At 48.4% G+C, this 143,661-nt stretch overlaps 6 protein-coding genes, 1 long non-coding RNA gene and 4 pseudogenes across 13 annotated transcripts; 6 read left to right on the top strand and 5 right to left on the bottom strand.

Annotated features, from left to right (window-relative positions):
• Nucleotides 1–7,390: 7,390 nt before the first annotated feature.
• On the bottom strand, nt 7,391–13,712 carry LOC136450976 (protein WVD2-like 7). 2 transcript variants are annotated; one of them, XM_066451688.1, is made up of 11 exons: nt 13,381–13,712; nt 12,494–12,572; nt 11,245–11,368; nt 10,367–11,062; nt 9,600–10,091; nt 9,337–9,398; nt 9,146–9,241; nt 8,955–9,042; nt 8,314–8,403; nt 7,899–7,996; nt 7,391–7,772 (listed from the first exon to the last, which is right to left on the bottom strand). In XM_066451688.1, the coding sequence occupies exons 3-11, from the start codon at nt 11,314–11,316 to the stop codon at nt 7,748–7,750; spliced, it is 1,719 nt and encodes a 572-aa protein (XP_066307785.1). In that variant the 5' UTR covers nt 11,317–11,368; nt 12,494–12,572; nt 13,381–13,712; the 3' UTR covers nt 7,391–7,747. The 2 variants fall into 2 exon arrangements, with proteins under 2 accessions (XP_066307785.1, XP_066307784.1); XM_066451687.1 differs by lacking the exon at nt 12,494–12,572.
• Nucleotides 13,713–15,451: 1,739 nt separating this feature from the next.
• On the top strand, nt 15,452–16,670 carry LOC136455496 (uncharacterized). The gene is made up of 2 exons (XM_066455498.1): nt 15,452–16,064; nt 16,291–16,670. Exons 1-2 carry the CDS (start codon nt 15,452–15,454, stop codon nt 16,668–16,670), a joined length of 993 nt encoding a protein of 330 aa, XP_066311595.1.
• A 48,884-nt stretch (nt 16,671–65,554) lies between these two features.
• Nucleotides 65,555–72,524, top strand: LOC136455495 (uncharacterized; annotated as a pseudogene).
• Nucleotides 72,525–73,415: 891 nt separating this feature from the next.
• LOC136455494 (uncharacterized) lies at nt 73,416–76,951 on the top strand (annotated as a pseudogene).
• A 2,098-nt stretch (nt 76,952–79,049) lies between these two features.
• Nucleotides 79,050–80,207, bottom strand: LOC136455493 (probable LRR receptor-like serine/threonine-protein kinase At4g37250). The gene has a single exon (XM_066455497.1). The coding sequence runs from the start codon at nt 80,205–80,207 to the stop codon at nt 79,050–79,052; it is 1,158 nt and encodes a 385-aa protein (XP_066311594.1).
• Nucleotides 80,208–85,596: 5,389 nt separating this feature from the next.
• Nucleotides 85,597–86,878, top strand: LOC136455492 (uncharacterized). The gene has a single exon (XM_066455496.1). The coding sequence runs from the start codon at nt 85,597–85,599 to the stop codon at nt 86,650–86,652; it is 1,056 nt and encodes a 351-aa protein (XP_066311593.1). The 3' UTR covers nt 86,653–86,878.
• Nucleotides 86,879–88,752: 1,874 nt separating this feature from the next.
• LOC136453867 (uncharacterized) lies at nt 88,753–92,291 on the bottom strand. 6 transcript variants are annotated; one of them, XR_010759086.1, is made up of 6 exons: nt 91,479–92,291; nt 90,490–90,899; nt 90,268–90,368; nt 90,118–90,189; nt 89,644–89,836; nt 88,753–89,378 (listed from the first exon to the last, which is right to left on the bottom strand). It is a non-coding gene; the product is annotated as an uncharacterized lncRNA (long non-coding RNA). The 6 variants fall into 6 exon arrangements; XR_010759087.1 differs by having other exon boundaries at nt 88,753–89,836; nt 90,490–90,589; nt 90,823–90,899; XR_010759084.1 differs by having other exon boundaries at nt 88,753–89,836; nt 91,479–91,585; nt 91,681–92,291.
• A 15,419-nt stretch (nt 92,292–107,710) lies between these two features.
• Nucleotides 107,711–108,517, top strand: LOC136455491 (uncharacterized; annotated as a pseudogene).
• Nucleotides 108,518–114,832: 6,315 nt separating this feature from the next.
• Nucleotides 114,833–115,730, top strand: LOC136453866 (ethylene-responsive transcription factor ERF008-like). Its single transcript, XM_066454415.1, has one exon. The coding sequence runs from the start codon at nt 115,053–115,055 to the stop codon at nt 115,668–115,670; it is 618 nt and encodes a 205-aa protein (XP_066310512.1). The 5' UTR covers nt 114,833–115,052; the 3' UTR covers nt 115,671–115,730.
• Nucleotides 115,731–117,140: 1,410 nt separating this feature from the next.
• On the bottom strand, nt 117,141–126,295 carry LOC136453865 (uncharacterized; annotated as a pseudogene).
• Nucleotides 126,296–126,798: 503 nt separating this feature from the next.
• Nucleotides 126,799–128,046, bottom strand: LOC136455490 (putative F-box protein At5g55150). Its single transcript, XM_066455495.1, has one exon. It carries the CDS (start codon nt 128,044–128,046, stop codon nt 126,799–126,801), a length of 1,248 nt encoding a protein of 415 aa, XP_066311592.1.
• Between the last annotated feature and the right edge of the window lie 15,615 nt (nt 128,047–143,661).

Here is a 143,661-nt window from a genome sequence, read left to right as displayed (position 1 = left end):
GCGTTTTTCTCATCTCGAGGCTACGCCCGAGGACTGGCTGCCTGCTTGGCTGGTCTTCTACTTTCTAACCCTGGCACCACGTGACTACGCCACCTACTGTCAGGCCCGGGCACTAGCTGTGGGGGTATGGCCCCTGGTATCCACAAAACAAGACATGGGGCCGCACCATCAGAGGTGTCCCGGCCCACAAGATCAAGGCGTGCACGGCGTTGCTCGACGTGCACCGCAAGCTATTGTATAGTACTAAATAGGATACTTTCCTGGTAACCCTACCCCTCCAGAGTATATAAGGAGAGGCAGGAGTCCCATACTCGACATCTCAATGCAATACATCAGAACACATGATGTGGGTATTACGTCATACTGACGGCCGAACCTGTCTAAATCTCATGTCTTGGTGCTTGTATTACCATCTCGCACACCTCTACGACAAATCTACTATCGTGGGATATCTCTCGGTGGACTGCCGAGCATCTTCTGTCGACACTGTCTATCTCACTGTCTTCAGAGTTCATCGCCGCTAAGCATGAATGGCAAGCGCAGTAGCAGCAGCACCGTGTGGGTCCTTGGACTGACATCTTTACAGTATAAGTGTATTTATGTAATTTATCATCTTGTATTACTTTCCGTGTCCAATCCTAGAATCATAACTTATTTTGGGACGTAGGCAATAATCTTTATTATTTTTCATCATTAGATTTTTTGTCTTTTTGCCATGTCCTAAGATACAGGGCACTCGACTTCTGAGCACACATACGCTACTTATCTCTGCAAACAACATTTATTACTAATTGTTAGATTCTTTCGTGTTTCGTTAGTAGACATTAGATCCTCTCACGTGAGCTAGGTATATGTACTACGGTACTAATACTTATGCAACCATCGTCACTTAGCTCCGCTGACTGCTGGACTCTTTCACATTCTATTATAGGAATATTAGAGCCTCTCACGCGAGCTGGGTATACGTATTAGTACTCTTGCAACCATCGTGCTACTTGCATATCTCTCATACAATGAGTGCCACTTTCCCGCTCACTCTCACACTCTTATCATAGGTGATGATGATAGCAGAGAACGTGCCTGAGGAGGCTTAAGGATAGGCAAGGCAACTGGGCGTGAGCGCGAGGCGGCTAGTCATGAGTGCTCAATGCGCAAGCGTTGTGTGACTATGTCGTCTCCATGCGACAGCAGGACAACAGTGAATCTGGAGCTTTTGCTTGCTTGTGATCAGGGGCCAAAGCGAAGCTAATGCGGTTACCATGTATGGCTGCATGGTGCTATGTGGGAGAGAAAAGTTACTAAGGGGAAAGTTTTTCAGACGCATGCATGGAAGGAAAGGGATAGGTTAGCATGCATGGCTGCTTGGATCTAATAATGGCATGTGGGGGGAAACATGGCCATTATAGTAAATTGGAGGCGGAAAAGCACCTTTTTGGAAAAAAAAAACGTGATGATTAAACTCCCTCTTCTTAATCTTTGTCCTGTTCGTTTAGCTGATTTATTGTAAGAGAAAAATATTGTTCGCTTGGCTGTTTATTGTAAGAGAAAAATATTGTTCGTTAGCTGAAAAGACACGGCTTAAGCCAAGCGAACAGGGCGCTTGACGTTGAGGGAGTTACGTCTTGTATACTAGATCGAATCAAGGGTATCAGCTTTCCTTTTACACTTTCATTACTGAATTCTATCACATCGCCAACTGTCATCATGACTACAACAAATGGTCACGGGATACGTGGAAGAGTTGGTCGGTCCAAGTACTATGAGTGGCGAACACATGAGCTAAGGGTCGTGAAAATAAGCTAGTGGCATAAAATGCTAGTATCATTTGCTTAAATCGACAAACCCTAGGAGGATCGAAGTAGTAGATAGGTAGAACCGCGAATGAAGGTAGAAAAGAAGCCTGTATAAGCACATCGTGGCATCAAGATGAAGCAACTTTGTCACACCTTAAATTGGTTCTATCCTTCACTGCTAGAGACAAAGCTATGAAGATGATAAAGTGGACATGATGTTCTCATTGATGAGTCTTGTTGATAGATCAAAGTGATATTGAAGCTATGAAAATTAAGTGGTAAGTGGCATGGTAGATACAACATCACGTCTAGCTAAACCGAAGGCTTTTCTTAAATGTAGTTATAAAGTAGTATAGATATGGTACATATAAAAAATCAAATCAAAGAACATGATTGAGAATCTGTATTTATTCACGCATAGAAGGTCGTTCTTGAAGAAAATAAAGAGTGATATAAGATATTTAAGTTCAAGTAACTTTCCATTAACTCAATTTATTACAAGCTAAATTAAATGCTACAATTATGCCAAAAATTCATTAAACTTGCAACAAACATATATTTATAGAATTGACATGGTACTAATTACTAAAATATTATATAAATTAAATATCGACTAACCAAAAATATTGTCTGTTCCCTAATTTTCTCTTTACATGGTTCATCGCTTCACTGTAGATTGTTCAACGGACGGTCAAATACTCCCACAGAGCCTTAGCTCTGTTCAGCGTCTGTCCAACACTTGAATTGTATGTAACTTGATGAACTTTACTGCCAAACTGTCTGATGGGTTCATTTGAAGTTCTGCCTGGTTACTGCCAGATGATCTGTCGAAAGCCCGTGTTCATTTTCTAGCTTTCCAAATCGTCTAGCATGTGCAAGTTTTGCACACTTCCTCGTTTTGACTCTATTTCTTTGTTGGTCTTCGGGTCCGTTGTTCTTTCTCTTGCATCCCTATGATTTATCAGAGTCTATCTAACATATCTCAACACATATGCTAGTTCTAGTGATTATGTTGTCACCATTATCACCAAAGTCTCAATAAAATCATGGCTATGGGCACATGATACTTACAATCTTCCACTTTTTGTGACGATGACAACACAATAAAAAAAAACAAGCACAAAATGCAATAGAATATTAACAATCGGAGTACATATGCACTAAGATTACCACAAACATGCTTAGATGTCTTAGCATACATCCTTACAACCTCACATTCTCATCCAAAACTCATCCAACTTGACACCACTTGTAGTATCAGCTTAATTAATACCACTTGTAACACTCATTTGTATGCTGCTCATGGGCTTAATTAATACCACTTTAACACCACTTGGAATACTTGCATACCACAAGGCCGACGATGGTGATCCCCCTATGTCCATGGGACTGATGGGACCACCATATTTTCAGCCCTCCCTCTAGATATAGTCCCCATCGATGCTTGATCTCCTTCGATGAGATGCATGTCGGACTGCTACTCCACGACATGTGCATGGGCTCATGTGGAGGTCAAAAACAGGCAGACAGCGTTGCAATATCATGGATCCAAGTCAAAGAGGAGGAAGAACTCATGAAGCGCTGCCAAACGTACGTGTCAAGGAGCAGACCGGAGTTAAGTTGGACCTGAAGCATGGGAAGCTAGTTTGAAAGCACTACCAAAGAGGTTCATAATACAATATGGCTCATAGCATTCTAAACTCTTCATATCCATACACACTAATGTTTGAAGAAGAGGAATCGCATCTTGATAGATTAGGATGTATCACAATAGACAAAAGGGAGAGAGAGAGAGAGTGAAGATTTGTGCACTGACATATATACAAGTCCATGCAAGTATCATATATGATCAATGCGAAAAAAACAAACATGCAAGTGTAAGAACACAACAAAAAGATTTGCATGAACCTAATTTTCGCCCAATGGCCTAAGTTCAAATTGGGTAAAATAATGTACTTGCCAGGATGCTACATACTTTTTGAATTTGAGTAACGAAATCGCTATAGAAAGAATTGTAACAGCACAATACGCTTGGCAATGCGTTTAGGTAAAACAACATATATGTTATTTGTATACATTTCTTTGTTGATTATGTCTTGCACTGCACTTAACTACCGTAAGCCTGCCTGCGTGATAATGCACTGTGCACCCATTATTACGGGCATGTATTATTTAAACTTATTCGTATTTCAGCCCTGCAAGGCAGAGATCGTCGAGAAAACATTGCTCAATAAGATCTCGGGATGGACGACCCTGACCCCCCCGACCCGTCCCTCTCCTCCGTCCTCCTCGAGCCGCCAAAACCCAATCCGCCCAGATCCGCTCCTTCCCCAGCCGCTGCTCCCCATCAGCACCCAGATTCGTCACCACCATCGCCCGATCTATCCTTTGGTAGGTCACTCTCCACCCCTCTCCCAGGTTTTGGCAAGTTCGGAGCCTCCGATGCTCCTACCCGTTCTCCGCTCGGGTCACCAGCGCCTCCGTCCGAGCATGGCTCGCACGCGGCGGCAGCTGCGCCGGCGCCTGCTCCGGGTTTGGTGTCCACCGCCCTGCGCCAGCGCCCGCTCCGGGTCTGGCGCCCACCCTCTCCCAGCCTGCCCCAGGTCAGAAGGACGTCCAACTTTGCCGGGCGGTGCCCTCCTCATCGTCCCCACGCGCGGCTAGCGGCCTTTCCCCCTCGGCCCTTCCTTTCCACCCGGAACGCGGCTCGATGGGGAGGTCAAAGCTCCGTCGGTGGGCCGACGAGGATGAAGATCTACTCTCCGACATCTCGATCGGCGATTGCTCTCCTTCGTCGTACCTGGAGGCCGCTCGCCGGGCGCTAACTGCTACCCCAACTGCTCCGGCATGTCCGCTGGATGTTGCGGCACCAGACGCGATCGACGCTGCCGCCGCCGCTGTGGCCCCAACGGACGACGACGGTGGAGCGACGAGGGTACGCCGCCGTCGGATGCGGCGTAAGGCCCATAATCGATCGGGTGGCTGAGGAGCCCAGGCGACATCGGATCAGTCGGACCCAGCGACCCTGCGCGTGCCTGCGCACCAACGGCTGGGGACGCGTCGCCGCGTCTCAGCTCCAGACGCTGAGGGGTGGCAGCTGCAGTGCCGGGGTGTCGTACGTGAGGGGTGGCAGCGGCAGCTCCGGGGCCGGTGTCTCAATTGCCTGTCCTGGAAACACCGCGTGGCGACATGCCGCCTCCCATGCCGGTGCCTACGCTGCAATGGTTTGGGCCACCTGGCCCATGCCTGTAAGCGTCCGCGAACAGTTCCTGCTCCGGAGGTCGCCGGTGGGAGCCGACAACGTCGTCGCTTGGGCCCGCAGGCTGGTCGTCGACTGCAGCCACCTGCTCTCGTCGGTCCGGCGGAGTCGGGTGGGGCTGTGTTTGTGCCGTCTGCTGGTACGCCTGTTGGCCGAGGCCGTCGGCGCCGACGCGAGAGGCGCCGAAGACGGCCACAGGAAGGCACCAACGCCCCCTCCACCGACGCTACGGCCGACCTCGTCGTGCCGGCCAGCGGGACGTGCCTTCCTTGGGTTGACCCGTTGACACTGTTGGTTTGGCATCACGACGTGCTCCCTGTTCGCGACGCCACGGATGACCCGATGCTCGAGGAGTTTGTAGCCTCCATCGCCCCCAGCAGGTTCGACCCGTAGTTGGCCGTCTTGGAGGAGCCCTCGGGGGTGGGGGTCCCAGCTGGAGGGTCGCTCCTTCCGGCGTAGCTTTGTGCTGGCCCATCTCGCTCGGCCGCTTCTTCAGACGAGGAGCACTCGGACCATGCGAGGACGCCGTCCAGAGTTACTTCCCCGCCTATGGTCTTGTCGCCCATGGGCGCGGCGGCGGCTGTGGCGCCAGCTCCGGTGTCACCGAGTGACATCTCGCAGTATCTACGGTCGCAGCTTTCCTCTACCATCATGGAGCCGATCTTGGTCGAACCTCCACGTCTCCGTGTTCCTAGGAGGCGTCGTGCGGTTGAATGCACATCCTCACCGCCACGTCGTAGCGGGAGGCTTGCGGCCAAGAGCAGATGCAGAGCCTCCAACCCGACCGTGCAAGCCCAGAACGTGCTGATGGCAAAATGGGGACTCCACCAGCAGGATCAGGCGTCGCAGGCCGATGCGGAGGGCGATTTCGATAAGTACATGGCCGTTTTCGACGAGCCTCTCTCGGAGTCCAAGCGCGAGGCAATTAGGATGCTCTTCCCGGCTGGTTGCGCGATTGACGGCATCCAGCTGGTGGAGGGGGTTGAACTCGAGGTTTAGCCTACCTCTGGGTACCCGCTCTAGGTCGTCCAATCGTTGTTTATGGCCTAATTTACTAGCTCGCTGTAGCTTAGCCCGTTGTTGCTTTTAGTCCCTCTTGTGGTACTAGCCGGGCTTCGTCGTAGTTTTCTTTAGTTTTTTCGCTTCTGTTTTTCTTCTTTCTCCTCGCCTGGAAAACCTTTGGTTACCTAGTGTTGAGCCGTTTGTTGTTTGGTTCGGTGTTGTCTACTTTCTCTTAATGAAATACGTGCTACACGGCACGTTCGAGAAAAAAAAAATCTCGGTAACCAACTCGAAAAAGCAGACTCTGGCATAACAATTAACAAGTGGTGATCTCTGTACTAACTTCTACTGTGTTTTGGTTTGAAATTGTATAGTTGAAAGTTCTGTTTGGCTCTAGGCAGAAGTCCTTGGTCTAACAAACGTGCAGAATCGGACCACGACCAAGATCAGCATTCATCCGTTCAACCGGGCTGCGGCTGCAGGCTTCGAGCGGTCTGCCGCACGCACGGAGGCACGTCCGCACGTATATATCGCACGTCCCCTGGCCCTGGATCTCCGCTCCGCCGACGGAGGCAGCACTGGACGGAGGTGGGGGATCCGCCGGCAGTCAGGCAAGGGCACTAGTGTCGTCGTCGGTTCACGACCCTTTTCCCTCAAATCTTTCACAGCCTTGCGAGCCACGGTTAATCATGGGCGGGCGCAGGGCGCGCCAGCGGCTCACTTTGGCGAGAGAGGGGAGAAGCGCCGACGCGGCGAGGCGGGTATCATTGGATGCCTCCGCTCCGCTGTGCGGTGCTGTCCAGGGGAGACGACCGACCCCAACCTCGTACCGCCTGCACTGCACGCCGCACGCGGGATGCACATGGCCTGCGCTCAGATCCCGCCCGCATCTTTTCTGATCGGAAAGCGCTGCTCGTCGCTCCTCTCCGCCCCTGCCCTGACGCTCCCTGGTCGTGCCCTGTCGGCTCGGCTGTGCTGCCTGTACACGCGGGAGGCCTTCCCTGTTCCTGCCAAATGCCAAGCGTGAAGGGGACGGGGTCAACACCGTTCGGCTGTGCTGTCTGGTTCTGGGCTTCTGGCAGTTTGCGACACAGGAATGTCGTAGCCTCAGCCACCTGCCCACTGAGCATTTTGAGCTTCCAAACAGCCAGATCTCCCTGCCCACTGAACATCAACTGGGCCTGGCCCCTGGGTGCCTCCTTTCATTTCATCACACAGCGAAATTTCCATCCTTTTGGCAACTAAAATAACCGATGAAATCAGGGAAGCTCAGGTTCATCGAAGAATCAAAGCTGCCAATAACCCTTTCAAAAAAAAAACAGAAAAGAAAGAATGCCAATAACAAGCTGAAAAAGGAGGGCTTCCATTGCTAATGACATACATGTAGGTTCACAAATTTTGGGCTGAACTTACTTTAGCTAAACCGCAAATTTACTTCCAGGTATTTACACTGTTCTAAGTTCCTTGTGACGACGAAACTAGGCACCGGTGGATATGATACGCGCGACTACATACATACACTAGACTACACTTGGGACTAGCTGCTCTGCAAAGGAAGAGACGGGCCAATGGAGGTACTGAGATTTTTACAGATACTGAGATACACCATACAAAGGAATGCCGGTACTGACGTCACTCAGATCCATCATGTTCTGCAGGCCACTAGGCCGAACGCTTTCTGCTCTCCACTGCATCAGTGCCATTGTGGTGCTGAAGTCCTGCATAGGATGGATGAGATGGCCTCGGTAAGAATGCACGGATGTGAAAAGCGTGCATTTGATAAGTTTGCAGTGAGGCATAGTAAGACTAAGATGGCCTTTTGGTGTTCATGATGAGTAGCATACTTTGTCTTTCTTCCGCCAATCGATGAGGCACTGGCAGTTGGTTTGCTCATCGTTCGTGATGTCCAACGTGGTGGAGGTGGTGCGGGCGGTGCTGGTGGCTGCAAAAGTGAGTATGGCAAAAGGTCAAATCTGATGCAAAAACATCCTCACCAACAAATGAATATCTTAGAGTTCCATTCTTTTTAGATAAATGAAGCTTTATGTCGAGATGAAATATTGCTCCGGCATCTGTATCTTATAGATTGGAATTCCAAGTCATGATCAGAATACTGTGATGTCTATTGAAGTGCCTGAACCCTGACTTGGGGCTCTTGGTGGGTTTCAACTCTAACCTACCCTAACTTGCTTGGGACTGAAAGGCTATGTTGTTGTTGTTGTTGATGATGAGAATACTGTGATGTGTAGAAATTCATACATTTGGAGCCCTCGCCTTTAAGTATCCAGTCTGCAAAGGAGTTGTTCTCTTTGAAGTGGATGCTCGAGATTGCACTGTCGCCTGAACGCCCTACATAAAAGTTGCCAGCAGCTGTTAGTGAGTACGATTTTACTGTTGATGCGAGATTTTACACTACTTCCACTACCCCAGTTCAGCTATAACTGTTTCCAGAAAGATGGTTTGCTAAGATTTGGTGGCATGTGGTAACCTATGACATGATAAAGGATTCTTAGAACCTTTTGTACTGGAGCCCTAAACTATGCAAAACCCAGGCATCTAGCAACACTGTTGCACACATCAGTAGAGCCAAATGATCAGACTTATGTGTTTGCTATGGCCTATGGCTACTACAAACAAACATACAGTTGGACTGATAGGATTTATCAGCATCCGGCAGACAACAGAAATTAGCCCCTGGATTGAAATGTATTGTTTTTCTAAAGAATGGATCGAGATATAGTTCACTATATTACCAGATACTAGTTATTCAAAGTAATAGCGACTGCTATAACTACTTATGTGAACAGGGTAAACATTTAGTTGAAAGTTGAAACTGTAAATTTTGTGCGACACATGCATAAAAAAGAGGCAAGAATCATAACTAGATCATGAGCAATTACCTCTTTCTTTTTTGACCTAGAAATGGTTTCAACTGCTGGTTCTCCGGCAGTAGAACTGAAAATTTTCCTTGGAGGAAGGTTAACAGAACTACAAATCCAGAAGTTATGATCAGGAAATATGGCAAAGACAACTTTTACAATCATATTTTATAAGCATTATAAGATATTCCAACATTAATGCAGATTAGCACCTCGATTTCTGCTTGCCAGACACTTGCAAGTCCATTCTTTTTGACCTAGTAGAGTGGCTATCCAATACTGAAGGTCCCTTCAGTCTGTTGTTATTGCTGTTCAATGAAGCAGGTAAAGAAACAATGCAATCAAAATCCGACAAATAAAACTAGCACTTCCAAGAATCTGTCAATTGGTGTGTAGGAGTAACCTTTTTGTTTCCATCTTGCCACTTCTAGCAGCATTTGGAGTGACAGCCTTTTTCATATTGCCCTGCATGAACAAGTAAAATGTTAAGTTTTGCTGGAGTTGAGCTTTCACATGATAACCGAGCATGTGAGTAAGCATCAGTCCAAATGAAGATGCTATGAACTAGTGTTTGCCTCAAAGAAAGATGCTTCAAACTACAAATGCCACATTAGGTGATTCAGTTACTCTTATGCTGAAAAAGTCAGACAAAGATCTGGAGCATACCACTGTAGTTGTTTCACCCTTCGGATGAGCCACAGGTGCTCTTGCCTTACTAGGCGTCTTCACATCCATTCTCAGAACACTATCTCTAGTAATAGCACGCCTCTCTCCTGTAGAGGGTCGACGTACAGCGGAAATATCACTATGCTTTGCTGCATTCTCTCTTTTGACAGGGAGTCTTTCAGAAGTAGAAGGTCGACGTGGTGTGGTGACATTGGCTTGCTTCTGTGCACGATCTCGGGTGACTGGGCGTCTCTCAGCAGTGGAAGGTCGTCGTGGGGTGGAAACAACTGCAGGCAATTGTGAATTCTCCCTGGCAATGGCATGTCCCTCTCCAGTAGAGGGCCGTTGCGCACCTGCTGAGGAAGGTCTTCTGAAACCTGTAAGCTTCTTCCCTTCTGTAGGGCCAAACATCTTCTGGGCTGCTGCATTTGGCCTTTGCACCGGCTTAGCCTTCTGGTTCATACTTGTATTGGGCTTCACTGAACCAGGCCTCTGAAATTATTCATGTAAAATGTGTAATGAGTAACGACTTAATAAACAATTCATATTGGTGGGCATACAAGACAAAACATGCACTCATCTAGTTAGCTGAATACAAATTAGTGAGCAGAGAAACAGAAAAGTTGAGAGCGGAATCAAATAAACACCAATTCACTTGTACTGCTAGTATGTATGTCTACTCAGAAGGTTATAGTGTGTGGAAGTAGAAAGCAGCAAAATTTTATATATAAGATAAACAAATGCAGAAACAAAATTCATGGTATTACCTCACTAGCAAATGTGTAGTCCATAGCACTTTTTGGAAGGTTTTTGATGGATTTCGGTATTATCTTGGGACTGTGTCTAAGCCTGGAGTCTTTCTCAATAATTCTTCTAGGAGTCCTTGCAGCTTCATATGTTGTTCTAGTATCACCATGAACAGAACCGGCATTCTGCTTCCCTGCATCCATTTTACTGGTAGAACTGTAACCACGAACAGTTCCTCTAACATCATGGTCAGTTTGCTGCAGAACACCTGATGAAGAAAGATTAGATGAGGAAAGTTCTGTATCGAAGTTTTCGTTTCCTTGGTCATTATAGCACTGCAGTCCGTGCTCTGACATAGTTTCATGCAGAGCTTCTTCCACATAAACATCCACAGCAGCTCCAGATCCAGTGGGAGTTTCAAGATCAGCACCCTGCTCATCTTCTGCTGTCTGGCTAGAGTCACTACCATCACCACTGTATTCCAGAATAAGTTCAGTTTGCTGGTTTTGCTGCTGTGAAGCCTTTAGTTCCCTGATCTTCTTGTAATACTCTTCAAAATAAGCCTTTTTCTGAGCGACTAAACCATTGAATTTTCCAAATTCTTCATTGCGTCTGTCATTAGTAAATACAGACCACTTCTCCCACGATAGTGACTCTAACTCAAATCTTCCGAAGGAAATGGAACCATGATCAAGTGTCTGAGATACAGATACTCCCTAACAAAAGTAAAGAAATGCAACAGAAAAGAGTGGTGAGAATACTAGCAGTAATAGTTGCCGAGAACAAAATTGTGCTTATTCTCTCTCTCTCTCTCTCTTTTTCCCCAAATGAGCTAATTTCACATAGCATAAATAAATTGAACAAAGCTAATTGACTAAAATGTACCATAAAAACTTACTTGAGGACCATCCCGTTCAGTTGGTTCTCCTTGTGACCACGAAAAATAAGTTTGATTGACTTCCGTCGCCATTATGTACGGGGTGTCTAATTCATCATAATTGGGTGGACTCTGCTGGCAAACCCTGAAAACATTTGCCAGAACATTTAAAATCCAGGCATAACAGCATAGATGAAATTTGATCTAAAATGACAAAAACCAAAAAGGAAGTTCAAAGGCGTTGTTTGGTTTGGTGCGTCTTAAGATTTCAGAATGCATCAGTAAATCTACAAATAATAGCCAGGACAAAGGAACCAAGGTTCTCAAACTTTTGCACAACACCACACCTGAGACGTGGTAAAGAGCGCACGGTTCTAGAACACAAATACGAAAGAATTTTCAATCACTGGAAGGTGGAAGCTAATAGCATGATAAATTTCATCGAGTCAATTCTATTTGAAGCATCAAGCCCTCAATCTCAGCACCTATCCTTTCCTTTTGGGTCAAGGTTTCAGACACGAAATTCCAACTTTCCACGCTGCAGGTGGATCCCTAAGCACGAAACCAGTTGCAGGCATACAGCCGGGAACGACAGTCTTCTTCTCAACAACCCATTCACATGCCAACAACTCAAACGAGTTGCAATCCAAAGGAAAGGATAACATGTACAGCCAAGTAAAACACAAGACAGACTAAAGTGAAATGAACAAGAAAGAAAAGAAAACTCCTGTGGCCCAAAGAATCAGCTAGAGCACCGAAATCGAAAGTGTCTATTTTCTATCGCTGAAACTGAGGTTCTCGAAGTTAATAATTTATCACAGGACTGCATATGCAGAATCCAGCAACTTTCAGCCCTACCAGAACAAAACAGGAACACAATGAGCGATCTGTTTGGAGCAAGGGAAAAGAAGAAGAAACTTGGCTTCTGGCCTACACAAGCTGAAATCAGGACATGTTCTACCAAGCTCCGCTGCATCAGTGACAGTGAACGGAGCAGAAAAGGGAAGGGGTGAAAAAAAATATAGGAAAGAGAGGCCCAAAAAAAAGGTGAAACTGTCGGTAATCATCAGAAGCCGTCAGATCCGTTAAAAAATGCGATCAAAGCGGGAATTTAAACTTCACCACAGAAAAGAAAGGGAGAGGCAAGAAAAGAGAGGCCACCGAGCAGTTACAGACCCCCCCCCCCCCCCCCCCCAAAAAAAAACGAGACTGACAAAAGGGAAGCACTTTGAGACTTTTTACTGCGTGGCGTTATAAAAGATCACAGTACCTTTGCGCCTCTAAAAAAATTTAGCGGTCTTTCAGCGCTCCATGCCACTTTAGTCAGTTTAGACTCTAACACCGACAAACTGCAGAGGTAAAAAGACGAAAATACCTTTAAATTTAAATATGTTATTAATTTTTTTGAGCATCTTAACGACTTCAAATGAAAAAACTCAAAACTAGAAAATTGTAGATCTCGTCGGATCTATAATTTTCATATAAAATTTATTTTCATTTAATTCCGTAAAAAAAATAATGATTTTTCTAAGATATATTAATAATATCAAATCATATATTTTTTTTTTGCTTCGGCGCTCAAAAACAAAATTTATGTCAGACAGAAGCTGAATCGAAGGTCCAGCATCGACAGTGCATAATTCCAACTTCTTCTACGAAACAACGACAGTCAGGCGAACAAGTCGTGAAATCCGAAACTTCGCAGCGTCAGAACAAAGAGAAGACCCCGGCTGGAAATTTACCATCGTTTACGAGTAAACGAACAGCCTGCATACCCCCGGCGCAGAAGAAGTGGAGAAAATCGCGCGTCGCTGGTCCAAAACTTAAGGAAGTGTTTGGACGACGGGCATTTCGTGGCGAAATATAAGGCCTGTTCAAATTTGAACCGGATCTCCAAACTTTCCAACTGAGCACCTCGGATCAAAACGGAAGGATACCAAGAACTGCTCATCAAAGCACCAGACCCCGACACAACTGCTCCGCATTGCAGAATTCCGCACCAGCTACCAAACACGCCCGTTCCTCGTCACACGACCAGCCGCCAAATCCTCCAAGTCCAAGCAGCGCGCCGTTCCACGCCTCCACCCAGCGCGCCCTAGTAGTAGAACCAGAGAGGCAGAGACCAGAGAGAACGATAGGGGTGAAATCCTCCATTACCTGACACCGAGGCCGCCGCATGGGGGATCCCGTGAGCCGCTGCGCTGCCGCTCCCGGCCCTGACAAGGCCGCGGGAAGCGCACTCGCCCGCCGGTCGCTGTTCACCTCTGCCGCCGCCGCCGCGGCGCGGCCACTGGGGGGACGAAACGCAGAACGGAAGAAGGCAACAACGCAGGTAGGGAGGCAGGTGCGTGAGCCCGAGGCCAAGGCGGGGGCTCTTAAATTCTGGGCGTGATTAGCGCCTTCTAATGACCGCCGCGGCCGAGCAATTACCACGGCGATTCGTTGCGTGCGTGCTCGCGGGAGGGAAATGCTCCTGCCTTCACTAGCGAGAGTGGAGAGCGTGCTAATAACGCTCGCAGCGCGCGCGCACGCGTCTCTGAAGGTGGGACCCACGCCGGCGTGGGCGAGTGATTTCCGGATGGTTATGTGATGAGAACCAAGCCTTTGGTTAGTTTTACATTTGGTCTCATGGAAAAGGATAAATATTGTTAAATGATAGCCATATATAGAGGGCAGCACAGAAAGAATTTGACCTTTGTCTATAGCATGTTTGAAATGCGAAAACTTTGCAGGAATGCACTTAAATACTAGTATCCCTTCTGTTTTAAGTGTGTACCACCATTGGCTTTTGCTCAAATTTTTACCAACAACATTTTTTTTACTTAGTGATAAGGTGAAAATAGTACCGATAAATCTGTAAAAAAAGGACATGAAGTGTGGTTGTATTTGGTTAAGGTGTCAGGTACAATTGCTAACCCTCTATTTTTACTCCTGGCGAATGATGCCCAGCAAATTGACCAAGACATGCTAAAGGCTACCACTAGCATTTGGTTAGGGTGATACCGTGATAGTACTAATCCTGAGTCGAACAGTTCTGAGCTGTGCAAATGCAAGGACACGAGAGGCCAAGGTAGGTTGGTCGAGGATAAGACTAGAAAGGATGCACAGGGACACAGGCAGGCAGCAAGCATGGATCCCAATTATTGAATCTATCTTTAGGGGAGGAGAGACAATGACAAATAGAAAACTCTCTTTGAGAGGCTTCCTTCCTCAGCGTTTCCATTCCCTGCCATGCCACATTGCCATGCCCTACCTAAAGCCCCTAATTTTTTTCATCATCAGCTTGTCCATTTCTGCTGTGGGGGCACTTGCTGGCCCGGCCAGCAGTTCTCTTGTCCCTTTCCTTGCTTGCTTGGCCAGGGTAAATGGAAGGTGGTTATGCCCTGCATGCCCCATCATCATCTTCCTCCTCTTCAAATGCAAACATGGCAGACTTCAGGTGGGTCCCATGGTAGCTTGTTAACTTCACTGGCCCCTCAGACTCAGATTTTTAACGTCCAAGATAAGGCTGTATCATGCAGGTAATCCACTAGGGGATGCAGCGGCTGGAACGTTGGATCACCGAGGCCTCTTGGTATGGTAGATGCTAAAAGCTGGGTTTAACCTTGAATGAACCGTCAACCGTGCCTTATACATCTGGTTAATTGGATTGGACGACCACATATGCTAGTGTTAAAGCATTTGTATCTTACTTTTTCTGCATATTTTACTTTTCTTGGCTTTGTTAGAAATATGCTCAGCATCCACTTTAGTGGTTAGAATATGCTGTAGTAAGTGTGAGTCCCCCTTTGCCTAAGGGAGTGTCATTATCAAAATAAGACATTGCATTTCCATTCAATCAAGCGCCCAAGGGCCAAGCTACCCTATGGTAGTTCCAGATCTGAATCTGAGATCTAATCGGGCCAACAATCTTCTATCCGAACTGAGAGGGTTCTTGAGTGAGCGAGCGCCATGTCCACTGCCAGCCAGGTCGCGAGAGCCCGCGCGGTCGCGAGTGCCAGAGCCGACGATCGCGTGACGTGGCGGCGGCGGCGGCCCAGACCGCGGTAGCCGCGGCCGCAACCCTACACGCCGATATGGAGCGGGAGCGGAGCCAGCTGGAGGATCGCATAGCCCGATCGGGCGCCGCCGCCAGTCGCCATCACCAGAGCGGCGGCGTGGTCGGCGCGGGCGCTCCCCGGTGCTGCAGACGGTCTACCGCGACTCCAGAGCGGGAAGGCCGTGGCCGATGCTCACAAAGTCGAACTACCACGAGTGGAGCCTGCTGATGAAGGTCAAGCTGCAGGCCCGGCGGCTGTGGGAGGCGGTTCACATCGGCGGCATCGACTACGACGACAATCGCCGGGCGCTAGAGGCATTGCGCGCCGCCGTCCCCACCGAGCTCGGCGCCTCCCTCGCCAACAAGGCTACGACAAAGCTGGCGTGGGAATCGATCGTCGCGGCACGCATCGGCGGAGATTGTGTGCACCGGGCGATGTTGCAGCGCCTCCAAGGGGAGTGGGAAGGCCTCGCCTTTCATCCTGGTGAGCAAGTCGAGGGCTTTGCCCTTCGTCTTACCAATCTGATGGAGCAGATGGCGCGCAACGGCGACACCGGCCTCACGGAGGAGCGCACGGTGGAGAAATTCCTTCGTTGCATGCCGAAGAGATATGCGCAGATTGTCAATTCGATCGAGACGCTCCTTGACTTTGAGCAGCTCACCGTCGAGGACGTCACTGGGAGGCTCAAGGCGGTGCAAGACCGCGAGCAGGCGCCGAACTCCGTGCAGGGTGCCGCCGGAAGCAAGCTGCTGTACATGATGGAGCAGTGGCGCGCCTTCGATAAGAAGGAGGAAGGATCCGGTTTGTCCGGCTCCAAGGAGCATCGCCGACGTCCACGTGGGGGCAAGAAGAAGGAGGAGAAGGGACCCTAGGGCCAGGTTGGCGCTGATGGCGATGTCGCCGGTGAGCGCAAGGCGACCCAGGATGACACCTGCAACAACTGTGGCGGGGCTGGCCACTAGGTAGGCTCACGTCGCGTAAGTAGAGGAGTTGGATGCCACCCTGTTCCTGGCGCATGGGTGCATAGAGCTGCAGCAAGACACACGGGAAGGGGTAAAAGGTCCAAGCTTTCCCCTTTCCGGGTCGGCTGGCTCCGCCGAGCTCCACCTCGATGAACCACGTGCCCACGCCTTCCTCGACAAAGGTGCCATCAATGACAGGATCGATGGCTGGTACCTTGACACCAGTGCGAAGCACCACATGATTGGTCGACGTGAGTTCTTCTCTGACCTGGACTCTGGCGTGAAGGGCTCCATCAAGTTTGGTGATGCCTCCGCCGTTGAGATCAAGGGCGTCGGCTTGGTCATCTTCAAGGCCAAGATAGGGGAGCACCGTCTTCTCACCGGGGTGTACTACCATCATATGGAGACCGGGTGGGACCGTATGTGGACTTGGTTAGGCAACTGAGCGAGGCTCTGGTTGCATTTGTTCTGCCTGTGTCGGTTGAGGACCGTCTGTTGTTGTGGATGGTAGTCAGGTTATAGACTTATTATCCTAAGCACATACTTGCTTATGGGAGTGGGAAGACTTGTTGCGCTCTTGTCGTGGGTTCCGGCTCTTTTCGGACCGACTGATTGGAGGCGGGAAAAGGTGGAGGTCTAAACACCACACTGAGATCAAGTCTCAAGTGTGGGGACTTGGAGTCCAAGTTTGGACGGGGACCTAGACCCCTCGACGGGAGTGAAATGGGTTGGTCTCGTTTGTGCCTGGGGTACAAGCGAGGCGTGTGTTTTGGGGTACCCAACTGTGATACATTGATTCATGAATTGTCGTTTCTGTTAACGGTACTGACTTGGCTATGGTCTAGCACCGTAGTAAGAACTGAAATATGAGAGATGGTAAAATAGTTTTGATTGCTTACCATATGCTTGAAAGTAGCTTAGGTGCTTACTTAGAATGATTAGCTAATTAACTAAAAATAACTGCTCAAAACTTCGAACATAAGGATGCACCAATTGTAATGCTTTCTACAAATACAATAATCCAGCAAGCCAAATAAGCCTTGCATATCCTTGTAGTCTTTTCTTTTCCTCATGTCGGATAAGTCTTGCTGAGTACAATCAAGTACTCAGGGTTTTATTCCCCCTGTTGCAGGTGATATGTGGATACTAGAGCTGACTCTTGTATGTGGAAATCTTATGGTTGGCTCAGAGAGGATTCCTTTCACGTTGCGATCGTAGTGTTTATTTATAACCCCCACTAAAGGTTTTTATAAGAAAATATGTAAAATCTGCTAACATATCTTGTATAGAAATGTCCACTACGTTAATGCTTTACCATGTCTTTAGATTAATCTTTGTTTTTGCTGTAACTCTGATCATATGTTTATTTTTCGCTGCAAGATAAAACTTGTGAACCTGAATGTATAAACCGTTTACATGTAAAATGTTTAATTTTCACTGTTGCATACTTGTTTAAGTACTCTGATGTTGTAATAAAGTGATATAAGAAATGACTAGGAATGTTGTAAGCTTTATCCTCTCATTTATAGGCCTCATTCGGTTTACCTGTTCGACTTCTTTTTTTAGCCGAAACAGTATTTTTCTCTCACAACATTTAAGCCAGAACAGTGTTTTTAGCCACTTTCAGCCAAGTTTCAGCAAGCCGAACGGGGTCCTGATAAAAAATATGGATTTTTGAGTTCTCCCATTGGTTGTGCTCGACGAACAATCTGAATTAGTGCGCTCCCATGTGTACTTAGTGTCTAATGTTAGACAGTAACTCTTGAGAGGACATTAGCTCAGACGGTTTTGCCACACAAGCTGTCCTTTAATAATTTCAGATCTGAATCTAAGATCCAGTCGGACCAACAGTGTAAATGGTGCGGTGCGGTGGAACGATCCTCTTCGACATTCCCGGCCTAGGTGATTTTTTTTTTAATTTTAACCCTTTTTTGAATATAATTTTAAATCTAACACTGCCGGGTTTTTTTTAAACTAACACTTTTGGCCGCGTCTATTTCCCTGGCGTGGCCAAATGCCTGTGTCGCGCCATGCATGGTGGCGCGGCACAGGGGCTGAAGTAACGTGGGCCGGCCTGGGGGGCCGATGACGTGGTGGGTCTTGACGCGCCACCGACCCTGGCGCGGCAGTGCCGCGCCCTGTTGCATGGCGCGGCTGGACCAAATATACCGCATGAGCAGCCACACCACCTGGCCGCTGCGCCTGCCGCTGGTCCGGGCTACCTGGATGGTAGAATCGAAACGCGTCGTGTCCGTATTTTGTTGAGTTTTTTTCATGACCGAATAGAGAATTTGATAAGCCAATGATTAATTTTTCGTTTTTCATAATATGGTTATGCACCATTTTAACGAATCAATTATGAAAAATTGCCACCGGCGTCCAGATACGTCAGGACTGTCAGTTCTCGAACGCATGGTACTTAATCTCGCCGACATTGCTGCCGCGACTCAAAGAAACGAATAAGAAGCAAGTTGACAAGCTACCACATAACATATTCATTGCTTAGACATAAGTTTAAGATAACATAACTAAATAACCCCGCAAGTTTTGGATGCTAATATTCGTTTGACTTAACAAACTAAGACCCAGGAGTGTAAGGATCCCTCGGACGCTTCTGTCTCTTCAGATTTATTGGCAACACATTGGGAGTGTAGCCAACGTCGGTATGGTCGCGTCGACGGTGCGTACGGCTCGTACCCTGTAGGTATATGATACGCACGATTACTTATAATTCTTTGTGATCGTTAATTCATGGAGCCTACGTATTTAAATAAACTATCTTTGATAGTACCTGTGAGGCTCATTGGGTACCAAGCGGGACACTAAAGAAATATTTTTAAAACGGACAAGTTTATGTTTACCTCCACAAAAACCGCGAGAACGCCTGGCCCCTGTCCTCTAGACTCATGAAGCCAGAACGCTGCTTCGTTCGATAGAGTTGACAATTGTGTCGTCTGGGTACAGAAACGCGATTGAACAGTTTTAGTACACATACTTAATACCAAAAGGATAATAAATTGTACCATTCAAGTATATTACCATGTATCTTTGAAGCGGGGCTCTCTATAACTATGTGTCCTCCCTAGTGGTAACGTCGTACACATCTTCGATGACATCTTCCTCTGAGTCCTCGTCAATCGCCACGTCAGTGTATGGGGGCTTGATATGTGTCCTTGTAGACCTGTGAAGCCACCGCAGGTACTCATCGAAGGTGTGCTGCTCGTGTGGAGGACCCGCAAGGACCGCATGTGGTACCCTGGTCTGCCACAAATGGATGTACGAGCTGTGTCACGCGCCAATCCTTGGTCTTGTACCTCTTCCTGCGGTCAAACCTGCAACAAAATGATATTAGTTGTACCAAATACACCTCTGAATTGTAGCATTGTTATTAATCGATAACGCACCCATGCAATGCTTGATTGGTGGAGTAAAGCGGTGGTGGGCAGCCTGTCATTCTTCCAAACTGTCTGCAGACCCGGATGGGCAAGTGAATCTCGACCACATGGAAGAAAATAAGAGGGACGTCGCAGCGATACTCATGTGACTCGTCCCTAGTGACAGGACTCAGATAGTCCTGGAGCTCTTGAGAATCCTAAGGACACCAAAACACCTGAAATTTCGTAATTATGTTAGGTTGTGTATAGTGTACATCAAAGAAGACACTACTACGATAGTATAGAGAGTGTAACCTGGTGCAATGTCAGGACATCGAGACCGTCCGTATACTCCCTGTACTTGCGCCACGCATTCCCTCTAACTAAATGTGCTTCCGTCCAGATATACAGAGTTGTAGGGAGTGTATCATGCCCGTTCCATTACTACATTGAACATGATAATGAATTAGCAACAAATAATCTCATCATATCTAACTGCCTGGAAGAATATAATAAACCGAAGTACTTACCGGTAAACCATTATTAAGGGGCCTCCCAATGGGTAATCGTTCCTAATACCAAACTTGGAGTAGGTAGGAGCAACCCCTAAGGTTCGCATGTCCTAAGGTGCGATGACAGGCAACGCATAGCTATCGATACGTCCATGTCAGGACTGCGCTGCCCCAGCTATACCCCGCTATGTTCTCCCACGGCTGGCGAAGTATGTCAAGGAAGATCCAGTTGATGGTGTTGCCCGAGGCGTCTGGGAAGAGGAAAGCACCAAGAAAGTGCTAGAGCCACACTCGAGCGAACCTGTCGATCTGTGCCTCCTCAGCTTATGGATCCAAGTACTCAAAGCGCTCTGTGATCCAGGACGACGAAACACCGGAACTTTTCCTGTAATTGATCAAAGAAAATGAGACCCGATGCCAGTTGTAAAGCAATGCAAGTATTAAATATGCTTGAATTACTCACTTATTTTTCTTGGAAGCATCGTCGTCCGGTGGAAGAAAACCAGTAAACTAAGCCACCAGCTTCCTCCAGTGATCGTCGTCAACTATCCCTGTCACTAGAAGTCCCCCCAATCGAAGGCCTAAAATAGCCTTGACGTCCTGCAACGTCAAGGTCATCTCGCCATAAGGTAGGTGGAACGTGTGGGTCTCAGGCCTCCACCTGTTATAAGAATAGAACGACTGTTAGTTGCCTCCAATTTGTTACAAGAAAGTTTACGTACAAAGAATGCACTCGCACCTGTCTATGGCTGTATTAAGTAGTGCTGGGTCAAGGGACGGAAGACCATGGTTGACAACACGGACAAGCTCGAGGAAGCCGGCACGCCGTATGTACGATGTATAACGCTCGTCCCACTGATGCGCCCTGGTGTGAGTGCGGGGCCTCAAAGGAGGCAAGGACACCTCTGCGTCGTTGTCACTCAAGATGTGTGCTCGGTGCTGGTCGTCGTACTCCACCTCAAGAATGGGGTACAACAGGTGTTGCGTGGGAGGGGCCATCCTGTTATAAATTGATAAACAAAGCGTTAGAGTATTCAAATTAACAAAATTCAAGTTAACATTAGTAAGTTCACAAACAAATTCACTAACCTAACTAGCCTAAATCTCTAAACCCAAAATCCTAACTATACTAGATAATAAATACATAATCAATCCATATAAAACTTTGGTTCTAAAATTACAAGTAATCTATCCGTCTCAAAATAAATACACATCTTGCTTCTCGAGTAGTCAAATATGTTTAAGTTTGATCAAAACTAAAAAAAATAGTATCAATATTTCTATCTCCTAATAAGTTTATTACGAAAGTATACTCCATGCTTAATGTAATAATACCTATTATGTATCATAAATATTAGTACGCTATTATATAAATTTAGTCAAAGACACTAATAGTCAATGAAAATAGCCTCGATGTCCCTACATGCTCCTAGAAATGCTAGCACTAGCAGACCATCATCAACTCTTTTGCTTCTGCGCTGGCCGCTCGAGGATTGCGAGGACACGTGGGGTACCATAGGGATACAAAAAATACTAACTATACTAGATAATAATAAAAAAATATGAAATCGAGAGGGAGGTACCTTAGGAGCGGGCGGCCTTGACGCGCCGGCGTTCGTGGCGCGGCCGGCTAGGGCGCTGCGCGGCGGGAGTGGCTGGGCGCGGCGTGGGCTAGCGGCCGAGGCCGGGCCGTGCGGGCGCGGGCGGGGCGAGGCGAGGCCGAGCGGGCGCGTGTGCGGCGTTGTCGGGCGGGCGAGGGCGCGTGCAGCCGCAGGCAGGGCGCTGGCAGCGGCTGGCGGTGGCGTTCGGGCGGGTGGGCAGGGAAGGGGTGCATGCGGACGGACGGGCTCGCACGCGGTATATATCTGGTCCAGCCGCGCCACGGATCAGGGCACGGCACTGCCGCGCCTAGGGATGGCAACGAGTGAGAAACCTGGTGGGGGGCAGAAGAACACACCCGCCCCCACCAGGGTTCAAACACCCCGTCACCCGTACCCGTCACCCGCGACGGGTCTCAAATTTACCCAGACCCGTCACCCGCATGGGTAACGGGTACCCATCGGGTGACCCATCCCCATTTAACAATAACACAAGATCACAATTCACAAAGCTAACACCATCAAAAATTCAGAATGATCATGCAAGTATGCAAGCAAGCGTTACAACTTACAACTTACATGTAACATGTCCTCGACCGCAGCTAATGATCAACTAAGAGTTCATGACACAATTATTAACTAGGAGTTCATGACATTAAATTTTAACTTCCATGATGCATCCTTTCTGCCCCTCACCGGGTTTCTCACTTCCTTCACTTGCTCATGATGCATCCTTCACTTCCTTGCTGCAAGCCTGCAACCTTAACCTACAAGGAGCCACAGGTTCCGTCAGTTTTCAAAGGTGTGGTGATTGACAGATAAGATCCATCAAGCTGCTAAGTGCTAACTAAATCATGAAACAATGAACTATTGACAGATTCAGGCTTCCTTTTTGAACCAACATTCATGTCTTCTTCCTCTGGGTCATCATCTTCTATCTCGATCGGTTGTGAATTATTGACAGATTCAGGCCTTGTAGCTGCAGAAATTGGAGACTGCGGCAAGCTGCTGCTCCCACTGCCAAGCTTGATTTTGGTGATGTTACTCTACATATCACGAATGGAAAAAATAGTAAGCACATTGTTATTGTTAGGAAACAATGACAGATCAGTGCATCATCCGTAAATCGATAAAACAATGACATAGCAGCTCAATAATTAACACACAAACAGCTCAAGACATAAAGTTTTGTACAAATGCTAAAAGACATAGCAGCTCAATAATTCAAGTAAACAGGAAATAGAAGTAAAAATAGAGGTTAGCGTGCATCGAATCAAACCCCTTGGAACTCAACAACTGAAGCGCAGAGGGGGAAGGAGTTGCAGGTGCTCCTTCAATGGCGAGATGGCTTCGTTTCTTGATGGCGCGTGATACCTGCACAGTACGGTTGCGGCTCAAGCCAAGGGCGACCGGTGCTTTAGCCTTAGCAGTAGCACTAGCTTTTGCGACAACAGCATCGGTGGCGTCCCTTCGCGAGGTCGTCAGGACTGGTTAGTTCAACTTCAATCGACGAGGTATACTAATAACTAATTTCAAAACAGTTAGTGCAACATTGCATACTTGCATACAAATTAACCAACAGTTAGCACAATAACTCAATAAGGCACATACAATCTTTTATACAAATCGACGAGGTCTACTACTACTAATCCGTAAGAGATACAAAAACGTAGGGGATTCAAAGAGGCGAAGAGCTCACCGTGCACGAGATGAAGTGGGCGTCTCTGGTGACCTTGGAGATGGCGACGAGCTGCCGTCCGCCGCTGAGCACGACCCATCCTCAGCGACCCCACCTTCTTCCACGCGCTCAGGGCTCGGCCGCCTTGCATCGACGGGAGGTGAAGCCATCCTTCGCACTTCGTAGGGAGCAGCGGCGGCGTGGCCGGCGCAGGTGCAGGGAGCCACGGTGGTGTGGCCGGCGCAGCCACGTAGGGAGCGGTGGCGGCGTGGTCGGCGCAGACGCCACGCAGGAAGCGGGGAACGTGCAGCGGCGCAGGAAGCGGATCTGCGGATGCGAACAGACGCGGACGCGGAGACGCCTGGCCGCCTGGGTTAAAAACTTTCTGAAGCGGTGAAGCCTGAATTGGCAGGAAGCGGGGAACGCGTAGCGGCGTTGCTGAGGAGGAATAATTGGAACGCTAGGGTTTTCTTCTCTATATACTGCTTAATGACTGGATGGACCTACGTGTCATACTTAAACGGGGACCCATCGGGTAACGGGTTTGGGGTATACAAGAACGCACATATACCTGCTTCACCCAATGGGTGAGGTAATCAACCAGTAACGTACCCGTGGGGGGCAAAATCCCCCAAACCCGTACCCTAATAGGGTTTTTACCTGTGGGTAAACGGGTCGCGGGTACCCGTTGCCATCCCTGGCCGCGCCAGGGTCGGTGGCGCGGCAAGACCCGCCACGTTATCGGCCCTCCCAGGCCGGCCCACGCCACGTCAGCTCTGTGCCATGCCACCATGCTAGCGCGGCATAGCCATTTGGCCACGTCAGGGCAATAGGCACGGCCAAAAGTGTTAGTTAAAAAAACCCGACAATATTAAATTTAAAATTATATTAAAAAAAAGGTTAAAATTAAAAAAAAATCGCCTAGGTTGACACGGCGGCAGAGCCATTGCGTGCGTCGGTAGCGCTGCAATGTAATGCAAGTCATATCCGGCATCACGGCAAGCACTAATCTCTCACGTGAGCAGCGTGAGATCGGTTGGCTTTCAGCTCGCCGATCGGAGTGATCGATCGTGACGATTATTTTATCTTGTGGTGAAAGCGCATGGGTCTGGCTCTGTTTGGCGGCTCTATTAAATCAGGTTACGAGCGAGCTTATCAGTTATGGTATAATTTTTTTTTTACAATAAATTAGTCGTACAAATCAATATAAACGGCTTATAGATCTGTCGAACACAACCCATCTAGATCATCGGGCAAGCGAGCGAGGCACGGAGGCAGCGAGCAAGAAAGCGACGGGAAAAGGCAGCCGCGACCGGGAGCGGGAGCACGTCGCCGGGCGCGCCACATGCAGCTCCGATCCGTGGGATGGGTGGATGGATCTCGCTCATCTCTGCCACGAGGCGCTGTCGCCCGCCCATGTTACCCCGCCGATCCGGCTCCGCGTGCTCCACGACCGCCAGCGTAACAGGCAGGCGCGCGAGCGGAAGCGCTGCGGAATATGAAGATCTCATCATCTTGTCCCGTAGTACGGCAGGTGCAGCTGCAGCGTGCAGGCACGCTCGCGTCGCCGTCGCGCGGCGCCGTGCTCCTGCGATGGTCTCGCCTCGATCGTGCCAGTGGATGCAGTCTTCCTCTATTCTGCGCGATGCAGAGAACGAGTCCCAATCATGGAGGCGGAGCAGCAGCGTGGTACCGGTAGTCCGGTACAGTGAGCGCGACGTCACATGGCCCGTCCGCGGAATACTCCGAGCCCATAACGTGGCGTGTCGCCCATTGGCTCGCGTCTCGGGTTCAGTAGCATGCCCTTCTCGGCTTCTCTGTTTGTTTGTCGTGGACAGTATTATGAAAATTCGTCAAATGCACTGCTACACATGCCTCCTCCTGCTGCGTAGTATTACTAGTACTCCTACTAATTAACCTGTTATTACGATTTAAGAGACACATGCCTCCAGCTGCTGCGTAGTATTACTGGTACTCCTGCTAATTAACATGTTATTAGATTGAACAGAATTAAAACCGAATACATGACATGCGATTTTAACGGAGTTATACAGAGGAGGGAGATGTAAATTTTGAAGGTCAAGTAGTGTCTAAGAAGGATATCTTTCGGTATCTGGGATCGATGCTACAGAGGGACGGGGATATTGATGCGGACGTTAGCCATATAATCAAAGCAGGGTGGATCAAGTGGCGACAAGCTTCCGACATTCTCTGTGACAAGAGGGTACCACAAAAGCTAAAAGGCAAGTTCTATAGAACGGTGATTAGACCGGCTATGTTGTATGAAGCAGAATGTTGGCCTACAAAGATTCGACATGTTCAATAACTGAGTGTTGCGGAAATGCGTATGTTACGATGGATTTGCGGTCACACAAGAATGGACCGAGTTCGGAACGATGATATACGTGATCGTCTAGAGGTAGCACCAATTGAAGAAAAGCTTGTCCAACATCGGTTGAGGTGGTTTGGCCATATCCAAAGAAGACCTCTAGAGACAACAGTGCATTGTGAAGTCCTAAGCTAAGCTAATAATACGAAGAGATATAGTGGAAGACCGAAATTAACATAGAGGAGACAATAAAAAGATATTTGAAAACTTAACATATACCTAGAGATCTATATTTAAATAGGAGTACTTGAAAAGTAGTGTCTGAACCGTGATTTAGGGTTCTTGGGTTTCAACTCTAGCCTTGGTACTTTCAGACCATGTTGTTGCAGTAGTATTACGATTTAAGAGACAGCCCGGGGATGTTCTGCCGACGTGCATTTTGGCCGGGCCTTATTCCTCTTCTTCCGTCAGTAAAAAAAACCTCAAAAAACTGCCTACCGACTTGCATCGCAGCTAATATTGGGCTGGTCAGATCCGACGTGTGAGCAGCATCGGTGACGGCTCACCCACGGACCACTGGATGCCTGCGCGCCTTGGCTAGGGTCAACATGTTGGGTCCGGTCCCACATGCAAGTGACAACAAGGGACGCTTGCGGGCCGGCATGCAGGAGGACCGAGGACGTGAGCTCGGAGGGGAGAAGCGTCCAAGGGCAAACTGCACATGAAGGCCACATGACCTTGCAGGCTTGCAGCCAAGCCCTTGTTTAGTTCTCCCAATTTCCCAACTTTGGCACTATGTAAAAAGAAGATTCCCCATCACATCAAACTTGCGGTACATGCATGGAGTACTAAATGTTGACAAAATTAAAAACTAATTGCACAGTTTGGTTGTACTTTGCGAGACGAACGTTTTGAGCCTAATTAGTCAACGATTGGATAATTATTACCAAATACAAACAAAATGCTACAGTGTGCTACAGTGTCTGCCGAATTTCGTCGGCGCCAACTTTGGCACCAACTAAACAGGCCCCAAGAAAGAAGAGATGCGTCTGACCGACGGGATGCGCGCGCGCACTTGCAGGAATCTTCCCTGATGGAGTGTTAGGAGTACTTACGCATTTTATTATACTAGGCATGTCTGAACGACGGGATCCGCCAGGGATAACAAGAGTATATTTGCAGGGATCGAGAGCACAAGAGTATATTTGCCATCTCCCATCAACCAAACAATCAGCCTTTTAGTTTGATTGTGGCTTGTCGTAAATGATCGTAAATTTTTAGCCAGAATAATATTTTTCTTTCACACAAACCAGCCAGCAGTACTTCTTTACGAACCAGCAACGATACGAACCAGCCAACCGAACAGGCTGCACTCAGTCACCGTGACCAGTAAAGGTCAACAGAGCCAGACCATTAGTAAAAGTGAAACCTTGTGGTCCGAACCAGAATTCACAGTGCGTCCAAGATCAAACCTAGTCGTCCGGACTGGTACGGCGGCTGATGCCATGTCCAAATGTCACTTCTGACCCAGGACAGCAGGCACCGTGCTCCTCCTCCCAAAAATGCCGGTGAACGTACTGTTTGTTCATAACTAACGCAGCTAATCAATCAATCAGCAAGGCTAGCTTCAGCTCACACTGCTGCCCGCCCAACCGCTCGTGCTAGATGCATGTAGCTAGGCCGTGCCTGCCAAACCAAATCACGCAAGGCTATGTTGCCAAACCAAATCACGGATGGGCTTGCTGCATCTTGCAGCGCTCTTGAAAGGACGAGGTGTGGTGCGAGGGCGAGGCTGCCATCGTCCTCTCCTTTACGCTGCTGCACGAGCGGCTGCCTGATCATTGATCACTGCTGCTTTCCGATCGGTTTGGTCCATGCACAGGAGGCTACCTGCAATCCTCTGCATGATGCAAGGGGAGCCCGTGACAGGGCCAAGGCACCCTCCACCCTCTGATGGCTATTTCGCCTGTTGGCTGCTACCATTACTGCACTGGGCCTCGCTAGATTCTCCCATCTTCCTTTTCGAGCTAGCCAATGCAATGAATTTGCTAGAAAATTAGGTGTCATTGGAGACGAAAGAAAAAGAGTAAAATTCGCAAGCAATCTCTAAATTTGCACAGCAGTGTCATCTACCTCAACTTTTAAATTTTGATATCTGAGTCCCTAAACATGTATTGCGGTGTCACTCTCTGGTCCCTAACTCTCGATTTTCGATATTTGAATCCTCAAGCTTGTATAATGGTGTCATTTAGTCCCACAAATTTGTTCACGAACACAAAATTATCATGCCATGTTAGCGTCATCTATGTGTTAATGTACAAGTTTGGGGACCTAAATGCCACTGCAGCACAAGTTTTGAGACCAAATAATTCGATAGCTTCGGACCCGAGTGACACCGCTATACAAGTTTAAAGACTCAAATATCAAATTTTTAGAGTTGGGGATCTAGATGACACAGTTGTGCAAGTTTAGGGACAACTTATGAATTTTACTCAAAGAAGAACAACTGAGCCATATTTCGCTCATTCGTTTTCTCGTAAACTCGCTTTGCCCATAAAAAGGTGCAATTATAAAATTTATGCAAGTCAAACTAGCTTAGTTTTGATTAAATTTGTAGTAAATATTATTGATATTTATGTCTCTAACTAGATTTACTACGAAAATATATTTTATCATTAATTTAATAATACTTATTTCGTAACATAAATGTTAATACATTTTACATAAATTGGATCAAACTTTAAACCGTTTGACTCTAATAAAATCAGAATTACATTCTAGGAGAGAGTATATACCTATTGTCGGGTACCTTAGAACGGGGTACCCCGAGCGAACATCAAAGGGGTCGCTAAAGTCCCATCAAAAAATAAAGCTAGAAGGTAAGCCGTGGGCCCCTCACCCGCCACGTCCGAGCCCACGAGGCCCTCTGCCTCGCCTCGAGCCTCACGCAGGAGGTCTCGGCGTCCCGACGCAATCTCCGCCTCGCGCGAGGCTCCCCACGGGAGGCCTCGGCAGGGAACACGATCTCCGCCTCGCGCGAGGCTCTCCACGGAAGGCCTCGGCAGGGGGTGCATTCTCCGTATCGCGCGAGGCCTCTCGCAGAAGGCCTCGGCAAGGAGTCCGATCTCCATCTCGCGCGAGGCCTCATTCTCCATGTCGCTCGAGGCTAGTTCGTCCGCAGCCCGTCGCCCCCCCCCCCCCCCGCCTCGACCGACCCTCCCGACAGCGCGTCATGTCTCATTAATACTTCAACCACTCCCGCAATCTCAGCCGGACGAAGGCTCGACGCCACAGAATGGCCGACGGGACCCGAGGTCGCATCAGCGCCATACCGGCTGGGACAGGGCACGGCGGGGATTACCGGCCACTGTGTTCTGACGATGTGCCCACGATCAGCGCCCACACTACACTGTGTCCCACGATCCCCGCCTCAAAAACAACATCGCACAGACAACTTGCCCCGGGTCATCACCGCCTCCAAGCCGGCGCGCCAGATCAGCCGCCCACTCGGGGCCTCGGCACTGTGCACCAAGGTCTCGGCTATCTCAGGGTTTGTGCCCGCCGAGACCCCCCCACTGCGGTGCAGCCTCGGCACCAACCAAGCCTCGGCCTCGCGCACAGTCCGTCCACGGCGGCTTGCACGTTCACCGCCGCACCCACTCCAAGGCAGCCCAGGGGCTCCCATGACACACAGGGTCAGACATGACCAGCACGTCGCCCCAGTGCTCCAAGGACGGGCCACTCCGACGACCACGCCGCCATAGGAACAGGCCATAGGGCTTGGACACACCGCCCCTGTTGGCACGACGCTGTATAGTTAACACATGTATTGTCCTTGTCCTCTCTTCAACTATAAAAGGAGAGGACTTGGGCCACTTAGAGAGGGACAAAAAAAAGAGAAGAACACCTTGTAACACACACACGCACACATCCCAGCCGCTTGAGAGCAACGTCTCAAGCGGCCCACACGACACCTTGCCGAGACCTGGGACTAGCTCCCTCTCTCCCTAGCTTGTAACCCCCTACTACAAGCACTTCGGTGCAAGGAATACAAGATCGATCTCTCAGATTGGACGTAGGGCATCGATTGTCTGAACCAGTATAAACCTTGTGTCTCTTTGCATCACCATCCGGGATTAGGGGCACGCAGTTCAAATTCACTGGTTGGTTGAGGACCCCCCGGTCCGAAACACCGACAGTTGGCGCGCCAGGTAGGGGCCTCTGCGTGTCAGTTTCGTCATCCCAGCAGGTTCCGGATGGCAGACCCCGTACGACCATTGCATCTCGGCACGGTGGTTTGGTTTGGGAGCCTAGAGTTCATGTCTCTAGGGCATGAGTACGACATGGTACTCCTCACTCCTCGAGTCCCACTAACCGACGATGAAGTCACGCACCGGCAAGATGCGAGCAAGACCACCCTGACGCTACGCGAATCCGGGGCGGCACGCCGCTCCCCGCCGATATCCTACGACCAGTTGTTGGCACAGGGTCCCTGGCTGGGGACCTGTCTAGCCTGAGCTTGGACAAAGGAAAATCGCCGGTGGCACACGGCAATGCCCAGTCATCAAGCTCCGCTCCACCACTCCCTGAGGAGCCGATCCTGGCGGAGCAGAGTCTAGCGACGGCACCATCCCCATACCCCTTTGGGTTGAGAAATGCCGCCGCCTCTTACGCCTACGCTTACACTGCCGCTCACGAGGATCCCTCAGAACGCCGCCAGCGCTTCGCTCTCGACCTGAGCACCCACGCCGACTCCTCGGAGGAGGACGAGGCATGGCCCGGAGTGGATTTCTCCGGACTCCACGACCCTAGGGCTATGTGCCAGTTCTTGGCCGCAAGCGACTACTGCTTCGGCTACTCTGACTCTGACGACGAGGGTACCTACGACCCCACTCGTGAATGTTTTCACGTCGGGCTTGGGATGCCGAGGGCGGGCAAAGAGGACGAGGGGGCAGGTAGCCGTTCCCCACTTCGCACAGGTACAGGCGCCGCCACACCTCCACGCATTGTCCTGCCGGCCGCATGAAACGAGATCCCCGCCCTTGCACGACCTCAACGCCCAGACCTGAAACAACTTCGTGAGCTCCAGGCCAAGGTCGAACAAGACCAACTTCTTCTGCAGCAGCTTCGAGACTCTCTCGAACAGGAACAGTGAGGTCGCGCGCGAAGGCGGAGGAGCCCGACGGAGGGCCCGCGATGTGCATCACCGCATCCATGACGACGAAGGGAGTGAGCAACCCCCAGTCTTCAATCGTGCTAGCCAGAATGTCATGGCTGCGGCAATGCTGGTTCGCGCAATGCCTGAGCCTTCTACCACGGAGGGGCGGCGGGTCCGCGGCGAGCTCTGGGATCTCCTAGAGACCACCGCGGTTTAGCAGGCCGAGAGTTTCGCCTCCCGACGGCACGGGGGCATCTCAAACCTGCCCGCGGCACCGCCTTGGCAGGACAGGGAAGCCCCGGCTCGTCTCGAGCCCGCTCGAGCGCCGATAGCCCACAGGGTCCCCGTGCTTCTGGACTGCCTCGGCAATCGACGCGAGGTGCAGGGAGACCATGAGGTGGTTAGCAGGCGACGACGCCACGACAACGAGCTGCCCGCTCGGGGCTACCACCCACACCGAGGCGGTCGCTATGACAGTGAGGAGGACCGCAGTCCTTCTCCTGAACCGCCAGGCCCTCGGGTCTTCAGCAGGGCCATCCGCGCTGCCCTTTTCCTGGCCCATTTTTGGCAACCAGCCAATCTCGCGAAATATAGCGGCGAGACCAACCCCGAACTCTGGCTTGCCGATTACCGCCTGGCCTGCCAGCTAGGTGGCGTGGACGATGACCTGCTCATCATCCGCAACCTTCCCTTGCTCTTGTCAGACTCAGCGCGAGCCTGGCTCGAGCACCTTCCTCCCTCACTGTAACACCCAAAATTCTCCTGCAAATTAACTATTAAATTCTTGCCCTATTTATACATTTTCTAGGTATTTCTAACATAGACCAAATAATAAATATTGAATAAATAAAATAAACTATAAGTTTAGAAACTTGTTTGTTGCATTCATGCCGAGTCATATGGATTTTGATTGAGTGTAGGGCTAGATGATTTGAAATTTGCATTCAAAACTTATTTGAATTTGGCTTAAAAATGAAAATGGAAAAAATAGAATTTGATAAACATTTGATTTGAAAAAAAGGAGAAAGTCACCTTCTGGCCCAACCTAGCCAGCCCGTCCTTCTTCTCGCTCCTCCTCCCACGGCCTGCCTTGCCTGGCGCGGCCCACCGGCGATTGCTCCACGCTGACGCGCTGGCCCGCACCCCGCGCGCGCGCACCAACTCGGTGGCCCAGCTGCTGCTTTGCTGCGGCCCGCTTTGCGCGACGGCACGCTGCTGCGGCCTGCTTGGCCTACGCCGCACGCGCTTTGCCCTTCTCTCTCGCTGCGCGTCTGGACCCACTCGTCAGCCGCGTCGTCCACCTTCCTTCCCCGGCGCTCCCCTTCCTTCTTTTGCCCGGCCATGGCGCGGCACCGATGGAAAGCCACCGGCGCCCGTTTGGAAGGTGCCGAACCCCTCCCTGCTTCCCTTCCTTTCTTGCCGCAGCCGCCCACCTATAAAGGCCGAGCCTCCCCTCAGCCCTTCTCCATCTTTGCCCGCTACCGTGAGCTACCGCCGCCGGTGAGAACCCCCCCTCCCGAGCGCGAACGCCGACGCCAAGGCCACCCGAAGCACCGCCGGACTTCCCCGTGCCCGTAGGTACTCCCCATTTCACGTTTTGGCGTTGTTTTGCCCGGCTACACCCTCACCCGCGCGCCTCCTCTCTCTCCAATTCGTGGCCGCCGTCGACGACCAGCCTCGGAGCCTTCCCGGACGCCGCGTTCCCCTCCAGGCGACTCACGGTGAGCCCCTCCGTCTTCCCGTGCCCTCAGACCTTGCCTTGGTGCCCTAGGAAGCCGTAGCCCAAGGTCCAGTCGCACCGGCCATGGCGCCGCCGGCCTCTCTTTCTTCCTCGGCGAGCCACCGCCCGGTTTTCACCCTGCGCCGTTGGATCTAGCGTGGATGGCCAGGATTAGGTACCGGTTGGGTTTAAGTGGCCGGTCCACCGTAGATTCGTGGACCCGACGCACCGTGCCGCGTCAGCGCGCCCACGCCCGCGTGGTGCACCGCGCCCAATGAACAGCCGCCGCGTGTTGATGAGTCAGTAGCCCCAGTCAGTCGTCGGGTCAAACCCCAGTCAACCGAGCGCGTTTTGCAGAAAAGCCCCTGCTTTTTCCAGTAATCAACCCGCGGTCCAGTCCAGTTCAAATTAATTTTTATTTAGTCCTGTTTTTATTCGTTCGAGTCCCTGAAGTTTCCAGTAATAGTATGCCCGGTCCAGATTTCATTTAAATTCAGATTTTTAATTATTTTAATTCGAAAATAGGTTAGTTTATTTATAGAATTGCCATTACATCTTATTTCATGCATAACTTTCACGTTTTAAGTCCGATTTGAGTGATTCTTTCGCTCATGTGTTTGTAGAAATGCGTAGAATAGATCTGTAAGCTTTTCAACATATGTTTTCACTGTTTGGTGTACTGTTCTAATAGAGTTCTATCTTGTATGCATGTAATGATTGGAATGATGCTTGATTGATGATTGGATCACGATTAGAGGGTGAGCCATTCGAGGTGACTGAGGACCCCCAGCAGGATCAGCAGTACTCCCAGGACGACTTTGAGGAAGGCAAGTGTACCAAAGGCCCCTTGTTACCTATGAACTACTACCACTTACATTCATGCATGAGTTAATTTGAATTGCCTTTAAGGACTTTACCTAGATGATTTATTGTACCACATATCCTTGATACCTGGGTTTATTGGGTAGGCATTTTGGATAGATGCTGTAGCGCTTAACATGAAGTAATTGTTAAACATATTTAAAGACTATATGCAATGTGATAAAATGGAACTTTTTAGCAACAGATAGGGGGCTGGAGTACGGGGTTGAGTACTCTAGTGCCTCTCCATAAGGACTTTATCCTGAAGCGGCAACCCAGGAGGGACCGTACAACCCCGAGTGTCAAATGGCTCTGACTTTAACCTATTATCTAGTTTGTACTAGCTCGTCTGTAGCTCCAGTAAGGGGTAAGAGGGTATCTTTCCTTTTTCTGTTAGGGTGTGCACCGTGCTGCGATGCCCACGTGTGCCATTCCTTTGTAGCTACGATCTGTTAGTGCAACTAGCTAAGGGTTTCATAGTGAAACTCTGCCACACTTCCTAGGAAGAGGTGTAGTGGGTCTCGCGAACCCCGGCATTGGGAATCACGGCTCGGTGGGTAAAGATGTACAATTTCTGCAGAAATAATTAACCTGTTATAACAGCCGTGCTCACGGATACGAGCGGTCTGGATCCTTCGAGATTAGTGGTTACTGTGGATGATGGATGGTTGGGAATTAAGACAAAGCTTGATGATACTTTAATACCACTTGGGAATTGGGACTGTTCATTAAAGTAGTAATTTAGGTTGCTAAAAATTGATCAACTAAAATTGCGAACCGCAGTCAAACAGTGTCAAGCCTATTTGAGCCTCATAGACCCCTTTGTTATACTTGCTAAGCATGGTGAGCTTACACTTGCTTTACATCCAATGAAAATCCCGGATGGGTAACAGATAATGGATATGAAGAGTTTCCGGAGGATGTCCAGGACTACTAGGAAGACGTTCACCAGTTGGAGTCCCTGTGGCAGTTGGGCTAGTTTTTCCGCTGTGTTTGTAATAATATTGCCTTCGAGCAAACTTTGTATTTAACTTTATGATGAGATATGCGATGTAATAAGTACTTTACTTTGATACTATTGTAATTTGTGATATATGTGTGTGTTTGGACATCCTGGGCGCACATATATGAGTACTTGGTTTTGCTTTGCAAAATTGGGTCCAGATGTGGAAGATTTAGGAGTACCCGCTCAGTCACCCCCGAGGACCAGAGGAGAGTCTGGAGACCCCAGCACCAGCACCACCATCGACCCATACCCATAGGAGAGTCTTAAAAATATGTAATAAGCACGCGTAGCTACGCGAGAGAGTATTTAGTTTCTTTCTTTTAATGGTTGGACAAGTGTTAGTTGCATGGTTGGATGTTTATCATTATGAATAATGTTTGATTTGGATCTTTGATATGATTGTGATAACTTGTGGGCATGTCCACGGTCATTTAGTTAAGGTTAAGGTTTAAGGATATTATGAAATAAATAGTTGGGTTTCGTTTTATCATGCTGTCCATTCTGTATCTTTCGGAACAGTCTGTCTTTATCAGTTCATATCTCGTAATCTAGATACTCAAAGGTCATGAAATTTTTATGGAGATAAGTAGACTTCAACATCTTTCTTCTGGCTCTAGAATCACCTCAATAGCTATTATAAATTGTGAGATACAGCTGTTGTAAGTTGAGGTTTCTGTGATGTCAGGATTCTAGAACAGTACTTCTTATCGTCTGAATTTGACTAAGTAAACGTTGGAATCTGAAAAAGTGTTCTAAACGAAAGTTGTAGAGAATTTCATAAGCTTTCCAGAAAGGTATGCTATGTAATCATATGATAAACAGAGAGTGAGATATGCTCGTTTTACAGCACTGCTATTATCCAACTCGCTGGAAAAGTTCAGAACAAATATCTTCTTGCATACCCTACATATATCTCTTGTCTACACCTACTCTTGTTACACCTGTATCTTGTAAGAGTTATATGCTTGGACATGTGAGACTTATGTGATGCCTCTACAGATGGTGAACACCAGGAGGAACAACCAGGGAGGTGAGGAACCGCCACCACCACCCCTAGTCTCCATGGAGCAGCTAATGATGATGCAGACCCAGTTGCTTCAGCAGATGGCCCAGAACATGCAGAACATGGGGCAAGGGAATGGGAATGCACCCCCTCATGTTAGGGATAAGAGGGGAGAGTTTCTGAAAGGACACCCACCTGTATTCAAGCACTCTACCGATCCACTCCAAGCTGATGATTGGCTACGTGCCATTGAGAGGCAACTGGAGATTGCCCAATGTGATGATAGGGAGAAAGTTTTATATGCTTCTGGACAGTTGCAGGGAGCTGCACAGGATTGGTGGGACTCATTCCGCTTTGGCCGCACCGAAGCTAATCCCATCACTTGGGCTGAGTTTCGCAGTGCCTTTCGCACTCACCACGTGCCTGCAGGACTGATGAAGCTGAAGAAGGAGTTCTTGGCTCTCAAGCAGGGGAGCCTGACTGTTGCTGAATATCGTGACAAGTTTATACAGTTGTCACGGTATGCACCTACTGAGGTAGACGAGGATGGAAAGAGGCAGGAGCTGTTTATGGAGGGCTTGAATGATGGTCTCCAGTACCAGCTGTTGTCCCATACCTTTGCTAACTTCCAGCAGCTGGTGGACAAAGCTTTAGTGATTGAGAACAAGCGCCGCCAGATGGAGGACAAGAAGAGAAAATTTTAGGGACAGCAATCTAGGAGCAACTCTCGCTTCCGTACTAACCCTCAACAAACTCAACCTCAGCAGCGCTATCAAGGTCAGACAGGTCCCAACCGCAGCCAGCAGCAGCAGCGTGCACAGCAGCAGCAGCAGCAGTACAAGGCACCAGCTCAGCGCCAGCAGCAACCCAACAATGTACCTGTGAGAAATAATGCCCCCAATGCTCTGTAGATGAATAGCGCACCAAAAGCGCCAAATGCAGTTAATGACAACAAGTGCTTCAATTGTGGAGAGCCGGGACATTACTCCAATAGATGCCCCAAGAAGACTAACTCACAGCAGAACTACGTTCGGGGAAAGGTGAACCATGTTACTGCTGAAACAGCTTAGGAGGCACCGGATGTGGTGATCGGTATGTTTCCGGTCAACTCAAACTCAGCTACAGTACTTTTTGATTGTGGTGCTTCGCATTCCTTCATAACATGTACATTCATAAAGAAACATGGTATTCCAGTAAGTGTTATGAAGAAACACATGTTAGTAAGCTCACCTGGTGGGGTAATGAAAGCAGAGTGGATATGCTTAGCTGCTAGTCTCAGCATAAGGGGGGTAGAATTTCAAGCAAATCTTGTAGTCATAAATTCCACCGGTATCGATGTCATCTTGGGTATGGATTGGCTAAGGTTGCAGAAGGCAGTTATTAATTGTGGTAATAGCTCGGTGAATCTTATCACTTCAACTGGAGAAGAAGTGGTGTTTGTGGCAACTCAGTCTGCTACAGAAATCTATCGGGTTAATCAGTTGGAGGGCACAACCTTAGAAGATATAAGGATAGCAAATGAGTACCCGGATGTCTTCCCTGAGGAATTGCCAGGTATGCCACCTGACCGAGACATCGAGTTTATAATTGAACTTTTACCTGGAACTGCACCCATAGCTAAGAGACCCTATAGAATGGGAGTGAATGAATTAGCAGAACTTAAGAAACAACTAAGGGAATTGTTAGATAAGGGTTATGTTCAACCTAGTTCATCACCATGGGGTGCACCAGTACTGTTTGTAGAAAAGAAGGATGGTACACAAAGGATGTGCATAGACTACAGGTCACTTAATGAGGTCACAATTAAGAACAAGTACCCATTACCTAGAATTGATGACCTATTTGACCAATTGAAAGGGGCTTGTGTGTTTTCCAAGATTGATCTTCGATCTGGATACCATCAGTTGAGGATAAGGCGTACTTGCATCCCCAAGACCGCCTTTGTGACCTGCTATGGACTATATGAGTTCACAGTCATGTCTTTTGGTCTGACTAATGCACCTGCCTACTTCATGTATCTGATGAACAAAGTATTCATGGAGTACCTTGATAAGTTTGTCATCGTGTTCATTGATGACATACTAGTGTATTCTAAGAATGAAGAAGAACATGAAGGACATTTGAGATTGGTGTTGCAAAAGCTTAGAGAACATCAACTTTATGCCAAGTTCAGCAAATGTGAGTTCTGGCTAAAAGAAGTATCTTTCCTTGGTCACATAATCTCTAATGGAGGAGTAGCAGTAGACCCCAAGAAGGTTAGAGATGTGTTGAGTTGGAAGCCACCCAAAGATGTTAGTGAGATTCGGAGTTTCCTGGGTATGGCTGGGTATTATAGGAGATTCATCGAGGGATTCTCTAAGTTAGCCAAGCCCATGACTGCGTTGTTAGAGAAGAATGCCAAATTTGTATGGACTAAACAATGCCAGGACAGTTTTGAGGAGTTGAAGAAAAGACTGACTTCTGCTCCAGTGCTTATCTTACCTGATCTCACCAAAAGTTTCTCTATCTATTGTGATGCCTCACGGCAAGGTCTAGGAGGTGTTCTTATGCAAGAAGGCAGAGTTGTTGCCTACGCATCTAGATAGCTGAGAAAACATGAGCTAAATTATCCGACTCATGATCTGGAATTGGCAGCTGTGGTGCATGCTCTTAAGATTTGGAGGCACTACTTGATTGGTCATAAGTGCGAGATTTATACGGACTATAAGAGTCTGAAGTATATATTCACGCAGTCAGATCTGAATCTGAGGCAGCGTAGATGGCTCGAGTTAATCAAGGATTATGATTTGGATATCCACTATCACCCAGGAAAGGCTAATGTTGTAGCAGATGCCTTGAGTAGAAGGAGTTATGTGAACATGGCCTATACAACTCAACTACCTGAAGAGTTGTGTGAGGAGTTCAAATACTTGAATTTGGGTATTGTGGCCAACACCATGGAGTTAGAGGTGGAATCCACTCTGGAACAAGAGATTCGTAAAGGACAGTTGGGTGATGAGAGGATCAAGGATATTGCAGAGCGTATAGTGATTGGTAAAGCCCCAGGATTCCATATGGATGATCAAGGGACAGTATGGTTCGGTAAAAGGATTTGTGTGCCAGAAGTAAAATCTATTAGGGAGTCTATCTTGAGGGAAGCTCATGACTCAGCCTATTCCATACACCCAGGAAGTACTAAAATGTATCTTGATCTTAAAGAGAGGTACTGGTGGTATGGACTAAAGAGAGACGTAGCAGAACATGTGGCTATATGTGACACGTGCCAAAGAGTGAAAGCAGAACATCAGAGGCCAGCAGGTTTACTATAGCCTATGAAGATACCCGAGTGGAAATGGGAAGAAGTTGGAATGGACTTTATAGTTGGATTACCCCGTACACAGAGAGGATTTGACTCTATCTGGGTGATTGTTGACCGACTGACAAAAGTGGCCCATTTCATTCCGGTCAAGGTAACTTATTCGAGTGCAAAGTTAGCAGAGTTATATATGGAAAGGATTGTATGTTTACATGGTGTACCAAAGAAGATCGTTTCGGATAGGGGTACACAGTTCACATCACATTTTTGGCAGAAATTGCTTGAGTCAATGGATACGAAGTTGAACTTCAGCTCAGCTTACCATCCTCAAACAGATGGACAGACCAAAAGGACAAATCAGATCTTAGAGGATATGCTAAGAGCTTGTGCTCTGCAATATGGGACAAGTTGGGATAAGAGTTTACCTTATGCCGAATTCTTCTACAATAATAGCTACCAAAAGAGTCTTAAGATGGCACCGTTTGAGGCATTGTATGGCAGGAAGTGCAGAACACCATTGTTTTGGAATCAAACGGGGGAAAGCCAAGTGTTTAGACCAGATGTTTTGCAACTGGCAGAAAAACAAGTGCAAATAATAAGGCAAAACCTAAAGGTTGCACAGTCCTGACAGAAAAGCTATGCGGACACAAGAAGAAGAGATTTGGCATTTGAAATTGGTGATTTTGTCTATCTCAAAGTTTCACCTATGAAAAGAGTAAAGAGATTCCATACCAAGGGAAAGTTGTCACCCAGGTATGTGGGACCATTCAAGATCATCAACAGGAGAGGAGAAGTTGCTTACCAGTTAGAGTTACCGGAGCAGCTCTCAGGTATTCATGATGTTTTCCATGTGTCACAACTTAAGAAATGTTTGAGAGTACCTGAGGAACAACTACCTTTGGAAGAACTGGATATCCGAGGGGATCTATCATACAAAGAATATCTAGTAAGAATCCTAGAAACAGCGGAGAGAATCACAAGGAGCAAAATAATAAGAATGTGCAAGGTTCAGTGGAACAGACACTCAGTGGATGAGGCAACGTGGGAAAGAGAGGAAGATCTGAGAACTGACTATCCCAATCTCTTTGAACCATCCGAATCTCGAGGACGAGATTCATCCTAAGGGGGGTAGGTTTGTAACACCCAAAATTCTCCTGCAAATTAACTATTAAATTCTTGCCCTATTTATACATTTTCTAGGTATTTCTAACATAGACCAAATAATAAATATTGAATAAATAAAATAAACTATAAGTTTAGAAACTTGTTTGTTGCATTCATGCCGAGTCATATGGATTTTGATTGAGTGTAGGGCTAGATGATTTGAAATTTGCATTCAAAACTTATTTGAATTTGGCTTAAAAATGAAAATGGAGAAAATAGAATTTGATAAACATTTGATTTGAAAAAAAGGAGAAAGTCACCTTCTGGCCCAACCCAGCCAGCCCGGCCTTCTTCTCCCTCCTCCTCCCGCGGCATGCCTTGCCTGGCGCGGCCCACCGGCGATTGCTCCACGCTGACGCGCTGGCCCGCACCCCGCATGGCCCAGCTGGCCACCCGCGCGCGCGCACCAACTCGGCAGCCCAGCTGCTGCTTCGCTGTGGCCCGCTTCGCACGACGGCACGCTGCTGTGGCCTGCTCGGCCTACGCCGCACGCGCTTTGCCCTTCTCTCTCGCTGCGCGTCTGGACCCACTCGTCAGCCGCGTCGTCCACCTTCCTTCCCCGGTGCTCCCCTTCCTTCTTTTGCCCGGCCATGGCGCGGCACCGATGGAAAGCCACCGGTGCCCGTTTAGAAGGTGCCGAACCCCTCCCTGCTTCCCTTCCTTTCTTGCCGCAGCCGCCCACCTATAAAGGCCGAGCCTCCCCTCAGCCCTTCTCCATCTTTGCCCGCTACCGTGAGCTACCGCCGCCGGTGAGAACCACCCCCCCTCCCGAGCGCGAACGCCGACGCCAAGGCCACCCGAAGCACCGCCGGACTTCCCCGCGCCCATAGGTACTCCCCATTTCATGTTTTGGCATTGTTTTGCCTGGCTACACCCTCACCCGCGTGCCTCCTCTCTCTCCAGTTCACGGCCGCCGTCGATGACCAGCCTCGGAGCCTTCCCGGACACCGCGTTCCCCTCCAGGCGACTCACGGTGAGCCCCTCCGTCTTCCCGTGCCCTCAGACCTTGCCTTGGTGCCCTGGGAAGCCGTAGCCCAAGGTCCAGTCGCACCGGCCATGGCGCCGCTGGCCTCTCTTTCTTCCCCGGCGAGCCACCGCCCGGTTTTCACCCTGCGCCGTTGGATCTAGCGTGGATGGCCAGGATTAGGTACCGGTTGGGTTTAAGTGGCCGGTCCACCGTAGATTCGTGGACCCGGCGCACCGTGCCGCGTCAGCGCGCCCACGCCCGCGTGGTGCACCACGCCCGCGTGGTGCACCACGCCCAATGAACAGCCAGCGCGTGTCGATGAATCAGCAGCCCCAGTCAGTCGTCGGGTCAAACCCCAGTCAACCGAGCGCGTTTTGCAGAAAAGCCCCTGCTTTTTCCAGTAATCAACCCGCGGTCCAGTCCAGTTCAAATTAATTTTTATTTAGTCCTGTTTTTATTCATTCGAGTCCCTGAAGTTTCCAGTAATAGTATGCCCGGTCCAGATTTCATTTAAATTTAGATTTTTAATTATTTTAATTCAAAAATAGGTTAGTTTATTTACAGAATTGCCATTACATCTTATTTCATGCATAACTTTCATGTTTTAAGTCCGATTTGAGTGATTCTTTCGCTCATGTGTTTGTAGAAATGCGTAGAACAGATCTATAAGCTTTTCAACATATGTTTTCACTGTTTGGTGTACTGTTCTAATAGAGTTCTATCTTGTATGCATGTAATGATTGGAATGATGCTTGATTGATGATTGGATCACGATTAGAGGGTGAGCCATTCGAGGTGACTGAGGACCCCCAGCAGGATCAGCAGTACTCCCAGGACGACTTTGAGGAAGGCAAGTGTACCAAAGGCCCCTTGTTACCTATGAACTACTACCACTTACATTCAAGCATGAGTTAATTTGAATTGCCTTTAAGGACTTTACCTAGATGATTCATTGTACCACATATCCTTGATACCTGGGTTTATTGGGTAGGCATTTTGGATAGATGCTACAGCGCTTAACATGAAGTAATTGTTAAACATATTTAAAGACTATATGCAATATGATAAAATGGAACTTTTTAGCAACAGATAGGGGGCTGGAGTACGGGGTTGAGTACTCTAGTGCCTCTCCATAAGGACTTTATCCTGAAGCAGCAACCCAGGAGGGACCGTACAACCCCGAGTGTCAAATGGCTCTGACTTTAACCTATTATCTAGTTTGTACTAGCTCGTCTGTAGCTCCAGTAAGGGGTAAGAGGGTATCTTTCCTTTTTCTGTTAGGGTGTGCACCGTGCTGCGATGCCCACGTGTGCCATTCCTTTGTAGCTACGATCTGTTAGTGCAACTAGCTAAGGGTTTCATAGTGAAACTCTGCCACACTTCCTAGGAAGAGGTGTAGTGGGTCTCGCGAACCCCGGCATTGGGAATCACGGCTCGGTGGGTAAAGATGTACAATTTCTGCAGAAATAATTAACCCGTTATAACAGCCGTGCTCATGGATACGAGCGGTCTGGATCCTTCAAGATTAGTGGTTACTGTGGATGATGGATGGTTGGGAATTGAGACAAAGCTTGATGATACTTTAATACCACTTGGGAATTGGGACTGTTCATTAAAGTAGTAATTCAGGTTGCTAAAAATTGATCAACTAAAATTGCGAACCGCAGTCAAACAGTGTCAAGCCTATTTGAGCCTCAAAGACCCCTTTGTTATACTTGCTAAGCATGGTGAGCTTACACTTGCTTTACATCCAATGAAAATCCCGGATGGGTAACAGATAATGGATATGAAGAGTTTCCGGAGGATGTCCAGGACTACTAGAAAGACGTTCACCAGTTGGAGTCCCTATGGCAGTTGGGCTAGTTTTTCCGCTGTGTTTGTAATAATATTGCCTTCGAGCAAACTTTGTATTTAACTTTATGATGAGATATGCGATGTAATAAGTACTTTACTTTGATACTATTGCAATTTGTGATATATGTGTGTGTTTGGACATCCTGGGCGCACATATATGAGTACTTGGTTTTGCTTTGCAAAATTGGGTGCGACACCTCACAAATCCACGACTGGCGCGACTTGGTTAGGATCTTCGTCGAGAACTTTTAAGGCACATATGTGCGCCCTAGGAACTCCTGGGACCTTAAAAGCTGCCGCCAGAAGCCAGACGAGTCTCTCCGAGACTTCATCCGGCGCTTCTCCAAATAGTGCACCAAATTGCCCAGCGTCGGCGACTCGGAGATCATCCAGGCTTTCCTCTCCAGCATCACCTGCTGAGACCTGGTTCGAGAGTTAGGTCAGAATGTACCACGCTCCGCTGCTGTGCTCCTCGACATCGCCACCAACTTCGCCTCGGGCGAGGAGGCTATCGGAGCCATCTTCCCCGATAGGGACACCAAGGGAAAGCGGAGGGATGAGGCCCCTGAGGCCTCGGCCTCCCACCTCCCCAAGAGAAAGAAAAAAGGGCACCTAGGGAAGCAGGAGGTCCTAGAGGCCGATCTGGTTGGGGCCGCAGAACGCAAGAATCCCCGAGGCCCTAGAGGCCCTAGGCCTTTCGACGACATGCTCAAGAAACCCTGCCCTTACCACCAAGGCCCGGTCAAGCACGCCCTCGAGGATTGCTCCATGCTACGACATTACTACACCAGGCTCAGGCTCCCCGACGACAACGCCAAGCAGAAGGGCACCGGTGACCGGGACGAGGACAAGGACGACGGGTTCCCCGAGGTACGCAACGCCTTCATGATCTTCGGTGGACCCTCGACGTGCCTTACGGCGCGGCAGCACAAGAGGGAACACCGAGAAGTCTTCTCAATCAAGGTGGCCACCCCCTAGTACCTCGACTGGTCTCGGGAGGTGATCACCTTCAATCAAGATGACCACCTTGACCATGTTCCGAATCCCGGGCAGTACCCACTGGTTGTCGACCCGATCATCGGCAACACCCGACTCTCTAAGGTGTTGATGGACGGAGGCAGCGGCCTCAACATCCTCTACGTTAATACCCAAGAACTCTTGGAGATCGACCGGTCGAGGCTCCAAGGCGACATCGCCCCCTTCCACGGCATCGTGCTAGGGAAGCGCACGTGACCCATCGGGCGCATCGACCTTCCCGTCTGCTTCGGCACCCCCTCCAACTACCGCAAGGAAGTCCTTACCTTCGAGGTAGTCAGGTTCGGGGGAGCCTACCACGCCATCCTAGGGCGGCCATGCTATGCCAAGTTCATGGCAGTCCCCAACTATACCTACCTCAAGCTCAAGATGCCAGGCCCCAGCGGTATCATCACGATTGAGTCCACATACGAACATGCATACGACTGCGACGTTGAGTGCATCGAGTACGCTGAGGCTCTTGCGGAGGCCAGGACCCTCATCGCCCACCTCAACCAACTCAGTGGGGAGGCGCCTGACTCCAAGCATCGCGCGGGGGCGTTCGAGCCTGCGGAAGCCATCAAACTCGTCCCGGTCGACCCCGCCTACCTCGACGACCGAGCGCTGAGGATTAGTGCCACCCTTGACATCAAATAGGAAGTCGTGCTCGTCGACTTTCTCCGTGCGAATGCCGACATATTCGCATGGAGTCCCTCAGACATGCCGGGCATACCGAGGGAGGTCGCCGAGCACGCCCTGGACATCCGGGCCGGATCTAGACCAGCGAGGCAACGCCTGCGCCGCTTCGACGAGGAAAAGCGTAGGGCCATCGGTGAGGAGATACAGAAACTCTTAACGGCCGGATTCATCAAAGAAGTGTCCCACCCAGAGTGGTTGGCTAACCCTATGTTAGTCAAGAAGAAAAATGGGAAATGGAGAATGTGCATGGACTACACTGGTTTGAACAAAGTCTGTCCAAAAGTCCCCTTTCCATTACCCCCAAATCGATCAAATCGTTGATTCCACTACAGGGTGCGAGACCTTGTCTTTCCTTGATGCATATTCTGGTTACCATCAAATCAAGATGAAAGAGTCAGACCAGCTCGCGACCTCTTTCATCACACCATTCGGTATGTACTGCTACGTGACTATGCCTTTCGGCCTTAGAAACGTAGGTGCCACGTACTAGCGGTGCATGACCCAGGTCTTTGGCGACAACATTGGGTGGACCATCGAGGCCTACGTAGACGACATCGTGGTCAAGACCAGAAAAGCCAAGGATCTCGTCGACGACTTGAGGATAACCTTCAAATGCCTTAGGGAGAAGGGCATCAAGCTCAATCCCGAGAAGTGTGTGTTCGGGGTCCCCCGAGGCATGCTCTTGGGGTTCATAGTCTCAGAACGTGGCATCGAAGCCAACCCAGAGAAGGTCTTAGCCATAACTAGCATGGGACCAATCAGAGACCTCAAGGGAGTACAGAGGGTCATGGAATGCCTTGCGGCCCTAAGCCGCTTCATCTCGCGCCTCGGCGAAAAAGGTTTGCCTCTGTACCGACTCTTGAGAAAATCTGAGCATTTTTCTTGGACCCTCGAGGCCGAAGAAGCCCTCGACAGACTCAAGAGGCTGCTCACAAATCCTCCCGTCCTGGTACCCCCGGCCAGGGATGAGGCCCTCTTACTCTACGTCGCCGCAACGACCCAAGTGGTCAGCGCTGCCGTAGTGGTAGAGAGGCAGGAAGAGGGGCATGCTCTACCCACCCAACGTCCTGTTTATTTCATCAGCGAGGTGCTCTCCGAGACCAAAGCATGCTACCCTCACATCCAGAAGCTAGTCTACGCCGTGGTGCTGGCCCGGTGCAAATTGCGTCACTACTTCGAGTCGCACCTAGTGACTGTGGTATCATCCTTCCCCCTGGGTGAGATAGTTCATAACCGGGAGGCCTCGGGCAGGATAGCCAAGTGGGCCATTGAGCTTATGGGGGAAACCTTGACTTTTGCGCCTCGAAAAGCGATTAAGTCTCAGGTCTTGGCCGATTTCGTGGCTGAGTGGACAGACACCCAACTGCCACCTGCTCAAATTCAGACAGAGTGCTGGACCCTGTACTTCGACGGATCCCTAATGAAGACCGGGGCAGGCGCGGGTCTACTCTTCATTTTGCCCGTCAGAGTACATATGCGCTACATGGTGTGGCTCCACTTCGCCGCCTCCAACAACGTGGCCGAGTACAAGGCTCTCATCAACGGCTTGCAAGTCGCCAACGAACTTGGGGCACGGCGCCTCGACGTCCAAGGCGATTTGAGGCTCGTCATAGATCAAGTGATGAAGGAGTCAAATTGCCTCGACCCTAAAATGGAGGCTTACTGCAAGTTGGTACGACGCCTAGAAGACAAGTTCGACGGTCTCGAACTAAATCACGTCGCGCGGAAGTACAACGAGGCCGCTGACAAGCTGGCAAAGATGGCCTCGGCACGGGCACTGGTCCCCCCAAACATCTTCGCCAGAGACCTCCACAAACCTTCCATTGACTACACCTCGACGATAGAGGAAGGCCCACCTGTGGGACCCACAGCTAAGCTCGATGCCCCCTCTGCTGCTGAGACCCCCTTGACCAAGCCCGAGGTCATGGAAGTCAACACCGAGCCTCCGCGGACTGATCAGGACGTGGATTGGCGAATCCCGTTCCTCAATTGGCTCGATCGGGGGGAGCTTCCTGGTGATAGGACCGAAGCACGATGGTTCGCGCGCCGAGCCAAGACCTACGCCCTCTACAATGACGAATTGTATAGGTGAAGTCCCTCAGGTGTCCTCCAATGATGTATCATTGCCGAGGCGGGCCGAGCCCTGCTTTGGGACTTGCATGCAGGCGCCTACGGGCACCATGCGACGCCTCGGACGCTCGTGGGGAATGCTTTCCGCCAAGGGTTCTACTGGCCGACGGTGGTCGCTGATGCTACCAAGCTAGTATGCTCCTACGTAGGATGCCAGTACTATGCTCGGCAGACACATCTCCCGGCCCTAGCCCTGCAAACCATCCCCATCACATGGCCATTCGCCGTGTGGGGGCTCGACATGGTCGGGCCTCTGCAGAAGGCCCCCGGGGGCTACACCCATCTACTGGTATCAATCGACAAGTTCTCCAAATGGATCGAGGCTCATCCGATCAATCGAATCAAATCCGAGCAGGCGGTGCTGTTCTTCACTGACATTATCCACAGATTTGGGGTCCCCAACACCATCATCACCGACAACGGGACACAGTTCACCAGCAAAAAGTTCCTGATGTTTTGCGACGACCACCACATCCGTGTGGCCTGGTCGGCCATAGGACACCCAAGGACCAACAGCCAAGTAGAGCGTGCCAACGGCATGATCCTACAAGGCCTCAAGCCAAGGATTCACAACCGGTTGAAAAAGTTTGGCAAGAAATGGCTCGCCGAACTCCCGTCGGTCATCTGGAGCTTGAGGAACACTCCAAGCTGAGCCACGGGGTTCACGCCTTTCTTCCTGGTCTATGGGGCCGAGGCCATCCTCCCCACCAACTTGGGATATGGTTCCCCGAGGCTACAAGCCTATAACGAACAAAGTAACCGCACCACCCGAGAGGACGCCCTTGATCAACTGGAGGAAGCCCGGGATGTCATGCTACTACACTCGGCTAAATACCAGCAGAGCCTACAGCGCTATCAGGCCCGACGCGTCCGAGGCTGAGACTTGAAGGTAGGCGACCTGGTGTTGAGGCTAGCACAGAGCAACAAGGGCTGCCACAAGCTGACCCCGCCATGGGAAGGACCGTACATCATCGCCCAAGTACTGAAACCCGGGACCTACAAGCTGGCCAACGAGAAGGGCAAAGTCTTCACCAACGCTTGGAACATAGAACAGCTACGTCGCTTTTATCCCTAAATTTCCAAGCATTGTACATGTCGTTTCTCGAAATACAATTAAAAAGCGTTCTTTAGTTGGTCTAATTTTTCGAGAAACCCCCCGAGCCCATCGTAGGTCTTGGCAATATAGTAACACGGCAAGGGAGACTTGGCTCTGCCTCGGCAGAACCAAGCCTCCCTCGGGGGCTAGATGGGGGACTCCCCCCTAGGTCCCACGCACCATCCTTCAGTTGTTTTTTGCAAAAGTTCCTACACCAAGACTCTAGCAGGCTTTGACGAATCAGTTGTAAAAACCCCTCGGACCAAGGTCTGTTTGCTAAGCAAGAGGCCGGTAGAGTCATGAGACGGCCTACGCCCCCGGGCTACGGCACTCCCTCACTACCTCTCGCCTAAGGGACGGCTTAGGCCCCAAGGGGGTGTTTTGCAGACGAAATCTGATCAGGAGCAATAGAGGGCAGAGGCTCGGAAACATAAGAAAAACAACTAAGAAACACAAATACTTTAGAAATAAAGGCCTCGACGGCCACAAGCGTTACGATACAAAAATAACTCCTACTCTATTTTTACATAGCACTCAGGGCCCAGATCAAGGCTCAGGGCCTTCAGCACTGGCAGATGGTAGGGGAGGAACCACCTCCTCTTCGAAGAGCATCGCCAGTGCCGTGCCAGGGCCTTCTGCCGCCTCCATCAGCTTCGTGACCGCCACGTCAGCCTCCTCGTCATCATCAGGCAGGACATACCCATCACTGATGACCGAGAGGTCGACACTGACGTAGTGAGAAGAGATGATGGCCAGCGCACGCTTGACACCCGTGTGCAGCGCTCCTCGGAGCCGCTCGCGCATCTGGTTGCTCAGCGTGATCAAACGGCTCCCTAGGGAGCTGCCTGACTGAACTCCTTCAACCTCCAGGGCCTCGCAGGCGGAAAGGGCAGCACGCTTCAGCGCCTCGTGCTCCCCGATCTCGATCTCGAGCACTGTCTGCACCGTGCTAGAAGCCTCGGCGGCCCGAGTAACCTCCGCCTCTGACTCTGCACTGCGGAAAATGGAATGAGGTTGAGCGAGGGAAAAAACAACCTAAGTTAGGGGTGGAAGCCCATGGAACTCACCCTTGGCCTTCTGCTCCCAGCGTTGGGTCTTGACCTGATAAGCCTCGGCTTTCTCCTTCCAGTGTAGGGCCTCGGCCCGGGAAGCCTCGGCCTCCTCCTTCAAGCACTGAGCCTCGACCCGAGAAGCCTCGGCCGCCCTGGAAGCTTCACTCCCCAGCTCTGTGTCACACAAGGGAGTTAGGGAGCGAACATAAGGAAAGGAAAACAAAATGAGGGGACTAAAACTCACCCTCAACCGTCCCCCTCCAAACCACAGCCTCGGTTCGCAAAGCCTCAGCTACAGCAAGGGCCTCATCCAAGGCACCTTTCGTCAGCTGGTGCGACCCCTGTTCCGCCCCCAGCTGCCCCGCGAGAGCCGCGGCCGAGGCCGTAGCTTCAACAGCTCGGCCCCTGAAGGCATCCCGATCACTGACTGCGCGGGTGAGCTCCTCCTCCAACTCCTTCACCCGCGCCACCAGAGGGGCGAGCTGCGTCTGGGCCGTGGCCGCCTCGACCTTCACGTTGGCACAACGAAGGCGGAGGTCCTCTACATCCGTGCTCCGCTCCGATAGGAGCTCGTTGGCGCCGGCAAGAAGGCCCTTCTGCTGCTGAAGCTGCTCCCAAACGCCCCTCTCCCACCGGAGAAAGACCGACTTCCCAAGGGACCAGGTCTCGAGCTCCTGGGGAAGCAGAACAGGGGTCATTGACTGCGACAAAACCAAAAAAGGACAACGTCGCGCGAGAAAGGAAAACGCGAACCTGGGCGACTCCCGGCAGTTCGTCGGCCACCACGGATAGGGCCGTCCGTAGCAACCGCTCCGCCAGCTGGCGGTATTGCTCGAAGGTGCCCCTGTGCCCGCCCTTGGCTGCGTCCTCAAGGGCGAATAGAGGCTCCCCCTCAGGGTCGTCCCGACTTCACCATAGTACTCACAGGTGATCCCACCCATGAGGCTCGGGTCACGCCCGCACGAGGGCCAAGCTTCCCTCGTCCAAGACCAGTGCCGGCTGTTCCACGACACCGGCATCCTCGGCGTCGACCACCTCCCGCGCCCGGGAAGTATTGTCGGAGGAGATCGGATAGACCTCCGCCTCCCGAGCGCTCTCTCGCAACAGCGGTGACCCCTGAACCAAGGGCGCCACCGAGGCCTCCGCCGCCTTCATCTCCGCCTCCTAGACAGACGGCCTCGCTGCCATTACGACAGCCTTGGTGGCCTCGGGGGCTCCAGTCTCCGCCATCATGGCCTCGGAGGACGTAGAAACACCGACCGCGGCCACTACGGTCTCGGTGGTCTTAAGCGCCCTGTCCTCCGTCGCCTCAGCCTCGGAGACCCTGGGGGCCTCGGCAACCAAGGGCACGCCGACCCCATCTGACTCCTGAGCCTTGCCCCCGCGGGGCGGAAGTGCTCCCTCCCTTGTCTGTATAGGGGTGGCCTCGACAGCCCCTCCTTGGGTGGCCGGCTCCTTTGGGTCGACCCTCGCTGATGCCGCGCCGCGTTGGATAGTGGCTTGTGCCTCTGCCACCCAGTGGGCGGAGGAGCCGGGGCTCGCCTTGAGCGCCTTAAGGGGCGCCAAGGGGAGCTCATCCGCAGGCCGCTTCCGACTAAGGAAAAATAACCTACAGGGTCAGTGCGAGACCAAAAAAGCGAACGGAAGGTACTATGACCCTGCCAAAAATACACTTACCTTGAACGGGGCGGCAACCGCTTCGCCACGGCAAACCTCATCCGCAACGGTGGAGGCGGTGGTAGAGGCGTCGCCTCCGTATCCATCGGCACCGGTCGGTCCTCGATGGACCCCAGCGCCCCTTTGGTCCTCTGCAGGGGCAGTGGCGTCGCCTCCACCGCCGCTTGTTCCACCACGGCCACCGAGCCCACCAGGCTGATGACACGTTTGCCCAACACCTGCGCCTCGGGCGTGTCGGCCTCGGCCCCGGAGCGGGCAACCGCCAACCCCGGGTCCGCTTCTCCTCCTCCTCCCGAGAGTGCCGGGCTGCTTGCCAACGCCCCGGGCACCACCTCCACTATGTCAGGAAGGTGGTCTAGGGGACCTCGCCCCACCTCGCCCCCGTCATCCCCGTCTGAGGCCTCCGTCGACAGCGACATCGACGGGGATTCCTCCAGCGGGAGACCATCCTTCCTTTGTTGACGGCGGCGCTTATCCAGCTCCTCGCGCGCAAGGATTTGCTTCATGCGCTTCGCCGCCTTGGCGTCTTTCCGCTTTTTCTACGCGTCGGCGTGCGCGCGGTTGATTGCCCGCCGCCTCGCGTCCTCAGGAACGGGCGACGGAGAGGAGCGCACGTCCCTCATCCCCTGCAGGAACGACGGACGCGCATAAGGAAACAAGGGGTAAGGGGAGATTGAGGAGGCTCGAAGGCTACAGCGGCACACGACTTCGCCTCTACCATCTCTCCCACCCGACGAAGAATTTCCTCGTCGGAAAGGGCGGAGGAAGACATCCGGGTGCCCTCAATGGGCTCACCTGGCTTCATCTCAAACAGCCGCCGCCGCCGAGCCATCAGCGGCAGCACCCTTCGGCGGTGGAAGGCGGCCACGACCACAGCCACGGTGAGATCGTGGCCCCATAGCCTCGCCAGCCCCTCCAGAAGTGGCTGTAGCTTGGGTTGGTCGTCCTTCGGGATGCCATACTTCCATCTCTCCGAGCAACTCCCCACAATCCGCCCAGTGTAGGGCGGAAGTCCTCTGTCGTCATTGCGAAGGTAGAACCAACTCATGTACCACCGACGATTGGAGGACGCGAGTTGGGCCAGGATGTAGAGGTGTAGGCGGTCCTGGCGCACCTGGAGAGTGCAGCCGTCGGCCCTCGCCGCCTTCCTCTTACCCGACGTGCTCGTTGGCTTGGTAGTGTGCCCCGCCCGGAATAGGTGGAGCCACAACTCCCAATGAGGAGCAATCCCCAAATACCCCTCGCAGACGGCAACAAAGATAGCCGCCTGAGCGATGGAGTTGGGATTGAAGTTGTGGAGCTCCATGCCGTAGTAGTGCGGGAGCGCCCGCATGAACCGATCCGCCGGGACGCTGAGGCCGCGCTCGTGAAAGGAGACGAAGCTCACGACGTAGCTGTCGTGAGGCCTCGGCTCTGGCTCGCCGTACGGAGCAATCCACTTCAGCCTGGTGGGGTCTGTCACCGGGCGAAGGAGTCCACCATCGACAAGCGACTGAAGCATCTCCTCGGTGACGTCCGACGGATCCCAGGGGTCCGCCTCGACAACGACGATGTCACCGGCCATGGGTGCGATGGAGGAATTGGGTGCGCAGTGAGTTTTTCTCTCTCCCCCACGCTCTCGCTTTTTTCTCGCTTTCTCCCTAGGCTCGCTCTTCTCTCCTCTTCTTCCCGGCACCCGCTGCTCTAGCGATGGCTCGGCGGAGGCAGCGCAAATGCAGGCAAGGTAAGACGAGGAGGGGCGAGACTCTTCGGGTATTTATGCAAGGAGGGAGGCGAAACGAACAGGCGACGAAATCAAGGAAGTTCCCCCCCCCCTGATCCGGCGCAGTTAACCACGAGCCGATTTCACCGGCCTACGCACCCACGTCTCCCTCATTAAATGCGGGAGCAGTTTCGTCCCATCCACCACGTCATGCTCGGCCACTATGGCAGCAGGCGTCGTTTCGCCTCTCTAGGAAACCGCCTCAAAAGGCGCGCCACCCATTGCCGAGCCAATAGGGGAGATATTCCCCATGGCCTATTCCTTTCATATGAAGGAACCAGACTTTGAGCCTATTACGGTCCAGGGGTTCGAAGGCTGGGCCCCAAAAGGTTTCGACAGCTGCCCTAGGATAACAAAGTCAGGGACGACCGCGAGCGAGCCTATATGGGGCCGAGACCCAAGCAAGCGAAACGCTTAGGACGCCCAAAGTCGTGTCCGAGACCGGCAAGAAAAGGTTTTCGAATGGGATCCCACCGTAGGGAGGCACCGAGCCACCGAGGCCCAGCGAACGGCCTCGTCACCCACTAGAGAAATCCTCTGGTACTCTTAGAGTGTGTCTCTGGACCGCTAGCCATCCCCTAGCGAACGGGGTTCGGGCCTCCACTCAGACTACCCGATAACAGCTCACCGGAAGTGTCACTGCTCGTGCCCATCGAGGGTAGCGAGGCACATTCCACCCCTCCTTCTGAGCGAAAAGGAAGCATGAGTGTCACACAAAAAGTCAGGGCAACCCCCGACGGCCTTCTCGCTCTATGCAGAGGCTAGGGGGCTCTTCCTGCAACCTTGCCGAGACCCAGTGACCCCGGCTCGCACTTGAAGGGGCTCGGCAAAACAAACCCTCCTTCCAAGCGAAAAGGAAGCGTGAGGGTCGTACAAAAAGATAGGGGAGCTCCTGACGGCCCTCTCACCCTGTGCGGAGGCTAGGGAGCTCTTCCTGCAAATATGCCGAGACCCCACGACCCGGGCTCGCGCCCAAAGGGGCCTTGGCAAACAAACCCTCACGCGCGAGGGGCGTATAAAAAGCCAGGGGAACTCCCAACGGCCCTCTCACGTAGAGGCTAGGGGCTCTTCCTGCAACCTTACCAAGACTAGAATGGGCTCACCAAACAAACCCTCCGTCTGAACGAAAAGAATATGTGAGGGTCGGATGAAAAGGCTAGGGGACCCCTAACCGCCCTCCTGCTCCTAGCGGAGGCCCGGGGGCTCCTGCACCCAAGACAAAGACAAACGGTCTAAGTCCACGCTAGAGGTTTCGTTACAAACACGATAAAGGGCACCGAGCCTGTTACGGTCCAGGGGTTCAAAGGCTGGGCCTTCAAGAGGTTTCGATAGCCGCCCTAGGGCAACAGAGTCAGGGATGACTTCGGGGCGAGCCTACGAATGGCCAAGGCCCGAGTGAACAGTCGCTCGGGGCGTCCTAAGTCATGTTCGAGACCGGCAGGGAAGTCTCCGAATGGGATCCCACCATAGGGAGGCACCGAGCCACCGAGGCCCAGCGAACGGCCTCGGCACCCACTAGAGAAACCCTCTGGTACTCTTGGAGTACATCTCTAGACCACTAGCCGTCCCCTAGCGAACGGGGTACGGGCCTCCACTCGGACTCACCCGATAACAGCTCACCGGAAGTGTCCACGCTCGTGCCCATCGAGGGTAGCCTGGCACATTCCACCCCTCCTTCCAAGCGAAAAGGAAGCGTGAGGGTCGTACCCAAAGTCAGGGGGACCATTGACGAACCTCTCGCTTCGTGCGGAGGCTAGAGGGCTCTTCCTGCAGCCTCGTCGAGACCCCCGCAACCCGAACTTGCGCTTATGGGCTCGGCAAATGCGATAAAAACTATTCGCTCAAACGTGAAAAGGAAAAAAGCCCCTGGAGGAGTAACTCCACTCCTCTAGGGCCTCGGGGGCTACACCCGGCGGGTACGCTCGCGCGCACCCACCGGAACCTCAAAAAACAAAACCCAATTCCTACGGAGCGGGTATAAACCAAGCCTCGGCAAACCCTCAGGGAGAGTACACGCACTCCCCTAGAGGCTCGGGGGCTACTGTCGGGTACCTTAGAACGGGGTACCCCGAGCGAACATCAAAGGGGTCGCTAAAGTTCTATAAAAAATAAAGCTAGAAGGTAAGCCGTGGGCCCCTCACCCGCCACATCCAAGCCCACCAGGCCCTCCGCCTCGCCTCGAGCCTCACACAGGAGGTCTCGGCGTTCCGACGGAATCTCTGCCTCGCGTGAGGCTCCCCATAGGAGGCCTCAGCAGGGAACACGATCTCCGCCTCGTGCGAGGCTCTCCACGGAAGGCCTTGGCAGGGGGTGCATTCTTCGTATCGCGCGAGGCCTCTCGCAGAAGGCCTCGGCAAGGAGTCCGATCTCCATCTTACGCGAGGCCTCATTCTCCGTGTCACTCGAGGCCGGTTCGTCCGCAGCCCATCGCCCCCCCGCCTCGACCGACCCTCCCGACAGCGCGTCATGTCTCATTAATACTTCAACCACTCCCAAAATCTCAGCCGGACGATGGCTCGATGCCACAGAATGGCCGACGGGACCCGAGGTCACATCAGCGCCATACCGGCTAGGACAGGGCACGACGGGGATTACCGGCCACTATGTTCTGACGTTGTGCCCACGATCAGCGCCCACACTACACTGTGTCCCGCGATCCCGCCTCGAAAACAACATCGCACGGACAACTTGGCCTGGGTCATCACCGCCTCCAAGCCGGCACGCCAGATCAGCCGCCCACTCGGGGCCTCGGCACTGTGCACCAAGGTCTCGGCTATCTCGGGGTTTGTGCCCGCCGAGACCCCCACTGCGGTGCAGCCTCGGCACCGACCAAGCCTCGGCCTCGCGCACAGTCCGTCCACGACGGCTTGCACGTTCACCGCCGCACCCACTCCGAGGTAGCCCAGGGGCTCCCATGACGCACAGGGTCGGACGTGACCAACACGTCGCCCCAGTGCTCCAAGGACGGACCACTCCAACGACCACGCCGCCACAGGAGCAGGCCATAGGGCTTGGACACACTGTCCCTGTTGGCACGACGCCGTATAGTTAACACATGTACTGTCCTTGTCCTCCCTTCAACTATAAAAGGAGAGGACTTGGGCCACTTAGGGAGGGACAAAAAAAAAAAGAGAACACCTTGTAACACACACACGCACACATCCCAGCCGCCTGAGAGCAACGTCTCAAGCGGCCCACACGACACCTTGCCGAGACCTGGGACTAGCTCCCTCTCTCCCTAGCTTGTGACCCCCTACTACAAGCACTTCGGTGCAAGGAATACAAGATCGATCTCTCAGACTGGACGTAGGGCATCGATTGCCTGAACCAGTATAAACCTTGTGTCTCTTTGCATCACCATCCAGGATTAGGGGCACGCAGTTCAAATTCACTGGTTGGTTGAGGACCCCCGGTCCGAAACACCGACACCTATATACTATTAAATAAAAGGAGAAACAAATTCTCTAAATTTTGGTCAGTCACACTCTCTTCCAAGGTCGTTTGCTCCTTCAAGCAGAAGAGTCCTGACTGGTTTTATTAAAATTATAGTATATATGTATAAATATATTTGTTAGTCTAAATAAATTTTATGGGACACTTTATGGGCGCCTCGGAATATTCGGGCGCAGATCTAAATTTTCCTGGAAAAAGGAAAAGAAGATGAGAGAATTCCTTGTGTGCCATTAAAAAAGATCGCAATGCCCTATGAGTCTTTGGAAAAGTTCAGCGGTCTTCAGCGTCACTGCTCCAACTTTTTTGTGTCATCTATGCCACTGCCGTCAGTTTGGGCTCTAACGATGTTAAACTGCAGGTGTGAAAAGTCAAAAATACCCTTAAGCCTAAATATATCATTAATTTTTCTGAGCATCTTAACGACTTCAAATGAAAAAACTCAAAACTAGAAAGTTGTAGATCTCATTGAGATCTAAAATTTTCATATAAAAATTATCTTCATTTAATTCCGCAAAAAAATATGATTTGATATGATTAATATATCTTAGAAAAAAAATTAACAACTTTCTAGTTTAGTTCAAACTGACGGCAGTGGCATGGAGGGCACAAAAAAGTTAGAGTAGTGGCGATGAAGACCGCTAAATTTTTCCAGAAGCTCACAGGACATTACAATCTTTTTTAATTGCACACGAGGAATTCCCCAAAGAAGATGGGGGGGGGGGGGGCGTCTGCAGCATGGATGGGGGATAGTTTTTTTTTTGAGCAGAGGATGGGGAATAGGTTGTTGGGCCTTGCCTTTCCATCGGTCAAGCACGGGGTCCATATGTTTGCGTACTTGAAATTGGGTTCTACTACTTGCGGGACTGAGGGAGGCCAGGAGGGGGGCGCCGCATTGGCCGCCTTTTATAGGTGGGGTCTGGGGTGGCGGCGTGAGGGGAGCCGTTGGCGAGCTGGGCCGCCTCCCTCTCGGGCTGCTGCCGGGCCTCCTCCAAAACCTCGTGCCGGGCCGTGCCAGCCCGCGGGCTCAACTGTCGGCCCAGGCATGGCCTGGCGCTGCGTGCCGAGCCGTACTCGTGTCGGGCCAAAAGGCCGGGCTTCGGGCCAGGCTGTGGGGCCTCGGGCTGCATGGCCAGGTATAGGGAATAGGTTGTTGGGCCTTGCCTTTCCATCGGTCAAGCATGGAGTCCATATGTTTGCGTACTTGAAATTGGGTTCTACTACTTGCCCTCCCAGCTATCACCCAGTACGGTTCGAGCCATATTATTAGCTAAAACAGGAAAAAGATACGTTTTGCCATGCGGATTAGGTGAGCACCATCATTCCTCACACATGCGAGGGTCACAGCATCTCTCTCATTCAAAAGTCCCATTTGAAATCTCAGATCAAGTTGTCTATTGCTTGCTGCATAGGCCATGGACAGTCTGAACTAATCCACATTAGGGTGTAGAGAGGCCATGAACGTCAACGGTCTGAATCACAGGATGACAGGAGCAGAACACCAGAATTAAACGGCGTGCCACGTGCCAGTACTTTAGGTGCAGAATTGAACAGTCAAAGAATATCAGGAATCCCAGCTTCCAAGTAGGATTAGGCAGCATAAACTATGTGTCGGTGAAGCGGTTCCATCCCGTGAATACAAACGTGCAGTGCAACGGCCTTTTTGGTCCGTGAAGTTGTGAACATACAGTAAGGAAACGTGGCGTCGGAAAGGCTCTCTGTTGTGGTACTATAGCCGCTGTAGGGGCAGGTGCCGAATGGCTCACCTGTCTCACTGTAACCTGGGCAGCGACAGGCGCAGAAGTCAGTTTTACTGTGTTATCTAGTCACTGTTGCACCAAGGCAGCTGTACTAGGACTAGATGAGCAGAATTGTATATATAGTTTGCCACTGTAACTCAACAAAGATAGTTCAGATTTGCCATCTCCTATACAGAGCTCCGGCCAACGCTGGTGTTTGTATTGTGTGTGCTCTGTTCTCCCTTTCTTCTTCTACATCTGACCATAGTGTGTGATCGGACAACGTCTGTCGAGCTCGGTCGTGGTCGGCAAGACTGGTGAGTGGTCGACTCACCTGAGCCGGTGATCCTGTGGGCTAACAAGTGGTATCGGAGCCGTACAAGCGCCGTCGCCAGACTAACCGCTGACGATGATGGACGGTTCGGAGATGGGCGACAGCAGTGGCACAGCTGTGGCTGCCCAACCACGACAGGAGGTCGTTGTTCGCACGGTGCAGGAGGTCAGCGGCACCAGTTGGCCGACGCTGACTTGCATCAACTATGGAGAATGGCCGGTGACCATGAAGGTTAAGTTCAGAGCCCGACGGCTCTAGAATGCTGCAGACAAGGGTACTGACAATCAGAATTACTTTATAGAAGAGAGTATATACCTATATACTATTAAATAAAAGGATAAACAAATTCTCTAAATTTTGGTCAGTCACACTCTCTTCCAAAGGCGTTTGCTCCTTCTAGCAGAAGAGTCCTTACTGGTTTTATTAAAATTATAGTATATATGTATAAATATATTTGTTAGTCCAAATAAATTTTATGGGACACTTTATGGGCGCCTCGGAATATTTGGGCGCAGATCTAAATTTTCCTAAAAAAAGAAAAAGAAGATGAGAGAATTCCTTATGTGCCATTAAAAAAGATCGCAATGCCTTGTGAGTCCCTAGAAAAGTTCAGCGGTCTTCAGCGTCACTGCTCCAACTTTTTTGTGCCATCTATGCCACTGCCGTCAGTTTGGGCTCTAACGGTGTCAAAACTGCAGGTGTGAAAAGTCAAAAATACCCTTAAGTCTAAATATGTCATTAATTTTTTTGAGCATCTTAATGACTTCAAATGAAAAAACTCAAAACTAGAAAGTTGTAAATCTCATCGAGATCTATAATTTTCGTATAAAAATTATCTTCATTTAATTCCGTAAAAAAATATGATTTGATATGATTAATATATCTTAGAAAAAAATCAACAACTTTCTAGTTTAGTTCAAACTGACGGCAGTGGCATGGAGGGCACAAAAAAAGTTAGAGTAGCGGCGTTGAAGACTGCTAAATTTTTTCAGGGGCTCATAGGACATTGCGATCTTTTTTATTTGCACACGAGGAATTCCTCAAAGAAGATGGGGGCATCTGTAGCATGGATGGGGGATAGTTTTTTTAGCAGAGGATGGGGAATAGTATACTTGGCCATCGGGCCGGCCTGGCTCGGCACGGCCCGGAGGATGTCGGGCCGGTACGGCACGCCTGCGGGCCTCGTGCCTTGTCATCAGCCCAAGCACGGGCCTGTGGGCCTAAATCCGTGCCATGCCGGCCTGCTAGGCACGGCCAAATCACCAGGCCGTGCCAGCCCGAGGCCCGTAGGGTTCAAAACACATCAAAAAATTTATCTCAACAAGAAGTATTTAAATTTGAAGTTTTCTCAGAAGAGCTTCAAACCAAAACCAAAACCATACACACAGAGAACAAGAGGAAATTAAAAGGATAACTGAGCTGTGTGCAATGCTGCCTTATTAAAAATCTTTTTGGGTAAAACGCATCCTTGTGAGAAACCCCAGAAAGGGAAAAAGAGTGCAGCACAGCTCTAGTTATAAGTCTTAAACATGTTCAAAGGTTTACATGATACATCACAGATACAGATCATAATCAAGTCTTAGGCTCTCAGCTCACCTGTCAAGTCTCACACTCTCGCTGTCTCAATCTCAACTCTCAACTCAAGAACCACCAGATGCAGAAGCCACAGATGCAGATGTGCTAGCAGAAGGAGCCCCAGAAGTAGATGCATCTTCATCAAGATAGAGATGCTCGAAGAAGTCTACCAGTTCTTGGTTGTCAACATCATGTTACAGTCTTCTTTCACCTAGCTCCCAATCTTTTATGCAAGCAAGCATCTCCACATGTTCAGGCAATAGTCGACGGCGCCGCTCCTCAAGTATTCTTTCTGTCAAGCTAAAACAAGATTCTGAAAACTCTGTTGAAACAGGAACTGACATAATGTCTCTAGCCATGATAGAAAGCACTGGATATGTTAGCTTATGGTCACGCCACCAGAGAAGTAGATCAAAGTCATCCTCATATGCAGTGACATTGTCACTGTCTAAATAAGCAGATAGCTCACAAGCAGCAGCAGAAGTAGATAAAGAAGGACTGGGAGCAGAGGCAGGGGAAGGTCCAACAACACCAGATGCTCCAAGGCCTCCAAAAATTCTCTCCCATGCCTGCTTCCTCTTACCTGTGATGCTTGCAGGATGTGCAGCCCTCCTTTGAGACCTAGCTGCACCAAATTTTTCTTCATACTTGTTAAACAACCTGAAAATTTCAGTTTTCACAATACCATAATAAGAACTATAGTCAAAACCAGTTTTTGTTGTATTATGGTAAGAACATTAAATAAACCTCTCATTTTACCTCTAGGATCAAGAATGAATGCAAATGAATACAACAGAGGTATGTCCTTCTAGTATTTTAGATATTTAAGCTTCATAGGATAGATAATAGAAAACAGATTCTGATCCTTTGAACTTTCATGCAAATGAGTTATAATATCTAGCAGATGATGCAGAATAAGTGGACTAGTTGGATAGTAAACACCAGAAAGAGTGACTGTGGAGTCATAAAAAACTTCCAGAAATTCAAGTATTTTATCAGTAATATATCAGTGACTTGCAGTTAACAACGTTGAGCCATAGTTGGAATTAATGAACACAGAAAAAACATCCTTATATGGAAGCAGGTGTTTAAGAATAAGATATGTAGCATTCCATCTAACATCTATATCCAAACCAAACTTTCTAGGTCTAACACCCTTAGCAATGCAAAAGTTCTTGAACAAAGCAATCCTTTGATTAGATGAATTCAAAAGGTTAATAGCAGTTTTGAAATCATCAGTGTAAAGTTTGAACCTTTTTAAGCCAGATTTTACTATCAGATTAATAATATGGCAAGCACAACGTTGATGCATAAGATGATACTTAACCTTATTAGGATCTGAAGGTGTAGGTGCAGGTTCAGAACCCAGATAACCAGCAAACATAGGTGTCAATGTTTTCATAGCCTTAGCATTGGAAGAAGCATTGTCAAGAGTAACAGAGAACACCTTGTCAAGCAAACCAAATTCTTTAATCACACAAGCAACTTTTTCTGCAATATTCTCACCAGTATGTTTTATCTCAATCAAGCGGAGACCAATTACCTTTTTCTACAACCCCCAGTCAGCAGTCACATAATGAGCAACAACACCGATATAGTCTTCCTTTGCATTACCAGACCAAATGTCTGATGTCAGACCAACAAAAGAAGCACCAGACAACACACACTTCTTAATTATATTACGTCGTTCATTAAAAAGTTTGCCAAGATCTCTAGTGGTGGTCTGTCTAGAGATCTTAACAAACCTAGGATTATGAGCTCTAACAATGTATTCTTCCCAAGTATCAGTCTCATCAATTCCTAAAGGCAGATCAATCTTAGCAATCAAACGACATAATTCAGATCTAGCAACTTCAGGTTTATAATCCCAGTTATAAACAGAACCATCAGGATTGTATGAAAGCCTAGATTGAACCCTAGCACGTTGATCAGTTTTAATCCTACATGATTTTTGGTGTCTTTTTAAGTGACCAGTGCCAGCAGCAGATCTAGCAAACAAGGTAGATTTGCACATCTTACAAACAACCTTGGTGCAAATTCTAGAACCATTAATAACCTCATAGATCTCAAAATCAGCCCACACAGGCGATTTGCGCTTACTAGTGTTACCTGTACCATCAACCGAAGGAGCAGAGCCGTTGAAGTTCGCAATCGCCATCGCCCCTTCGCCACCGTCCGCGTCCACATCGATCGGAGCAGCAGAGTCGTCCCCAAGATCGATACCGAACGACACAGCAGCGTCGGCTCGAGTGTCGTCGTCGTTCTCGTCCTTTAGGGCCAGGCCAACCGGCAGGAGGCCATCCACGTCGGCCATGGCTGCCTCTCCAGCCCCGTTCCTCGACGACGCGGGTGGCCGCCTTGCTCGCTCTAAGTCGCAGCTAGAAGACGATGCATCGGCTACCAACCTGCGAAACAATGGAAGAAGAAGAAATCAGAAGCATACATTGAAAGAAAAAGAAGAAATTAGAACATGGTTAGGGGTTAGGGTTAGGGTTTCACTTGCGCAGCCGGAGCCCAGTGCCGGAGAAGACGACGAGCACCCAGAGTCCAGAGAAGACGACACTCAGTCAGCAACGACAGCGGACGGCGGAGGAGGGACAAAAAGAGACAACCAACTCACATAATCAATGAGATCTAGAGGGGAGATAGGGAGAGGGAGAAGGGAGAGGCAGAGACAGAGGGGAGGACGCCGGCGGGAGGCGGATCGTGGTCACCGGAGTCGGCGAGGCGTCACTGGCCACTGCGTTTGAGAGCGGCGCGACGGCTGGTGGTGGTGGGATGCGAATGGGCGATTGGGGAATTGGGGATTAGGGTTAGGTTACGAGCGGAAGTGCGGGACTGAGGGAGGCCAGGAGGGGGGCGCCGCATTGGCCGCCTTTTATAGGTGGGGTCTGGGGTGGCGGCGTGGGGGGAGCCGTTGGCGAGCTGGGCCGCCTCCCTCTCGGGCCGCTGCCGGGCCTCCTCCAAAACCTCGTGCCGGGCCGTGCCAGCCCGCGGGCTCAACTGTCGGCCCAGGCATGGCCTGGCGCTGCGTGCCGAGCCGTACTCGTGTCGGGCCAAAAGGCCGGGCTTCGGGCCGGGCTGTGGGGCCTCGGGCTGCATGGCCAGGTATAGGGAATAGGTTGTTGGGCCTTGCCTTTCCATCGGTCAAGCATGGGGTCCATATGTTTGCGTACTTGAAATTGGGTTCTACTACTTGCCCTCCCAGCTATTACCCAGTACGGTTCGAGCCATATTATTAGCTAAAACAGGAAAAAGATACGTTTTGCCATGCGGATTAGGTGAGCACCATCATTCCTCACACATGCGAGGGTCACAGCATCTCTCTCATTCAAAAGTCCCATTTGAAATCTCAGATCAAGTTGTCTATTGCTTGCTGCATAGGCCATGGACAGTCTGAACTAATCCACATTAGGGTGTAGAGAGGCCATGAACGTCAACGGTCTGAATCACAGGATGACAGGAGCAGAACACCAGAATTAAACGGCGTGCCGCGTGCCAGTACTTTAGGTGCAGAATTGAACAGTCGATGAATATCAGGAATCCCAGCTTCCAAGTAGGATTAGGCAGCATAAACTATGTGTCAGTGAAGCGGTTCCATCCCGTGAATACAAACGTGCAGTGCAGCGGCCTTTTTGGTCTGTGAAGTGGACAGTTAACTAGCTTCTTCTTTTACAGTTAGCGGGAGTTGGGCTGGGAAGAGATTGGAAACAAGAACAGTGTACAGTCAGTGTGCCACGTACAGATAGCGGTTTGAAGAAGACAGTGCAAGCCTTGTACATCACTGCACGGGATGCGGGACGCTTCATAGCTTAGCTTAGCCTCAAAATGTAATTGCTTACACAGCAGTATACTTCAATCAGTAGACTGAAGATGCGATGACAAATATATCTTACAATATTCTTTGAACGTCATAGTGTACTCCTAAGACCTAACAGGTGCATCAAATGAACATATGTATCATTCGATGATACTCCACAGCAAGATCACTTCGTATGATGATAATGCTCTCCTTCCTGGGATTTTCTTTGTTCGCACAGAGACAGCATTCATGCAGGATAGCTCAGGCAGGAGAGGAGGTCTATGTCCATTGCTTATCGAAGACATGGAGATCCATCAGGGTCCCCTGAAACGTGTACCACACAAGCCATTATCGCTGAAACTGGACGGTTGGACAGACGCGACTCTTGCGGATGGAGGATCGATCGTGCACTTTGGACCAGCATGACTTTCATTTGCTTCGGTTAAGATACGACTTGGAGAACATGAAAAAAAAGAAACAAAGCTCCAGGTTTTTCTCTCAAAGAGAAGATGGCGAAGAAAGTAAAAAAAAAATTCAGGGAAGGATTCATTTATCAAGCCTTGTTTTGAATCAAAGGAAAATTTGACAGACACTGCAGCAGACTGAAACAACATGATCGATGCAGTAGTTTAGTCTAGCACATCTGCACATGGAAAGCTGCTTGTTGCAGCTTACTAGCAAGATCCGTGTCCGGCATTATTGTTTGTTTCTATAGCTAGGTGCAGCTGTTTGTAGGAAGACAGAGAGCCGAATGCGATGTACGAGCTACCAGTAACACCGACCGATCGTACGCAGTAGACCAAGAACGACAGCGAGATGCCGTGTTCGCATTCACATGCAAAACGAAGGACGAGAGAATAAATTAGACGCATGTCATTTTGTTGTGTCCTTGCGTCGTCCTTTCTACTAGATCGCCGCCCAATCACTGGTCTGTGGAAGATTTTGCATTGCATATTCATTCGTGATTCGTCTTCGAACGTTCTGACCGAAGATCGATTGACCTCGACAACCTACCTGGTTTGCGCCGTTCCTCTGTGTCGTCTCATCGTCTGCACCGTGCGGTTCGCCACAGGGAAACACAAGAGGAGAGACTACTGGCGGCAGCCCGGCCGTTCTCATTTGTACGGGCATCGGCTCTTGAGCCTTGGCTGCCTGATGTGGCGTTGATGCAAATTCTACTACAGGATCGACTTGGTTAATACCAGCTGCAAGGCAAGCTCAGACCCGCTGGACCGGGCCTGTTCGTGCACGGTGCAGGGCCTTGTGCGCTTGAACAGCTGTGGACGAGGGACGGGCGCGGTGGCCGGGCCGCGCCCCAGACATTCAGCATGGCCCTGGTGCTGTGGTCTGGTCGCCACGTCCCCACCACGCACTGACGGCTGACGCACGCGAGGACCAGCGGCAGCCGACCACACACCGCCAACTTTTCCCGTATACGACCCCACCTGGCAGTACTCCATGGCCCCACACGCCAGCCTCTAGCATGTTCGTTTTGGCTTATTTGCTCGTATTTGGCTTATAATCCACAGTTTGAATAGTGTTTTTCTCTCACACCAAACCAGCCAACAGTACTTTCAGCCATGACTTATAAGCCAGTTCAGCCGAAACGATCCGCCTCCACCCTTTTTCCGCATGTTTCCACACCACAAAACTGACCAAACAAACCGGCCATTTTTTTATTGCATTATTTGGATTCATGGTATTATAATTTTCGATGTTTGAGAACCGCTGTTCAAGGTTTTCATTATCGGAAATAAAAATTTATCGGAGATCATGGATAAATAGGATAAGCAAGATATATCGGAAATATCGGACCAAATTAAAAAAAAATCAAATTGTTTTAAAAAAATCCGTAGAATTTGACTTGAAACTATTCCTAAGCTATTAAACATCACTTGTTCACAGATAAAAACAAGAATAAAACATTATAGTGTGGGATTGTCGCACGGCTGAATTTAGGTTGTATGTGTGGAAGCAGGAAAGAAGGGAAAAATTTGGCCGATGTCAAATTTTATCGGACCCTGTGGATAGAAAGGAAATTTCGGAAATTTCCGTGAATTTCGGCCGATAAAAAAAACCTTGCGCTGTTACTATTCGTCTATTTTGAAGCATGCCATTACAATTTTTCGTTTTCCACAAATATGCCACAAAATACGTATAGACACTGCCTTGGCCCAACTGCAGGCGAATACGAAGACGTATACTTAATCGCAGCCTCTCTTCCTGTCACTGACATGTGGGCCTCACATGTCATCTTCTTCTTCCTTCTCTCCTCATCTTCCCTTGCTGAGCGCGTCGACGACGATGGCGAGAAGCAGCAGCAGCACGCGGGTGAGTGGAGCTCGTGGCCTGGGCGAACTAGGCGGCGCACGGAGCACGCGGCCGGGCTCGCGAGCGTGAGGGCGAGCTGCTGCAGCGGGCGGTCAGGCTTGTGAGCAAGAGCGGCGCCGCCGGCAGCTAGGCGCGAGGGGCCGCGGGCCATGGCGTCGGTGCGGGAGGCCGGGCTCGCAAGCGCGAGCGGCTGCTGCGGGCGGGTGTGCTCGCGAGCAGGAGCGGTGCGCCGGCATCGAGGTGCGAGCCACCCAGGCCACGAGCTCCGCTCGGCCGCGTGCTGCTGCTGCTGCTGCTCGGTCGTGTACTGCTACTGCTACTGCTGCTCGCCATCGCCATCGACGCGCTCAGCAAGGGAAGATGAGGAGAGGAGGAAGAAGAAGATGACATGTGTGACCCGAGTGTCAGTGACAGGGGAGAGAGAGGTTGCGATGAAGTATATGTCTTCGTATACGTCCACAGCTGAGTTCGGGTCGTGTTCATACGTATTCTGTGGCATATTTGTGGAAAACGAATAATTATAATAGAATACTTCAAAATAGGCAAATAGTAATGAATTCTCTTGACATCAAAAATATTATAATGGCACGAATCCCAATATCCTTTTTTATTTGCGAGCAAAACAAGCACCAATTTGGCTCGTCTCGGCGCGTGCCCCCACTCGCTCGCGCCCCTTTGCTGACCCCGCTCCCCGGTGATCTGATGTCGGCGGTGGCGCGCGCGCTCTCTCCGCGCCGTCGAGAAGAGCTCCGCTCGGAGCCGTGAGCCTCTGCGCACCGCGACCCGGGGCTAGGGTTCGTGCGGCGCGGCCTTGCGAGGTACGGCTCTGCCTGCGCTCGCTCCGGGTGCCCAGAATCATGCTGCGTTCAGTTTAGTCGTCGTGGTCGGTTGCTGTAGGAGGCTAGGAGCTAGTGCTTGGTGGGGTTATGGGTGCTAACGCCTCGCGTTGCTGGATTTGGAGCTAAACGCGAGGTTTTGGTGCAATTTTGAGGGTGTGAGGTGGTGGGTGGTGGATTGGTGATCTGCCTAATGCAGATGCAATTAGGTCACTTCACTGTACAATCCTATTGCTATTCAAGCAAACAAACTGTTTGTTGATGTATTTCTTACATTTTGGCAGCTGGATTTTTTGATTTCATAGCATGGATTGCCTCGATTTCATTTGCCTCCAAATCTTTTTTTTGTCACATAGTGGCACTAGAATGGAGGGAATTTTGGGGTAATGGAACTGATGATCATGGACTCACAAATCATTAGCATTGCTTCTTATGGCCGTACTAGTGACTAGTCATTAGTTTCTTCTGTGGCAATTTTATGTGTTTGCTGTAGTAATCACTGTAGTTTATTTAGTTTTAAGGAGGGCTCTAAACAGAAAATCATTTCTTACTTTGACTATAACTAAATATTTCAGATCCCACATTGTCAGGAAGCAAGTGTTGCTGGGCCTTATGGGCCGTGGGCCAAGGCTGCTCGGTGGCTGGGCGCCGGTGTACAAAAGGCACAAGCCAAGAGTACCGGGGGGGGGGGGGGGGGGGGGGGGGAGAAATTATGAGATTACCTTTTACCCTTACTAGTTACTGTTCTTCTTCCTCTCTATCCCTTGCTGATTCCAGACCTCCCTCTCCTTGAGGTCTTGTATCCCTACTACTTGATTCGAGTTATCTATTAGTCAATCGAGTTGGGTTGCTAACACACATTTATTCATATTTACTAGTTCCACTATTGTTATGTCTTGCTACTTTTAATAAAAAAAGAGAGAACAAAAACAGACATATGATGCAATAGGAGGGAGATCTGGGACTTAAATTAGGGTTATGATGAAGAGAGTACAATGTTGAAGATGACATTAAATGAATATTGGCTTGCCTGCGTGATGGCATCCGCTAATGCAGTTGTCCAAATTTGTCTGATTTATGTATCATCAGCAGAAATCTCAACTTATCACTGTGATTATACCTTTGCCTCTTGGTTTCAGGAGAATTTCCATAATAACTGTCTGTTGACATCGTCTAGTCTGAATTCAAGTCCTTTGCGATGCCCTCCATGCAATTGTGCTCCAATGGCTTTGGCCGACACAAGAATTCCTTACCAGCCTGATGTTGACAAGCATGGTGGAGTTCTGGTATGGAAGCTTTCAGAGTATTTTTGTATGGGATGAGTCCTCTTCCCTTGTGCTGACAAATGTTTTGTGTTCATCTGCAGGCCTATGATCTGGTTCAAGGGAACCTTGTAAGTTTTGCATTCACGCAAATTATCTGTCATTAGTTGTAACACTAGCTTGATGTTGAAATATTTTTGTGCAATCAACATAAATCAAATTCAACACTTTAACTTCAGGTGCAGTGGAATTCGTTTATGGACAAATCAATACCTTTTTTTTAGATAATGGATAAACATCCGGCCTCTACATCCGTAGATGTACACAGCCCAAAATTACAGAAAATGATAAAACCAAAAAGAAAGCCAAGGTCTTATAACATGACCAAGACGCTAACTTAAACAATAAAATTGTTTCCATCCGTTATTGGATATCTCTAGAGCAATAACTTCTAATTTCTTGCTTATTGTGGAGAGCGCGTCCTTAGCTTGCTCTTCACGCTGCAGCTGGGCCCAGAAGCGTAACCAGTACGCTCCCCTGAAAATGACCTGCATAATAGAGTTAGATTTTATTTTATTAAAAACAACATCATTACGGCATCTCCAAATAGCCCAACACATAGCAGCCACTCCCACCCAAATCAAATTTCTAATCCTTTTATTTTGATTAGACAGCCAGTTACCAAACATGTGGCTGATTGATCTAGGTTGAGTTAAACTAGTAGCAAAGAAGATAATCCTCCAAATCATTATGGCAATAGGGCAGTCCAGGAATAAGTGTTGAATAGTTTCATTCCCATTGCAACAAACGCAATTCTGACTCCCTTTCCAATTTTTCCTAGACAGGTTATCTTTGGTAAGAATGACACCTCTTTGTAGGAACCAGAGGAAAATTTTTATTTTTAGAGGAACTTTTATCTTCCAAATCTTCCTATGCCGAAAAGATGTATTTGTATCTATAAGGTTGAGATACATGGATCTGACTGAGAATGAACCTGAGCTGGTTAAACTCCATCTAAAATGATCAGATCCATTTATTAGTTCGACATGAGAAATACTTGCTACTAGACTAAGCCATTCTGTAAGTTTATTACCCACCAGAGCCCTCCTAAAAGAAATATTCAGAGGGCTAGTGCTCATTATCTTTGAGACTGTAGCGTGAGGATCTCTCACAATATTATATAAAGATGGATAACGAACTTTCAGAGGCCTAGCACCTACCCATACATCATCCCAAAATCTAGCCGTGGTTCCATCCTTAATATCGAAAGAACCTTTTGCCAGCACCTCATCCTTGATATGCATGAGGCCTCTCCAAAAATGTGAATCATTTGGCTTTGCCGTGACCTGGGATAAACTTTTTGAATTTAGGTATTTATTCTGTAATAGCGTTTGCCATATGCCTTCTGTGTTCATGAGATTCACTAGCCATTTTGCTAGTAGGCATTTATTTTGCAGTTGTAAATTCAGAATACCTAGTCCACCTTGATCCTTGGGACGACAAATGATATCCCATTTGGCAAGGCGGTATTTATGTTTCTCTGAGGATCCTTGCCAGAAGAACCTCGACCTAAAATGATTGAGTTTTTTGATAACTCCTTTTGGGATCTCAAAGAAAGACATCATAAACATGGGTAGGCTGCTTAATACAGAATTAAGCAGTACTAGACGTCCCCCATAGGATAAGTATTTCGCTTTCCAGCATGAGAGCTTTTGTTCGAATCGCTCTTCAACTTTTCTCCATTCAGAATTAAGGAGTTGCCGGTGGTGCATAGGGATGCCTAGATATCTGAAGGGGTATTCCCCTGCTTTACAGCCAAAGAGATCAGTGTAGAAGGATTCCATTTCTTTGGCTGCCCCAAAGCAAAAAATCTCACTCTTGTGGAAATTAATTTTGAGCCCAGATAATTGTTCAAAGGCGCATAGTAAAAGTTTGAGATTTTTCGCTTGTTCTTGATCGTGGTCTAGAAACATGATGGTGTCATCTGCATATTGTAGGATTGATAAACCATCATCAACCAGGTGGGGGATAATTCCACTTATCTGCCCATCCGCTTTTGCTCTATTAATAAGAATAGCTAGCATATCAGCGACGATGTTAAATAAGATAGGTGACATAGGATCACCCTGCCGGAGTCCCCTTCTGGTTTGGAAGTATGGGCCAATGTCATCATTAACTTTAATCCCCACACTTCCTCCAGAGACCATATTCTGAACCCACCTACACCATTTAGGTGAGAAACCTTTCATACGCAAAGTCTGTTGTAAGAACGACCACTTGACCTTGTCATATGCTTTTTCAAAGTCAATTTTGAAAATGACTCCGTTTCTTTTCTTAGAGTGTAATTCATGGATGGTTTCGTGGAGAATTACCACACCTTCCATAATATTCCTACCTGGCATAAAGGCCGACTGTGTTGGTTTCACCACTGTTTTGGCAACCGTATTCAGTCTATTTGTGCCCACTTTTGTGAATATCTTGAAACTCACATTGAGGACGCAAATTGGTCGATATTGCTGAATTTTTATGGCATTTTGAATCTTTGGAATTAGAGTAATGACTCCAAAATTCAAACTGTAGAGATCGAGTGTCTCCAAATGTAGGTCTGCAAAGAGACAAAGAAGGTCCTCAATATGTGCTTATAATTTGTCTTCATAGTGTATCATTTCGTATTTTGTTATAGGAACATACGTGATACTTTTATGTTTTGATTGTGAACCACGTGACTAACAAACCATTTGTCTGTGAAGGATCTTTCGCGAAGAGATTGGCTCAGGAATTCCCAATGTGGCAGGTCATTATATCTATCGTTCTGATGATGGTCGGAATTGCTCTACAATGCATATATGAAAAATGATTGACATTTCTCTTTATGCAGTTCCTCTTGGTTGATTTGCGCTGTCATGGCGACTCAGCATCAATTAAGGAGCGTGGACCACACACTGTTGCCTCAACTGCTCTTGATGTTCTAAAGCTGGTTTGTAGCTTCTTGCGTCGGCTATTTATGCCTTCGCCCCATGGCTTCTCATGTTTTCAATCTTCATTTTTTATCAATAGAACAAGATGTGTAGCTTGTTTGAAAACAAACTGCATCTGTGTCCAATGTGCTTGCGCAATATCTGCATATTCATCTTATTGCAAATCTAGCTTTATGCATTTGGAGACAGACCTAACCCTTCATGTTATGTTACATGCATCAGCGTCATATGACAAAATGCAGATTTGAGATTCCTGTAATTTAATAATCATCACTATGAAGTAAATGACAAAGTGATTTGGTGGCATGGCACTACACCTGTTTTAAAACTTATATGTTATATTTGGTGCTATTTGTTATTTCTCGGTTGTTCACTCCTTTTTTAGCTTACTTATATTTTGCTTCATCAAAATCCAACAGATAGTGCAGCTCAGGCTAACCCCTCGGGTTTTGGTTGGTCACAGCTTTGGCGGAAAAGGTTTTTATTAATATATGTCTTTATCTTTTATAAATGTCATGCTTTACAACAAAAGTAATTAAAATGTATACTGGTACTCATATATGAGTTTTGCAGTGGCCTTGAGTATGGTAGAACAAGCTGCAAAACCACTTGCTCGTCCTGTTAGAGTGAGCTTTACTTCTTGTTTTGAATGTTGTTGGTGTGATTGAAATGTGTTTGCATTGATTAGTTCTTCTCTTTTATGCTTATTTTCTTGGTATTATGTTCCTTAAAAGGTATGGGTTCTTGATGCTACTCCTGGCAAAGTTCATGCCGGGGGAGATGGTGAAGATCACCCTGCTGAACTTATTTTCTCAGAAGAATGCCTGAGCAGGTTGAACTTTAAGAAGTATCTTAAAAACTTGTACTGGGCAATACATTTTGGTGCCCTGTCACAGCTTCACGATTCATTTTTCTTTTGCATTTTATTGTTGAAATTCAGGTTTCTTCAAAACAGGAGGTGGTCGATGCTCTTGTTAAAGGACAATTTTCTGTGGATGTTGCACGGGTATGGTTAACAGCTTATTGAGATGCCCTTTCAGGCTACTCTATCTTGTTGTCTCCAATGAAACAACAGTCAACATGTATTCCTTTTTTGTGTTGTTTCTTTGTTTCAGTGGGTGGCCACAAATCTACGTCGAACCAGTCCATTGGGTCAGCGATCATCTTCAAGCTTCTCATGGACTTTTGACCTAAATGGCATCTCTGAGATGTACAAGTCTTATGAGGATACTAACTTATGGTAAATCTTCAGCGATGCCAGTTGAGATCATCTAAAGAAAGTATGTTGTGTGACTAATGGAATGCTGCTCCATTCAGGAGGATTGTAGAGAATGTACCAAGGGGTGTTCATATTAATTTTCTAAAAGCTGAACGAAGTTTGCATAGATGGGCTCTTGAAGACCTCCAAAGAATTCATACTGCGGAGGAATTAGCTGCTGATGAGGGTGGAGGAGTTGAAATGCACGTGCTTGAAGATGCTGGACACTGGGTATTTTGGCATCCGCCTTTTTTTTACTATAAAGGTGCAAACCAAAAGATTTGATTATTTGCATGTTTCCTTCCAGGTTCATGCAGACAACCCAGATGGTCTCTTTAGAATTCTCTCGTAAACCTTCCGAATCGAAACTACTATAAGAGGAATGCAAGACTGAGGATCAAACCTTAATTGATCTAGTGACAATATGAGGGGAGGCACTTGCGAATCGATTCAACTATAAGAGGAATGCAAGAGGATCAAACCTTAATTGATCCAGTGACAATCTGAGGGGAGACACTGACATTACCAGGAGATGTGTATATTACAAGCAGGGAGGGTGGATCCATCATTTTTCTGAATGATAGGCGTCTTTGTTCATTTGTTCATTCTTTTTTTTAAAAAAAAGAGAGTAAAATGCATATTTAGTACATAGGCCCTATTCGCTGGTATTATGAGCCGTACTATTTTCAGCGAACAAATAATGTTTTTCTCTCACAACAAATCAGCGAACAGTACTTTCAGCCATGGCTTTTCAGCAAAGCGAATAGGGCCATAAACTTGGCAAGTGGGTGCACTTACATACATTATCTCTTTAATTGCTCAACTCAGTTCAAGAACTTGTCAAGTGGGTGCACTTACATACATGATCCTTCTAATTGCTGAACTCAGTTCAAAATTATGGAAGGTGGGTGCATGGCAAGGAAAAAAATAGCCATACTAGTGGCCGATCTAGCATAGGAGGTTGTATTAATTTTAGATTGCCTCTTGGTATTATATTGTGTCATTATTTAGTGCTCACTTTAGCACAGACGAGAGACAGAGAGTTAGAGAGTTTTGGCAGAGGGAGAAAGGATGGCGCCGATGGCGCGTAATCACGGACAAAAGTGTATGCAACGGATGGGTCCAAGCCGAAGGGAGCGCTGCTAAACAAGCCTTTATTTGCCAGAACTCACGACTCCTCCACAAGTCTTGGACACGCAGCATAGTAAAAGAATCCTTGCTACGGACGTGCAAAGAGTTGTACTTTACCTGGAGTCGGCATTCAGAGGAGACACGAGAGGGCGGGACAGAAGAAAGTTTTTTTTTTTTGTGAAAAATTTCCAAGGCACAGGGGTTTGAGTTCGGGCCGGTCGGGTGAAGCAGAGCAGGTTACGCACGCATCTACAAAACGCTACCGCTCGTTCCAATCACCTTCCGGTTGGAACGGGGACAATCGAAAAAATGGACTCGAAACATTTATCGTTTACACATTTGACACTGCATCCATATTCATAGATATAGATGGACTCATTTGTCATCCACCCGAGTATCAACGTGATCGAAGAGTTAATCTTTCCAATTTTCTCGTTGGAAAGGAAGAAGCGGCGCGGCCAAATAAATCAACGATGGGGGATAGGTGCCCGCCGACGCCGGTAGCCGCCCGCCGCTTGGCACCCTACCTGTGCTCGTGTACGATCATGGGCGACCAGAGCCTCCACGCAGGCGTCGTGCCGGAGCTGGCGGACTACTACTACGTGACGCCGCACGGGTGGGTCCTCCTGGTGGCGCCCGGGCCGTCGCCGCGCACTACCCGCCTGTGGGACCCTCGCACCGGCGAGCGCGTCTCCCTTCCTGCGATGGAGGGCGAGCTACCGGAGTACGGCGACGACTGGAAGTGCTCTCTCTCCGACGCGCCCACCGCTGCGTCGTGCCACGTTCTCGTACTGGATATCCGCAAGCCCAGTTTCCGGTACTGCCGTGTTGGCGGGTGGAAGTCGCACGACTACGACATCGGCGACCGGATCCTGCCGCCGCCGGACTACGCGCCGCCGGGGTCGTTGGTCATCCTGCAGATGGCCGCCGTGGGTGGCAAGTTCTATTTCGAAGCGGAGGCCGGGAAGCTGGGGGTCGTCGACTTGTCGCAGGCGACGACGGAGTTGAGCTTCGTCGACTACCCGGAGCCCGAGTTCCCGGAGGGATGCAACTGCCGCCGGGGGCACCTGGTGGCGTCACGTGGCGAGCCGTTCGACGTACACATATGCCACAAGGAATTCAGCCCCGAGGTCCTGACGGTGTGTGTCTATAAGGTCCACCTGTCAGGGGCAGGGGCAGGGGCCGCCACTCCGCGTGAGGTGAAGGACCTGGGCGATAGGGCGTTCCTGCTGAGCTACCCCAACTCTCAGCTGCTTGTGTCGGCGAGCAAGTACGGAATAAAGGGGAACCGCATCTACTTCAATCACAATCAGCATGTTCAGGTGGTTGGTTTCTGAGCTGTCCGGCTGGTGCTGATTTATTACGAATAAGTCTGGCTGCGAGCAAGCTAATATATTGAAGGAGATGGACGGTGGGCTGCTTTGCATCTACGACCTGGATGAGCAGAGCTTGGAGGCCGTGCGGCCGTGCCCAGACATTCCGGAGCTTCTTCGGAATTCTTTCTGGGTGCTGCCTACCCATCAAGATATATAGCTTTTCCTGTTACTTTACTTCTTAAGGCCCGTCTCAATGGGGATGTTATGGAAGTATCATGTACATTAATTAGGGTGACACATCAGCATGGGAACACTTTTTGCATGAAATGGTGAGAAGAGAGAATAAATTCGTTTCATGGCCACGACACTCGCCAGCTCCGTTTCCAAGGTCTCGGTAACTCCACGACACCCGCATTGAGAGGGATAGTTTCATCCACCCGCCTCCAGGCGTCAAGATCCAATCCTCCCGTCTCCTTCCCCCCGTGCGCGCGATTCCTCCTGCCTCCTTCCCCGCGCGTGCGATTCCTCCCGCCTCCTTCCCCGCGTAGCTCCGGGCGGCGAGTCAACGGAGGGATTCGGCGCGGAGGCAACCACCTTGGAATGAAGACGGCGTTGTCTCCTACGCCGCCGGCCCCTCCGGCTTCTTCTCCGTCGGCCCCTGCTGCGCCACCACCGTCCGCCCCAACGCCGCCACCGGGTCCGCCAACACCGTCCGCCCTAGAGTCAGTGCCTTCGTCCTTCCCTGGTCCACGGTAAGCCCTAGATCCACGGTGATTTCGATGATTTCGATGTGTAGAGATGTCCGGATCTCTTGTATGGTTCGGTTCTCTTGTGAATTCCATAGGTCCGGATCTTGAAAGCAGTGGAAATCCTGTCCATATTGTCACACGAATTCTTTTTGATTACCATGCTTAGCAGTTGGATTTGATGTTTCTTTGTAATTACCATGCTTAGCAGTTGGATTTGATCACGGGGTCTAATATTTGGTTGTCTTGTTGGTGTGTAAACATGCTAGATTTGCTTGTCATATCATATTTGTGGTGAGATGCAATGGTGTTATGAACATATGAAGCCATTGCTGGATTCAGTTGGTGATTGGTATGGCGCTCATATGTGAATCTGTTATATCTGAGAATGATAATTGCAATTTTGCACATTCTAATGCTGATGTTTCAAGCTCAGCTCTCATTGAATTTGTAGATTTCCATAACTTTAGTAATGTAGAAAGTGCAGCCTGCATACAAATAGAAATGTATGTATCTGACTTGCCATAGATCCATACTTCCATAGCCCTGTAGAGCTTGTGTGTGTCCATCAGCATTGACCTCCAGACTGTCTCTGTATATGTGAAGTCTAGTATCATGGCCTGGTTGATGTGAAAATCGCGTTGTGTCCTTTTCTGTCTGAAACTTTGGATACTGCTGAACTACATGTGTAGTGTATTTTCTGTCTAATTGGGTTCTCTTCCTTATGTGACTGGGAAGTGCTGCCTGCATACCTGCTTGACCTTTAACATTGGATAAGCAGTAGCAGGAGATGCTCAGCTGTAATGTGGAAACTATGCTTTCTTATGTAATATAGCAGTTAACTATACTGCATTTGTTGTGCTGACATTTAGTATTTTTTGTTTTGATGAATATGCCTGCAGCAACCATACTTCAGGGTCTATCCACCTGGTGGTTTTTTAAATTTCCTTCAACAACCATACTATCCGCCGCACCCACACATGGCAGGAGAAAATTTTCATTTTGTTGGTCAGACTATTAACGTGAACCCAATATCTCCACCACCACCACCAAGTGCCTATGGAACATTAACACCCCAAGCTGTGAAACAAGGAACTTCAACAAACGAGACGATGACTATTGACATTGAGGAAGGAGAGAATAGTGAGGCAAATAGGTCAGTAAAGAAAAGATATTGGACTCATGACGAAGAAACGAGGCTGGTAACTGATCAGTTTTTTATTTTCCTTTTTGTAGGCCAATGTTTGGTACAATACTTGATTTGTTCATATTTTTTTATTTCATATTTTGTAGGCCAGTGCTTGGTTGAATGTTTCAAAAGACCCAGTTAGGGGTAATGACAAGAAATTTGATACATTTTGGAAGAAAATCACCGAGGAGTTTAACAGGAAAGGGAATGGGAAGCGTAGAAGGGAAATAAACCAATTGAAGGTTCACTGGTCACGCCTGAAGTCATCGATCACTGATTTCAATGACGCTTGGACTAAGGTAACTCAAATGCATACAAGCGGATACTCCGACGGCATTCTAGAGGAAGAGGCACAGAAGATATATGAAAGCAGGTTTGGAAAGCGTTTTTCGTTGGTGCATTGGTGGAAGATATTAAAAGAGGAGCCCAAATGGTGTGCACAGTTTGAAGAAAAAGAGAAAGACAAGACTGAGATAGTTGATGTTCCAGAAGAACAGTCACGTCCCATTGGTAGAGAAGCAGCAAAGGCTGAGCTTAGTGGAAAGCGCAAGAAGGATAATGTTATGGAAGGAATTGTGATCCTTAGGAACAATATTGAGAAAATTATCGATGTGCAGCAAGATCGGAAGGTGGAGTGCGAAAAGGTTATGGAAGCACAAATTCAGATATAAAACGTAAATTTGAAGGCAGCAAAGGAGCAAAAGGAAGCAAGGATGTTTGAGGTCTACAATTCCTTACTCAATCAAGATACAAGTCACATGTCTGAAGATCAAAAGGCTAACCGAGAAAAGGCATTACGTAAGCTTGAGGAAAAGTTATTTGCTGACTAAGGTTAGTTCTCAGTCTTAATGCTGCACTATATATTTGTGTGAATGTAGCACTATATATGTGTGAATGCAGCACTTTATTTTAAGACTTAATGCTGCACTATATAGCCAGTGAATGTAGCACTATATATGTGTGAATGTAGCACTATATATGTGTGAATGCAGCACTTTATTTTAAGACTTAATACTGCACTATATAGCCAGTGAATATCTAAGACTGAGAAAAATAGTTTGTCGACTAAGGTTAGTTCTGAATTTCTACAAGTGATTCTCATGTATCTCTGAATATGAAATGCTGCAATTTAGGCTGAGAGCTCATGCTCAACTATTTTTGTTTCTGCAGGGTGAAAGCAACCATATGAATCCTGTGAAAACAACCATATGAAGTGATGGTTGCTCGAAGCTTAGCTCTGTAGCTCATATGGTTAACTTCTGTTACAGTGATGGTTGCTGCTACTGGCCTGAATGTTTAAGTGAATTGAGAGAGAGAGGCTATCTGAATTTTTTTATCTCTGAAATGAAAATCTATGTGCATTTTATCTGAATGAAAATGAAAATATAGTTGAGTGTTATCTATATTTTATCATGTGTGAATGTGACTGTCCAGAAATCTCCCAGAGTTATACAATGCCATACTTGTATGGTTTCTCTCTTATCTGAACCGAAAGCTCATGTGTGCACCTGATGCTTGTATGGTTTCTCTCTTGTCAGAGAAGAGTACATTTCTGCTCCCCAGAACCACTCAGTTCCATGGTTTGACAGTTAGTAGTATGGCATTGTATCCGCTTCAGCATATCTATGGTTTGATAGGATCTATGATCATTTGATATCAACCGTTTTATTTGATTTGGTCACTTGGTAATGAGTTCAGAGTACCTGATTCTTGTGTGCACCTGATGCTTGTCATTCTATTTTGATAACAGTTCCATTCGTTGATTAGGTGGTCACCTGATGCTTTTTCAGACTGAATATAGGCTACTGAAAAAAACGTTAAATGTTACCTAGCCGTCTCTATTGCTGAACTTTGCATAGGCGTTTTATTTTGCCATCGAAATCTGATGTCAATCTTTTTTTATACTTGTTTCTTTCCTCCGTGCAAACTTTATTTTTTAAGTGTGCAAACTGACGTAAAAGGCTACGTAGTTTGCATACAACATTTGATCCCAACACAGTATACGAATTAAATGCTAAAGCTACCATATGAAACCGTGAAATGAAACTGTGCATTGAGAGGCCATGTTTCATTCTTAATATCATGTCTTGAAAACTGGGAGGTGAAACTCCCATGACATCCCCATTGAGACTGGCCTAAGTAATCGTTGCCGTCAGTAGAAACAAGTTTTGTTTGTGTCTTAATTATGGTCCTGTTATATATCGTTTGATCAATTGAGTGAGATGAGGAGTAACGTGATCCAAGAGTCTATGTTCCTACTTCATACAGTAAGAAACCTAAATTAAATATATTACCCCTTCGTTCTAAATTATAGTTTGCTACGCCTAGACTTGGGTGATATTTGGGTAGCAACCCAAAGAGAAGATGTTGGACGGCATCCCCAACGTTCACGTCGCAGAGCACAAGATTCAGTATCAGTTGCAAGTTTTGTGTAATGTGTTCATCTTGATCTGTGAGTTTTGCGCGTTGCGTTTGGTTCTTCCGTCATTCCGTGTGATAAGGTAACCTAGTTGAGCAACTGAGCATTGAGGTCAGGGCATGGAGCTCATACTTCACTCTGCAGGAGGAGCGAGGAACCATGCTATACGCAGCACGTAACGTGTGATCTCAGCAAGGGCGGTGATAGATGTACAATCTACATACAGGTAGTTGTGGTCATAGGAATCAGTTTCAATCTCAGATGGTTCATGAAAGCTAGGTAGTAGTGGTCATACGGCTTTAAAAGTTGGGAGATCTAACTATTTACCACTCTTACGGTGGCTGCATCTCCGTTTGCCAACTTTATCGTGCCAATTACAAAATTGTCCGAGAAAACAGTAACCAGACTAATATTTTGCCATTTTCGCTGACGTGTCATGCCAGATCACCGCGCCAGCGTGGAAGTTAATGCCTCCGTCTCCGCTGACCAACGGTGCTCGTAACTGTTCGTCAGCTCCCCCTCGTCCTGCTAATGGATGGCCGCGGCTGCCTCGGGGCTCCCGGCGGGGCACGAGCGGGGTTCTTGGGGATGGCCGCGAACGCCGGCGGCGAGTCAGTGGCGTTGAGAGGGTTCGAGAGCGACGACGGGATGGAGCACGCCTGCTTCAGCGGCAGCCGGCACAGGTTCGGGTTGCCCTCGTACGCCGCCGCCGGCTGCGCAGCGAACGGGGCGTCCTGTGGGATCACGCCAGTGAAGTTGTTCCGCGACAGGTCCACCGTCGCGTTCGCTAGGACGAGCGCGGCCAGCTCGGTCGGCACCGCGCCGGCGAGCTTGTTTGACGAAACGTTGAGCAGGCGGAGTCGTGCCCCCCCCAAGTCCGACGGGAGGGAGCTGTTGAAGCCGTTGCCGCTGAGGTCAACGAGCTCCAACATCCCGAGGCCCCCAATGGGGAGCTCGCCGGCGAAGCGGTTGCTGGCGAGCCCCAGCACGACGCGGTAGGGCAGCCTGCACAACGCGGCGGGGAGGCGGTCCACGAGCGCGTTGCCCGAGAGGTTGAGCTCCTGGAGACCGCGCGCGTAGGCCGCCGCCCCCGTGTTCGGGAGCTCGCTGGAGATGGCGTTGCCCGTGAGCGAGAGCACGCGGAGCTCGGTGGTGTTGAGCAGCGTGGCCGGCAGGCCACCGCTGAGGCTGTTCCCGAAGAGGTCGAGGTGGCGCAGGTGCTCGACGCGGCCGAGGTCCAGCGGCAGCGTCCCCGAGAGCTGCATGTTGGGGAGCATGAGGCTGATGACCCGCGACATCGTGGCCGCCGCCAGTGACGCGCCGAGCTCGCCCGCCGCGGCGGCGGCGGCGGCGTTCAGCGCGGGCGTGGGCGTGGAGTTGCCGTTGCCGTTGCCGTCGACGGAGGCGGAGGTCACGTTGACCGCCGCCGGTCCGGTGTTAGGCTGCGGGAAGCCGTTCCAGGCGCACGGTGCGGCGTCGTTGTAGGTCCAGCTGGCCAGCGCGCCCAGCGGGTCCGCGGTGACCGCGTTCTTGAAGGCCATGAGCAGCACCCCGTCGGCATTGAGCCCGCGGGAGTGGGCGCACAGCGAGGCGAGAAGCAGCAGTAGCAGCAGCCACCCCACCGCACCCGCCGTAGCTCTGCCGCCGCCCCTCCTCCGGCCATCCATTGCTGCTGCGGCGAGCGAGCTTCCTAGACGGCCAGCGGCGGCGCCAACATGTCCGTCCTCGATCCTCCTCCTAGGCCGCTAGCTTCCTTGGTTGCACAGCACAACAAGTGTTGACTGACCCGCTCCGGCCGGCTTCCTTGGTAGCTCAGCGCCCTCCCCTCGCGGTCAGGGCTCAGGAGGAGCAGCAGCAGGTGGAGAGGCGGTGCGAGCAGTGCGAGGTTGGCAATGGCATGTGAGGCTGGCATGAGAGGCGGTTCAGCGCCCGCGACGGTGGCGAAGCGGAGCAGGACGAGGAGGAGGACAAGGAGGAGAAGCGGAGCAGGACGAGGGGGAGCCGACGAACAGTTGCGGGCGCCGTTGGTCAGCGGAGACGGAGGCGTTAACTTCCACGCTGGCGCCGGATCCTGCGTGTTTGGCCGGATCAGGGACCCTAGGCGCCGGATCCCTCGATTCCTGCGTGTTTGGCCGGATCAGGGACCCTAGGCGCCGGATCCGTGCACGGGGAGCATTTCTACGGAGGATTGGAGGTCCCGGCGTCCTCTACGCGCCGGTCAGCGGCGATGCCCTCTGCCTACGGTCAGCTCGCCCTCTGGTCGCGGCCGGCTCGGCCTGTGCAACGACGGCGCCCGCGACCGTGGTCCTGCACGGCGGCGGCACCCGCGCCAGCGTCCTGCTTTGCCTGCGCAGACTGGTGGTCGTGGCTACTGGGGGCGCCTGCTCTGGTTGCACGCACAGCCCCGCCGGCGCTACTCTAGGCTCACGGGGGCGGCTGCCGGGCGGAGGCGTGGCTGCGGCCGGGTCTGCACTCCCCGTTCGCGCCGGCGCTCAGCTAGGCCTGCATGCCCGCGACGTCTGGCGGCTTTGGGGGCTCCTGCGTCCGGCTGGCTGGCGGCTGGCGGCTGCTGGCCATGGCTTTGACCGGGGCCTACGCCTTTGGGGACCGGTGGCCGGGGCCAGGGGACACCCCCAGCTACCGTGGTCGAACAAGCTCCTGGGTGAAAACTCTGCCCAGCTTCTCGCTTCGGGCCGGCAGCGGTGGCGCAGCCTGCGCCATCCACCTTCCTGAAGGCGTCGTCGAAGGATCAGTTCGTCGCGCTGGTCGTTGGGGCCAGTTCAAGGACGAAAGTCCTTCTTGCGCCTCTTCAATGTTGTTGGCGTCTGTGGACGTCGTTCCCTTTTTTGTAGGCTTCGTTGTTGGCCACCATCCGTCGGATCAACTCCTAGCTTGTACTGTGCCTGCCGTGCTTCCTCTTCGCTTTGGTCGTTCCACCTAGGGTGTTTTTGTTGCCGCAGTCGTCATCTTCTTCGCAGCGACTACCTGGTCACTTGCGGATGCTGTTGTCTTTCTCTTTGCAGCGGCTACCTGGTCGCTTGCGGATACTGTGATCGTCCTCTTCGCAGCGGCTACCTGGTCGCTTGCGGATACTGTCGTCTTCTTCTTCGCAGCGGCTACCCGGTCGCTTGCGGATGTGCTGGGCTTTCTACTGGTGGATGCTTTGCCACCATGGCTTCACCCCCTCTGTTGGCGACCATTGCGTGGATGTATTTTTCTTTTGCAGGCATAGTCGGTTGGTGCTTGGGGTGGAGGTTCCCCCTCGTATTTTCTTGCTGTTTGTTTGTGTCTTCCGGATTCCGCAGGTGATCTTAGGGTTACTTGTGAGTCCTTTGTAACCGTTTTTCGGTCTTTCTTTTGGCCATTCCTTTTAATGAAAAACGGGTAAAAGACTCAATCGTGAGAAAAAAAATTGTTGCAAAACAGTAGTAGTGGCCACAGCCTGTTCGTTTGGCTATGCTTGTCGTAAACGATCGTAAATTTTCAGCCGGAACAGTATTTTTCTCTCACATAAACCAGCCAACAGTACTTCTTCACGAAACAGCAACGATACGAACCAACCAACCGAACAGGCTATAGTTTATTTCAAGATTCCAAAAGTTACTTGCGCTGGTTCAGACCACTTGGATTGATTTTATTGTAGTAACATATTCAGCGGTTTTGCTATGATTCCCTAATTCCTTACAAACTTCCTATAGTAACTGGGTAAGTCCAAGAATTCCCCTCGAGTCACTGAAATTTGTAGGAACAGGTGCCCTGAGCAAAGCATCGATCTTTGCTGGATCAACTTCCACATCTTTGTTTGAATAATATAATGTAGCCTCAGTATTCCAACTTATTTGAGCAAATGGTGCATTAGCTTTACTTGGCCACCATTTTGTGTTTCTATAAGATGTGATATATCAGTTTGAGTCTGAGATGCTTTTTATGAGGGAACAACATACAAGGTAGGACTGTAAATGAAAATACTTACCATCTATAAATATCAATAGAAGCTTCCTTATAATATGGCCCCAAAATAGAGTTCATTAGACACTGAAATGTGGTTGGGGTATAGCCGCATAGGACAATCCAGAAGACATGACTCTGGATTGGAAATGGCCATGGGTGTTTTAAATGTTGTCTTGAACTCATCTGTAGGCAGAATTCTGATTTGGTAAAATCCAAACTTCATATCCAATTTTGCAAAGTACTCTGCACCAACCAATTCATCAATCACAGGCATAGATAACATCATTAAGCTTCATGTAATCAATGCAAAACTATCGAGTCCCATTGTTTTTGACCAAGAGTACTGGGATGCAAATGAACTATGGTTCTGTGTAATTAACTCAGCATCCAACATTTCTTTGACTTGACGCTCTAAGGAAGGTTGCCAATGTCCTCATCCATCGCTTTGCTGGGGTTTTAAGGATTTGAGTTATATATATACAAATCTGACTTAAGCAATTTGTTGCTCAAAGACAATGATATCAGTGGAGTAGCCTGCTACTTGACAATTATAAATTTGAATTTACACTTCAGGCATGTTTGTTTGAGCTACAGCTTTGGGCTTTTAATTTGACTTAAAAGCTAGTTTTTTTTGCTGTTGGATTTTTCCAGCACACCAAAAACCAGAAGAGCTGCTCAAACGTGCTTCTTAGGTTGTTTGTTTCAGCTTTTGGCTTTTGACTGACATAAGTCAGATAAAACTGAAACAAACATGCCCTTAACCATGTAGTCTTTCTATTCAACACATCGAGTAACAAAAGCCTAGCTATTCACGAGATGCCCCCTTTTCATCTTTTTATATGCAGTCATAATTCCTTTCGAACTTACTGCAGTGCTTCCATAATTTTCTCTTATCTTAAAATTAGATCATCAGAGCCGAACTCTTTTGAAGGTCTGCACTCTCTTTTCCTTGGAAAGAGAACATGTATCTTGTCTCTATTCCAATGGGCTGTTTTGGTGGCGTGGAAACAGTGCCAGATAGTCAGGGCAGTGAAACGTGATTCTCATCTCATCGCTTTTCTATTTCTCCTTGATTCTCTAGTTAATTCTTTTATCGCAACATGTTAAAATAAATATTATTAAGTTATTCTTGTCCAAAAAAGTTTTTATTTTTACGGTCTTTTTTGTTTATATATATATTTTTAAAAAAAACTTATGCATCAGAAAGTAGTCTATCAGCTAAATGTTTTTTTCAAGTGATTTAATAAGGATCTAGATCCATAAGGTTCTACAAGAATCTAGATGTCTGACAAACACATCTTAATCACGTAGCTTTGCTTGTATGAATGCTCCTCTCAAGCGTGAGTGGTCGAACTCTGACCTCAAACTTATCAGCGCGGAAAATAAATAAAGGATTTCTATCATAACCATAAAAATCAACGGCTAAGTTATTCTACACAAGCCTAGAGGGAGTATTTAGGACCGTAAAATTGAGACTCTCTTTTTATTTTAATTTTTTGAAAAAAGAGCACACACTGCAGTCTATATTACTTGATCTCCTAAAGAGAAGTTCCACGAGCACCTTATGTTTATACACCGGTTTTCACGAGAAAATTTGTCTTTTCTAAAATGATAATGATACGCCACATGCGTCCGCCCATCGGACGCGGCTCCTAGACCTGCCCAGCGGACCAACCCCAACCTCTCTTAAAAACAAAAAAAGAAATATCCCCACTCCGCCCATCCGCTCGTCCCACTCCGCCCCGCCCTGCCCCCTTCCCCCACCGCGCCGCATCCCATCGCCAGCCGCACTTCGACTCATCCCCCACGAGCGGACGGCGCTGGAGTAGCAATAGTAGGGTCGCGAGCAGGTACGAGCGAATTGCAGGAGGAGCGACGGCCCCCTTCCCCCACCGCGCCGCATCCCATCGCCGGCCACGACGACGGAAGTGAGCGCGCGGAGCGATGTCGCCCTAACGCGAGCTTGCTTACTATCGTAATTCCCCAACAGGTAGGCTGTGGCTGCCGACGACGCCGTGTTTCAAATGTTTTAGGCGTTTTAGATTTATGTTTCAAGTGTTTCATCTTGATATTGTAAAAGTATATCTGAGATATTGCATAGGTTGCAATGACAATATATGTATATTTTCAAGTGTTTCATACGTGTGTTTGAAGTGTTTTATCTAGATGTTGCATATGTTGCTATGGCTATATAAGCATGTTTCAGGTGTATGTTTCATATGTTTGGGACTTATGTTACATTTGTTTCATATGGATATTGTAAAAGTAGATCTGGATGTTGTATATGTTGCTATGGTTACACACGTATGTTTCAAAAGTATGTTTGAAGTGTTTGATCTATTTCAGACGTATGCTGTAAATGGTTCATCTATAAATTTCAAAAATAGATCGGACGTTGCATATATTGCAGTGGATGCTGATGGCCGGCGGACAGCGGCCTGCCCTAGTCATTTGATGTTACTGTTGGGGCGCCGCCGTTGTTGACACGCGGACACATGAGGCCAACAGACGCCTCTGCAGCGTGCGGCGGGGCAGCTAACTTGGGACCCATGTGTTTTTCCCATGCAGGCGCGAGATGGTCACGGGAGCGCGCTTCGAACGCTGGCGCGTGATGCGGGTGAGCATGGGATGCGATGCGAGATGCGGAAGTGGCGTCTGGACACGTCCTATAGCCAGATGTCCGGCTGCTAGCCCTTTTGTTGCAAGTATCCTCCGATTGCGGCTGACAAAAACGACAGTAATAAATAAATAAATAAATATAAACAAAAAAAAATAAAAAGGGCTAGTCTGTTCACTCGCGAGGCCGCGAGTCAGACACGGACACGGCGGCGCTGATGCCATACAGGTGGAGCCGTGGAGGTCTTCTTGGAGACTTGGACAGCGTACGCCATAGGACACTGAGCCGGATTAGGGATTATTGCGCGCCTACAAATTTCTGGCGCCGCAGGACGGGGCATCCAAACAGCGCCTTGCAGTTGCAGGTTGCCCGCAAGTTTCGCCGCTAAGCACGTTCGCGACGAATCAATCAAGCAATCGCGCTCCGTTTCGTCGGGCCGGGGATCCCGTCGCAGTGATAAGGGGGAGAAGCAACCGTCAATAGCTCTGATGGAGAAGGAGAAGGAGAAGGAGAAGGAGAAGGACACCGTCGGCGTGTCGGTCCACGGCGACGGCGGTCGTCCGCCGCTCGGCTCCAAGCCGTTGCTAGTGTACGACCACGGATTTGAACCCAACGGCCGGCAGACGGCGGTCAGCATCGCCGACATGAGCGTGCACACCCATGTCGTGCCAGAGCTGTCGGAAAACAACTTCCATGTCACCCCTCACGGCTGGGTGTTCCTCAACGGTTTGGGATCGCTGCGTGCCCGGCTCTGGGACCCCCTGTCCGGCGAGAGTCTTGCCCTGCCGGACATGGAGCACGACCTGCCCGTCCACTGGAAGTGCTATCTGTCTGACGTGCCCACCGCGCCGTCCTGCGTAGTGCTCCTGCTGTACTTCACCGAGCCCAAGTTCCTGTATTGCCGTGTCGGGGACACCCATTGGATCACGCACGAGTACGACGTCGGCGATGTGAACCTGCCACCCTCGTACGCGCCGCCCAGGAGGAGAGTCATCCAGCAGGCTGGCGCGGTCGGCGGCAAGTTTTACATCCTTGAGAAGGGAAAGCTGGGCTTCCTCGACTTCTCGCCGGCGCCGGAGTTCAGCTACCACGACTACACACCTCCTGTGCCAGAGCCCGTGGACGGCTCGAATTGCTGCAGGTCACACGTGGCGGCGTCCGGCGGCGAGCTGTTCGTAGTCCGGATCTACCATAAGGGATTCACCCCCGAGATCCTCACGGTGCGCGTGTACAAGTTCGACGACTTGGCAGGGCCGACGACGACGCTGCGCGAGGTGGCCGATCTGGGCGACAAGGTGCTCCTCCTAAGCGACTCAAATCAGCTGCTGCTCAAGTCGGCGAGCAAGTACGGACTGAAGGGGAACCGCATCTACTTCATGCACAATGTGCTCGAGGAGCCGGATGGCGGGTTGCTGCACGTCTTCGACCTGGATAACCAAAGCCTGGACACAATGCGTCCTTGCCAAGATATGACGGAGCTCATGTGCTGTCCCTTTTGGATGTTGCCCACCGATCATGACAGTGCACAGGAAGTAGAGAACTAATTAGGGTACGTAGTGGCTATTTTCTTTTTCTTTGCAGTTAGATAAGCGTTTCATCAACTAGCAACAGATTAAATTGTTTTTATGCCTATATACTATATATATAAGTCATTTGTCTTTGTTTAGACTAGTAGAAAATATATTCGTGCCTTACTACGGGAGACAAGGGTGATCCGACGCAGACAAATATAGATTTCGGTTGTAGCAGCCTCGAAGTGCACATGCTTTCCAATGTTTTGTTGCTTAAAAATCACTAACTTAAGCGAATAAGTGAAAGATTTAACACACTTATCTTCTTAAAACGGTAGACATCTTGAATGCCTTAATGCCAAATAAGCAAGCAAAAGTAATCCACAAGGCCAGGTAGTGCGTCCTTTTCAGTTGTCCTCCTGCGTCCTTTTCAGTTGTCCTAGAGAATTTTCTAGCTACATAAAGAATCAGTCAGACAACTACCAGTGAAATCTGTTAATGGAGAGTGGTCTTATTCAAATTCAAAACACTTCGTAACCTACAACCAATTATGTGCTTCAATATAGAGTAAGCGCTATAGCTTGTTTGCAATACTCAATAGCTTGACCGAACCAAGCTTTCACAATTTTCCAAATCACCCTATAGAATGGTATGTTCTCCTCTCATACGCTCAGAAATTGCTATCTTAATTTCTCCTATCTTAACTGAATTCGATTTCTCAAAAATCAATCCGATTTTTGGTCGGTATCTTGTTACTTGCTATATGATAAAAGCCATTGATCTCTGTGAAGAAGAAATCAGACATTCAACACATGACAAATGTGACTAACATACAACCTATGTTGTAACCGACAATGTAACGACCCATGTTCATCACTCCATGTGTGTTTTGGACTAGTTTATGGCATGCCCAATATTTGTGTGGTTGATCATAGAATTTGACGTAATAACCATAAATAATAACCACACTCTGGCTTCATTATTCAACAAGGCTCTGTCCAACTAAAGCACAGGATGCATCAAGAAAAGTCACTAAAAAAGGCAATGGAAGACTCTAGATAAAATAATGTATTTTCTATATCAGATTTTTTTTTCTAATTTGAGAACGTATTATGCTGAGTTTCAATATACTAGGAATTGACCTGTGCATTGCTACGGGCAACAAAAACCATACTGCATCATTTTTCAAATGAGAACTGTACAACCAAATAAAAATTGTTCATGACATTGATAATAGAAATCTAGCAACCTTTTGTTTCTCCTATCTCATCACACATATGCTCTTAGAGCATCTCCGATAGTTGTAAAAAAATTCAAGTGGATAAAAAACTATTGGAAGCATATTTGTTAGGTTCTTCCGATAGTTTTCAAAACGTGGCTTCTAAATATAGAAGACAATTTTGCATCAAAAATCCCCAATCACCCTCATCATTTTCATACTTTCTTTCTCTCACGTATGTTTGCATCAAAGCATCTCAAGAGTCTTTCTAAATCTCACTTTCTAAATCATGATTTAGAGAGATTTGCATAAAAATCGCTTTCTATGTTTTTCCACTCTCCAACAGTTTTTCTATATCTTGCGTACACTGTAGAGAGCCATTCTCGTTTCTGTTTTTTTTCTGACGAGAAATCTAGAATAGAAGATGGCTATATTTGGATAACCATTTAAAGAAGCTGCTGCAGAGTATTTTTTTCATCAAAATCTCTATTCTTAGCAATTATGAAAGATATAGAGAGTCTTTTAGAGTTTAGGAACCCTATCCTAGTCATTATTCTCCACATCCTTCCACCTCTAGATTGGTGATCGATACGCACGTATATTTCCACGTGATGCGTTTGATTTTCCCAAGTGCGAAAACATTGGGAGTTGAGATAACAGTTGTTGGAGAGCAGTTTTTTTCAACCCTGCCAAAAAAATCAAGATTGGGAGTGGGTTTTCGAAACTCTTGGAGATGCTCTTAGTTGCAACTTGAGGCATAGCAGCATCGCCAAACAACACAATATAAGACTGTCATACCTTGGAATCTAGAATCTTAGACGAATCATATTATTGTATACAAAATAACATTGGTAAAGGAAAATAAAATAAAATATAGCTGCATAACCTTCAGAGAAAACAAAAATATCGTGCAATGATCTGCATCCCATTATATATGAAAAAAGATGTTTTCCAGACCAATGTTTTCAATAAACTACATGTGGAATTCGGCCATCCTTTACTACCGAAGCCATGTATGCAGCCTATAGAAAATCACAATGTCAGGTACACAAATCTTTTCAATTTCATTTTACTACAATATTAGGAACTCATGAGCTTGCATTGTGGTTAAACAAGATACAAGATCTGAGAGCAAAGGATTGCAAAAACTATATATATGGGCTCACTGCTCAACTTGAGCTGAAGCAACCCTAAACCCTAAACCCTAACTTTGCATATGTGGACTGCTTTGACTTGTTTTTACCTAGTGACTAGTGAAAGAACAAATGCAGTATTTGAGCATGGCAACGCCTGCCTGCCTGCTGTGCCCAAAGCTGAGACTTTATCTGGTGCGCTTGCTAGCATCTGATGAGACTTCTGATATACGTACTACAGGCCCTGTTCTGCTACACTACTTCAACAGTACTTTTCAGCGAACGAACAGAGTTAAGCATCAGCATAAGCCAAATTATCGAAGGTTTTGTAAGGATCCCCTCCAAGTCTGCCAAGAGCATAATTTGTTGCAAGCCAACTAGCCAAGCATAGACAACTTCATCAGATTCTGTAAAAAAGTTACCAGCAAGTCGTTTTGTCAATAAAAAGAAAAAAAAACGTCTATTAAACCCCCAATGAAATATCTCGGAACTGGAAAGAACAACCAAATAGTGATGGTACTTGGGAGTTGGCACTACACTACATTACATATTTCAGCCAGTCATTTCACTTTTCAAAAAAAAAAGAAAAAGCCAGTCGTTTCCAAATTCATCGACACATAGTTATTGCAACAAAAACTTAGCAGCAGTTGCACTTTCTGTCTACATACGCACCTGAAATTAGGTAGGTTTTCCTCCAGTTCAGAGCGCTATTCGTTATTTAATTGAAACATTTAGTCCTCATTCAAAATGCAACCAGCCACTGACCATTAAAGCTAATGGCAAGGGGTGTGGCAGTACCTGAGATTACCTTGGCCCACGCTTCCTAAAACAGGAACATAGAGACCCAGAGTCCCAGAGAACGCACCTAAAGGTCAAAGTGTGGAAAACTGTTGTCACATTGTTCAATCTTGATCATTAAAATAGAAGAAGCGTATCAAAGTTTCTTTAGTCAGGTTGCCATGCTAACTGGTGCCACTTGTGTCACTACGTTGCCAGGACCACTGAGTTGAGCCCATATTAATATCTCCAAGTGTTCTAGCAAAATATTTAGAGCACAATTCGACAGAACAAAAGCCATATCCAAAACTAAGAGGCATGCTATGCTACATGTGGCAAGAAGGGAAACTGAGTGAGAACACAAGTAACCTCTGTGCGAGCTCCAGAATTTGATTGAATGGAATTTAGAGTTCAGTTGTCCTTTCCAGAAATTAGACCCACCTGAAAAAACAACAGAACTTATCAGGAAACTAAAAGACGTGAAACAGACAACAGGAATCCCTTAGTCAAATAGTGCACCTTATCATTGGCAACTTTTATCTCAAGTCGCCCATTACTTTGGTGTGGTGCATTGCATTGCATTTCTAAGCAGATTTACATGCAGATGAATCATCATCAACCTGCATTTGTTGTATGGCAAACATGAGTGATGTAAAGGATGCACAACTAAAGAGAAATAATGAGCATATAAAAGGTATCCTCAAATATAATGTCATCGATGAACTGATCAGTTTTTCTTACCAGCTCAGAGGCACTTGAAAGCTCAACTGGGTGCCTTTTTTCGTGGCTGAAGTTGGAGAGGGCTAATAGTCTCCCCTGATGTTTTGGTTATAATACCAGCCTGTAACAAGTCAACTATGTCCCAATCAGCATATATGGAGCAACCAATATCATACTTCCCTTGACATTCCATCATCTTTAAAATTCAGTGACAGAAAAATCTGGTGTATGTGATTTCAATCTTTTTGTTAGCATCCTCATATCCACCATTTGTGGCCTTGTGGAGCAGTAAGCAGATACATATTGAGAAAATAATTGTGGGGTATTAGCCCCATGCTCAGAAAAATAAACAACCATTATTGAAACCAGTGTAGCAGTGCTATTTTTCGCCAAGTTAAGATAGCCTGCACCCGTGTCAGATCCAGACACCCCTGCCAAATTCCGAAAATGGACATATCAAGAACTTGTGTACTATTATTAAGGCTTCATATCAAAAACTTGTGTACTACATAAGTCCAGGTTTTTATATTTCCATGTGTATGTCTCAAAAAGCCCTGTTCACCTCAAGCATATAGCTAGTTGCAGTACATAGGTACTACCATGGACACAAATCAATCAGAGATTCCATATACATACACTTCCTATTTTCAGTCTAATAACAAATATATCCTATTTGGTTAAAAAAAAACAAATATATCCTGTATTTTTTGTACATAGGAGTAGTGTCTTTCAGCTTGTAGGCAGGCAAGGCAACAAGCTGCTAAGCTCAGTGCAGCATCAGTTGATCGTTGATTTCTTAAGAAATAAAAACAATAAACACTCTTCATTGAAACCCAATTTTCACACTGGGGCACAAGGAAAAGGTACAGGCTACCAAATCTCTACTCCTAGATTTCAGATCGTAATGTACTGAACCAAGAATGTACAGATCATAATTGCTTGGTTAAGTTCTCCGGAAGTGGAACTGGAACTGGAACTCTGGGAGTGAACTATTAGATCGTAATTTTCACCTGGAACTGAAAGTGGCTAAATTCACTTGATCTATTAGCTTCATCAGATCGCTGTAACTGAGCCAAGAATGCACAGATCGTAATTGCTTGGCTAAATTCAGACACAACTATGGACAAAACAACAAGAACCCAAGAATAAGCTCGATCAGTGTCGTACTGAAATATGGAACATGAGAGATTGATTCTGCACATCCTCCATTACCTAGAAAAGGGGAGATGTCAATGTACTGGAGCAGACACAGCACTGCAGCAGGTCAGCGTTGACGGACTCAGCTGACCGGGTGCCTCGGCAGCTGGAACAGGCGGACGCGCCCTTCTTCTTGTTGTTGTTCTCACACCCACGCGACCATCACCACAATCAGCGCAGAACGCCGCCAGGGCATGGAGATCAGGGGAGACAAGATCCTTACCTGATAGGAGAGGGCTGGTGCAGCGGAAGGCGGCGGCCACCGAGAACAGCAGGGTGGCGCGACCTGCAGAGGAGGGGGCGCGGCCTTGTAGCTGACTTGGAGGAAGGAAGGGCGCGGAGGAGGAGCGGGCGTGCGGGGTGTGTCTGCGAGCGCAGCGACGAGCGCCGGGGCGTAGAGCACCAGCATCCCGAGTCGGCTCGGCAGCAGGAGCGCGCCGGTGGCCCGCTGCTGCTGCTTCGTCCCCCGGCCTTGGCCCGCCGTTACTGACGCGCCAGAACTTGGAGTAGTCGAGGTTGTCGCCGCGGAACTCGGAGATGGCAGGAAGACCATCGCGACGGCGGCCGCAGCCGACGCCGACGCCCCCGCCACGAACCACGACGGAAAGAGAGAGAGAAGTGCTTGGCAACTATGTGGAAGGAGGCACGAGAACCGGTGGTGAGAGTTGCCAGAGAGAATTAACGTGGGAAATTGATTTTTAGTTATAATTCTTTGTTTGTTTCGGAAAAGGAAATAAGAAGGGAATTGAAAAGGAAATTCATATCTCCTATTTGGTACGAGGGTTTTGAAGGTAAAATTAAAAGACAAATCATGATGGATGATGCGGATCTATTTTTCTTTAATTAAGAACACAACTCCCACCCAATTCACACCCGCCCCTTAGGGGTGTGTTTGATAACTACGTGGGAAGAGGCATAAAAATTAGTGGTGGAAGTTGACAGAGAAAATTAAGGTGGGAAAATGACTTTTAGTCTCAATCATTTGTTTGATTCGTGAAGGGAAATAAGAAAGGGAATTGAAGAGGGAATTCATATCCCCTGTCGGCTCGTTTGGTTGGGGGTAATAGAAAGCAGGGAATGGGAGTTTAGAGATGTGAGTTTACAAATCTCTTATTTGTTTTGTGAGAATGAGAGTTCTGGTGGGAAGGGGAAGGATAGTTTAGAGAGCCAACTCCCACTAATCAATTCCCCAGGGGAGGGGTGGAAATTGGGTGGGAGCTGTGTTCTTAATCAAAGAAAAGTAGATCCATATCGTCCATCATGATTTGCCTTTTAATTTCCCCCTCAAAATCCCCATACCAAACAGGGGATATGAATTCCCTCTTCAATCCCCCTTCTTATTTCCCTTCACGAACCAAACAAGAGATTATGACTAAAAGTCAATTTCCCACCTTAATTCCCTCTATCAACTACCAACACTAATTCCTATGCCTCTTCCCACGTAGTTGCCAAACACACCCTGTTTGGTATGGGGGTCTTGAGGGGGAAATTAAAAGACAAATTATGATGAACGGTGCGGATCTACTTTTGTTTGATTAAGAACATAACTCCCACCCAATTCCCACCCCTCCCCTAGGGAATTGATTAGTGAGAGTTGCCCCTCTAAACCCCCTTCCTCTTCCCACCAAAACTCTCATTTTCACAAAACAAACAAGAGATTTGTAAACTCCTCTCTCTAAACCTCCATTCTCTACTTCTCATTACCCCCAACCAAACAACACGTAGGGGATTTGAAAGGTCCTTGTTTGGTTTTGGTAATTGAGCGACAACCTAGGTGGACTAATTGTGTTTATGTGAGATACACAGGTGATTAGTCCACAGGTACATGTGTATGAGCAACATATGCCATGAAGGTGAAAATGGCTTGGAGAAGTTGCAAAGCTCACACATGTGATGATGAAGGAGCTTAAATGCACATGAGACATGACATTGAGTCATGTGATCAAGATGGAGAAGATCAAGACAAGACTTGGCTTGATGGACCGATTGCAAGCGTGAAGGGCAAGTCGAAGGCTTTGGAGTGATGGACCGCGTGGCGGTGAAGCTTGAGCAAGACTTGGCACCGATGGACGATGGCAACGGTGAAGAGCAAGTAAAGTCAAGATCGATGAACCAATATGATCATGTGATGATATGAAGTGGATCATATCATTGTTGATCGTGTTGGTGCATATGTTGCATCGACATTGAAGGAGATAGAATGGAATGCGCAAGGCAAAGGTATAACCTAGGACATTTCATTTCACCGGTCATAGGTGTGTAGAGAAGTTTATGACCGGGTTTAGGATAGATGGTCGTACTATCAAGAGGGGCAAACTTGTTTGCATATTGGTCATCTAGTGCCACTCGAGTGATCTAACTTTGCATTGTCGCTAGGATCGAGTGGCGTGGCAAGTTTGAGTGGCTAACATCCTTTGGGAAATGATTATGAAAAGATAACACACATACACATGGTGGTGTACACTTGGTGGTGTTGACACATTTACAAAGGAGGTGGTGTTTGCAGGGGTGAGATGGGTTTGGGTCCCTCTCTCCCTCCCGCCGAGCTTGCTCGGCGGGATTCGGCGCTTTCGGGAAAATGGAATGCCTATTTTCTATTGCGCCGGATGCAAATTTTTGTGGTTAGCACACTTGAGCAAGGGTGAAGAGAATGGAGGAGATGCCAGCGTCGGTCAAGTGACCGGACGCTGGATCCAAATGCACCGGACGCTGTCTGCCTGCGTCCGGTCACGCTGACGTACGATGACGCAGAAGCTGGAGTGTGACCGGACGCGTCCGGTCGAGGTCGGTACCTTACTAGAAACGACCGGACGCTGGGGGTTCAGCGTCCGGTCAGTTGAAAGCTACTACGTCCGGTCAAGTCAAGTGACCGTTGGAACCGAGACACGTGGCCGTCTGTGGGCGACCGGACGCTGAGGTCCAGCGTCCGGTCAACACGACCGGAGCGTCCGGTCGGCCCGACCGTTGCCCAGTGAAGGGGTAACGGCTAGTTTAGCCCTTGGGGCTATAAATAGAAGTGGCCTTCGGCCATGGCTGGTGTGGAGCATCTTGGGGGACTTTGTGTCCATGCTTGAGAGTGCTTGGGAGCCCTCTATCACACATATACTTAATAGTGATCATTTGATTGTGTGAGTGAGCGATTCTAGTGCGATTGCATCGTGAGGTTGCATCGAGTGGCACTAGGTGATCGGGTTGCAAGCCGGTGGTGCTTGTTACTCTTGGAGGTTGCCACCTCCTAGACGGCTTGGTGGTGGTCTCCGTCGAAGCGCGCAAGAAGCTTGTGCGACGCTCCGGAGAAGTGCTTGTGAGGGGCATTGTGCTCGTCCCGCGGGAGCCGCGAAGAGCAACTCTAGTAAAGCGTGTCATTGAGCCACCCTCACTCAAGGGGTAGGTTCTTGCGGCGCCCGACGTGCGGGCTTAGCGGGTGATGCTAATTAGCCGCCGAACCACCAAGTGAGCGGTCGACACAACGGAGACTAGCGTGTTGGCAAACACGTGAACCTCGGGAGAAAAATTATCGTGTCAACCTCGTTCTTCCCGTTGGTTTGCATCCCCATTACACAAGCTTACAATTATTTTTATACATATTAAGCTTGTGTAGTTGCTCTTGTAATTAGATAGCTTGTGTAGCTTGCTAATTACCTTCTTGCTTGTGTAGCATAGAAGTAGCTCCCTTGTGTGGCTAATTTAGTTTTAGTAACTTTGTTAGTCACATTGCTTAGTTTGTGTAGCTAAGTATTTGTGCTCTCTAATTAGGCATTGGTTGCCTTGTTATTGAGCATTGCTAGTAAGCTTAGTTAGCTTTGTGCTTTTGCTTACTAGCATGTGTAGGAGCTTCCTTGTTGTTTAAAGTACTAGTGGCATAGGTTTGTGTAACCTTGCTCTAGAATTGTTTAGGAGAGCTCTAACTAGCCCGACACCTTTGTTGCATAATTGTTATCTTTACAAGGTGCTAGTGAACATATATAGTGGAGTATAGTCTTGGCTAGACCGATAGTTTTAATTCCGTATTTGTATCGGTTAGCCGACGCGTTTAAGTTTTAGAAAAGACTATTTACCCCCCCTCTAGTCGCCATCTCGACCCTTTAGGATTGATTAGTGGGAGTTGGTTCTCTAAACTCCCCTTTCCCTTCCCATCAGAACTCCCATTGTCACAAAATAAACAACAGATTTATAAACTCCTATCTCTAAAGGAAAAAGTCTACTTAAACCCCCCACCTATCATACTTGGTCTACTTCACCCCCCAACTATGAAATCGTCTGTTTTACCCCCTAAACTATCTAAAACCGTCTGTTTCACCCCCTAGACGGTTTTTCAGCGGCGGTTTTGCTACAGTAACAACGGGTCTGCTACAGTAACTGTGGTTTGCTACAGTTTCCGTGGTTTTGAATTTTCTTTTTTATTTATTTATTTTCGGTGAATTTTTGAAAAATCATAGTAAATCATAGAAAAATCATAAAATGAAAAATCTAATTTTATTGGACTCCACATGAGTAGATCTACACAGTGAATATATAATACGGTATGCTTTAGTACAATTTTTTTTGTAGCTTTAGATTAATTAGAAAATCCAATTTTGTCTGTAATTAATTAGAATTTATCTATAACTAAGTTATACATAGTCCAATGAGTACGAAATTTTTACTATAGTTTAAGCATACAATAATTAGCGTATCATAAAAATTTCATCATAATTGGACAATATAAGCTGCAGCTATGAATTATTCCAATTAATTTGAATACAAAATTAGATTTTCTAATTAATCTAAGGCTACAGTAAAAATTTATATTAAAGCATACCGTATTATATATTCACTATGTAGATCTACTCATGTGGAGTCCAATAAAATTAGATTTTTCATTTTATGATTTTTCTATGATTTACTATGATTTTTCAAAAATTCACCAAAAATAAATAAAAAAAAGAAAATTTAAAACCACGGGAATTGTAGCAAACCCACCGTCACTGTAGCAAACCCGCTGTTACTGTAGCAAAACCGCCGCTGAAAAACCGCCAAGGGGGGTGAAACAGACGGTTTTAGATAGTTCAGGGGGTAAAACAGACGATTTCATAGTTGGGGGTGAAGTAGACCAAGTATGATAGGTGGGGGGGTTAAGTAGACTTTTTCCTATCTCTAAACTCCTATTCCCTGCTTCCCATTACCCCCAACCAAATGAGCCCTCAATGGATTTGAAAATAGCTTAGGGTTCTAATGCAAAATATGTTTTTAGTTTTTTGTTATTTTTCAAAAATAATAAAATCAGTTTAAACTTTAAAATACTCCCTCCGTCGGTTCGAAATAACTATCACTTTTAGTTTTCGTCCCGTAAGTTTGACTAATTTGCAGAAAATACGTGCAATATTTGTATCTCTAAATAAATTTATTATGAAAATAAATTCAACGATCTATAAATAATATTAATTTTGTACCATAAATATTAATATTATATATATAGTCAAAGTTGTTTCAGAAAAAGTGAAAACAATAGTTATTTAGGGATGGAGTGAGTACATAATAATAAATTATACAAGTACTTAAAAAGGTGAAACCAATTTTATTAGATTTCTTAAAGTAGACACGATATAGGTGATAAAGATTGAAATAAAGTTTATATCTTTTATTTAATTAGATTTGTAGATTTCTTAATATATTGGTCTAAGTTGCGTCCCTATAGGCGAGGACAAAAATTCATGGTTTAAGTGATATTCGCACGGTCATATATCTAGCAAACAAAAATACAGACGGAGGTAGATCAGAGCGGAGGAACTGAGAGCATTTTGTTTTGCCCATGTCCTAGAATAATGTATCTATCTCGCATTTTGATGAGTCAAACAATTTAATCTTTGACCAAATATATATTAAAAAAATTAAAATTTGTTATACCATATAAGCATTGTTAGATTAAGGGGTATGTCATGTTTGCGGAATTGTATCTGGTTGCCTGGAAAAGTGCAGCAGAGCAATCCCAAACATGCTCTAATTACACAAAATTTTTCATAATAAACATATTTGGAGATACAAATGTTGATATTATTTTCTATAAATCTAGTCAAATTTAAGATTGATTGACTTCTCGAAATAGGAGATACGGTGTCGACGAAATATGGTCGACAGTCTACCGAGGGGTATGTCCATGGTAGTAGATGAATCGGTGGAGGTGCGCATGAATAGAACTAGATGGTGACACAGAACACAGAGATAGCGATTTAGATAGGTTCAGACCGTCAGTTTAACGTAATAACCTACGTTCTATGTCTTTGATGGATTGTATTATGAGATGAGATCTTGAAAGGATCTAGACAATGCCTAAAGGAGGATGAATAGGCATATCTAAAAATTTCTACATAATTTTAAAGTCAAATGTCACTGACAGTCGGAAGTCCTGATACTTTGGGCCAGAACTTCCGGTAGCCAGAAGTTCCGACGCAAATAGCCGGAAGTTCTGGCACCTACGAGAATTTCACTATAAGTGCTAAAATAAACTTTGAGTGAAAGATATGTTACAACCCCACTCCCTAGTGGTAAAATTAAGTGTTGGGGTTGTTCCTTTGACGCCGAAAGGTCACCACTTCGTAGATCGAGTCCAAACCCTAAGAGAAGAGGTGAAGAGGAATACAAACCAACATGAACAAATAGGATAGCACAAATCATAACAACAACAAGCATGCGATACACAAGAATTTATTCTGAGGTTCGGCAACTCCACAAAGGAGCTCCTATATCCTCGTTGTTGAGGTGACCACAAAGGTCAGAGTCCCTTCCACCTCCTTGCCTCTCTCAAAGCAACCACAAAGGTTACTTGAGCGTTTCACTAAGAAATCGAGGATAATACAAACTTCCCAAGGCTTTTCCACAAGATGGAAGCTCTTGGGCGACGTCTAGCCGGCTAGGGTTCCAAGAACCCAAGAGTAATAGATGCAAATCCAACCGGCTCGATGAAGAAATCAAGTGCTCAAGCTTGCCAAAGTGATTCTCTCACTCAATTCACTTTCCTTTCACTCAAAACTCTAGGGGATCGAAGATTAGAGCAAAGGGGAGAGGAGAGGGGCGCCTTGAATGCATGGGAGCCATTTTGGACAAAGGTTGGTGAGCAATGAATGAGTGGTGCCCCGTTAGAAGAGAGGAGAGAGCTATTTATAGTCATAGGCAAATCCATCTATTCAGATCTAAGTAAGAAGTTTCGACATAGATCACCGGAACTTCCGCCACTACGCAAAATACTATTCACACAGACAGTCCACTGGGCTTGCTCGCATATCGTCGAAACTCCCGATGGTCGTCGGGACTTCCAGTAGCAGGGACTTTTGGCTTCCGTCGGGGCTCTCGACAGACATGGCGAGCTAGGCGACTAAGTCCCAAAGCGTTGGGACTTCCGGCACCCGAAACTCCTGACTTCCGTCGGGACTTTTGACGGGCGAAGGTGCACAGGCGGGCTACGGCTAAGTCAGCAAGCGCCGGAACTTTTGACACGAAATGTCGGGACTTCCAACTATCAAAAGTCAACAAACTATGTCCAAGTGTTTGTGAGGTGATTTTGTGTCTCTTTTAATTTTATTTTTATGCTTGAGCACTCTATCTTCCTCAGACCATCTAAACTTGCACCCCTCTTTATAGTACGACATACCTAAACCCAAAACAAAACACAAAAGATTTGGAGAGCGCTTTGGGTTCATCCGCTTTTTGCACTTGAAGAATTGAGGGATAACATTTCATTTTAGATCAACTCTTTTAAAGCTTTCAAAGGACTAAAGCTGTAATATATCTCATTAAGATCTTATTAGTCCCTAATTTGGATGTCATCAATACACCAAAGCCCACATAAGGGTAGGGTTACAGATCGGTTGAATCTATCCTGATCGGTTTACATGATATTTGTTTACAAGGAATACGATATCTAGCATATCCGATCGGATCTTCCTTCGTCATCAAGGATGCTTCACGCAGTCTTACGGCGCACGTCGACCTTTGTTGTGCCCCGTGCGACTTGATCTTGTGGGCTGGGCCTCCCCTGATGGCTCGGCCCATGTACAACACTATGGGTATCGGGTGTTATACCTCCACAACTAGTCCCCGAGTGCCTTGTATCCACTGAGCAATGCCGAGCTTGTCCGATCAGTTCAACTTGTCACCGATCATCAGGAGCAGGCGTCCGCCTAGTTTAACTGGGAGCTGAGCTGTTGAATCAAGTATCTGACCAATTTAACTAGGTGCCGAGCGGTTAGAACGTGTGTCCGACCAGTTTAACTGGGAGTCAAAGCTCGGACTCACTCGTACGTGAGGTTTGCCAGAAGGATGTAATGAGCTCAAGTAAAAAAATTTAAAGCCTTCGCCTTAGGCGAAGTGTGCCCACTTATGTTCCGGGCGATGAAGTTGGACGCTTAGCGTCTCTGACTTAGTCACCACGGAGGAACTTAGTCCCTCACATGCAACAGTAGATGCTTAGCGCCCATACCTTAGGCAAAAGGTGTCTCTTAGAGCCGAAATAGAGAGCTTACGACTTAGTCCCAGAAATAAGCACTTCACCGCTAGGTGAAGTATGCATACTTAGCCCTCAAGCCTGACAGTAGGTGAAGCATTCACGTGATGCCAGGGTCAAAATTTATAATTTTAGCATGCCAAACCAGTCCCTAGTTTAGCTAAGAAGAAATTGACATGATATTTGTTTACAAGGAATACGATATTTGGTTACAGACCGGTTGAATCTATCCTGACGGTTTACATGATATTTGTTTACAAGGAATACGATATCTAGCATATCCGATCGGATCTTCCTTTGTCATCAAGGATGTTTCACGCAGTCTTGCAGCGCACACCGACCTGTGTCGTGCCTCGCGCGATTTGATCTTGTGGGCTGGGCCTCTCCTGATGGCTCGACCCATGTACAATCCTATGGGTATCGGACGTTATACCCCCACGAGACTTATTTTGGGACGGGAAATACGTAGTAGTATAGCAAAGAAGAGAAGTCCCCATTCCTTTTGAGAAAAAGTAGGGAGAAGGGTTTGGTCCAATTGTCTAGCCTACGGTGTGCCGGTGTCGGCTAGAGCATGTTTGCTTGTCGGTTAAGGGGAGCCTAGCTCGAATAGAATCAGACTCATGGAGAGGCTACAGGGATGCAAGTTGTCTTTGTTTAGTTCACTGAATCCAGAATGTCGTGCTGAACAAAGCGCTTGATTGGTTACCTGTATGGGATATATTACACTGAATTGAATTGGAACGAAAAAAGCAAATACCAAGGCCATGTTTAGTAAGATAAGACTTTTCTCCAGCTCTGTCTTCTCTAAAGGAGCCCTACCAAATGATTTAGGAGGAGTCATTTAGGGCGTGATTGGTAGACCTGATGGAGCCGTCCAAAGCGTCATCTGGCACCATGTCATGTACTATCTCTGTGTTTGGTTTCCTGTGCCGAACGAAATCGATGCACCGGACCGTGCATTTGAGGCCCCTGGTGCAGGATCGCAAGCTAAATTAGCTCACAAGGGATGGCTATTACGCGTCACTCTCCATAGGAAGTGCTTGATGTTGTTGGGAATCTCCATTTTCCAAAGAGAGCTCCACAAGTCATCGTATTGATTTGCCGATCCCGAACTTGAGGTGCCCCCATTTCGATGTTGCTTATTCACAAACCCCCTACGATATACCTTTAGCCTATTCGTTTCGGCTGAAACGATAGTAGATTATAAGCCATAAGTACTGCTGGCTGGTTTGGTGTGAGAAAAAAATACTGTTGCAGCTTATAATCCATGATCGTATAAGCCGAAACGAACAGGCTGTAGGCACTTCTGACAAAAACAATCCCCGTTGATCGTAGTGCATGCCAGCGAGTTTTCCCATGTCGAGGTGAGGGGCATGGACAGGATCACCCCGCGCATCTTCTTCCTAGAAAGTGATCGAACCAACTAGAAGTCTTAGTCCCTAGTAATTAATTGGATCAATAAGTTTTGACACTTGGCGCAAAATGTTGCTGCCTTTGGGGGTAATCGGCCGGTGAGTATGGTCTTTCGGTAGCCAAGGGTCCTTCCAAATATCTATCCCATCTCCGTCCCCGATTTGCCAGATTAGCCCTTCTTTCAAAGTATCAATACCCTTTAGAATGCTTCTCCACGTATACGAAATTCCTTCCCTTGGACGGGCTACAAGACAACTTGAATTTGGGAAGTACTTTGCTTTCAGAACTCTAACGCACAAAGAGTCTGGGTTCTGTACAATGTGCCACCCTTGTTTAGCTAGCATAGCTAAGTTGAAAGCGTGAATGTCTCGGAAGCCCAGCAACCTTTCCTTCTTTGGCAACATCATTTTTTCCAACTGAGCCAATGGATCTTGTGTTTTCCTTCTAGTTGATTCCACCAGAATCTGCAGACATACTACTAATTTGATCACACGCGTGTTTTTGTTATTTCAAAACACCCCATACCAAAGGTGGGAATTGCTTGTGCAACCGCCTTAATATTGATCTCTAAGCCAGCCCGTGAAATCATTTTCTACTTCCATCCCTGGATGCGCTACCAAATTCGTTCTTTTACATAAGCAAAGGCTCCTCCTTTAGATCTTCTCACATGTGCTGGCAGGCCAAGATATTTTTCATTCATGGTTTCCTTGCCAATCTGAAGTTCTTGTTTCAACTCTTCACGATTATATTCATTTGCATTATGAATGAATAACACCACCGATTTATCCTTGTTTTTGACCTATCCCGAACAATGCTCATATAAATCCAAAATACTATGTAATAGCATAGCGTCCTCCCTCCTTGCACGAATGAGAAAAAGAGAATCATCGGTAAACACTAAATGAGATACGCTAGGAGCACCCTGATAGATCTTAACACCGACAATGTGGCCTGCACCTTCAGATCGGTTGAGCAGTGCCAAAAAGCCCTCCGCACAAGCTTATGGAAGGAGACTATTCTAGTTAGCAATTCGAGACGGTACTCCTAGCAGTGCCAAGCTAGTAAGAGCTTACCTAAACAATTCTAGTTAGCAAAGTCATATAAATCTATGCAACTAGTCAACTAGGCACATCGAAAGCTCCTACACATGCTAGTAAGCAAAGCGCACAAGGTATAAGCACAACAAGCATACTAGCACTACTCACTAGTTACACTACACAAGCACAACTAGAGAAGTAAACTACTTAGCTACACAAGCTAAGCTAGGCTACTTAGCTACACAAGCTAATTAGCACAAGAGAGCAACTGATTTACTACACAAGTAAACTAGCCACACAAATAGAAACAACACAAGCACAATATATGAACAAGTAAATAGAAGCTTGTGTTAGGAAATTGCAAACTAACAGGAAGATGATGACATAATGATTTTTATCCTGAGATTCAGTGATTTGCCAACCACTTGATCCACGTTGAGGTAAGCCCAAGGTTATCGCCGATCCTTTTGCTAGTGGTGGCCCGCAAACCCACTCTCTCCACCAAAGGTAGTGCTCACACAAGAGATCTAGCACTTCGATCCGGCTAGACCTCTTGACGCTCTTCGCACCTCGTTTCTACGAGAGTTGCTCTCCATGATCTCCCGCTGGACGAGCACAACACCCGTCACAATGCCTCCTCCAAAGCCATGCACAAGCTTCACACAACCTCGACCTCCAAGCCATCCAGAAGGTGGCAACATCTAAGAGTAACAAACACACATGCTTGCTATACGATCACCTAGTGCCACGCGAAGTAATCTCTCGATGCACTGCCGAATTGCTCTCACACGCAATCGGATGTGATCTCTATAAAGCGTATGTGACACAAAAGTATTTTGAAAAAACAGGAGTCCGCCCTACGTGTGCTATTAAAAAAGAGAAGTCCACCCATTAGTCACAACTATGGAAAAAATCCTTATTTTTGACAACATATGTCAGGAAAAGTTTCGTAAAGTTTTACGTGGCACTCTTTTTTTTTTCAACCGTGTCATGCTGTCGTACCACATTTTTCGTCAAGACTCAAGAGAGACATTTACGTGGCACAATAATAGTCACCGGTATCCAGCCTAGAAACTGCCTGCCCTGAGGCCGACATCCATGCCGTCATTAACCATCAAGTGGTCTTTCAAAAAGAAGAAAAAAACCCATCTAGTCCTATATCCCAAAGAACCCGAGAGTGCAAGTCAACAGGAAACTTTCTTCCAAGACGTGTGGTCAGCTCAGCACGTGACAGCTGAAGTTTGATATCTTCTCGCCCTTCTGGTATCTCGTGTGCGTGGCTGGATGCCTGGATCCTAGATATTGCAACGGCAGAAGACAACATAACAACAAACGGTCAACAAGCCGCGTAGGCGCGTGCACACTGACGGAAGAGCCGGATATATTGGATCATAATACTACTTCCATCGAAAAATAAAGTTTGAGTTTAATTAGATTTATAGAAAATATTTTTTTGACCGGTGGTTTATAGAAAATAAATATTAGCAACATTTATATCCAAATAATTTTATTATGAAACTATATTCAGCTATTTATCTAATGATAACAACATAAATATTAATAGTTTCTTATATATATTTAGTTAAAGTTAAAAAAATATTTGACTTCTCAGAAAATGAGAATGACATTCTTTACGGGACAGAGAGTACAAGCATAACTAGACGATGCGCATGGAAAGAATGGTTCTTTCTAACGAGCTTCGGTCAAAGACTAAGCTATGTCCTCAGACATATTTCGGTTTCAGTATTTGAAATTTTCCAACCACCGTCAAAACTACCGAGAAATTCATGAAACTTTGTCATTTTCTTTTGAGATTTCAACAAAAGATATGACTTTTAAATTTTTTTAGATCTAAACAAAATATTAGCATGATTTAGAACTAAATGTCTATTGGGTAGAAAAATATGTAACATAAACAATAGAAATATGAGTTTAGAGTTATATATTTACAATATAAAATAAGTGTTAGTGTAATACAAAATTTCAGAATTTTCTTTCAGACACACCTGAAATTACAAAATTTGTGAAATTTTAAACCTTGAGGGTGCTTTCCCCTCTAACCATGACGCTAGCTGCCCAAGGGTTGTGGACTTGTGGCGAGTTACAACATTGGTCCTTTTTTCTAGGTTATATAAAAGTTGCATAACAAATCTCTTCCCTATATTGCTTGTCGGGTTCATAAACCCGGGGTCCCTCATGGACCGGATTTCCAACAAAGACTCGGCCCAACAGACGACGTTGCGAGCAATGCGCAACTCATGGGCCGACCCAAATACCTAGACGACAGGCCAGAAGGACGACCCAATCTCTGACCGGAAGGCCTGGCCGAGGAGGAACGACGCCCGCTTCCGACTCCGGCCCACCTCTCCGACCGGAGCGCTCGCTTCGGTCTCCAGCCCGCCACTGGACGGCCTCTCTGACCGGAAGACCTGGCCAAACACCACTTCTGACTCCGACCCGCTTCTCCGACCGGAGATGCGCCAAACCCCTGCTTACAACTCCTCTTCAACTGGCGCAATCAGAGCTGACTGGGACCAACCGACGGGGGACGCCCGCTCGGTAAGGATCAGAAAACGGACAGAGAAAGTAAGGCAGCGCACTCAAGTCAATCGCAATACCAAGGATCGTACACTGTACACCCACAGGACAGTACCCTGCGACCTCCCTGGCATGACAGAACGCAAGTAGTATTGTAGGCGTCGACATTTTTCCCCTACAGTGTTGTGGGCGCCATCAACTCCCATACCAGACAAATACGGTAAGGCTTCCTCCATGTGCCTCTGAGGCATCGACAGTGTTGTGGGCGTCGGCATTTACCGTGCCAGGCGAACATGGTAAAACCCCCTGCATGTCTCTCGACATCAACAGTATAGCAGGTACCGACATCTGCCATACCTGAAGAAGACGACGTAACCTCCCACGTGCATCTGACATTCAACAGTATTGTGGACGCCTACCATCATCTTATACCCGTCGGCTTGGGCAACAAGACTTACCAGCGAACGTACTCTCTCCCTCTCACTTGTAAGGTCATTCCCTTCATCTATAAAAGGGGATGCACTCTCTTCCAACAGATAAGTTGATTCAGATCGATCAAGTTCACATAGCACATAGCGGAGCTCCTGTCACTCTCGGCCCCTCCGACCAGAGTCCGACCGGACCTCTTGTATCCCCCATCTTTCTTCTTCTCGTTTGTAACCCCACTGTAAACTTCGAGCACCTACGCTCAGGAATAAAGTCACCGACCGACTCAAACTAGACGTAGGGCACGTTGCCTGAACCAGTATAAACCCTGTGTCATTGAGTGCTAGGCCACCTCTGATCACAACGTACGGCAAAACTATAAATATTTACGTGTTAATCACTTTTTTGCACCGACACTACTGGTTATAACACAAAAGTCCATCTTAACCCGTTTTATACAAAACATTTGGCACAAATACATGAACTTATCTAAGTTGTAGCTGTTATAGCATTTTTCTGTTATCTCTCTCTCTCTCATCGCAGATAAGTGACCCGATACTTTTGCTCATAAGATATTTATATAACATATTTGATACAAAGTTATTGTTCAAACTTCAAATATCTAAAGTCAGCACATAAAAAATACTTCCTACTTTTGAAATTGTAATTGGTTTAGCTTTGTAATGAGACAAACTTGTCAAACTATGATCCAATTTATAGAATAATATTAATATCTATAATATAAAAAATGCACTATTAAAATATATTTTATGGTGTATTTAATGAATTTAGCTTGATGTGGTAGATCTTTGTGTATCTTTTTCATTAACTAGGTCAAAATTTGAGAAGTTTGACATATATAGGATAAAACTAAAACGGTTTACATTTTAAATACAGAGAGTAATTTGTAACTATAGTTTTAAATTGACGACAATTAACATGAAGAATTAACGAAACGACGGCTGAGAAGAAGACGACCGAGGAAAGTCAACTGAAAAGAGTGGAATAGGAAAAAAGAAACGGAAAACTTTAGATATATAGTACTGTACGTACATCTTTACCAAGACACGACTAGCCGGAGCCGAAATGGACGGTGTCGTCCCGTCGAGTCCATACTCCATATCTTCTTACGAACGAAAATTGACCGGCTTTCCCAGAGGACCTAGCTAGCTCAGAACTGACCATGCACAGCACAGTGTTTTCCTTTTATTTGCACACGTTTCGTGTTTGTGGCACGGAAATAAAGTTGGTTATGGCCAATCAGGCCATGCTTCAGATATGGCTGCAGTATGAGTGTGATTAGTAGGCCGAACCGAGCCGTACCCGTACTGTTTAGTTGTCTCACCTCATTCGTCCGACGTGTTTGGTTGCTCTCCTCGTCCTTTCGTCTGTATTCTTTCATTCATCTGTCCTTCTCCATCCTGCACGACTTCGTCTTCTCAATTTCCACTTCCCTCTCCATACAGGATGACTTGATTCAGGCATGGCGCAGGGACCCATGTGTCATACACTCAAAACTCACATCCATGCATGCAACTAAATAAGATGTCATCTTATACTGGACCAACAACAAAGACAAAACACGACTGAGTGCACAATTTGAGCATGCATCACACCATCCTGGACCGGCTCTCCGTCCCGGCTCCCCCTCACCAAAAAGATTTTTTTAATTTTAACACTTTTTCGAACTTAATTTAAATCTAACACTCGATTTTTTTTAAACTAACACTTTTGGCCGCGCCTATTGCCCTGGTGCGGCCAAATGCTTGTGCCGCGTTATGCATGGTGGCGCGGCAGAGGGCTGACGTGGCGACGACCAGAAGGGCTGGCCGCTGACGTGGCAGGGCTCTGCCGCGCCACCGATCTTGGCACGGCAGTGCCGCGCCCTGATCGGTGGCGCGGCAAAGCCGGGTATAACCTCCGCCGCGGTCAGTCCCGCTGCCCGAGCAGCAAAACGGCCTAGGCGTCGCTCCCGCTCCCGCCCGTCGCCAAGCACGCCGGCCGTCGCGCCACGAACGGCGGCAGCCTGGCCCTCCATTGCCGCCTCCCTCCCTTCCCTTCCATTCCCCGACCGCCTCCCTTCCTCCTCGTCATAGTTCAAGGTAATGACGCACATTTTATTTTCGTTTGAATGGTGGATAGGATATTATGAATGGGAGTTAAGGTTAGTAGGAAAATTATATTTGGGAACTATGGTGAAGATATTAGTATGAGTTTGTCAATGTTAAGGTCGTCATATTTAGTTAGAAGTATGTTTGCCATGTATATTTTTGTTGCTATAATTATTGTTTATAATATTTTAGTTGTATTGCAAATGATTATATTTTATAATAATTTGCGTTGTTTTGATTGGTGTTTAATTTGAACCATTTTATTAGATGGAAGATATGTTTCGGGAGCAGTTATGGCGAAAACGGACCGTCCTAAAGAAATGTACCCCGACGAGTCTAGCAAAGATGCCCCTGTCCCTCCTGAACTCCCTGTCTCTAATTGTTACTGTGGTCGTCTGGCCGACGTATTTCAATCGAGACATCCGGACACAGCGGCTCGTTGCTTCTACACGTGCAGTCGTTTTAATGTAAGTAATTGTTTTTGTATATTTTTCTTCTTCATTTGTATCACTAGGTTACTAATATTTTATTGAATTTTTGTTGTGTAGGCCCATGAGATGTGCTTTTTCTTTCAGTGGATCGACGGTGCAGACAAGTTTGACCCCAGATACCTCCTTTTCGACGATTGGTGGAGATGGCGACATCCACGAGAGCACTTTGAGCGGTGGGTTCCACCTCCCCCTAACCCTCCTCCAATGACGGCTAAGGAGAAGCACTTAGCCGTAGTTAGACGACTCGAGAAACCTCCTCTATGCCATTGCGGAGACTGAGCCATGATAAACCCTGATAATACGTTAGAGTTTTTTTGTCCAAACAAGCATGAAGTAAGTGCAAAGTGTATGTGTTGAAATGTTGAGCTATATGTGTCATGTACTAATGTCATGTTATTTAGGTGTATTCAATGGCGAAGTGTCGTTTCAAGGAATGGTTATATGGTCCTAAGAACAAATGGCCCGAAGAACCTCCAAAAGCAAAATAAAAGAAGAAAGAAAGATTAATTTACAAAGCAGCACCAGTCAAGTGCGAATGTGGTGTTAATTCTAACTATGGCCTAGTCCCTTCGGAGGTTGGAATAGGTCATTATTGCGGCCATATGGTTGAGTACGAAGAGGTTCGTTATTTTTGTGGTAAACATGAAATCGTATTTTGTTTCTTTTGCTAAGACATATATGATATAATATTTCTTTTTAACAGAGCACTAGGAAATGCAGGTGGGAACGTTACGATGGTCAAGCTAAGTTCTTGGATAAACTGAAGAAGAGGCAACTAATTGCAAGGAAGAGGGGATATGGACCAGACTACGTCGACCTATTCGTTAAACATCACAAAGAAAAGATGCGTGAGTTTGCTAGACAACGCAGTATTTGTAACCCGATCGATGTTGGGCTTAACAAATGGGGATTAGAGAGACGAATGACGTTAGAGAAGGAGAGGGCAAGGAAGGAGGCAAGGGAGGATCATGTTGTAGAGGTGGCTCGTGCAAGGTACGAGGAAAAGAAGTTAGATGAGCACAGAAAGCGAGCTGGTCGCACCGTTGAATCACCGATTGTGTTGTCTGATGAGGGGGACGAGGACGAGGACAACACTGCCAGATTTAGTGAGCTAATTGCTGTAGCAGAGGCGGGCTTGTAGGCGGAGGAGGATGAGGACGACACTAGCAGACTGAGCGAGCTCATCGCTTTAGTAGAGGCGGGCTTGCAGGCGAAGGAGGATGAGGACGACACTGGCAGACTGAGTGAGCTCGTCGCTCTAGCAGAGGTGGGCTTACAGGCGGAGGAGGATGACGACGCGTTCTTCACTCAGGCCGCAGCGGCCGCAGATGAAGCGGAGGCCGCTTACTACAGGCGACAGGGAGGTCAGAGCAATACAGGTGAGTCGAGCCACAGCAATAGGGTTGTGGTTGAAGATTGGTACTCGGACGATGAGTTGCTTACTCAGTATGTTTCTGACTAAGGGTTTTTTATTACGCCGTCTGTTAGTTTCATGCTTTATTAATGATCAAAGTAGCTATGTAGTAGAAATTCTATTGTGTTGTCTTATATTCCATTTGAACTACTGATGTATTGTACCCATGTATCATGTATTCGGATTACCCATGATCGATCTTAAATGATCACATTTGTTTGTATCATGCGTTCAAAATTTTTAAAACGAACGTAATCATTTGTCGCGCCATAGCCCACGGCGCGTCTGTGCTGTACAAAACTATAGAACTACAAGCGGAGGTGGGCTTACAGGCGGAGGTGCTATACAAAACTACAAGTGTTGTACAAAATGAACATGAAGCAAATAAATGGACGATAAGTTGCCAGAAAACATTTTCATTGGTTTATGAGTCTACAAGTTTTCGACGATAATATTCATTCGACATAAGTTCGACGTAATGAACTAAGTCCCACGGCATAATGAACCTCATCGTCCGATACAAGAAGGGGGTCGTCGTACTCCACATCAAGAAGGGGGATCAGCTGGTGCGGCGTGGGAGGGGCCATCCTGTTACAAAATGATAAACAAAGGGTTGGAGTATTCAAATTAACAATTTTCATATTAACATTATGTAGCATTACAAAATTTGAACTACTTGTTATGCAATACGAACACAATATGAAATCACCTGCTGTCTTCTATGCCGGTTAGCCTTGTGGCCAGATTGTTTGCAAACGGAGCAAAGATTCTTGCCACGGGTCTCGTTGAAGTCTCCCCCGCCGTACATGTCTTCGCCGTACCCTCTCATAGCATCCATGTCCCCCTTCAGTCGCTTCTTCTTCCTCCTATCCTTCCCTACCTTCATTAGATCTGGATGCGACACGTAGTCATAACCATTATAAGGTGGGCACTGTGTTGGGTCAAGGTATGGCTCGAAGCTCATCTCCCAAATACTAACGGTGTTCGAACGAAGATATAAGGGTGACATATATGGCAGATCCTCATAGTTGTACCCACGAACCCTGCAGGCCGTGATTATATGAGAGCAAGGGGCATGCATGATCTGAGGGACGTTGCAACTGCACTCTACCTTTTCAAGATCAACTCGGTAGTTTCGTCCACCATAACGTTCGCCGCCCAGGCTTGTGCCACCCTTTCCTCGTACACTAAAGATATGGCGGCGGGGTCCATACGGCTCGGCGGTGTGCTGCTTGGCCAATTCCTCGGCCTCCTTCAAATATTCAGCTTCGGCCTTGCCAAAACGCCCCTGCTCAGCTATATTCCTCTGCGCAAGCTACCACCTCTTCACAAAATTTTTGTTGCACTTATGAAAGGAGAACTCAACAATTCCAGACACAGGCAACGATCGAACTCCGGTGAATACACGGTTGAAGGACTCCAAGGAGTTAGTGGTCACGATGCCATACCTGAAACCCCCCTCGTCATATGCTAACGTCCACTGAGCCTTCTGTTCCATCTGCGCCTCTAACCAGGCATTTCCCGCTGCATTCACCATCTTGTCTAGTTCTCTCTTTGTCTCCTTAAACTGGTGCTCTGTACGTACACAACATAGAGCCTTTACCTTGTCACATACCTCATGCTTTTGCTGACGCCGCCAGAAATTAGCGACAAAGTGTCTCATGCACCATCTATGTACTAGAGGCGGGAACCCATCTATATGTTCAGCTGCAGCATTAAGAAGCCCTGCGTGACGGTCGGAGATCAAACATATAGTGCGAGTTGGGCCAAGCACTTGCACACGTAGAAGCCGCATAAACCATGACCACGATTCATTGTTCTTTCCCTCTGCCAAAGCAAATGCCACGGGTACTATCTAGTCCTCAGGATCAACAGCAGCAACCATCATCAAGTTACCCCTGTACTTTCCTATCAGGAAAGTGCCATCAACAAGTACGACTGACCAACAAAACAGGAATGCATGTTCCGTTTGCGCAAACGACCAGAACACACGATAGAGGACATACCTCAATGGGTCCCGAAAAAACATCCCTCCGGTGTCCACAAACCATTTCAAGCCAGGGTTGTAATAATGCATTGCACATAAGATGCGGGGCACCCTGTTGTACGCTTCCTCCCAAGTACCCCATCGAATCGCCAGAGCAATTTGCTTAGCACGCCAAGCCTTTCCGTACATCACATCGTACCTAACGAATCTAGATATGGACTATTGTAAAGAAGACACCGAGATGTCATTATTGTCATCAACGAGCCCCAATATACGACGGGCAAGGTAACGTGCAGTGAGCTACTGATGATTTTCCTTCCCCCTATTGTTTAGGCAAGTGTGGGGTTCAACAACTTTAGTTATCCTCCACTTACCATCACTCTGTCTCCTTTGTGCATTTAATCTCCACAGACAACCATTTTTGCATATCAAGTGGTACCTCAACTCCTAATCCGAATAAGTGACGGTGTACGGTCTATGGTGGTACACAGCATAGTCCTAAAGGAAGAGTTTCATCTCTAATATTGTGTTGAATATCATCCCCTTCCTAAGGGTTTCTGTCTCATGGTTATACAATGAATTCCTACACATCTGGAGACCGGTATCACAAACTATCATATCTGTCATGCTGACATCCCTATAGTTCAGAATGCCCATAAAAGGTACGTTCTTGGACCTTAGTTGCTCAAGCTCAGTCGCTGTGTAAGGTGGTGGTGGAACATACTGCTGCGCTTCGCTAATTCTGGCCCATGAATTATAGGGGATATCATCTACAACCAAATCTGTGATTAGTCTACCCTGAGCATGGATACCTTGCAAAACCTTAGTTGGTACTGGTAATGGCATAGTATGTACCGGTACTGGCATGACATCAGCCGTTGTTGCCATAGCATCTATACCTCCTTGGTCATCATTAGAATCGTCTGAATCACGGCTAACTACATCGCCGATCCTGTCCTCCTCCTGCTGCTCCTCTTCCCGTTCGAACTCATTCACATCGAAGTCATTGCTTATACAGCCTACTGCAGTTGAATGAAACTGCTCCTACGTCAACTGACCGTCCAAATCCATGTTATCCTGAGTTGCTTCCCCTTCGACCCCTAATTCTTTTTCATATCCTCCGAAACCATCAATGGACGGGCCGTCCTGAACACCATGCATCCTATACCCATTCTCCACCACCACCTCAGTCATGGGCACATTGAAACCTTGGAGAACCCTAGTGTAGCGGGACCAGTGAGCAGGGTCGCGCAAGGGCATGAGGACATAGTGTGCCCTAGTCTTCCCAGTATCAAACCTCCCCTTTAGTGTGAAATCACCATCAAACTTTATATCCAAACAGACACAAAGGTCGTTGAAGCTAGGAGGTTCATCAAACCATTCCAATTCTTCTTCCATATCCTCAAACATACCATCCTCTCTCCTAACACTTCCTCCGTACAAAACTCTAACACAACAATCCATCTGCAGAAGCATTTCAAGAAACTTCATTAAGTCGTCGAAATCATCGTACGTAATGTCCATACTAACATTAATATATTTTCTAACTATAACTATACTAACTAATCAAATATTAACATCTATACAAGGCATACTATAACTGTACTAACTAAACTACCTATACTAACTTATTATATTACGTATACTAACTTAACTAACTAGCTTTACTAACTATACTAATTATGCTTTAATAATTTTACTAACTTTATTAACTGTGCTAACTATATTAGTGGAGTACCTCGTTGCGGCGCGCAAGACCGGGCCGGGAGGCGCGGGCGCAGGGCAGCCGCCGTGCGTGACCGGAGGGAGAGGTGCGCCTGGTTGGCGTGGGCGGACACGGCCGCGGCAGACGACGTGCATGGCGGCGAGCAGGCGCGGGCGAAGGCAGGCGTGGGCGGTAGGCTGCTTTGCTGCTCGGGCAGCGGGACTGACCGCGGCGGAGGTTATACCCGGCTCTGCCGCGCCATAGATCAGAGCGCGGCACTGCCGCGCCAAGATCGGTGGCGCGGCAGAGCCCTGCCACGTCAGCGGCTAGCGCTTCTGGTCGCCGCTACGTCAGCCCTCTGTCGCGCTACCATGCATGGCGCGGCATAGTCATTTAGCCGCGCCAGGGCAATAGGCGCGGCCAAAAGTGTTAGTTTTTTAAAAAAAACCCAAGAGTGTTAGATTTAAAATTAAGTTCAAAAAAGTGTTAAAATTAAAAAAAAAATCACCAAAAACAACCCATCACGCCCTATGGTCACGTGAATGGCGCTTGCCTAAATGAAATGAACGTGGCCTTTGGGTGGATGTGCGTTTGGTGCGTCCCTTTTATCAGTTGTCACTGAAAGTGGAAGAGACACGGACCCAGCAGAATCACAATCGCCCACACGGCAAACCAGACGGTTACGGGGTCCAACTTCCAAGATGCACTCTTGCTGTGGCACGAAGCAAGATAACGGTGGTCAAAGGACGGTCTGGGCACCAAGAGATAACGGTGGTCAAAACGACAAAGCTTCAAAGGATCGTCAGCTTTTGAGAGGACGCAATCGTCGAATCCAGCTTCCAGAAACTAGCAGGGCGGAGCAGGGCCATTTTGACGCTGTCAGTGGATTTTTAAAACCCAAATCTAAATTGTCGTAGACGACCTATGAGAAAACAAGTAGATTATCCTCCGTTTAGAACGCATAGTTTTTTGAAAATCAGCTCAATTTCATATAAGAACATCCTAGGATTCGGAAAAAAAATCCGACGTTCTAAACTCTGTTCGCTTGAGCTTATAAGCCAGAATCAGTCATGGAATCATATTTTTCTCTAACAACAAATCAGTCACGAAAATAATAAGCGCTGCCAAACGAAGTCATGGCTCTATCCTATCTGGGGTTCTGGGAAAAAAAGCAAGCTGGAAAAAATAAATGACTGCGAGTAGAAGCAGGAGTTCGTACGTTCAGACGACGGACCGTTGATCCGTGAGGCACACAGTTTGACTGGGCCCGCCGGGCGGGCATCTGAAAGTTTTGACCCTACTGCAGTCTGCAGCGTTGGCGTTGCTCCTCTACCGACCTGCCTGCCATGCAATCGCCTACCGGCCACCGCCCACCACCACCAGAAATGTCTCCGCGCCGGCCTTCGTCCACTCGATCTCCAGCTGCTTCTCTTCTTTTCGTTTCCTTTTCTCGAGGTCAAAACTCAAAAACCAAAACCATATCGAGCCGAGGTCAACTCTGCTCGGGGGTTGACCTCCCATAAGTCCCTCCCATCCCCATACCTATAAATACGCGCGCAGCCGTGCACCGCCAAGGTCAGCCCGTGCCGGTGCCACTGCCATCTCCTCGAGGACGAACGCCAGTCACGAGCCTTGAACTTGAAGCCTTCATTCAAGAGAGGTCAGCTGAGAGCCATCTCAGGACTCACGAGGGAGGACCGGAGCCACGAGGCTGGGTGGGCCGCCTAGCTAGGAGGCTCGAGGCCGAAGCGAAAAGCTTCGGGACAGCACGCGCGCGGGGCGCGCCATGATGAGGCGCGCGGAGCCGGTCGGCGAAGCGGACTCGGAGCGGCGGCGCGGCGGCTACAAGGGCGTGCGGCGGCGTCGGTGGGGGAAGTGGGTGTCGGAGATCCGGGTGCCCGGCACGCGGGAGCGCCTGTGGCTCGGCTCCTACGCCACGCCCGAGGCCGCCGCCGTCGCGCACGACACGGCCGTCTACTTCCTCCGCGGCGGCACCGGCACCGGCGCGGGCGTCCCAGGCGGCGGAAACGGCGGCGACGTCGCGGCGCTCAACTTCCCCGAGCGCGCGGCGGCCGCGTACGGTGCCGGTGCCGGCGACGGGGGCCGGCTGTCGCCGCGGTCCGTGCAGCGCGTGGCGTCCGACGCCGGCATGGCCGCCGACGCGCAGCTCGTGGCGGCGCGGGAGAGCGCGCCCGCGCCCGCGCTGGCCCACGCCCATCGCACCGGCATTGGCATCATCGGCAGCGCGCACGGCGGTGGCGTCAGCGCCCGGCCGCGCGATCAGGATGCTGGTGACGCGTACACCGGCCGTGCGCACGCTAGCCTTCACAGTACGGGCGCGGGAAGGGAGCAACCTGCTGTCTCCGGGGAGATTAGCGTGGATGACATGGAGATTCTGATGTAACTAATATAACCAAAAAATTGATAGTACTGTCCGCAAAAAAAAAAGATGGTAGTACTGAAATTAGCGGATGCAATAAAACATCTTTTTTAACGAACAGTGTCTCGCTCTTTGCTGAGCCTGGCGTGCAATGCAAATACAAATCAGCAAATGCAGTGTTGTCAACGACTCAACGGTGGAGTCTGAAACGAACCCATCGAGACCAAATGCAACAGTTCGTTGGCAGGCGGAAAAGGATTTAATCCCAACTGACGACGGTAAATTTTGACTTGTCTGGTGGCTGGTGCAGCCTTGACATAGGGCGCGTTTAGTTCTCAAATTTTTTTTTGGGTTTGACTACTGTAGCACTTTCGTTTGTATTTGATAATTAGTATCTAATTATGGACTAATTAGGTTTAAAAGTTTCGTCTCGCGATTTCTCACCTAACTGTGTAATTAGTTTTGTTTTTCGTCTACATTTAGTACTTCATACATGTGCCGCAAGATTCAATGTGACACCTTTGGTTGAAAATTTTTGGAATCTAAACAGGGCCATACTTGTTTACCGGCCCCGGCGTTGTACTGACGGTGAGGTGAGGTGAGGCGAAGCCAACTCGGCTGCCGTAGTTTTGGACTTCTGGTCCTCGACTCGGTCGTGACTGTGAAACGACCGCAGGCTGCGTTGCAGTTTCTAGAGAAGGCAAGTCGACGATTGGAATCCTGACTGCGTGGTGTATGTATCATCACAGTATCCTGCTGCATCGTGTGGACTTATTTGGAGCACAGTGACACAGAGGATGCAGTAACAGTCATCAAGAAGCGTTGAATTGAACAGTCTTCTTGCCCACAGCAGTAACCCCGTGCAACGTCAAAATCCGTTCCAAATTATAGTTCGTTTGATTTTTTTAATTCTAAATTTGACCACTCGTCTTATTCAAAAATTTATGTTAAATATCACTTCTTTTGTTGTGGCCTGTTTTATTAATAAAATTTCTTCAAGAATGATTTAAACTTGAGGGCAAAAAAATCAAACAGGTTATATTTTAGAACGGAGGGAGTAACAGTACGCGAGAAGATGACAGAAAGACTTAGCACGCGCATACCGGCACGCAGGTCACGGACACAAAAACGCATCCGGGTGCCTTCTGAACTCCTGCCGATGTCGGATGTCGCCATCTGATCTCCCAAGCACCCGGCCTTAACGCACTCAGCAAGTCAGCATGCCATGGGCTCAAACGAAGTGCCTTCATGGTTGACCAAACAAAGGCAAATCCCTTTTCGGTGAATGGTGAGCACACGGTCGCTCGGATCATATCGTACCGGTACTCAGAACTGTATAGTTGGCCGCTTGCCACTAAGCATGCTGCATGCCTGAAACATCTGTTTCTGGACCATGCACAAGCCGAATCATACATACTGTACATAATAATATCAAAAGTCTCATCAGATGCCAGCACGCGCACCAGATGAAGTTTCAGCTTTGGGCACAGCAGGTAGGCAGGCAGGCGTTGCCATGCTCAAGTACTGCATCGTTCTTTCACTAGGTAAAAACAAGTCAAAGCAGTCCACATGCAATTACATCGAGCAGAGCAACCACACTGGCTACAAGCAGCCGAGGATTACTCAAATTATGTACAGATTGGTCACAGGGAGACCATCCCAAATGGCTAGGATGCAAACGAACAAAGTTTACATTCCATCTTGCTTCGGCTTTTGGCTCAGCTCTGAGTACTGGCCACCCATCAGCTGCAAAATCTCGGTCCACAAGCAGGAGGGGTCCATCGTCAACGCGTCGGTTATCAGGCCTGAGCTGCAGGAAGTCACCACCCAATATCCTGCATCGATCTCACTCAGCAGCTGGTCATGTTCCCAAGCAGAGTACCCAACATAGAACTTCAGGTCTTCAGGCTTAACCGTGCCATTCTTCATCAGACCACCAGCCTTCTCCAGGTCAGTCCTGAAGCCAAAGCAGATGCCAGGTACCACCTCTTCGAACCCCTTGATCGGTCTTCCCTCGGCCGTCCTCATCAGGAATATACTCATGTCGACAGGGCCTCCGAACAAGAGGGAACAATCACCAAAAAGGGTCGCTTGCTCGCCGAAGGATGGGTTCACATGCTTCATCTTAGTGTACAGTGGACGGTTCAGGATGATACCGAACGGGCCATCGTAGGCATCTCTTGAACCTAGTCTTAGGAGAAGGATGACAGTCCTCTCAAAGGTTCCATTGCCATCAAGCTCTTCAGTGGCGACCAACACACATCCAGACTCTGGCATAGGAATAGAATGAGCCCACTTCCAGGGAAGATGATATACTGCTCCATCCTGAGCTGTCTGTTGTGGACTATTTTGCATCCGTTTGCTCCTGGTTTGGATGCAAGTTAGGGAAAAATAATTAGGACCAGGTCAATGAGAGTTTCTTAACAAAAACACCAATTAGCTTCAGGCAGAGACGATTTTTTTTTTAATTTTAACACTTTTTGAAAACTAATTTTAAATCTAACGCTGTCGGTTTTTTTTAAACTAACACTTTTGGCCGCGCCTATTGCCCTGGCGCGGCCAAATGCCTGTGCCGCGCCATGCATGGTGGCGCGGCAGCGGGCTGACGTGGCGACGACCGGATTCGCTGACGGCTGATGTGGCGGGGCCTGCCGCGCCACTAATCTTGACGCGGCAGTGCCGCGCCCTAATCCGTGGTGCGCCAGAGCCGAATATAACCCCCGCGGCCAGTCCCGCGCCTGCCCGAGCAGCAAACCGCGCCCGCCCCCCGCCCAGCCCTCCGTTGCCGCCTCCCTCCATTCTCTTCCATTCCCCGGCCGCCTCCCTCCTTTTCCGTCCTCGTTAAAGGTAATGACGCACATTTTATTTTCGTTTGAATGGTGGATAGGATTTTATGAATGAGAGTTAAGGTTAGGAGAAAAAATATATTTGGGAACTATGGGCTACGGTTTGAAGGAAGATATTAGTTTGATTTTGTCAATATTAAGGTTAATTATTTAGTTAGAAGTATGTTTATCATGTATATTTTTGTTGCTATAAGTGTTGGTTACATTATTTTGGTTACAATGCAAATGATTATATTTTACATTAATTTGCGTTGTTTTGATTGATGTTTAATTTGAGCCGTTTTATTAGATGGAAGACATATTTCGGGAGCAGTTATGGCAAAAACGGGGTCGTCCTGAAGAATTGTACCCCAACGAGTCTAGCAAAGATGCCCCCGTCCCTCCTGAACTCTATGTCCCTAACTGTGACTATGGACGTCCGACCGACGTGTTTCAATCGAGACATCCAGACACAGCGGCTCGTTGCTTCTACACGTGCAGTCGTTTTAATGTAAGTAATTGTTTCCGTATGTTTTTCTTCTTCATTTGTATTATTAGGTTAATAATATTTTGTTGAATTTTTGTTGTGTAGGCCCATGAGACGTGATTTTTCTTCCAGTGGATCGACGGTGCAGACAAGTTTGACCCCAGGTACCTCCTTTTCGACGATTGATGGAGAGGGCGACATCCACGAGAGCACTTCGAGCGGTGGATTCCACCTCCCCCTAACCCCCCTCCAATGACGGCTAAGGAGAAGCACTTAGCCGCAGTTAAACGACTCAAGGAACCTCCTCTGTGCGATTGCGGAGACTGAGCTGTGATAAACCCTGACAATACGTTAGAGTTTGTGTGTCCAAACAAGCATAAAGTAAGTGCAAAGTGTATGTGTTGAAATGTTGAGCTATATGTGTTCATGTACTAATGTCACGTTATTTAGGTGTATTCAATGACGAAGTGTCGTTTCAAGGAGTGGTTGTATGGTCCTAAGAACAAATGGCCCGAAGAACCTCTAAAGGCAAAGCAAAAGAAGAAAGAAAGGTTAATTTACAAAGCACCGCCAGTCAAGTGCGAATGTGGTGTTAAATCCAACTACGGTCTAGTCCCTTCGGAACTTAGAATATGCCATTATTGTAGCCATATGATTGACTAGGATGAGGTTGGTTATTTTTGTGGTAACCATGAAATCGTATTTTGTTTCTTTTGTTAAGACATATATGATATAATTTTTTGTTTGAACAGAGCACTAGGAAATGCAGGTGGGAATGTTATGATGGTCAAGCTAAGTTCTTGGATGAACTGAAGGGGAGGTAAGTAATTGCACGGAAGAGGGGATATGGACCTGACTACGTCAACCTTTTCGTTAAACATCACAAAGACAAAATGCATAAGTTTGCTAGAGAACGCGGTATTTGTAACCCGATTGACGTTGGGCTTGAGAAATGGGGATTGGAGAGACGGATGACATTAGAGGAGGAGAGGGCAAAGGAGGCAAGAGTACAGATACAGGTTTTGAACGAGCATGTTGTTGCATTATGTGCCAGTGAGTGCTTGAAAGCCTTTTTTTCGTTGCATGATTTTAAATATAATATAATCGCGTTGCTAACTGATTGTATTTTATACATGAAGGGATTGGATGCAGCGAGGACCATGCTGCAGAGGTGGCTCGTGTAAGGTACGAGGAAAAGAAGTAGATGAGCACAGAAAGCGAGCTGGTCGCACTGTTGAATCACCGATTGTGTTGTCTGATTAGGGGGACGAGGATAAGGATCACACTATCAGACTCAGCGAGCTCATCGCTCTAGCAGAGGCGGGCTTGCAGGCGGAGGAGGCTGATGACGACACTGGTAGACTGAGCGAGCTCATTGCTCTAGCAGAGGCGAGACGTCGCGTTCTTCACTCAGGCCGCAGATGAAGCAGAGGCCGCTTACTACAGGCGAAAGGCAGATCAGGGCAATGCAAGTGAGGCTAGCCATAGCTACAGGGTTGTGGTTGAGAATTGGTACTCGGATGACGAGTTGCTTACTTAGTATGTTTCTGACTGAGAGTTTTTGATTGCGTCGTCTGTTAGTTTCATGCTTTATTAATAATCAATGTAGCTATATAGTAGAAATTCCATTGTGTTGTCTTATATTCCATTTGAGCTACTAATGTATTGTACCCATATATCATGTACTCGGATTACCCATGGTCGATCTTAAGTGATCACATCTGTTTGTATCATGCGTTGAGAATTTCTAAAACGAACGTAATTGAGTGAAATTATCTCGAATATAGGTTCTGCCGCGCCATAGTCCACGGCGCGTCAGTGACGCGCAATAGACCATGTTCTATGAAGCAAATAAATGGACGACAAGTTGCAACATAACATTTTCATTGGTTTATGAGTCTGCAAGTTTTCGAGGACAATATTCGTTCGACATAAGTTCAATGTAACGAACTAAGTCCCAGAAATGTAAGGATCCCTCGAACGCCACTTGGAAACCTCGTCGTCTGGTGGAAGAAGGGGGTCGTCGTACTCCACCTCAAGAAGAGGATACAACTGGTGCAGCGTGATCTATTTGCGTGAACGACCAGAACACACGATAGAGTACATACCTCAATGGGTCCCGAAAACACATACCTCCGATGTCCACAAACCATTTCAAGCCAGGGTTGTAGTAATGCATTGCACATAAGATGCGGGGCACCCTGTTGTACGCTTCCTCCCAACTACCCCATCGAATCGTCAGAGCAATTTGCTTAGCACGCCAAGCCTTTCCGTATGTCACATCGTACTTAACGAATCCAGATATGGACTGTTGTAAAGAAGACACCGAAATGTCATTATTGTCATCAACGAGCCCCAATATACTACGGACAAGGTAACGTGCAGTGAGCTACTGATGATTTTTCTTTCCCCTATTGTCTAGGCAAGTGTGTGGTTCGACAACTTTAGTTATCCTCCACTTGCCATCACTCTGTCTCTTTCGTGCATTTAACCCCCACATACAACCGTTTTTGCATATCACGTGGTACCTCAACTCCTGGTCCGAATGAGTGATGGTGTACGGCCTATGGTGGTACACAACATAGTCCTAAAGGAAGAGTTTTATCTCTGACATTGTGTTGAATATCATCCTCTTCCTAAGGGTTTCTTTCTCATGATCATACAATGAATTCCTACACATCTGGAGACCGGTGTCACAAAGTGTCATATCCGTCATGCTGATATCCCTATAGTTTGGAACGCCCCTGAAAGGTACGTTCTTGGACCTTAGTTGCTCAAGCTCAGTCGCTGTGTAAGGTGATGGTGGAACATACTGCTGCACTTCGCTAATTCTGCCCCATGAATCATAGGGGGTATCATTTGCAACCAAATCTGTGACTAGTCTACCCTGAGTCTAGACACCATGCAAAACCTCAGTTGATACTGGTAATGGCATAGTATAAACCGGTACTAGCATGACATCTGCCGATGTTGGCACAACATCTGTATCTCCTTGGTCATCATCTGAATCGTCTGAATCACTGCTAACTACATCACCGATCCTGTCCTCCTCCTCCTGCTCCTCCTCTTTCCGTTCGAACTCATTCACATCGAAGTCATTGCTTATACAACCTACTACAGATGAATGAAACTGCTCCTGCGTCAACTGACCGTCCAAATCCATGTTATCCTGAGTTGCTTCCCCTTCGACCCCTATTTCTTGTTCATTGTCTCCAAAACCATCAATGGACGGGCCTCCCTGAACACCCTGCATCCTATACCCATTCTCCACCACTACCTCAGCCATGGAGACATTAGAACCTTGGAGAATCCTAGTGTAGCGGGACCAGTGAGCAGGGTCACGCAAGAGCATGAGGATATAGTATGCCCTAGTCTTTCTAGTATCAAACATCTCCTTCAGTGTGAAATCACCGTCAAACTTTGCATTCAAACGGACACAAATGTCGTTGAAGCTAGGAGATTCATCAAACCATTCCAATTCTTCTTACATATCCTCAAACATACCATCTTCTTTCCTAACACTTCCTCCGTATAAAACTTTAACACAACAATCCATCTGCAAAAGCATTTCAAAAAACTTCATCAAGTGGCGAAATCGTCATACGTAATGTCCATAGTAATATTAATACCTATTCTAATTATAACTATACTAAATAATCTAATATTAACATCTATACAAGGCTAACTACAATAACTAATTAGACTAAATCCAATATATAACTAGACTCAATAACTGTACTAACTAAACTACCTAACTTTACTATCTATACTAACTAAACTAACTTTAGTAATTATTCTAACTATACTTTACTAATTTTACTAACTTTATTATCTATACTAACTACATTAGGGGAGTACCTCGCGGCAGCGGCGCTCGTCCTCGCGGCGGTGGCGCGGTAGACCGGGCCGGGAGGCGCAGGCCTCGGCGGGCAGCCGCCGTGCGTGGCCGGAGGCGGTCGCGGCGGCTGCACCGGGCGGCCGGCGGCCGTGCCGTGTCGGCGTTCATGGCACGGTGGCCGGCGTGCTCGGTGGCGGGCAGGCGCAGGCGGACGCGGGCGCGGCGGCCAGGCGCGGGGTTTGCTGCTCGGGCAAGCGGGACTGGCCGCGGGGGTTATATTCGGCTCTGCCGCGCCACGGATTAGGGCGCGGCACTGCCGCGCCAAGATCGGTGGCGCGGCATGCCCCGCCACGTCAGCAGTCAGCGAATCCGGTCGTCGCCACGTCAGCCCGCTGCCGTGCCACCATGCATGGCGCGACACAGGCATTTGGCCGCACCAGGGCAATAGGCGCGACCAAAAGTGTTAGTTAAAAAAACCCGACAGTGTTAGATTTAAAATTAGTTTTCAAAAAGTGTTAAAATTAAAAGAAAATCGCATAGACAGGCTACTCTTTGCTAAAGGAGAATAAAAAGGGATCTGATCTGTAAATTGGTCAAATGTAATTGGGACAACAAAAATGTGCATAAGACATTGGGATGTATTAGAAACAGGGCATTGAAGATCTTGTTACACTACATGATGGAGACAGTCTAGCAGTATGATGTTGTTTGAGGTGAAGAAATTCACATTTTTGTCTATCTATATAAGATGTGACTTCGACACTACTACTCGGGAGGAGAAAGATATTAGTTTCGAAGGTCAAGTATTGCCTAGGAAGGATATCTTTCGATATTTATGATCAATGTTACAGAGAGACGGGGATATTGATGAAGATGTTAGCCATAGAATCAAAGCAGGGTGGATGAAGTGGCGCAAATCATCTGATGTCCTATGTGACAAAAGGGTACCACAGAAGCTAAAAGGCAAGTTTTATAGGACGACGATTAGACCTGCTATGTTGTATGGTGCAGAATGTTGGCCTACGAAAAGAGGACATGTTCAACAGATAGGTGTCGCGGAAATGCGTATGTTGCGTTAGATTTGCGGTCATACAAGAAGGGATCGAGTTCGAAACGATGATATACGTGATAGATTAGGCGTAGCACCAATTGAAGAAAATGTTGTCCAACACCGGTTGAGATGGTTTGGACATATCCAACGGAGACCTCCAGAGGCACCGGTGCGTAGTGAAATCCTAAGCCAGGATAGTAACGTAAAGAGAGGCAGAGAAAGACCGAAGTTGACTTGGGTAGAAGCAATAAAAGGAGACTTGAAAGGATGGAATATACCCAAAGACTTAGCCTTAGATAGGAGTGCTTGGAAAACAGCTATTCACGTGCCTGAACCTTGATTGCTTCTGCTGGGTGCCTGGGTTTCAACTCTAGCCTACCCCAACTTGTTTGGGACTTAGAGGCTTTGTTGTTGTTGTCGTCGTCGTCGTCGTCATCTATCTATATACAACGTTAGATAAGAGGTTTAACGTAATGTGGAATAGTGAATACTTGCAGCGAGAACCATAAAGAAGTCCTAAATAAAAGTACAGGATCAGCACATAGATGATAGTGAGAAAAAATGTTTCAATTAACTGAGGAGTTGAGGATGGCCAAGTCTCAAATTTCAACTTTCTCCAAAAAGGAGGGAAACACCAGAACAGCAGAGAAAAATTATATTCATTAAGTTGAAAAACTGACTGTGGAATAAAATACATTTTGTACCATGGAGAGTCTTAAGTTTTCAAAGTCTCATGAGTTCGTTTCAGAGGTTGTAACATGTAGGTACAATGTTAGGGGATTATAAAGTGCAAGTCAATCTTCAGAAATTGACCCATTGTCTTCTTTCCTTTATGACACTAACAAATGAAAGTAACTGAGGAAAAATGGTAGCGCGAGCTTTTATGAAATTTCATTTTAGATTCTAACGCCATTCCTACATAATCGCTAAATAAGCTATACTGAAGGTGCCTGTCAAAATCTTTTGTCAAACTTTCTAGTACAGATGAAATAGCAAAGACCAGAAAGTTTGGTCTTACCAACGTTGGAATCACGAAGCTTGCTCTCACATCTCGCCAATATGACAAGTTGCTAGGTATATACATTGTGTCACTTGATTTTGGTTCGTCCTGATTTTGGCTTGTTCCATTTGCAGCATCTCCACTGGGAGTAGATGCATCACCTTTTCCTGCATGCAGAAATGAGGTGTCAGAATTCACCAGCGCAACATACTACAGGGAAATTCAAATACAGCCTTTGTACCCAACATTTTAAGACACATCAACAAAGAACTATATAGTATCTTAATAATGTATATATCTGATGTAGACAAAACATGGAAAATGCCAACAGTGCATAGCCAAAAGTTAATAATTATGCATTACATAGAAGTAGCACTTGGTGATGTACTTTCTACTGAAATGTAGTTATGTAGAGATATCAATCCTTAAAATTCTGATTAAGCAATTGACACATGAATGAAACACTGCGGCTGGAAAATTCAAATGCAGCAATGGGAACCCCACGATTTCTATATACAGAATTCGAGATCAGTACGGCTACTGCAGTAAAGTACTCCCTCCATCCCAAATTGTAAGTCATTCCAAGAATCTTGGAGAGTCAAATTTTTTCAAGTTTGACTAAAATTATAGAGAGAAACACAAAGATTGATGACATCAAATAGGTATAATATAAAAATATAACTAATAAAGAATCTAATAATACTTACTTGGTATGATAAATATTATTATTTTGTTATATAAATTTGGTCAAACTTGAAAAACTTTGACTCTCCAAGATTCTTGGAATGACTTACAATTTGGGATGGAGGGAGTAGTTTTCAATTATTAAGTGCACCAAAAGTGTCTCAAACTCCAAATGCCATCGAGCTCAAAACATACCCAAATTCCATATCACCATAACAACTAGAAATCCAGTGAGACATGTAAACCTTTGCATCACAAATTGTACAGTAACCAACAGGACCTCGATGCAAAGGCCACAAACAATTTCATCATCGAGCGCCAATAATTTCAATCCGCACCCAATCTACAAACGTTGACCGCTTCCCACATGCGAATCACCTAGATCCTGCTCCAATCGCACAGATCGACAAAGCATCAGGAGCTCGGCCAAGAGGACCTACCAGAAGAGGAGGCCTTCTTCCTGGGCTCGTCGCCGTCCTCTCGGCCGTTGTTGCCCTTCCTCCCCGACGCGCTCACCGCCAACCTCGGCCACCGCGCCGGCTGCCACCTCCACCTCGTCGGCCCCACAGCCAGCGAGCTGATACCGGCGGCCAGCGGGGACCGCGCCGCCGGCTGGGGATGCCTCGGCGTGAGGCAAGGCCCACCGGCCTTCAGGTTGAGGGCCCACATGCCTGTGGCTGCGTGGAGGCCGGTGGGTGGAACACGGGGACGGCGTCCGGACTTCGGAAGTTCGGATCCGGAGTGGAAATAGACAAGCAACGCAAGCACTGGGTCCCTATGTGGCTGACCGATTGTGCTATTCCAATTAATAATGAGCTGTGCTATTCCAATTAATAATCAACTATGGCCTCTTCGGTTCATACGGAATGGAGCCTGAAATGATTCCAAACCACGAATGTTATGCTAATTTATACTATACTAGGTAGTATATTCGTGTGTTGCTATAAAATAACTAACAATTTATACTAAAAACACACGGATCGTACGATAAGATAACAATACTGTAAAAATTAAATAGCAACGTTAAAGTGACATTTAATCTAAAAAAACAAAGTTTATGAATTTAACACAGTCGCGGAATGCGCGACGTCGCAGGCTCACAAACTCTACTTTATAAACCTTTCTGTTATGCGGCTAAGATAATGTTTTATATTTGTACGAAGAAATCTCCGATATCAATTTCTTTCATTGTAATCCATTTATCTGGACAATGTTTGAGGTGAGGGCACGGTTATAATTTTTAGTAGCTTTGCGATATTGTCCGAAGCTATGAGATGATTGATGTCTTGCAATGACCCTTCCAGAGATTGAGTCGAATCCAACCTAAAGCATCAGAACCATGCATCTTTTTCTGGACGGGCTTCACTTCGGATGCGCCGGTACCAATATCAACGATCTCCAATCGATGGACCAAGTCGTATGAATCTTCATACAATGACTCGGACATATAGATTTTGTTCTCCTTGTATTTAGATACACTTGTTCCACTGAAGCTTTCATTGAAATGTTTAGACACGAACAATGTCTGATCACCGATGTCCCTCACCCTGGACCACTCCGGCGTACGGTCGTTGAGGTTGCACTTGTAGACCGCGCTACTGTAGGTGAAGCTCTGTGTCTCGTGGAACGTGCTTACCATGGCACCCACAATATGCAGCTCACCGTTTGATTCCAGGTAGCTACGGTGGTAGAGCCCCGCAGGTGGCGACAACGATAGCAGCAACGTCGCGGTTGGAGTAGTGTCGGCGGCGTTGCTGCTGCAGACGGAGATTTCTCCAGTGCAGTCGATCGCCAAGAACTTGTCTTGGCAGTGGACGATGGACCCCACGGAGAACTCCAGTTTGGTGTCGAGCAGCGTCCATGCGCTGTCGACTCCAACCCGGAAGAACGTGGCCTCCGTGGAGCACCCAAGCATGGCCATGGCCACGCACTCACGGCCGACGATGTCAGGCGGCGTCGAGAGCACGATCTCATGGAAGAACATGTCCCGCATGTCTTCTATCTTGATGGCTCTGCCTGCGGCATCCGCGTCCCCGTAGCCGTTGGTGGGATGGAGGACCCACCGGCTATGGACCCTAGACACGCGTTCCGATGAGGATGCCGCCGCGACGTGTTCGCCTGCTGGTGGGAGGTCAACGCGGGGAGCACAGGCACCGGCGAATGGATTCAGCAGCGTCACGGACGCCGCCTCGTCCATGAGCGCCAGCCACCCACACAAGGAGCCGCACGCCACCTTGCCGCACACGTCGGACAGCATCTTGGACAAGACCTTCTTCTCCGAGACACAGTAGAAGCCGACATGGTCTGAGTTGGGGTCGAATGGGAGCAGCAGGAGCAGCCCGAAGGTCGCGAACGGGACGACGGTGCACCATGGGGAGCAAGCGGATCGAAAGGACGCTGCGTCGTGGCCTGACGCGAGATGCTGCCCGATGGACTCGAGGAGATCCTCTAGCAGACCAGATCTCGAGTCAGGGAGAGGTAGGGACCTTCTCTTAGGATTGGGAGGCTGAGTCATGAAAGACATATGACATCAACTATTGTTCACGCAAGAAATGGTGTCTGGTGTCTACTGTCGCGATGGACCATGGATTAGGGAACAGGGATATGGGGAAAGGATTCAAAATGAACAGACCCAAGGGCAATTTCAGTAAAAAACAGCAAGCGAGGGCAATGGAACACGTGAGCATGAAACCAAATGAAAGGAGGAAAAAGCTGTCCCTTTTGCAAATGAAAAGAGGGGAAGTAATTAAATGTAGGCAGATTTGGCAAGGTTCTCAGAAATACAAAGATGTTCCTTTTGTCTTAATTCTCTTTCCTTCTGTGTTAATTCTCTTTCCTTTTGCTCGTTGCCATGTATGCTGGTGCATGCAAACATGCAATATGTATATGGATATCACAATAATTTTCTACTTCCTATTTTACCATGATTCCTCTATCACATGGCAGGCAATATTCAATCAAGCAGCATGCGGGAGATGTCGTGGGATCGCAGGCGTGGGCAGACGGACGAACCAAAACAAATGTCACGCCAAAAAATATCCACACTCTGTTCTTTTTAGTTTATACTATATTGATCACCTACAATGAATCCCGGTGAAATGAGGGCTAAACGAACAAGCCCTTAATATGAATGAAAATAAACTCAGATCCACGGGGTAAACAATTCCCAGGCATTCTGCTTAAGGGCTAATTTGGAAGCGAGGAAGGCACACCAAGGATATAAAACACTCTATGAAAAACTAAATAAGTTATTCAAATGATATCCCATAGATTTTTCACTCTTTTTCTCAATAGGATTTCAGTTTCCAAAGTAACCTAAGATAGAAGATGATCTTCTCACGAAAATCCGAAAAGCACCCGAACTCATTGTCTCACCTATACACAGCGGCACCACAGCTCGCGTAAGACTGGTCCGGACCTAGACCTCTGCTTTAGCGTGGGACAAGCGAGAGGAATATTTACCATGAGAGAGGTGGGGAATCGAACTCCCAACCCGAGACTTCTCACCACTGGGATGCTACCAATCGGGCTACAGCCCATCCTCTTAATAAGAAAGAGAAAGAGTTTACCGGCACTATCTCTTTATTTATCATTTGTAATAACATCTTTGGACACATCTACAACATTGCCATCTAGATCTATATGATAAATGTCGTAGTTTTTATCTCATGAGAGCATATGTTATTCTCTTTAACTTGTAATACACTAAATTTTTATTTACATATTCTAATGGAATCAAATTACCATGTTTCTATAATTTAAAATTTGAACTTAGCTATTTACTAATTATAATTTATATGGAGTGTTTATTTCATTTTTTACTATTCATTTGGAGAGATCAAACTTTCATAGTTTGTATTCAATTTGCATTTACTTATTTGTTTTACATGTACTCTTTTATCTAGGTGTTATTTTTCATTAAGTTGTTACTCCTAATTCGAATTTATTATTTATTAACTGTAGGTATCAACTACGTGGTTTCACCCGAGCCTTTAGATCATTGATTTGGTTTAGCATAAACTGCTAGAACATTAGAAAATTCAGATGTATATTTCTTCTTTTGTAATCTCATACTTTTCTAGATCTTACTATTTATTAATTATATTTACCATTAATTCTTTGGTTTAATCTAAGTTATTAAATTATCATAAAATGTATCAGTTTAGGTTCTTCTTTGGAAGCTATTTATAATTTAAGATGATAGATAGTGTCGGTGTTTCAAATCACCGACTAGTAAATTTATAATTTGCACGTCTGGCCTGGATGGTGTGCTCGGAGGACATAATGATTTATATTGGTTCGGGCGGAATGTCCATACGTCCAGTCTGCTGCTGCTCGTGTTATCAGCACTAGTTTATAGTAGGGGTTACAATCGGATGAGAGAGAGTAGGTCCCAAGTCTCTGGTGAAAAGGTCGAATGGAGTTGAGTCTCCTTGAGCTCGTTGAGTTGTTCAGCGTGCCCTTCATGGAGCGTCATGCTTTCCGTTTTATAGATGAAGGGAAAGGCACATGTTACACGAGAGAGAGAAACATGGAGGAAGAAGGCCTTCGGGGTCACGGCGCTCTTCATCTTCTTTACGTAGGTCCCGCCGGTCCTATAGATGATGACGGGATGGCTTCACGTAGCAAACCTATTCATCACTGGCGCTATACGGGGGCGTTGTTAGCCGGTTGTGGCGCTCCATTCTGTCCCGACGGGCAGCATGGTTAGCAGATACCCCCATCGGAAGTCATACGGGGATTAGGTAGCATAGCGCCGACACGCTCGACACTGTTGGCGATGTGAGTCCTCAGGTATGGCCCGTCGTGGCCATGGATCACGTCAAGACACGCCTACTCCCTTTCTGGTATCAGAAGTTTGATCCTAAGTTCGTACTCTTAGACTCGTAGTGGTTGGGGGCGGTACGGACCCTAGTCAGGCGAGGCGGAATCCCCCTTTGAGGGGTCTGGCGAGGTAAAGTCCACGCCTGAGGGGTCGGGCGAGATGGAGCCCGTACCCTCAGGGTCAGGCATGACGAAGCCCACACCCTCAGTGTCGGGTGAGATGGAGCCCACGTCCTCGAGGTCAGATGTGACGGAGCCCATGCCCGAGTGGTCTGGCAAGATGGAGCCTGTACCTTCGCGGTCGAGCGAGACCAAAATATGCTCTTGACCATTCGGGCAAGTTAGCGTTCGCGGCCATCAACTTCCTTCTTCCATGTATCCCTAATACTGGTACCCAATAGTAGCCCCGAGCCTGCAAAGGAGTAGGATACTCCTTTGAAGGCTTTTTCAGATGGAAGGATTCTGAGGGTCTTGATCTCCCTTTGCGGGCCACGGAATGTTTTGGTAGGGTCGTGATTCCTTTCCGTATTCGGTCCCTCCCTAGGATCCGATCGATCTGCCATTGTCATGCCACTGCGTATTCGGTCTCCTTGCGAGTCCAACTTCCCCCGAGCCCCCGCACGTAGCAAGGGTCTGGTCGAGGGGTCAGCTCGTCTTGTGGTCGTCCTCCCTCATGCATTTTTTTGTTAAAATGGAGGTGCTGAGCCATGCCATGTTTTTTCTCGATGAACGAATCATGGTGAACAGTGAGCTGTTAACGGGCTAGTTCGAGTAGGGCCTCGGCTTTTCGTTCACGAGGGTCCAGCATGGGTCAGCTAGTGACTGACTCCAGATTTCTAACGGCCAATCCATATAGTTCTTGGGTCCGTTTGACCGGTTCCAAGGGTTTATTGCCTCTCTTCGAAGAAAAACCATGGACCGTGCTCCGGCCAAGACCCTAACGTGGGTCGGGATTAGTGCTGGATATCGAGCCAGCTCTGCTCGGCTTGGTCCAGCTCGAGCTGGCTCGTTAGGCTAACAAGCCAGCTCAGTTCGGCTCGTTAATATTACGAGCTAGAGGTGCAGCTCAGCTCAGCTCGTTACCGAGCTCGAGCTGGCTCGTTTAGCTCATGAGCTACAACAAAAAAATAGGACACATATGCTATAATGTTTATGCTACATTAATTCCAGAAGGTGGCGTCCACCATTATGCAACCATACATGATTAATACATATCAAGTGCATCAAAAGTATCAACCATGCAACATAGCTGGTCCTTCCATGATCATGCAGTTCCATCATACTAACTAGTTGATTGCCACCACAAACTTAAGAAAGTCCACAGATTCAATGTCAGCATCATCATCTTCTCTCTATAAAACAATCCATAAAATCAATATTTAAGTACCACAACAATTATAAAATTAAAATTCATATGAAACAACTAAAAATAAGGATTACATACCAATAGAATAGGTGTACACTTCTAGGTCAGCAACATCATCTTCTAGATTCATGGTCGTGGGCTGATAGGCCTCAGCTCATTTCAGCTCATGAGCAGCTCATGAGCTGGCTCAAGCTGGCCCGTTAAAATAGCGAGCTAGACTTCCAGCTCAACTCGTGAAAAAAGTTAAAATGATCTGAGCCGAGCCGAGCTGAGCCGGCCACGAGTCGAGCAAGTTGGTGAGCCGTGAGTATTTTGTCCAGCCCTAGTCAGGATGCCCGTGGCGCTCATGCACCTGGGTATCGGCCGCTAGCGGGCCCATCCCTTACCACCCCTCACTCTAAAGGTGCCCTGGAGCAGTTTGTGAACCTGTCGGTGGGCCAACCTTTGAACTCCTGGGCCTTAAGGAGTCGTGGGAGTGTTTTTAGCTCTGTATTCCTTCTTACCTGCGATGGTTTTTGGGCCAACGAGGGGGCGAAACGCTGCCCCGGCGCGCCCTTCGAGGAGCGACTAGGGGTGGCGTGTGCACGATTCCTAAGGAGGTGATGTGACGAGGCACGACAGATGCATCAATCTAGGAGGATGGTTTGCCCCTCGCTCTTGCGCCGCCAGTGAAATCCTTGTTCTTCCGCCCTTGCTCTTCTGCTATCAGTGAAGCTTTTGTTCATCCACCCTTGCTTCCCATGGAGTTGTGGCATCACTCCAACGTCACCCACGTGCGCATGGAGGGCCTTGTTAAGCACGGCCTTCTCCATGGGAGGACCGACGCGGCGGAGTGGCTCGTGCCAAGTCATGAGGAGGTGCCAGCGCCGCCCGATGACTACATCGTGTCCTTCGCACCCTTCCATGAGCGTGTACTCGTGATTCCTCCCTACCCATTTGTCGGGTTCATAAACCTAGGGTCCCTCAGGGACCGGCTTCCACGCCAGGGCTCGGCCCAGGAGGACTGCCTTATTTTCTTCTAGACCGGCCCGAGAGTCTAAATTCAACAGACCAGAGCACTCGCTTGAGGCCCTGGCTACCTTCGGCCCACCTTTCTGACCGGAGCACTAGCTCAGGCTTAGGCCAACTCCGAACGGCCTCTCCGATCGAAGCGCTAGCGTCAGGCCCTGGCCGCCTTCGCACGGCCTCCACTTAGAAAGCCTGACCCGAGGACCGCCTCCGACTCTGACCCCGTGTCTTTGACCGGGGTTCATAGAAAACCCTGCCCACCGCTATTCTCTGACTGGCACGCCAGAACCAACTGGGGCCATCCGACCGGGGATGCCCGCTCGAAAAGAACCAGAAGGCGTACGAAGGAAGGCAAGATGGGGCTCGCAAGTCAAACCACGGCACCAGGGACCATACCCTATGGAATAGTAGTTTGCAACCGCCCTGCCACAAACAGTATTGTAGGCACCGACATTTACCTCTACAGTATTATAGGCGCCGGTCAAAACACCCGTACGGTAAGACCCCCCATGTGCCTCTGGGCATCAATAGTATTGTGGGCGCCAGAATTCACCGTACCAGGTGAATGTGGTAAAGCCATACCTCCAGTTGGCGAGACAGCATTTTTGTAGGTACCGACGTCCTCCAGTCTTGAAGAAAGCAGCTCAACCTCCCACATGTGCCTGACATTCTGTAGTGACATCAACAGTATTGCGGGCGCTCACCATTATCCCGTCCTTGTCGGCGTGGGCAACAAGGCTTATAAACGTCTGTACTCTCTCTCCCTCTCACTTGTAAAGCCATCCCCTTCTTCTATAAAAGGGGATGTGCTCCCTCCAAACATAGGGAGTTAACCCAAGTCGACTTCTTCAAGTTCAGGTTTAGGGTTGGACACTCCGTTCATAGCATAGCTCCTATCGATCTCGACCCTTCCTACCGGACCGACCGGACACCCCATCTCTCTCTCTCTCGTTTGTAACCCCACTACAGACTTCGAGCACCTAGGCTTAGGAATAAAGTCACCAACCGACCTACACTGGACGTAGGGCACATTGCCTGAACCAGTATAAATCCTGTGTCATTGAGTTCTAGGCCACCTCTGATCACAACGTACAACAAAACTACAAATATTTACTAGTTGGTCACTTTCTGAACTGACAGTTGGTGCCGTCCATGGGGAAGACGCTGTACGTTCAACACTTTTCTGGTAATCGGATGGCCCATTTTTCCGCCACCCCCGCCGTGGCGGGCTCGGGCAATACGATTCGCTTCGGCTCGATAGAATTTCCCGCACTCTCATCCATCGGGATGCGGGTTCCACCTGTCTTCAAGCCTTCCTAGGCCTTCCACTTCGGAAGCCTAGACTTCATCACCGACCGGCTTGGCGTACTCCACCTCCGTGAGAAGGCGCACGTTCCGGCACCCATCGAAAGGGCACCCTCCATCGACTCCGGGACGCGCGACATCGACGGCGCGGCGTCTACGCTTCTATCCAAGCAAACTCTCTGCTCAAACCACGCTGTAAGTTATACGCGTACTGTTACTTACTCTTCATTTACTATCCCTAATCGAGCACCCAGAGAGACTGTGTCGTCCATGCCGCAAACACTGCACGATCGGTTCCCCTACGGCCTCGCATCCTCTACGGATACGTACGCCCGGGGACTCCGAAGGGTGCTGGTGCCTTTCCCCCTCACATCCGAATTCATGGGGAATGGCAGGTTGTGCTCCTATCACTTCCCACAAACCCTTGGATGGTGAGGGCATGAGCGACGATTCCAGCGTCGGCGATGTGGCACCACGCCACCGTCCGTCTCAGGAGTGCGCCATGGCGGACGCTCTGGGACAGCCGCCGGTGGTTGTGGAATCTGCATAGACTCACACCCCTCCGGACCCGTGTGCAGAGGCCCTCACATCTGTGCAAGCGCACGCCGAGGAATTGCGACAACGGCGGCAGAACTAGCCGCCACCTACGCCGGCTCAGTCGGCCTAGCACGTCGCGCCCCACGCACATGGCCTGGCGAGTGGCGCCTGGGGTCGCACCCGTCAGGTCCAACGCGACATCGTGAATGAGGGAAACAATGTCCCACAATTCACCCAAGCTGGCCAGAATATCGCTGCTGCAGCGATGCTCCTACGTGGTGTTCCCAAGCCCATCAACCCTTAGGAGCGGGCAGTCCACTGGAACCTCTGGGTTTTAGTAGAAGCCGCCGCCGTCCAACAGGCGGAAAGGTCCATGTCATGACTTCGACGCACGCTCTCTCTCCCCACCAAGGGTACGAGGACACGCCAGACAGATCGCTCCATTCGCTTGCCGCTACAGCCACCAAGACCGGCTCGGAGTGCGGTAGTCGCGCCATGGTCTGACCGGGCGCCTGCTCTGCACCTACCATTGGTACACGAGCGGCCCAATCCGCACCAGGACGCCCGTAGCACCATTGGCGACTGGCATCGGTCCCAACAAAATAACACTATCCACAATACGAATGCTGGCCAAACCATCAAGGGAACCGACGAAGCGCGCCCCAGGCGCAGTCACTGGCCAGACGATCGGAGCCCCAGCCCCAAGGGCCCAGGTCCTTGGGCCTTCAGCCGGCGCATCCGGAAAGCACCGTTCCTGCAGCGTTTCTGGCCACCCACCAACATTACTAAATACACTAGGGAGACAAACCCAGGCATTTGGCTCGAAGACTTCTAGCTCGCCTATCGGGCCGGAGGAGTGGACGATGACTTCTTCATCATTCAATATCTTCCCATGTTCGGGCGTGGCTCGAATTCCTTCCGCACGACAGCATCCGTGACTAGGCAGACCTCAATAGGGTCTTCGTCGGGAATTTCCAAGGGATGTACGTCCAACCGGGGAACCCCTAGGACCTCAAGAGCTGTCAGCAAGAGCCCAGTGAGTCCCTACGGGATTACATTCGTAGGTTCTCCCATTGATGCAACTCCCTCCCTAACATCGTTGACGTAGATGTCATCAACGTGTTCCTCTCCAGGACGAACTGTGAGTCCCTTATCCACAAGCTTGGCTGCTTGAAACGCCGTACCACCCATGACCTGCTTGACGTAGCCACCAACCACGCCTCCGACGAGGAGGCGGTTGGAGCGGTCTTGAGCGGAGGCTGGGATAAGGTCAAAGCCAAATGCACGGACCCGAACGAGGGCCCCTCCACGCAGAGGGACAAGAAAAATAAAAAGGATCGGCGTTGGTCGGACAACGCCCCGCTGGTCGTCGCGACCGACCGCACAGTCAAGCAGCCCCATCAGGGACTGCCTGACCACTTCAACAAACTCATGGATGGTGCATGCCCCAACCATGTCTACCCTATCAAACACCTCTACAAGGAGTGTGAGCTCCTCAAACGTTTCCTCTGACAGGCCGGCAGGCCAAAGGAGGGAGACGACAAAGTGGCAGCACCCAAGAACGGAGGTACGGCAGTCAAAGACGCGGACGACTTCCCCGACACTAACGAATGTATCATGATCTTTGGTGGATCCGACGCTGTCTGGACTAAGCGACAGCATAAGGTTCGCTATCGAGAGGCATGCGCCACCGAGTCGGCCATCCCCTCTTTCCTCAGCTGGTCGGAGTCTCCAATCACCTACGATCAAAGGGACCATCCCTCCCATGTCGCAAGACCAGGACGCTATCCACTCGTCATCGACCCAAGAAGCGGTTTATGAAGGTGCTGATGCACGGTGGCAGCGGCCTCAACATCCTATACATCGACACCCTCGATGCCATGTGCATCCCCTGATCGGAACTCCGCCCGGCGGGCTCCCCCTTCCATGGGGTAATCCCAGGAGCGTAGGCATATCCACTCGGGCAGATCGATCTGCCCGTCACGTTCGGCAGCCGAGCCAACTTCTGCTTGGAGGTCCTCACCTTCGAGGAGGTGGACTTTCCAGGGTCCTACCACGCCATCTTGGGGTGGCCATGCTACGCGAGATTCATGGCAATCCCCAACTACACCTACCTCAAGTTGATGCTAGGACCAAATGGCGTCATCACTGTGAGCAGCGCGTTCTCGCACGCTTTCACGTGCGACCACGAACACTACGAGCTCGCCACTGTGGTCATCAACTCGTCTGAACTCCCGCGGCTCAGGGAGTCGTCGGTCCCGATAGCCCCAGACTGTAACCAACCACCTTCCTCGTCGGCCTTCCGCCCGCTCAAAGAACCAAGACAATGGGAATCGACCCCACCAACCCAACCAAGACAGTTTGGATTGGGACCTAGCTCCCGGCCAAATAGGAATGCAAGCTCATCAACTTCCTACGCAATAATCGCAATGTCTTCGCATGGCAGCCGTCTGACATGCCGGGGATACCCCGGGAGGTCGCCGAGCATGCACTATGCCTTACCCTAGGCTCTAAGGCCACCAAACAACGCCTGCATCACTTTGACCATGAAAGGTGCAGGGCCATAGGCGAGGAAATCACCAAACTCCTGGCAGCCGGGTTGTTCAGGGAGGTCTTCCATTCTGACTGGCTCGCTAATCCTATCCTGGTCAAAAAGAAGTCTGGGAAGTGGAGAATGTGCGTTGATTATACTAGACTTAACAAAGCATGCCCAAAGGATTATTTCCCATTACCACGCATAGACCAGATAGTTGACTCCACCTTAGGTTATGAAATCCTCTCCTTTCTGGATGCCTACTCAGGCTATCACCAGATCGTGATGAAAGAGTCCGATTAGCTCGCAACCTCATTCATCACCCTATATGGTTTGTACTGCTACATGACCATGCCTTTTGGCCTAAAGTATGCTGGCGCCACCTACCAAAGGTGCATACAGCAATGCTTCGCCGACCAAATCGACCCGCTCGACCAGCCCGATCTATCCGAGCGGCCAAAACCAACAATCGCCATCTATGTTGATGACATAGTGGTCAAAACAGCTCAAGCTTGCGACCTGATCGCAAACTTGGTCGTGACGTTCGCAAACCTCCAAAGGTTCAACTTCAAGCTGAATCCCGAAAAGTGTGTTTTTGGGGTTCCAAAGGGGAAACTGCTTGGATACATCATATCTGAGCGTGGCATCGAAGCCAACCCCAAAAAGATCACGGTCATCTCCAACATGGGCCCCATACATAACATCAAGGGCATGCAGAGGCTCATCGGTTGCCTGGCTACCTTAAGCCGCTTCATCTCCCGGCTCGGTGAACGGGGGATGCCGCTCTACAAGCTCCTCAAAAGGACGGACACCTTCATCTAGACTGAGGAAGCCCAGCAGGCTCTCAAAAGCCTCAAAACGTCCCTAACATCGGCCCCAATCCTCATCGCTCCTGAGCGGGGGAACCCCTCCTCCTTTACGTCGTGGCAAGTAACCATGTGGTGAGTGTCGTCTTGGTCGTAGAGAGGGAGGAACCAGGACACCAACTCAAAGTGCAGCGGCCCATATACTTCGTCGGAGAAGTGCTTACCGACCCCAAGGTCCGGTACCCCTAGGTGCAGAAACTCCTATACACCATACTAATGGTGACCAGGAAGCTCCTACACTACTTCACCGACCATGAAGTCACGGTCGTCACTTCGTACCTACTCGGAGACATCGTCCACAACCGTGATGTCGTGGGACGAATCTCCAAGTGGGCTCTTGAACTCATGAGCCACGACATCAGATATACCCCCCCGCACCGCTATTAAGTCTCAGGCTCTCGTGGATTTTGTCGCCGAATGGATGGAGGTCCAGCTACCAATCCCGGACGTCACCCACAAATACTAGACAATGTACTTCGATGGGTCCGTAATGGCGCCTGGCTCGGGAGCTAGAGTGGTTCTGATCTCCCCAGATGGGAGTAGGCTCCATTACACCATCTGCCTCCACTTCTCAGCTTCAAACAACGCCATGGAATATGAGGCCCTTATCAATGGACTCCGCATCACCATCGAGCTCGGTGCTACGCAACTCTACGTCCGTGGTGACTCAGAACTAGTTGTTGATCAGGTCATGAAGGAGTCCTCCTGCAAAAGCCCCCTCATGATGGCATACTGCCAAGAGGTGCGCAAGCTTGAGGACAAATTCTAGGGGATCGAACTGCATCACATCCCTCAAAGGGACAATGATGCCGCCGATTTCCTCACAAAACTGGCCACCAGGCAGGATCCGTCCCCAAGCGGGGTCTTCATCAACAACATCCATGAGCCGTCCGCTCGCATCTTGGAAGGTTCGACCCGGACACACCCCGACGCCTAACCAGTGCTCGGGGGCTCTGACCCCAACACCCAACTAGCACCTAGAGGCTTCGATCCTAGTACCTCTATGCCACCCATGAGCATCGCCGTATTAGCGCCCGGTCAAACCAATTGGCGAGTATCGCTACTCGCCTACATCCTCGAAGAGGTTCTCCCGCCCGAAAGGACAGAGGCCCGATGAATCGCTCGACGTGCCAAGACCTTCGTCGCACTCGGTGATGAGCTCTACAAACGGAGCCCATCAGGGGTACTCATGAAGTGTATCCTCACTAGCTAAGGGGGGATCTCCTCCTCGAGGTTCATGCCGGCATTTGCGGGCATCACGCGGCCCCAAGGTCGCTGGTCGGAAAAGCCTTCCGCCAAGGTTTTTATTGGCCCACCGCACTATGAGATGCAGAGGAAGTCGTTCGCAGGTGTGAGGGATGCCAGTTCTACGCCCGGCAAACCCATTTGCCGGCACAAGAGCTCCAAACCATCCCTATCACCTAGCCATTCGTGGTCTAGGGCCTCGACATGGTAGGACCCCTCAAAAAGGCCCCGGGTGGTTTCACTCACCTACTCATAGCGGTCGACAAATTCACCAAGTGGACAGAGGCCAAACCCATCACCAACATCCGGTCGGAGGAGGCAGTCAAATTCTTCCTTGACATCATCTACCGATTCGGCGTTTCCAACTGTATCATCACTAACCACTGGACTAACTTCACCGGAATAAAGTTCCTAAACTTCAGCGATGGATACGGCATCAGGATCGACTGGGCCTCGGTCGGACATCCACAAACTAACGGTCAGGTCGAACGCGCCAATGGTATGGTCCTCCAAGGACTTAAGTCACGCATCTTTGACCGACTCAACAAATACACTGGGCGATGGGTTGCTGAGGTCCCAGCGATCCTCTGGAGCCTAAGAACGACCCCAAACCGATCCTTGGGATTCACACCCTTCTTCCTGGCCTACGGAGCCAAGGTAGTGTTGCCCTCCGACCTCGACCATGGCGCACCAAGAGTGAAGGCTTTCGACCATGACCGAGCCGCGGAGGCCCAACAAGACGCAGTCGACCTACTCGAAGAGGCCCATGAAGCAACAGTCATCCACTTCGCTCGCTACCAACAAACCCTCCGCAGGTACCACGAATGGAAGATCAGAGGAAGGATCCTCGAAGTCAGGGACCTCGTACTCCAAAGGACCCAATCAACGAAGGAAAAACACAAGCTCTCTCCACCATGGGAAGGACTCTATACGGTAACCGAAGTAGTCCGATCGGGCACCTACCGACTGGAGGACAACAACGGCAACCTTCTCAACAATACTTGGAACATTGAACAGCTACGTCATTTTTCCCCTAAATTTGGTCTAAACCACTTTTTAGTTAGAACATGCTCCCGTAAGAGCACCCCTGCCCGAAACACTTTCAGCCTGGGTCGCTCGGGGGCTCCATAAGGGTACAATATTAAAATATTACCTCTCTTTTTTCTATCGCACGACAAAGCAACTGTGTCCCCAAAACAGAAACACATTCCATTCCCTATGTTTACCTTACGTAACTCTGTTCTTACTCCCAACCAAACGCACCTCGCCTTTTTCCACGGTAATGAATAGCTGAGCCTCGCGGGCCACACCCCAGGCTCACAAGGTCGCAGCCTACGGAACAAACGGGTAGGTATGAGAAAGAAAGGATAAAAAACAAAAGTTATGCTAAGATAAACATAGGGAACGAATATTGTGGTTCTGTCACAAGGGCAGCATAGATGTATTCATTAATACAAAATTGTTCACACGAGGGCTAACCCATGATTGACGAGCGCAGGTCCTAGATGGATGTTTCCGACTGGAGCTCTTCGAACCCTGTCACTCTAGTCGTCAAGCGACCAAAGAAGAAACCGGATGCAACCACCAGGGACCCGCTCGGCTCTGCTCCTTCGACTTCGGCGAACACAATAAATACCTTCAGGGCGTCGCACCTATAGATGCTCAGCAGAAGAACATGGAGCCCCTGGCTAGAGGCACCACCACACGAAATCTCCACCGAGAGACCAACCGGCCTCCTGAGTCGATCGATTCACTCAGGATAAGCACCTGAGATATAGGTAGGAAGTGAAGGGGTAGGCCATGCCGACTCCATCTCGAATGATGAGCACGGGTTCCGGTCGGACATTTTCGACTGAAGCTCTCCGAACCCTATCTCTCAGGTCATCAAGGTGAGCATGTGTTTATTAATACAAAACTGTTCACATGAAGGCTAACCCATGATTGACGAGCGCAGGTCCCGGATAGATGTTTCCGACTGGAGCTCTTCCAACCCCGTCACTCCAGTCGTCAAGGTAAAACACTATCAAAGCCCCTATATTTCAATTTAAAACATTCATACATCCATACGCGCATTTCATTCCATACGCCTAAACCCCCTAGATAGTTAGGGCACGAACCGCCCGTGGGCTTAGGAACTAAGCATCGCACATGCAGCGAAATGCATCAGAACGCTCCGTGTTGCGTCACGAAGCGGTGGTTGCCTCATTCGATATGAGTAACTAATAGAGCCAGGGGAGAAAACCATAGATGAGCACCATGTGGCCCTAGCCCGATTCGACAGACCGGGTCATCTCAACCTTCTCGTTCGATCCTGAACCTCATGCCAAGCCCATAGAATCTTCATCGAGGGGAGGCCGAAAGGCCATCTAGGTTGGTCTTCGAAATGACCTAGGCATATGTTGGGTTGTAGGTAAAGGAGTAGTGGAATGTCACAAGAGGGCTATGCCGACCCTATCACGAACGACGGACCCGGATTCCACTCGATCACACCCGTTAGCGAACTCACCGAGCTAGTCTTCGAGCTCGAGCGATCGGGATAGGCGACGAAACACAGCCCCTCCGGTTGTGAGGAACCGAGGATGGGGTAACGCACAATACTCACATCGACCCCCACGAAGGCCCGATAGGGCTCGGGGGCTCAAGAAAAATGCCAAGGACGGTGACCTCAAACTTGCTAGATCCATGACTACGACTCGCCTGGTCCCCGGTGCACACCGACGCCAGGGCCCACAAGCACCGCCTCATCTGATCTTTAACTAAACTAACAACGTCTTCATAACGGCTTCACTTCTGACTACGCTCCAAAGAAACCCTAGGACCATGACCCCGAACTCGCGTCGACAGGATCGGTGACATCCGGCTACGGCTCCTGGGACCGCGACTCCTAAACTCACGTAATGGCTTCAGATGGCTTCACTGCGCTCCAAAGAAACCCTGGGACCGCGACCCCAAACTCGCGTCGATAGGATCGGCGACATCCGGCTATGGCTCCTGAGACCGCGACTCCTAAACTCGCGTAACGGCTTCACTAACTGAAACTAACTAAAACTAACTCTCTTGATCCACGGCACGCACCGACGCCTAGGTCTACTCGTGATTCCACCTCATCCCTATCCACGGTGCGCACCGATGCCATGGTCTGTTCACAAATTCTGACTCACCCGATCCCAAGGCACGCATCGACACTTAAGATCAGTGAGTTCTGCTTTTTTCACCCAATCCCCACGCCTCACCGCCTCGGCTACGCAACGACACCGTGGTTAAACAAAATTCCATCTCAAACTAAAAAACACGCACGCCTGCTGAGACAACACCCCCAGCCAGTTCGGCCCAAACCGCCTAGGGCTCAGGGGCTACACCTGTGGGTGCGCTCGCGCGCACCCACCGACAAAATAGAAAAACATCCCCTGTTGACAAAACTCAAAAACACTCCCCAGCCGGTTCGGCACAAAGCGCCCAGGGGCTCGGAGGCTACACCTACGGGTGCGCTCGCGCGCACCCGCCGGTAAGACAAAAATCCCCCGGACGATTCTACCCAAATCGCCCGGGGGCTCGGGGGCTCCTGTCGGGTTCATAAACTCGGGGTCCCTCGGGGACCGGCTTCCACGCTAGGGCTCGGCCTAGGAGGATGGCCTTCTTTTTCTTCTAGACTGGCCCGAGAGTCTAAATTCAATAGACCGAAGCACTCGCTTTAGGCCCTAGCCACCTCCGGCCCACCTTTCCGACCAGAGCACTAGCTCAAGCTCAGGCCAACTCCGAATGGCCTCTCCGATCGGAGCGCTAGCGTCTAGCCCCGGCCGCCTTCGCACGACCTCCACTCAGAAAGCCTGACCCGAGGACCGCCTCTGACTCCGACCCTGTGTCTCCGACCGGGGTTCATAGAAAACCCTGCCCACCGCTATTCTTCGACTGGCGTGCCAGAACCAACTGGGGCCATCCGACTAGGGACACCCGCTCAGAAAGAACTAGAAGGCATACGAAGGAAGGTAAGACGGGGCTCGCAAGTCAAACCATGGCACCAGGGACCATACCCTGTGGAACAGTACTTTGCAACCACCCTGCCACAAACAATATTGTAGGCGCCGATGTTTACCTCTATATTTTTGTAGGCACCGGTCAAAACACCCGTACGGTAAGACCCCATGTACCTCTGGGCATCAACAATATTGTGGGCGCCGAAATTCACCGTACCAGGTGAATGTGGTAAAGCCATGCCTCTAGTCGGTGAGACAACATTTTTGCAGGTACCGACGTCCTCTAGTCTTAAAGAAAGCAGCTCAACCTCCCACATGTACCTGACATTCTGCAGTGACATCAATAGTATTGTGGGCACCCACCATTATCCTGTCCCCGTCGGCGTGGGCAACAAGGCTTAGAAACGTCCATACTCTCTCTCCCTCTCACTTGTAAAGCCATCCCCTTCTTCTATAAAAGGGGATGTGCTCC

The sequence above is a fragment of the Miscanthus floridulus genome, chromosome 5, assembly GCF_019320115.1.
Source record: "Miscanthus floridulus cultivar M001 chromosome 5, ASM1932011v1, whole genome shotgun sequence".
NCBI lineage: Eukaryota > Viridiplantae > Streptophyta > Magnoliopsida > Poales > Poaceae > Miscanthus > Miscanthus floridulus.
Note: the sequence above shows the minus strand (reverse complement) of the source record. Positions and strands in the feature narration are given on the sequence as shown.

What these genes read in the sequence shown, in the direction of transcription:
- LOC136450976 (XM_066451688.1), bottom strand. Translation starts at nt 11,316, where the DNA reads ATGGCGACGGAAGTCAATCAAACTTATTTTTCGTGGTCACAAGGAGAA. An exon ending in ACTACACATTTGCTAGTGAG is followed by an intron (nt 10,092 to 10,366) that starts GTAATACCATGA and finishes GAATAATTTCAG; the next exon opens with AGGCCTGGTTCAGTGAAGCC. An exon ending in GGCAAGATGGAAACAAAAAG is followed by an intron (nt 9,242 to 9,336) that starts GTTACTCCTACA and finishes TTCATTGAACAG; the next exon opens with CAATAACAACAGACTGAAGG.
- LOC136455496 (XM_066455498.1), top strand. Translation starts at nt 15,452, where the DNA reads ATGCTCACAAAGTCGAACTACCACGAGTGGAGCCTGCTGATGAAGGTC. An exon ending in TAAGAAGGAGGAAGGATCCG is followed by an intron (nt 16,065 to 16,290) that starts GTTTGTCCGGCT and finishes ATGGGTGCATAG; the next exon opens with AGCTGCAGCAAGACACACGG.
- LOC136455493 (XM_066455497.1), bottom strand. Translation starts at nt 80,207, where the DNA reads ATGGATGGCCGGAGGAGGGGCGGCGGCAGAGCTACGGCGGGTGCGGTG.
- LOC136455492 (XM_066455496.1), top strand. Translation starts at nt 85,597, where the DNA reads ATGGAGAAGGAGAAGGAGAAGGAGAAGGAGAAGGACACCGTCGGCGTG.
- LOC136453866 (XM_066454415.1), top strand. Translation starts at nt 115,053, where the DNA reads ATGATGAGGCGCGCGGAGCCGGTCGGCGAAGCGGACTCGGAGCGGCGG.
- LOC136455490 (XM_066455495.1), bottom strand. Translation starts at nt 128,046, where the DNA reads ATGACTCAGCCTCCCAATCCTAAGAGAAGGTCCCTACCTCTCCCTGAC.